The sequence below is a fragment of the Myxine glutinosa genome, chromosome 3 (assembly GCF_964187855.1).
Source record: "Myxine glutinosa chromosome 3, kmMyxGlut1.1, whole genome shotgun sequence".
Classification (NCBI taxonomy): Eukaryota; Metazoa; Chordata; class Myxini; order Myxiniformes; family Myxinidae; genus Myxine; species Myxine glutinosa.
In genome coordinates, this window is record NC_136263.1 from 123,134,936 (window position 1) to 123,279,114 (window position 144,179).

Sequence of the window (144,179 nt, forward strand, 5' to 3'; positions counted from 1 at the left end):
ATTTCATTAGACCTTGGTTTACTCAGTCACTCTTCTGACCTCTGATTTTAAATCTGCATGTCCCTGCCATGGTTGCCTGATGGACTCGTGTCTTATTCTGAACTCACGTGCTCATCGAATCATTCACTGACGACTGGCCGGGCCAGTGAACTTATGCAAATGCACATTCAAGCAGGAATAGGGAATGTGCTCAGGGTGCCGGCAATAACTTCCCTCCACTCCCCCAAAAATGCTGCAGGATCTTTAACATCCATCAACTAATGATAGCAGACTGGACACCTAGCTTCACATACGTTCCCTGGATGCCAAACGCGTTGATGCCTCACCTTGCATGCTAAACACCAGGATGCCAATTTATAGCTGGGTCAAGATTCCAACACAGACTGGAGAGCTCAGAGACGAGTGCTAATAGCCTTCCAGCAGGCTAGCAAAGTCAAGATTGTAGAATCGATATATTCACAATCCTGGAAGTTAAAATCCTGGAAGAAGAGTGAAAAAATACATCATTTCGGTCTTAGCTGTTCACTGGCTGACAGGTTTAGAGGTTCACACACTCAGCTCTAAGCTGTCTAGCTGGGTTTGAATCCTGAAACAACTATATACTGTCATCCTGCTGTTTCAGAGGCAGGATGATTCATCAATGTGTGTGCTGTCCCTTGGGTGGACATTAGACTTGGTGTCCCATCTTCCGGCGTTAGTTGGTGACCATTAAAGATCCATGGTGTCGTTCTCGAAAAGTAGGTGAGCTATCGTCGGCGCCACAGTGAAGTTGCAGATTCCTGCCCTATCTACTGCCGGGAGAGGGATGGCAAACTGCCCATCATGGCCCTGCTCAAAAAACTGCTTCGACAAGACCAACGCTCTGTAACACTGCGTATGGTACATCGGGAAGCCATTCACTGTCGAGCAGAAATTTTGAGCGTTCATTTTTTCGAACCTTGTAAATTGTAGAAGGTTTCCACACATGACAGAATAAAGGGGGGGACATAACAGAAAGGGAGACAATCCTACATCTGTTTCTGTCTTTGTTAAAATGGGTGTTACTATACGGTTCTATCTATAGTCAAAATGAAGTGTGATTACCCTTTTAGGAGGTCCAATTTAAGTGCTAATGCCTTAAAATTGTCTTGGAATTCCAACACATGTCATGTAATGGGACAATTATATATCTCTCCCTTTTGACAGCTATGAAATTGTACTCATGCTTTGAGGACGTTGTGAATTTCATATGAAATTGTTATAATTAACTCAAGATGTCTATAATCAAAGTTGGGAACAGGTAATAAACCTGGTTTATTTAACCTGACAAAGGTGTATTCTTTATAGTGTCAAGAAAGTGGTGCACTTTATAACATGGTGCACATTGAATTCCATAGTTCTCAAAAAGCAAAGAACATTGAGATGGTTTTTTTTAACAATGGATAACAGGTTTTATTTGTCCAAAGGGACGAAGAAGAGATTGAAAATAATAGACACATCTGAAAAAATTTGTTGTATTCTAATTGATGTTTGTCAGGCCCTCCGCTTGGGACAACGGATCCCTGCAAACAGTCGCCAATTTTGTAAAGTGCCCAAAGATTCATCAACAACTCGAGGATGGCTGAGGACAGTCGTATTCATTCTGCCAATTATATATTTTGTGATTTCTTTCTTTTTAGCCACATTTGAAAAACTGTATTTTGTTTTGCTGTTGCCCGAATATGGACCCACCATTAAAGTGTTAAGTGTGATAACCTTTTGAATGATATAAAGTGCCCTCCATAAGTATTGGAACGGTGGTCAAATTTGTTACTATTGCCATATACTCAATATATTTGGGTTTGAGATAAAAATATGAATATGAGGTAAGATTACAGCAGGTCAGCTTTTATTTCTTGGTATTTCTATACATATGTTTTACCACTGTGGAACAATCGCTCTTTGTATGTTCAGTCCCCCTATTTTAGCTAAACATAAGTATTGAAACAAATGACTGACAGGTGTTTCCTGTTGCTCAGGTGTTTATTGTTGCATTGACTGTTCACTCAAAAAAGATGAGCTGTGAAAGTTTAGCAGAACAAATTTGACGCATTTGTGTGAATCTTTCTTCAATTGATTGTTTTGTTGTATCAATAATTACAGAAAAAGTTCACTTTGAATTTCTCCTTGGGGTTCATCATCGGTTTCATATGTGGACTGCTTCGTGTTTTTATTTATTTATTTATTTTTGTATACAGAGTCTAGGCTCATGTATGAGCGAACACATTAAACACCAAAACATGCACAGACATAAAACATACAATAAAGGGAGCGGGAGACGAGAGTGGAAGGGAGAGGGAAGCACACAAGCACAGCAACAGCAGAGAACAGGGACCCCCTGTGGAAGGGCGAGGGCTGAGGTGAGAGGGGGTGCGCTGTTTAAAACAAATGAACACGACTAGGAATTTCAAGAATTGAGTCGGAGATTGAAAGAGGTGGATTTGGGGTGTTTTAACAGGGGTAGAAAAGATCAAGGTTTTGGATGGGGGATAAGAGATCGTGGGAAACAGATGTTTTAAAGACCTGGAGGGAGGAATGGGATTGAAGAGATTGTGGGAGTTTGTTCGAGGCTGTTTCTCCTAATACAGACCAAATCTTGTTCAAAATGTCCTGGTGTCTCCAATTTCTGTGGAGGTTCAGGTACACCGATCGACCAGTGTTTTCTCAAACCAGATCTATAAATATGGTGACGTTCAGGAAGAAGAAGAAAACATACCACCAAACTCAATTGCTTCGGCAAGAGGTTTATTTGCATTCAAATGTCTGGTAATTGTTTTTGTATATATTTATACGTATATGACTTGAATATAACTGCTATTGGTCAAAAAGGTTTGGGCACTATAGAATGACAAAAAAAATCACCCAAAAAAAAAAATCGAACTTTTTTTTTTTCTAAATTTTTAAAAATGTTTTTTACCCCTAAAACACACACATACAAACAACTCTCTTACAATATAGATTATAGATAAACATAATACCTTACAAAGAGACTACATGTATAGTTATAATGCAGAAAGTCAGTTTGATTTGTATTCACCTGAGCACCCGCCCCATAATCTCTACCTCAGCACCCGCCCCATCATCTCAACCTCAACACCCGCCCCGTCATCTCAACCTCAGCACCCGCCCCGTCATCTCAACCTCAGCACCCGCCCCTATTCAGAACCCTCCTGTGATAACCGTGGTCCTTCAGAAGCACCGTAAAGTCTGAGAGGCTTTGAATAACCATTCGCCCATTACGTCTGCACTATTATGTCAGGGGTGTACAGTCACGTGAAAAAGTAAATACACCCCATGTAAAGTTTTGACTTTTTCAACATATTTCAACATACAGCTATTTGATCTTCATTTCAACGATATTGATAGATAAAGGTGATATAATATAACAAATATCATGAAACATTTACATTTTGTACTCCATTGTATAATTTAAATAAACATCAATGCAAATTTCGCATGTGGAAAAAGTAAGTACACCCTTGGCTCTAATAGGTGGGATTGCCCCCTTTGGCAGAAACAACCTCAAGTAAGCGTTTCTTATAACTGTCTACCAGTCTCCGACATCGACTGGGAGAAATTTTTGCCCACTCCTCCATGCAGAATTCTTTCAGCTGTGCGATGTTTGAGGGGTTTCTTGCATGCACAGCTCGTTTCAAATCCCCCCACAACATCTCGATGGGATTTAGATCCGGGCTTTGACTTGGCCATTCCAGAACCCTCAATTTCTTTCTTTTCAGCCATTCCTTGGTGGATTTACTGGTATGTTTAGGGTCATTGTCATGTTGCATGGTCCACCTTCGGTTGAGCTTCAACTTTCCGACAGATGGCCTCACATTATCCTCAAGCACCCTCTGGTACAATGAAGAATTCATAGTGGATTCTATGATGGTGAGCTGTCCAGGCCCTGATGCAACAAAGCTGCCCCAAACCATAATATTTCCACCACCATGCTTTACAGTTGGTATCAGGTTCTTGTGGTCAAATGCTGTCTTTGGTTTTCGCCAAACATGTCTTCTGGTACCGTGGCCAAATAGCTGTACCTTTGACTCATCTGTACAGAGCACATTGTTCCAGAAGTGCTGGTCTTTGCCTAGGTGTTCATTGGCAAACTTTAGTCTTGCCCTGATATTCTTACTGGACAGCAACGGTTTCCTCCTGGCACACATCCTATGTTGATCAAATTTGTGCAGCCTCTTTGTAATGGTAGACTCATGCACTTTGACATCAACAGTGGCAAGAGCTACCTGTAGGTCCTGTGATGACATTCTGGGGTTCTTCTCGACTTCTTTCAGCATCTTGCGGTCTGCTCTCGGGCTGAACTTGCTGGGGCGGCCTGGCCTGAACAAGTTGGCAGTTGTTTGGAATCTTCTCCACTTGTAGATGATCTTCCGGACAGTCGAATGATTGATTTCAAATTGTTTGGAGATCTTTTTAAATCCCTTCCCAGACTCGTAGGCATTTATAACCTCTTTCTGAAGGCCTCAGAGAGCTCTTTTGATCTAGGCATGGTGACGCCGCACACTTCAACAACAAAGAGCAAACCAAACGAAATGTCTGAGGTTTAAATAAGACAGGTTCCTCCAAGATCCTCTCTAACGATGTTCTAATCATTTGCACCTGAGCTGGTGCACCTGATTCTAATTTTAGGTATTGGAAGTAGTGATAAATGTAGGGGTGTCCTTACTTTTTCCACATGCGAAATTTGCATTTATGTTTATTTAAATTATACAATGGACTACAAAATGTAAATGTTTCGTGATATTTGTTATATTATATCACCTTTATCTGTCAATATTGTTGAAATGAAGATCAAATAGCTGTATGTTGAAATATGTTGAAAAAGTCAAAACTTTACATGGGGTGTACTTACTTTTTCACGTGACTGTATGTATATCCGTCTATCTGGACTTTTAATTTCCCACTGCTGAAATCTGCTTGTTTACTTGCGTAATTTCCTGAATAATTCATTCGGTTTTTCTGCCTCCCACCCCAATTTTGATGCCCAAGGCGACCGCAAAGTTTGCTTAGTGGTTGCACCGGCCTTGCAGTGATGACCAATGAGTTCTGGAACAATTTTTATGGACATATGAGACCAAGATAAACCTTTACCAAAGCGATGGAAAGGTGAAAGTTTGGAGAAAGGAAGGAACTGCATATAATCCAAAGCATACCACCTCGTCTATGAAGCATGCCAGGTCGTGTTGTGGCTTGGCTTGGGCTTGCATGGCTGCCTCTGGAACTGACACGCTCATTTTTATTACCTCTGCCACCATAGGTGGATGGAGGTTATATTTTCACCCCTGTCTGTTTGTTTGTCCGTTTGTGAACAAAATATCTCAAAAAGTTGTGGACGGATTTAGACGAAATTTGGCAGAGATGTAGCGTATGTGACGAGAACGAAATAAGTAGATTTTGGTGAAGATCTGGATTCGGAGGTTTAGCCTGTACAGATGGACGGACGAATGGACAACCCGAAAACCTAATGCATCTGGCCCCCTTTGGGGCTGGAGGCATAAAAATGGGTTGCTGTTTTTTAAAAATATATATTTTTTAATTTTTTTAACTTTTTTTTTTCTTTACGTAAATAAGGCTCGACGAGTAAGATACAAATAACTGTGGGACAAACATCAAAGCAATTAACGAACAGGAAATGAAGAGAGGAGTGAGAGGATGGAAGGAAACACTGATGTAAGAGGGTTGTGTTAGAAATGATTCATGGGGGTGTGAAGGTCATGCATCATATCATGTAAAAGTTCTACCCCCATTAAACTTCCTGAAGCCAACCTCATTCCAAATTTCCAGTTTTTTTTATTTTTCTTCTTGAGAGTTAGCTTCTGTATCCATCTTGTCTACCCCAATGCGTTCTCATCTACCCCTCATTCCTTATTTTACCAAGTCTTCCTATATTTTGTCCTTCACCTCCTCAAGTCATCATGCTGTTGGTGTTTCCCCCTCTTTCTACTGTTCCTTTTGTTTGTTTCGGCGTGATCCGTCCTTGGCACTCGCTCCTCCTCGACTTGGTATACAAAAAATGTAGTCCCCTTGTGAATTTTGAAATTAAACTGGGACCTGGCCTGGTGAGGCTTTACTTGCTGTCTTTGCTTGAACCGTGGTATGTATATTGTGCAATTGAACTACAATGATACTACCTATTGTTTGTTAATATATTCCACTCTGAGGATTTCTCAGCCGTTCTGATTTCTGAATACATGTTGACAAACGATATCATGCTATATATCAAAAAATAGATCATCCTTTTGATGTGAATTTGCATTGCCCTGCAGAGCCTCATTATCATGATGATACCATGGGGATGCTCAACTTCGACAATCAACTGCTGAGAGGATGCCCAGGCTGACAGGTGTGCCTTCGTGTCCTTTCCACCAGGATTTGGTCTGCCAACACATCCAACGAAATTTAGGTCACAGCACATTTGAATACTGGATTGCTTGTTAGCAAAGAAACATGAGGAATATTTTTCAATAAAACTCATTAGTGAGTGTAATGTTTGGCCTGGTAATATTTTCCTTACGTGAGTAAGCATTTTGATTTCAATAGGAAAATATTGTTGCAGTTTTAGAACCCACACTCTTGTAAAAATCCCATTATTAAAAGGTTAAAGGTAGCACCCCTTGTTAGGCCACAAGCAACACATAGGCCACCGTAGAAATTTCAGTTATTTCATTAATATGTGTTTTAGATAAGGCCGTGTTTCCAATAGTTGAATCTGCGTTACGTCAATCAAATAAGAAGTATGCCCATTTCATTCTGTCCATTTTGCGACCTCCCTCTCCAAGCGACGCCATTACGCGCCCCTACAGTTGGTGCCTCATGGCTCTCCCAATTTGTTACACGCCTTTGTTAGCAGCGTTCGCTGCCTTGAGCTGAATCTCGCTCAAACGCCGCCATAAGACACACGGTGAGGCCCGAGAAAGGGGGCGGAACGGCAAGAAGAAGGTGTGGCCACGTCATCCGGTCATCAAAGGCGTGGCCGGTAAGCCCTCACCAGCCAACCAGGGCTGAGGTAACATCACCGACAGGCGTGGCTTCGGGGCCCGCGAAGTGATCGCGCGGAGAGATATAAAAAGGCGAGCGCAAAGCCCTTTCACAGGACTGGCACGATTCGCGCATTGTAACAGGACTTGGATGAGACAGCGCTGGTTGTACGAGACTTGTTGAAGAAGGGCGCGTTTGTATTAGAGAACATTGGAGAGGGTGCGTTTTGCATGAGCGTGCATTTATTACGTACGCCACAGGACACCAGCTTCCCCCCGCTATATGAACTGTCCGGTCGCATCCAACTACGCGCGGAGCTGCCTGCCGGGTTTCGCCCGCTGCACTGGAGCCGACTGGAGCCTGGACCCCATCGCCGGACCCTCTACCTGGCCATCAACCATCTACAAATCCCCGTGTGAGTATGTACGTTTATCTGGGGTATTAAGCTTAAGACTGCCCTGTGTGCTGCTTCTTCCTCTTCCTGTCCTGAACATTCTTTTGTTTCCTCTTCCTTCTGTACATTTGTGAATAAACCCATCTTTGTTCTTCCTATACTCTGGTTTCCTCTCCATCCGATCGCATCCGTCCTTTCTATCATTGGGTAAACGTGGCACGATTGAAACCGCTCAGAATCGGGTTTAGACTTTGTTAATAGCTCGGATTGCGGATTGCTATCCACTCGGCATTTTCCATCGTATCCATGGTTCGAGCGGGAGTTATTCCCTTGTTTCCGGCCGGCGTTGGTACTTAGGTAGTAGTGAACCCCTAGGCCTAACAAACCCTATCTAATGCCACACCGGGAAGGACATTATAACCCCCAGGACTCAGGTCGGCCAGAGAAAAAGACAAGGGGATCAACCCCCCCTTGATAAGGGGAGCGCCGACGGCCGAGATCCGCAACAATTGGTGTCTGGCAGCGGGATTTGGACCCGAACCCAATTTTTTATATCTGAAAAATTTTGGTCAAAAATACGAGCGGCTGAAATTTTTTATTAACATCCAAATTAAATCGTGCCATGCATAACCAAGGCGTTCGGATGCCGGTGGGGGTAAATGAGGAGGTAGAGGAAGGGTTAGAATCAACCCAGGACCCCAGGGAAGAAGTGGGAGAGATGGAGGAGGAAAGTGATGAAGGTGCGGTAGTGGGGGTTGCAGGCGCACAAAATGGCGGCGCCGCGCAGATGGCAGCGGAAGCCGAGCCCGCGGTGGCGGCTGGGGCTGCTGTGCAAATCGGGTTTGACCTCAGATTATTCCTGACCCAACTGGATGCAAAAATGGATAGAATGGGGGAGCAAATGGGAAGTCAAATTGGGCGATTAGACAGCAAAATCGGGGGGTTAGAAAGTAAATTGGGGGGATTAGAAAACAAATTAGGGGGTCAATTGGAGGACGTGAATGGCCAAGTGAAGGAAATAAATGAGGGGTTAGCGAGGGAGGAAGCCCGGTATGAGATAAGACAGATGGGGAGAGACAGAGACCGCGAGTTGAGCGGGAGGGGCGCATTTGTACACGCCGAGGTAGCGCAGTGTGAGGAACGCGGAAAAGCGAGCCTGAGCGAGGCAAAGTTAAGTGGACCGGGGTAGAGATCGCGACCCGGGGTATGGGGAAGCCGGCGACCGCCGAAGTAGAGAAAATTTTATTAGCGCCAGCGGTCGTCGAGGGAAAGGGAAAGGAATTAATTATAATGAAAATTGGAATTCAAGAGACGGTGGACTTAGAAAAGCACTCGTTGAAGGAAGAAATGGAAATTGTGCAAAGTCCATGTTCACATCATGATGCCGTACTTGCTAATCCTTATAAAGATTTGCAGGTGCATGTGGAGAAGAGGATCCCGAAGGTGAGCTGAGCTGTATATGGCGCGAAAAGATTTGGCGCGAGAGGATTTTTCGCGCGCTTGGGATCCCGGCATAACCCGGGCGCTCGTAGAAGGTCCTTGGTGCTCTGTGTGAATGGAAATGGCGCGCGTGTGTGAATGGCGCCAGAGCGCGAGTATGAAACCGAGAGCGAGGGCGAATGCACGACGGAGTGTATGTGTGAAACCCCGAGTGTGAGAAGCGACACAGAGAGTGAGATGGATGAGGAGCGTGTGCGAGAGTGCACACCTGGGATGGATGAGGAGCGTGTGTGAGGATGCACACCTGAGTTTGTTGTGCAGCGTGTGCGGGGATGCACACATTGGAGCGCGTGATTGGGTGTGTGACAGGGGATTGCACACACGTGGGTAGGTGTGCGCTGAGTGGGTGTGAAACAGAGTGCGCACCCGTGAGTGGTATGGAGTATGTACCGGGAGAGTGTGTGCAAGAAGGTGCACAAGAGAGGTGTGTAACGGAGTGTGTGAGTGTGCCTGGGTGGTGTGCACGAGAGAGTGCGGTGGCGGAATTGACGGAGTGTTTGGGATGTACGAGAGGCGTTGGAGCGCTGGGATGTGTGGATAAGAAAAGGAGAGCGTGGTGTGAGCATGCGAGTCGAGCATCGACGGTAACCGGGTTAGCGTTTAGGCCGACGTATAGCCGACGCGAACCCTCGGTACGTGACGGGCTTGGTGTGCAGCGGGAACCGGCGGGGATCATTGCCGCGGCGCTCTCGCAAGGAGCGCCATGCATGATTCGCGCCGGGCCCCACCCTGCACTGTCGGTGCCGCGTATTGCCAGACAAGGCGACCGGCCCAGTTCGAGGGGAGGTAGGAGGTTTCGGAGCGGCACCCCCTTGCGGTGGCGGCGCTCTGGCCGGGGAAGGCTGGGCCATCGTGCTTGGGAGCGCAAAGCGTTGCGCCGAGATGGTGCCTGGAGCCTTGGCCCGACAAAACCTCCTCCCCTGAATCCGAATGCCGGACGGACCCAACTTGCAGGAGACAGACCACCCGTATGCATTGCTCGGTTTTTCGAAGCCGAGCTGTGAAAATGATGTAATGACGTACCGAGAGGCTCAAGGGTAGTGGACTCTGATAGCGGTAGTGATGGATGGTAGTTTTACCATTCACATTACCACTTTTTTGGGGGCAGAGGAGCTTTAGGATTATGGGGTTTGGCGGTGAGAACTAGCCAGGGAGGGCTTGGATAATGGCAAGGGACCTAGAGATGACCATAGGTGACCGAGATTTAAGTAGTGACATTGTACCTGTAGTGGGGACGTTGAGTAGATTAGTTGGTTGATAATGACGTGGGATGTGCGTAGTATAAGGGATGACGGGGAGCACCAGTATTAGAAGGGAGTAGATAGTTAAATGATGCTGTGTGTATGAGAATCTTTGTGGTGAGCGTGACGAAATGAGGAATTGAGTGTGGGAAGATTTGAGAGTGTGAGGCAATGGTTTGGAGAGGTGATGTATTGTGAGCTTGTAATGAAGGATGAATGTAATGAAGTTGGTTGAATGAATTGCTTGCTTAGTGTGCAAGTGGAGATTTGGTGAGTGGTAATAAATGGTGTGGAGTGCTTGTTGAGTGGAGTGAGTAGTGTGGAATACGTGGAGTGGAGTGCATGGTGCAAAGGAGTGGATGGGGGAAGGATGGACCCCTTCACGAATACCCGGGGAGGATAGTTTAAAAGTAGGTAGAGGTAGTAGGTAAATTTGGTTGGATATTGACATCTGTGGTGCTGAAAGTAGCAAGGTATTGCTTGGTTTGGTGCATGAGTAAAGTGAAATGGCTGGGCGTGTGGCCTGTTAGTGAGAATAGTTAAATGGGCACTCCACCACTGGTAGTCTGTCGGCCAGGTGAGGCCGCAGGTAGGCTTTGGGAGCCAGGTAGTAGAGTTTAGTGAGGCCCATGGATCCCGAGAGAGGACCCGGGTAGCCCAATGCCAGAGGGGGCATTAGTGGGGTTAGGGAGCCAGGGGGCCTTCCCCAGGTTAGTGTGAGGAGCTAGGTAAGCTCGGGTGGCAACTACAGTGGCGGAGGTGTGCAGGTGACCAGACCTGCTGGTGAGCCCATGACCCAGCCCGGAAATTGTGCGAGGGCACAGGGAGAAAAACCGGGGGAGTGAGACCCCAAATTGTGAGGCACCACAGGGATGGTCAATGGGAATTGGTTTTTAGAACCGCATAGAGTAACGTGGCCAATGGATTGGCAGGGCAAGACCCCGGGTAGTTTAAAGAGAGTTGATGTCAATTAGAAGGATAGATAGGAGAAAATCTCTTTGCACCATCCGCATCCACTCACTAAGGTGATGGAACTCCACACCAGGTTTTGGCAGACGTTTGGAAGGTAAAGACGCATCTTGACGTGGGTGATACATTGTGGGTATTCCATCTTTTCCTCCTTAGTATGGATTGATGACGAATTTGGCATTAGGGGAGATATGGAAGACAGGACGTAGAGACGAATTGTAAATTGTGTAAATACGGGGTAGGGGCAATGGTAGAGTATGTGACATGGGGGGTAACGAACGGTTAGGGACGAGCTTTCTCAGTTCGCTCTCCCATGCCCCTCATCTTGCATTGCCTTGTATGATGTGTACCCTTGCGCCCTTTCCCCCCACTAACTCTGCTTTGTCTTCCTTCCCCACTCATGGACCATGTTCTTTTGTGCCCGAGGGGAGTGTGCAGGTGCCGCGGATTGTGCGCCCGCACCCTTGCTGCCTCCTGCCTGCACTGATGCACCATATGGACCACACGTTCTGTGGCCTGGCACCACTTATGGACCACACGTTCTGTGGCCTGGCACCTCTGCTGGGACCGACCATTGTTGCCAGCGGTATCTGGTTTGCAGACCACTGTTAAGTGGCATCAATGCCATGCAGGTGGACCACCTGAGTTGGCCCTGCTGGCCATATAAATAATAAAAAGCGGACACGGTGTGTGCCCTTTTAATTGAAATAACATCAAGCAAGAAGACAGCCAAAAACATCGGCCCAGCAGAGCAAGCGCAAGAGGAAGACATCATTCATCATTTCTGAAATGTCTGTTTTTTGTGCATTTTCATGGATGGTGTTTTTTTGTGCATTTATGGTGCATTTTATGGGTACATATGTTATGGTGTATCTGTGCAGTGCATGGCAATGGCATTTCCCCTTCTCAAAAGTTCTTCTTTTCCCACAAAAGACAGGTCCTGGGTTGCAGTTTGTAAATAATTAGTGTCTTGTAAATAATGCTCCCCACTGGCTAAATGTTTAGTTTGAAGACCATTCCGTAATTCGATTAATTGTGGGCGTGAGTCAGTTAGGTAGGATGCAACGCAGCAGGTGGGACATATCTAGTGTTAAAACTGTCACACTCAGGGTGAGGTTAAAAGTAGAGGGTAACCCCACCTAAGTGTCACACAAAGTTAAAAGATAACCCTTTTGTTTCAGCTCGGGGCGAGCCTGGAAAAGGGGGGTGGGGTGCAGTGTTGTGGTTTTAGAACCCACACTCTTGTAAATATCCCATTATTAAAAGGTTAAAGGTAGCACCCCTAGTTAGGCCACAAGCAACACGTAGGCCACCTTAGAAATTTCAGTTATTTCATTAATATGTGTTTTAGATAAGGCCGTGTTTCCAATAGTTGAATCTGCGTTGCGTCAATCAAATAAGAAGTAGGCCCATTTCATTCTGTCCATTTTGCGACCTCCCTCTCCAAGCGACACCATTATGCGCCCTTACAGTCCAACAACTCTCCCAAGTTGTTACGCGCCTTTGTTAGCAGCGTTCGCTGCCTTGAGCTGAAGCTCGCTCAAACGCCGCCATAAGACACGCGGTGAGGCCCGAGAAAGGGGGCGAAACGGCAAGAAGAAGGTGTGGCCACGTCATCCGGTCATCAAAGGCGTGGCCGGTAAGCCCTCACCAGTCAACCAGGGCTGAGGTAACATCACCGACAGGCGTGGCTTTGGGGCCCGCATAGTGATCGCGCGGAGAGATATAAAAATGCGAGCGCAAAGCCCTTTCACAGGACTGGCCACGATTCGCGCATTGTAACAGGACTTGGATGAGACAGCGCTGGTTGTACGAGACTTGTTGAAGAAGGGCGCGTTTGTATTAGAGAACATTGGAGAGGGTGCGTTTTGCATGAGCGTGCATTTATTACGTACGCCACAGGACACCAGCTTCCCCCCGCTATATGAACTGTCCGGTCGCGTCCAACTACGCGCGGAGCTGCCTGCCGGGTTTCGCCCGCTGGACTGGAGCCGACTGGAGCCTGGACCCCATCGCCGGACCCTCTACCTGGCCATCAACCATCTACAAATCCCCGTGTGAGTATGTACATTTATCTGGGGTATTAAGCATAAGACTGTGTTAAGACTGCCCTGTGTGCTGCTTCTTCCTCTTCCTGTCCCGAACATTCTTTTGTTTCCTCTTCCTTCTGTACATTTGTGAATAAACCCATCTTTGTTCTTCCTATACTCTGGTTTCCTCTCCATCCGATCGCATCCGTCCTTTCTATCATTGGGTAAACGTGGCACGGTTGAAACCGCTCAGAATCGGGTTTAGACTCTTTGTTAATAGCTCGGATTGCGGATTGCTATCCACTCGGCATTTTCCATCGTATCCGTGGTTCGAGCGGGAGTTATTCCCATGTTTCCGGCCAGCGTTGGTACTTAGGTAGTAGTGAACCCCTAGGCCTAACAAACCCTATCTAATGCCGCGCCGGGAAGGACATTATAACCCCCAGGACTCAGGTCGGCCAGAGAAAAAGACAAGGGGATCAACCCCCCCCCTTGATAAGGGGAGCGCCGACGGCCGAGATCCGCAACAATACTTTATTCCATTTAATTTTCCTTTATTTATGATCATTAATTACTGCTTGTACTTCTCATTTAATTTTCCTTTATTTATGATTATTAATTACTGCTTGTACTTCTTATTTAATTTTAAGCTGTGAAGTCGCTTCAATATTTGGCTATGTCCTTCCTTCCATCTAGCTGTCCGTCAAAAATGATGGAGAACCTTTCTAACCCACAATGCTTAATTCTAAAGGTTTCTAAAGTGTAATTCGAGAGAGTTCTACGGGGTTCTAAAGGGTAATTCTGATGGGTAATTCTAAAGGGTAATTCTAAGTGGCAATTCTAAGGGTTCTAAAGGCTAATTCTGACGGTTCTAAAGGTTAATTCTCATGGGTAATTCTAAAGGGGATAATTCTCATGCATAATTCTAATGTGCAATTCTAAAGGGTAATTCTATGGGATTCTAAAGGGTAATTCTAAATGGTGCTAAAGGGTAATTCTGACGGTCCTAAAGGGTAATTCTGACTGTTCTAAAGGGTGATGGGTAATTCTAAAGGATTCATGGGTAAATAAAGTAAAGGGTTCATAGGTAATTCTAAAAGGTAATTCTAAGGGTTCTAAAGGGTAATTCTGAGGGTTCTAAAGAGTAATTCTGAGGTTTCTAAAGAGTAATTCTGAGGGTTGTAAAGGGTGATGGGTAATTATAAATGGTTCATGGGTAATTAAAGTAGAGGGTTCATAGGTAATTCTCCTGTGTAATTATATGGGTTCTAAAGAGTATTTATGAGGGTTCTAAAGGGTAATTATCATGGATTCTAAAGGATAATTCTAAAGGGTAATTATAATGGGTAGTTCTAAAATCTAAAAGATAATTTTAAAGGGTAATTCTAAATGGTAATTCTGAGTGTTTTAAAGGGTAATTATAAGGGGTCTGAAGGGTAATTCTAAGAGTTCTAAATGGTAATTATGAAGTGTAATTCTAAAATCTTTCAATCCTGACACATCTCACACTCTTACTAAGTCTCTCCGAAAAGACTGACTGGAAAATCCTCCCATCTACTTTCTCAACAATCCTCTCCAAGAAGTGCTGTCGCTCAAGCTTTTGGGTCTCACTATCTGCCATGATCTTTCTTGAGAAAACCACATTATCCAAGCTGGCCTCCAAAGCCAGTCGCCGACTGGGCATCCTCCGTCGTGTGAAGTCCTTCCTTGGCACACCTGATCTCCTCACCACAAACAAGGCTTTCATCTGCAGCTCAATGGAATACTGTTCCCCCCTCTGGGCCGGTGCTCCTGCCTCACACCTAGCTCGGCTTCACGCTGTTGAAACCAAAGCTTTCAGAATCATTGGAATCTCCCGCGATGAAGCTAACTCCGAGGGCCTTTCACTCACTCATTGCAGGCAGGTTGGTGGTCTTTCTGTCTTCTACCGACTCCTCTCTGGCCTTGCTCCCCCAGCTCTCTGTGCTCTGTCCCCCAAATATTCCTAGAGGTCACACAAGATCTGCCAGCAACCCTCTTATGGTTAACCTGCCAAAATCTAGGCTCTCTGCTCACCTTCACTCTTTCATTCCCCTTTTCTCCTGCCTCTGGAACAAACTCCCCCACTCCCTTCAATCCCACTCCCCCCTACAGGTCTTTAAAACAGCTGTTCACCACCATCTCTTATCTTCCCCCATCCAAAACCTTGATCTTTTCTACCCCCGCTAATTCACCCCAGATACACTTTTTTGAAATTCCAACTTCTTTCCTGGAAGTCTTTGCAGTGTCCATATGTTTTATACCTCTCCCACCTCTCCCCAAGCCCTCTCCCTCCCACATTTCTCTCGATGTCCCTGCTCTCAAATGTTGTGTTTGTGTCCTTCCCCCTTTCCCCATCTTGTCTACCGCTCCCCTTATTTTGTGTTCTATGTGTTGGTTTGACTTTTTGTGTGATTAATGTTCGCTCTTTCACGAGCCTCAATCTTGTATGCAAAGAAAAAAAGTAAAAAAATTAAAAAAAGGTAATTCTAAAGGGTAATTATAAAGTGTCATTCTAAATGGTAATTATAATGGGATTTGTTCGTTTTTAGGCTTTGCCTATTTCATCATTGTAAAAATGCCAAACTGATCCACTTCCTTAGGATATGAGTGATTTTTTTAATGATGAATTAATTGAGAGAGGTTTTACATATTTTATTGTAGTGTCTTCAAAGTTTAGCATAACAAATTTGCAGCAGGATGATCACATTATTTATGCATCCAACAGCAACGGGTATTAAGTCATGCATGGAAAGCTTCACCTTGAGGGTTGTTGATGGAAACAAATCTCTGACAGTAACTTTCCAATGAATTTCTGGAGCACAAAAAACAGCCATCTCATCTGTATACATGGCTTGAATAGTAATTTTGTGGCCGTCCACATAAGCAGTATATTCAGATAATGAAGTATTTTTTGGTTAAAACAGCAAAATTATTTCAAAAGATCATGCATGTACATAATGACATTACAAGGCAATATGGAGAAACACCATGGACTTCTCCCTATAGACTTACTGGTTTGCCCTTGTCATATGCGCTCTTGTAACTTTGATATTGCAGGTGCATGCATGCATGCGTGTCATTCCAGGCTGGCTATAGACTGAAAGTCGATAGGACACCTGCGGAACCACCGGACATGGCATGCATGAGACTATAAGCTGGTAGGTTGCAAGTCCTTTGGTACACTGAAAGTGCCTCGGAGGCCAAACTCGAAGGCAACTGGCCTGAAACTCACTGCTGATTAAGGCAGGGATTTGGAATTTTGCCAGAGTGCACAGTGGATTACTTGTGAAAGACCATGGAATCATTAACAACTCTCAGTAAGTTGTAGCAGATGGGATTCTGACAATGTCCCATCCCAATGGACTGTGCCCTTGTTGATGTAACACCCTGCCTGCAAAACACCAGGGTGACAGTTTATTCTTGGTTGTGAATCAAAACAAGACTATGCAGGTCAAAGTTAAACTACGTCACCAAAAATATTGTGAATGTAAGAAAATATCCGGGATTATCTATATAATAAAGCAGGAGTGTCCATCAGTCCCTCCCCGAACTACTCCCTCAGTTTTGGGGCTAGATCCTTCTGTGGAACCTTTTGGGGTCCCAGCGGGTGTCCTAAGGTGGTGAGAGGTTTCATATATTTCTCAATACAATTATGATTTTGAGTTTCCACCCAGACGGAACTGTTTCTCTCTCTCTCTCTCTCTTCCTCTCTCTCTTCCTCTCTCTCTTCCTCTCTCTCTCTTCCTCTCTCTCTTCCTCTCTCTCTTCCTCTCTCTCTTCCTCTCTCTCTTCCTCTCTCTCTTCCTCTCTCTCTTCCTCTCCCTCTCTCTCTCTCTCTCTCCCTCCCTCTCTTCCTCTCTTCCTCTCTTCCTCTCTCCCTCTCTTCCTCTCTCTTCCTCTCTCTTCCTCTCTCTCTTCCTCTCTCTCCCTCTTCCTCTCTCTCCCTCTTCCTCTCTCTCCCTCTTCCTCTCTCTCCCTCTTCCTCTCTCTCCCTCTTCCTCTCTCTCCCTCTTCCTCTCTCTCCCTCTTCCTCTCTCTCCCTCTTCCTCTCTCTCTCTCTCTTCCTCTCTCTTCCTCTCTCTCTCTCTCTTTCTCTCTCTCTCTCTCTCTCTTCCTCTCTCTCTCTCTCTCTCTTCCTCTCTCTCTCTTCCTCTCTCTCTCTCTCTCTTCCTCTCTCTCTCTCTCTCTCTCTTCCTCTCTCTCTCTCTTCCTCTCTCTCTCTCTCTTCCTCTCTCTCTCTCTCTCTCTCTCTCTCTCTCTCTCTCTCTTCCTCTCTCTCTCTCTCTTCCTCCCTCTCTCTCTCTCTCTCTCTTCCTCTCTCTCTCTTCCTCTCTCTCTCTCTCTCTCTTCCTCTCTCTCTCTCTCTCTCTCTTCCTCTCTCTCTCTCTTCCTCTCTCTCTCTCTTCCTCTCTCTCTCTCTTCCTCTCTCTCTCTCTTCCTCTCTTCCTCTCTCTCTCTTCCTCTCTCTCTCTCTCTTCCTCTCTCTCTCTCTCTTCCTCTCTCTCTCTTCCTCTCTCTCTTTCTCTCTCTCTCTCTTCCTCTCTCTCTCTCTCTCTTCCTCTCTTTCTTCTTCCAAGCTATCCAGAGGAAACTGGTGGATTTTTTTTGGGGAGGCTACCACTGGCTTCGACCCAGCGCCATATGTTGTCCCTCGGCCGAGGGTGGTCATGGCCTAGTCGATGTGAAATGCCGCCTGTTGGCCTTCCGGCTCCGCTCCATCCAACGCTTGCTTTATGCAGAACACCTACCAGGAAAGGCCTTAGCCTGCTCCATTCTTCAACGAGCTGGGAGGCTCGGATACGGACAGGAACCTTTCTTGACCAACCTTCAACACGTCGATACATCTCTGCTCCCAGTCTTTTATCAGAGCCTCTTGAATGCCTGGCAGGGCGTTTCGATAAGTCGCCAAACAGACTCGTATGGCACTAACATGTATGCACACGAGCCTTTATTTTTCAACCCACTTTTCCCCGATATCCCGAGGAGTCGCGACTTCTGCCAGCATTTCATAGTGGCCAACATCCTGAAAGTGTGTCATCTCCGGCACGACTCTGGACAGGGATGGAAGCCTGCGAACGAGCTGGCGGACCTAACAGATGTTCGGTCCAGGAGGCAAATCGGGAACATACTAAGAGCGGTGATCCGAAGGAGCCACCAGCTAGGCCTACATTGGATGCAGGACGCAGAGGTTGAGCCCACAGTCCCAAAATTAGGTGTCGCTTTTACCCCAAACGAGCTGCCCCCCATGAGCGCAGGGTCACCCCCCTTCCATGCTATGAGCAGCAAGAGTATTTATAGGTCTTGTGTGAAACTTCTTCTTGGGGACCCACCTCTAGCTGGGGTTACCCGGTGGAAAGGACTCTTGCCTCCCGGTCCCCCCCTCTGAGCCTTTATGGGATACAATGTATGCTGGACTTATTTCTAAAAGAACAGGTGACCTTCAGTGGTGTTTGGCCCACTGGATTGTTCCTTCCAATGCTGTCATTCGTTTTTTTTCCCCCATTTCCGGCTGTTGCCCCTTTTGTCCAGTGAGGGAAGATTTGTTTCATGCTTTCATTAATTGTGAAAGACTTTCTCCTTTGTTTCATTGGTTAAATTTTATTTCCCATAGATTGCGGGTTACCTTTTCTTTGAAAGCTTACATCTTTGGCTTTCCTCCCAAAAAGGGAACCACATCTATTGTATTCGGGTTCCTAACCGCTACAGCTAAACTGGCCGTATACCTGTCGCGGAAGGCGAAGCTGGGCGGCAGACCCATGCAGGAATGCAGTATTATGGTGTTTTTTAGTTCGTTGGTGTCAGCCAGGCTCAAGCTTGAATTTGGCTGTGTCCAAACTGCAAACGACCTTGCAAATTTTGTTGCGACCTGGTGTGTTGGAGGGATTTGTGAGGTCCAAGATAACAAATTGTTAATTTCTGTATAATACAGTGCGGGTGTTTCTTATACACTGTTCCATGCTTCTCCTTGCCGGCGTTTTTCTCCCCCTGGTCTTGACCTACTCTTTCTTTCTTAAGTCTTTCCTCAGGGTTGTAGATGCGATTGTAAATTTGTACATATAAAATTATGCCTAGTTTAGAAATTATGCCTAGATTTTCTCCTCGTGGTTTTTTTTTGGTATTTGCACCTTTTCTGTCGCTTGGTTCGCAGTGCACCGATTGTTTTTTTCCTTCCGGGATTGCTATGATTTTACTGATTTTCCTGGATGAATTGCTTTTGGTGGTACTCTTGTTTTATACTTTTATAATAAAAAGAGTTTAAAAGTCAAAGTCTCTCTCTTCCTCTCTCTCTCTCTCTCTCTCTCTCCTCCTCTCTCTCTCTCTCTTCCTCTCTCTCTTCCTCTCTCTCTCTCTCGCTCTCTCTCCTCTCTCTTCCTCTCTCTCTCTCTCTTCCTCTCTCTCTCTCTTCCTCTCTCTCTCTTCCTCTCTCTCTCTCTCTTCCTCTCTCTCTCTCTCTTCCTCTCTCTCTCTCTCTCTTCTTCTCTCTCCCTCTCTTCCTCTCTCTCTCTCTCTCTCTTCCTCTCTCTCTTCCTCTCTCTCTCTCTTCCTCTCTCTCTCTCTCTCTTCCTCTCTCTCTCTCTTCCTCTCTCTTCCTCTCTCTCTCTCTCTTCCTCTCTCTCTCTCTTCTTCCTCTCTCTTCCTCTCTCTCTTCCCTCTCTCTCTCTTCCTCTCTCTCTCTCTCTTCCTCTCTCTCTCTCTCTTCCTCTCTCTCTCTCTCTTCCTCTCTCTCTCTCTCTTCCTCTCTCTCTTCCTCTCTCTCTCTCTCTTCCTCTCTCTCTCTCTCTTCCTCTCTCTCTTCCTCTCTCTCTCTCTCTTCCTCTCTCTCTCTCTCTTCCTCTCTCTCTCTCTCTCTCTCTTCCTCTCTCTCTCTCTTCCTCTCTCTCTTCCTCTCTCTCTCTCTCTTCCTCTCTCTCTCTCTCTCTCTTCCTCTCTCTCTCTCTTCCTCTCTCTCTCTCTTCCTCTCTCTCTTCCTCTCTCTCTCTCTCCTCTCTCTCTCTCTTCCTCTCTCTCTCTCTTCCTCTCTCTCTCTCTCTCTCTGGCGCCACCTATCGGCCGTCGGTGCGTTGGGTGTAGCGTCATGGCGGCTGTGAGCAACTGCTCTGTGTTTTGGTGAGTCCGTCGTGAGGTTTCCCCCCTCTCCTGCCCTCCCCTGCCCCCCTCCCTCTCCTTTTCCATCCTGTGTGCTTTGGCATTTGTTTCCATCTGTTCTACACCTTTTCCTTCGAGAGAGAGAGGATTGAGAGCGGGCCCATTTTGGGTGCGGCCTACTGGCATTGACGGCGCGTTGTAAGCCATTTCTGTGCTTATAATGCACGTTTATTTTTTACTTTAGTTCATTTATTTAGGTTTGATACCCTCTTGTCCGGCTCGGACAAGCGGGGGGGAGGGGGGGGGGGGGTATTTTCGCCGGAATGGCGAATGCACGCTCTCGTCGCGATGACTTTGAAGGCTTAACCAGGAAGCACGCGTTCGTGTGCGTGCCTCCGGATGGAGTCCCTGTCGAGGACATCATCCTCGCTGTGGGCAGCATTGTTGGGGATGAAAATATACGTGCAGCTTCGCGTATGAACCAGAAAGTGGTGGTGTTCGTTTCGGACGAGGAACTCGTCCATGACGTGGTAAGTGCGGGAATAACCACGGAAAGCGGTCACTTTATGATGGCATCGCCGCTATTAACCCCCGCGACGAGAGTGGTTATTTCTAACGTACCTCCATTTATCCCAAATGACAAGTTAATGACCGTGCTATCACGGTACGGTAAAATGGTATCGAGGATTTCAACAATCCCTCTTGGGTGTCGGAATGAACGTGTTAAGCACGTAATGAGCTTCCGCAGACAGGTGTATATGGTCCTTCCAGACCGTGGGGACGACACAGGCCTCAACATCACTTTCAAAATTAATTTTGAAGAGGCAAATTTCCAGCTATACGCATCGTCCACCACCTTAACATGCTTTCAGTGTGGAGCGTATGGACATTTAAAACGTTCTTGTCCAAAGCCTCGTGTGTCAGGTGTGGCAAGACAGGTCACACTGCCATAGTTTGTAAGGAGGAGGCTGCTCTGCTAATGAAAACGCCCAGTGGGAGGGAGGTAAACGCTGCTCCACTAATGGATACTCCCAGTGGGAGGGAGGTTAACGTTGCTCCACTAATTGAGATTCCCAGTGGGGGGGAGGTTATCGCATTGCCACCGCCTAAAATTCCTAATGAGGGTGAATCCAGTGTTCCAAGCGTGAACGTATTTATTCCTCTTCAGCAAAATGTTGAAATGGACACTGATAGTAAAGTGGGGACGAGGTAAACGAAGGGCTCCGCATGATAGTGACTCATCTGGAGCAGGTAAAAAGGTTGTGCTCGATTTGCAGGCTATTGGTGAAAAAAACTCTTCAGGATGCACCTGGAATCTCTCTGCAAAGCGCGGACCAAATAAATAAAGGGGAAAACCCAGAAAAGAGCATCGGGGTTCAGCCGCTAAAACAACGCGCTTCCATTACTCACACAGACGACGTTAATGATGTAAATAATTCAGGCCACGATACCGTGAATGGTGCATCATTGATCCAAGCGAATGTCGCCGAACAGGCTGACATCCATAATAAATCTGCCAATATAGCAGAAAAGGGCGGAAACATAAATCCACAGGAATGTGGGAATAATGATTTCACGCCAATTGAGGAAATCAGTAAACAATGTGCTGATGTTTCCCAAACACAGCACTGCGTGGACCCCCCAGACAAGGGAAGGCTAGGTTGCATAGCAGGAGAAGAAAACAGTATTGACCCAGACCCCATTGGACCACTTTCTGATTTATCAGAATCGGAAGAGGAGGTGGAGGTAACAGCACTATCACAATTAATGCCAGATCAACCCCCAACCCCTCCCCATATTGTTCTCTCATTCCTCAATGAAACGTATAGACAGCGAAATGTCATCATTGGGGATCATTTCCCTGATTTGGCTCCCTTTATTCAGGCTGCAAAACTAGTCATAAAAAAATCTGAGGAACTAAACCTAACAAAATCGCAGTTTCATCGACTAAAGAAAATCTTAACAAAGGCAAAGAGTGAGTACTCACAGTGTCAGACAAAATTTACTAATGAGTGATGAAGACGCTTAATCTTGCAACACTCAATATAAATGGCGGTGGGGCCAGTCACGTCCGCCAGATCCAAGTGAATAGTTTATTCAAAAGGAAACAAGTCGATGTAATATTACTGCAAGAAACTCATATTATTGAGAAGGTTGAACATGACTGGAGCAGCATGTTCAAAGGTAAATGTTTCTTCAGTAATATGTCATCTGTATCTGCTGGAGTGGGGTTTTTGCTAAAACCAGGACTTGTACCTGAATCTTGCCTCTTTCAGGAGGTGATTCGGGGACGTTTTGCCTCCCTAGAATTGGTGATCAATAGCCTGAAGCTTATTATTTTTAATGTATATGCACCAAGTGAGAGTACTGACCGTAAAGCCTTCTTTACTGAAGTGATAAACCATTTAAACTTGTTTGACCCAAATCAGTGCATATGCATGGGGGGAGATTTCAATTGTACGCTAGAGCCCAAAATAGACAGAAATTCACCGGAACCACATCCCGAGTCCCATGGTGACCTCTCCCAGTTTCTTTCAGGTGGGGCTTTTTTGGATGTATGGCGATTGATGCACCCAAATGACCGGCAGTTTACATGGTGTCGATGCTCCAATGGCCAAGTATCCTTAGCGAGGCTTGACCGCTGGTACATCACCCCACGATTAAGGAATATTGTAACCTCCTCAACTATTACCCCTTCCATCTTCTCTGACCACCACATGGTCACGATGGGCCTATCTTTCCCACAATTCAAACGGAGGAGCGCCTATTGGAAATTCAATACAAGCCTTTTGGATGATACCCTGTTTAAGGAAGCCTTTCGCATCCTATGGATAGCAATAGTTGGAAAAAAGCCCCTCTTTGCTTCCACTAACCTTTGGTGGGATAATATGAAAACTCATATACGACTGTTTTGTCAACAGTTTAATTCCCATATCACTCATGAAAATCAAATCACATTGGCAAGGTTGGAAACCGAAATTCTAAAACTGCAAAACAAAATGGCAGAGCAGGAAAATGAGACAAATTATAAATTGCTCCTTGAAAAAAGGACCCAACTCCGGGAACTATTACAGGAGAAGGCTGCAGGACTGCTAGTTAGACTGAGAGTAAAAAGCATTAAAGTATCGGATAGTCCTAGCAAAGCCTTCTTTCACTTAGAAGCTGAAACGAAGCCTCCCCAGCTTATTTTATCAGTTAAGGACCCCAGTGGGAATGAAATTACAAGTTCTGATGGGGTAAAAATCACTATTAGAAAGTATTATTCTGAACTATTTGCTAAAAAAGATATATATGAGGATAAAATAAAATGTTTTACCTCCCATCTCCCAACCCTAACTGAGACTCAACGCCTGGAGCTGGATGTGCCTTTAAGCCTTGATGAATTACAGCGTGCCCTGGTTGGAATGGAATCTGGAAAGGCTCCGGGAATTGATGGCCTGCCAGCTGAGTTTTACATGGAATTTTGGGACATTTTGGGCCCAGAATTATTGAATGTAATCCAAGAATCCTTGCGAAAAGGTGTAATGCCACTAAGCCTAAGGAGAGCAGTGGTGAGTCTTCTCCCAAAGTCAGGAGACCTCCGGCGGATGGAGAATTGGAGACCGGTTTCAATAATGTGTACTGACTATAAATTGTTTTCGAAAGCAATGGCAAATCGTTTAAAAAAAGTCATTGGTGATCTGGTTTTACCTGATCAGACATTCTGCATCCCCAGTCGTTCGATTTACGACAACATTTTTTTCGTGCGGGATTTAATGTATGCTCGCCATGACCAAAATGATTTTGGAATATGTTTTCTAGACTTTGAAAAAGCCTTTGACAGCATTGACCATGTTTTCTTGTGCCATGTTCTTGAAGCATGTGGGTTTGGGGTAATTTTCAGGGCCTTTATAACTTTATTGTACACTGACATCTCCAGTGTAATTAAGGTGAACAATGAACTGGTTCCCCCCATAAAGGTTCAGAGGGGGGTACGGCAGGGTTGCCCAGTCTCAGGTTTGCTTTTTGCGCTAGCAATGGAGCCATTTCTTTGCACATTGAGAAAGAATATCTCTGGCCTGACCTGTTTTCCTGGAAGCCCACCAATGACTATATCGGCCTATGCAGATGATGTTTGCGTCATTATAAAAAACCACCAAGACATTGTTGCTCTTGTAAAGTCCTTAATAACCTTTTTCATGGCTTCATCTCTGAAGGTTAATTGGACGAAAAGCAAAGCTCTTTGGGTACCATACCTTAATAGCTGCCTACCTGTCTCAACACATCTGCCTGCTCTTCCAGAAAACTTGGAGTGGAAAACAGATGGTGTTGATTACCTTGGTGTGTCCCTAGGCTCTACACAATTTGAGAAAAGGAATTGGGAAGGTGTGACTGGAGAAATAGACAGGAGGCTGAACCTGTGGAAAAGAGCCCTACCGCACCTCTCATTTAAGGGCCGAGTCTTAGTGGCAAACAACTTGGTTGCTGCAACGTTGTGGCATCGCTTTATTTGCCTGCAACCACCAGAAGTGCTGCTGGACAGGATACAGGCCAAACTTGTGGACTTTTTTTGGGGAGGCCATCATTGGCTGCGGCCAAGTGTAATATGCCTTACTTCATCTGAAGGTGGTCAGAGCCTTGTTCACGTGAGATCCCGTCTCATGGCTTTTCGCCTGTGCTCCATTCAACGCCTCCTGTTTGGTGAAAACCTGCCAAACCATGCCTTGGCTTGCCATATTTTACAGCAGGCGGGTAGACTCGGCTATGGTCTCGAAGTATTCCTGACTCACCTCAAGTACGTGAATACATCAACGCTCCCCATATTTTACCAGAGCCTTCTCAGTGCCTGGGAAAGACTTTCCGTGAGCCGCAAAGCGGACACCTACTCCCCAGGGATGTTCGAGGTTGAACCCCTGTTCTTCAATCCTCTCTTCCCTGATGTTCTCAAGAGTCGTCATTTGTGCCAACGCTTTATTGAGGCAGGCATAAACAAAGTATGGCACCTTCGGCCAAACTCCGGTGTCGGGTGGAGGAATGTGGAGGAAATTTCAACCTTGACGGCGATTCGGTCCAAGAGGACAATTGGAACGATTTTGAGGAAGGTTGTTCAAAAACGTCATCAGCTACAGAAACTTTGGACTTGGAATACTTTTGGACACCCCAACGAGTCCCCGTTTCCGAAACTGATTTTTGACTGCTTTCCCAAGGAACTTCCACCTGTTAGCACAGGGACAAGTGTATTGCATGCTGAGAGCAGCAAGAGCCTGTATAGGTGGTGGTTATCTCAAGTTCTTGGTACTCCTCCGCTAAATGGAGTAGCACGATGGAAGAGGCTACTCCCTGCCGGGCCCCCCAATGAACCTGTATGGGAATCAATGTATAGTAAGCTGATCAACAAAAGAACAGGTGATCTTCAGTGGCGCCTTGCCCACTGGATCATCCCATGTAATACATATGTATGGAATTTTGCCCCAATATCTGCATGTTGCCCCTTTTGTTCTGTAGATGAGGATGTTTTTCATTTTTTTATTGGTTGTGAAAGACTTTTTCCTTTATTTGAATGGTTAGACTTTGTGTCGTTCAAAATGAATTTCAGATTTACTTTTCGATCCTTTATTTTTGGGCTCAAAAAGAGACGGCAACACAACAAGGAATATGAACTGTTGTGCTTTTTTGTAGCTACAGCAAAGCTTGCTACTTACCTGTCCAGAAAGGAGAAGCGGAATGGTAAGCCCATTCATCAATGCAAGGTCATGACGTTTTTCAACGCACTGTGTGCTGCAAGGCTAAAACAGGAGTTTGAGTTTTCCAAGAGCATGGGCGAAATTGATGGATTTGTGGAAAAATGGTGTTTGAAAAGTGTCTGTGAAGTCCGCCAAAACGAGTTGGTATTATTTTTCTCATGATTGTTCATAATTTCTACAATTCATAGTATTGATGCAGAAGATTGCATTTGTTTTCGGTAAAAGTTGATCTGATCAACGCATATATCTGTATTGTTTCCTCACTTCATCGTTTTCTCTTGTTTTTGGCTTTGTTGATTTTATACACTGTACATCCATGCACTTTATAATTTTTGGAATAAAAGGACGTCAAAAGTCAAAAAAAAGTCTCTCTTCCTCTCTCTCTCTCTCTCTCTTCCTCTCTCTCTCTCTCTCTCTCTCTCTTCCTCTCTCTCTCTCTCTTCCTCTCTCTCTCTCTTCCTCTCTCTCTCTTCCTCTCTCTCTCTTCCTCTCTCTCTCTTCCTCTCTTCCTCTCTCTCTCTCTCTCTCTTCCTCTCTCTCTCTCTCTTCCTCTCTCTCTCTCTCTCTCTCTCTCTCTCTCTTCCCCTCTCTCTCTCTCTCTCTCTCTCTCTTCCTCTCTCTCTCTTCCTCTCTCTCTCTCTCTCTCTTCCTCTCTCTCTCTCTTCCTCTCTCTCTCTCTTCCTCTCTCTCTCTCTCTCTCTCTCTTCCTCTCTCTCTCTCTTCCTCTCTCTCTCTCTTCCTCTCTCTCTCTTCCTCTCTCTCTCTCTCTCTTCCTCTCTCTCTCTCTCATCCTCTCTCTCTCTCTCTCTCTTCCCTCTCTCTCTCTCTCTCTCTTCCTCTCTCTCTCTTCCTCTCTCTCTCTCTCTCTTCCTCTCTCTCTCTCTTCCTCTCTCTCTCTCTTCTCTCTCTCTCTCTCTCTCTCTCTCTCTCTCTTCCTCTCTCTCTCTTCCTCTCTCTCTCTTCCTCTCTCTTCCTCTCTCTTCCTCTCTCTCTCTCTCTCTCCCTCTCTCTCTTCCTCTCTGTCTCTCTCTTCCTCTCTCTCTCTCTCTCTCTTCCTCTCTCTCTTCCTCTCTGTCTCTCTCTTCCTCTCTCTCTCTCTCTCTTCCTCTCTCTCTCTCTTCCTCTCTCTCTCTCTCTTCCTCTCTCTCTCTCTCTTCCTCTCTCTCTCTCTCTTCCTCTCTCTCTCTCTCGCCCCCTGCAGGCCGTTTGCGTTGGGCGTGGCGTCATGCGGCTGTGAGCAACTGCTCTGTGTTGTAGTGAGTTCTTTGTGAGTTTTCCTCCTCTCCTGCCCCCCCCCCCCCTCCCTCTCCTTTCCATCCTGTGTACTTTGGCATTTTGTTTTCATCCTTTCTACACCTTTGTCTTCAAGAGAGAGAGGTTTGAGAGCGGACCCATTTTGGGTGCGGCCTACCGGCTTCGACGACGCTTTGTAAGCCTTTTTGTGCTTATAATGCACGTTTATTATTTATTCTAGTTTGATTTATTTCGGTTTGGTACCTACTTGTCCGGTTCGGACAAGTGGGGGGTGTTAATTCGCTGGGATGGCGAATGCACGCTCTCGGTTAGAGGCGTTCGACAACTTAACAAGGAAGCATGCATTTGTGTGTGTTCCACCCGAAGGAACTTCCACTGAGGACATTGTTTTGTCGGTGGGGAAAATAATCGGTTGTGAGAATGTACGAGCAGCGTCGAGAATGAATCAAAAAGTTGTTGTATTTGTGTCTGATGAAAAATTCGTTCACGATGTTGTTAGTGCGGGTTTAACCACAGAGACAGGTCTCTTTGTCTTGGCGTCGCCTATGGACACTCCGTCGATGAGGGTCGTCATATCTAACGTACCCCCATTTATAACCTGCAACCAGCTGATGTCCGTTTTGTCCCGATAATTATTTTTTTTTGGTCGAATTTATCGATTCTACAGTCATTTATCGATTCTACAGTCATTCTACAACCATTTATCGAAAAATAATTCCCGATAATAAATTTTTGTCCCGATAACAGCTGTGTCGAAAATCACAATGATTCCGCTCTGGTCTCAGGATGAACGTGTTAAACACGTGATGAGCTTCAGACGGCAGGTGTATATGGTGCTTCCGGATCGAGGCGATGACACGGGGTTAAACATCACGTTCAAGGTAAAGGTGAACAACCATGAGTACCAGATGTATGCGTCATCGGCCTCATTAACATGTTTTCAGTGCGGAGCTTTTGGCCATGTGAAAAGGTTTTGTCCGAAGGTATCATGTGTATGGTGCGGTGAAGCAGGTCATAGTGACGCTGATTGTAAAAGAGATAACACCCCGGTCTCTAACGTACGAAACAAGGTAACCCGAAATACCCGAACGGTTCCTACCGCCGCTCCCTCGCACACGTGGAGTAGGGATAATACTCCTGTTCGTCTTAGTGAAAACGACAACACCGCTGATTCGGTAAATAATGAAATAATCCCAGATAACCCACCTGTTGTGGCAGATGCTACGTGCAGTGAGGAGATGGAAGAAAATCCCATTGTGGTGACAAAAAAACGAAGAGCACCTGGTGCTTGTAACTCCAACATTACTTTGAAAATGGTAGTGTTGGATAAAGAGAGTGTGGGTGCAGACGCCCTGGAACGTCTTTCTCAGGTGTCCACAAGCTGTATTGACACCAGGGAGAAGGAACCTGAATTAATTAATTCTGAAACATTATCGGGCAGCACCGAAAACTTGGGAGAAAAAGTAGATGGTGAGACTAAAGATGATGGTGAGCCCATTAGTGAGCCGCCACCTTCACTACCTGCTGAGACCGAGCGGATTGGGAATGTCTCAGCCCCAAGCTCCTCTTTACCACTGCAAGATCTAAATCATGACACTGGTTCGTCAACTGAGCCAGTGAACATCTCCCTGCAGGAGGGTGAAGCCGAGATTTCAGCTCCTGCTGAATGTCCCGGGTACCAGAGTGAAGATGACTCTACCATAGAACATTCCAGCAAATCTTCGGACTTGGCTGGAATCAAAATGGGGACTGGGCAGACTGATATATGTGACCCGGGTGGAGCTGTTTCTGATTTGTCAGATTCAGAGGATGAAGTTGAGATGACTGAGTTGTCTCAATCTTCATCTGATCAGTCATCCATAGCCCCTCAACTCGTTATTTCTTTTCTGAATGACACCTACCGACACCGAAATGTGATTGTAAAAGATCATTTTCCTGATTTAATTTCATTCATCCAGGCTGCAAAGGACATAATTAGGAGGCCGGATGAATTTCATTTAACAAGGTCGCTGTTTCATCGGCTTAGAAAGGCTGTTACAAAAGCAGGGAGCGAGATTTCCCAACAACCGCTCACGCCTTTTGATAATCCATGAAAAAAATCACCTTTGGAACCTTAAATATGAACGGCAGAGGTGCAAGCCAAAACCGCCAGGTTCAGGTGAAAAGTTTATTTGAGCGCAAGAAAATTGATGTACTCTTACTCCAGGAAACCCATATAATTCAAAATGGAGAGTACGACTGGTGTCGCCTCTTTAAAGGACAATGCTTTTTTAGTAACATGTCTTCTTCTTCTGCTGGTGTAGCCTTTTTACTCAGACCAGGCCTGGTACCTGAGTCATGCCTCTTCCAGGAGGTGATTAAAGGCCGGTTTATTTCATTGGAACTGGTCATTAATAATTTTCGGTTTACACTATTCAACGTTTATGCACCAAGTGAGAGTGTGGAACGAAGAGCTTTCTTTTCATCTTTAATTCGACACATGCAGTCGATAGATCTCAATAATTGTATTTGCATGGGGGGTGACTTTAATTGCACCTTTAAACCCAGTATAGACCGAAATACAGCAGAACCTCATCCCGAAGGTAGTACTGATTTGTTAAATTATTTTTCGGCAGTGGGTGTGCTAGATGCATGGAGACTGCATTACCCCAACAAATCTGAGTATACTTGGGGACGATGTGCCAATGGGAGAATGACCTTCGCTAGACTTGACCGTTGGTACATAAACTCACAGTTCAGGAATGCGGTTATCTCTCCAAATCATTTTCCATCTTTGTTTTCTGATCATCATTTAGTTACCATGGGCCTCTTTTTCCCTCAACCCTTACGAAAAAGTGCATACTGGAAATTCAATACCAGTCTTCTCGAAGATGCTTTGTTTAAAGACGCCTTCCGTGCTTTTTGGGTCATCCAACTTTCAAGAAAGCCCTCTTTCTCTTCTTTAGCATTATGGTGGGATAATACAAAAGCTCAGATTAGAGTGTTTTGTCAGCAGTTTGTTTCAAATGAAACTGACGTAAAAAATATAACAATGGCTTGTTTAGAAGCTGATATTATACGGTTAGAGTGTAAACTGGCTAAAGATAATATCAGAAGAGACCACAGGTTATTGGTTGAAAAGAAGGCTCAACTGAGAGAGCTGATTCAGGAGAAAGCAGCAGGCCTGTTAATCAGATTAAGAATAAACAATTTAAAGGTATCAGACACCCCCGAGTAAATCTTTCTTCCAAATGGATTTTGTAAATAAGTCACCCAAAACCCTTTTCTCTGTACAAGACTTTAGGGGAAACATGGTTGCCAACCCTGGAGATGTAAGGTTGTGCATTAGAGAGTTTTTTTCAAAAGTTTATGCAAAACAAAATGTTTGTGAGCAAACCATGGAATTTTTAACTTCTCACCTTTCATCCCTAACTGAGCCTCAGTGCCTGTAGTAAGGTCGATATATGGAAAATACCCCCTCAACCCCCAAAAAATTGCTACAAAAGGTTTCTCAACTGATTCTGGTAGGGTTTAGTGTACTTTATAACATACTAAAAGTTTACCAAAGGAGGACCCCCGGAAAAGTGTTTTTTTCAAGATGGCGTCCAAGATGGCCGCCGAAACCTCTTAATGATCATAACTTTGTAACTATCAACTCAAATTTGATGATCTTGGTGTCTATCCCTAGGTTTTTGGGGGCAAGGAACACATTAAGACCATTAAAAATGAAAGTGGGCCATTATCTAACAGGTTGAGGGGGCATTTTCCATATATTTACCTGAAGAATGTGTCGAATTGGATCTAACTGAATAACTAATTCTCATCTTTCTCTTTTTCAGACATGATTCAACAATGAGTGCAAGCACAGCCAGTCAAGCTTTTTGTCCAATCTGCAAGGAGGAGATCGAGGATTCCAGTGATAACTGGGTTGCAATTCAGTGGAAGGGGGCGAAGGGAATAAATGAAGCCAGTGTAAAGCGGAAGGACGATCTTGTAGTTGAAGCCAGTACTAAAGTGCATAAAAGCTGTCGTCAACAGTACATAAATGATAAAAACATTAAAAGCCATGTTGCAAAGAAAAGTAGTGGTTCTGTGCCACCAAAGAGAACCACAAGACAATCAAGTGGAGGTTTTGACAGTGAAAAGGATTGCGTATTCTGTGGATGTACAATTGATTTGGACAAGGGACACTTTAGCTGGGTACGGACTGACAAATTTGTGGAGACAATTGTGGAGGTCCGTGAATCCCGTTCAGATGATTGGGGACATACTGTAAAGGGTCGGATTGAATACTATTTACGAGATTTACATGCAGCAGACGGACTTTATCATCATTCGTGTAGTGGAAATTTCCGGTCCTTCAAGTCTGTGCCTTTAGAGTTCCAGAAAGCCCCCGAAGCCAAGCGCAGAAAGTGTGGTCGTCCTAAAGATGAAGATAAGTATGAAGCATTTCAGAAAATGTGTGCTTACCTAGAACTGAACAGTGAGGAACAACTAACTGTTACATCTTTGAGCCTCATAATGAAAGGGTATCTTTGTAATCCTGATTCGGAACCGTTTGACAATTACAGTTTGAAAAAGCGTCTTAAAGAACGCTTTAAGGACTCAATTTTTTTTGGTGAAAGAGAAGGCTTGGACGATATTGTTACGATGAGAGAACAAACGTCGCAGATTCTGAGATCATACTACAAGCAAACGTGTCAGGAAGGTGATGAAGAGTCCCAAAAACGCGCTAGTATTGAAACTGCTGCTAGGTTAATCAGAAGTGATATAAAATCTCAGGTTTCTACCGTGACGAATCAGTATCCAAGTAGTGATGATTTAAAACTTGATTCAGCCCTATCGTTCATTCCGACTAGTCTGCGGACAGCACTGGAAACATTGTTCGTTGGGAAAGACACAAGACGCAAGGTTGCGGCAGTTGGTCATGCCATAATTCAGGCAGTTCGCCCACGAGCTGTCATTGCCCACGAGCTGTCATAGTAGTGATCTTGTCATCGAACAAACGTTGATGAGGTCTCTGAAGAGCACTGGTGGTCTAACTCGCGGCAGTGGGATGACCGAGGACATGCGAAACCTTTGGACCTTATCTGCACCTGTAACATCCGAGTACAACATTGCGATGCAGGATTTCACAAACCTAACCTATACTACAAGTCCGCAACACAAAGACTCAACTGAGGCGCGCATCAAAAGAGATGCATCTGATCTCGAGAAAATTCGGATAAAGCTTGCAGCCTGCTCACCCTTCACATCTGATCCTACTCAGAAACATTGTCAACGGGATAGTGGCTGGGCCAGATGTGAATGTACATGACTTTGAATCGGTTGGAAACAAGATCATTGAAGATATAATCGGAAAGTCGGCATTTACTTACAAATTCAAGCGGAAAGACAGAGCCAAAACCCTTGGGAATATCTCTGCTGTGAAGATTGCTCCTGATCGTACCATTGATCCTGCCCTTCTGTTCCAGCGTTTCCTTCTGGTGTCAAGGTCAGGAGATCTTTCCCTTGAAGAGGTTTTGACGTATGAACTAAGCCCCTACCCTCCAGCCCTCTTTGAGACCAGGAACATTCTTCGAAAAGCAGACAAACCTCAGCTTGCTCAGGCAATTCGAGACCATGCTGCGGACTTATCAAGTGAGGCTGTGATGAACTCTATTCCCAAAACAGATTGTTACGTGCTTGATGGTGGCTCTTTGCTCCATCGTTTACCGTGGAACAAAGGCGACTCATATAATGCAATAGCTGAGTCTTATGCAGACTTCACTGTGAGACATTACGGACAAGCGACAGTGGTGTTCGATGGCTATGGTGAAGGTCCCTCCATAAAAGACAACACACATCAGAGACGAGGAAAAAACCTGCACCCTATTTAGTCCTTGAGCCAGACCAAAAGTAATGCTCCGGCGGGGGGAGTAATTCTCATTATGATTTTCCATTAGACCAATGTCTCAAGTGTCAGAAAAGGTGTGATGGACATCTGAGAACGGTAGCTTAGTGCCCGGATGGACGCCATCTTTGAAACCACCCAGCTCGAAAATGCCCATTTGGTGGGGTACATTGTTGCACGTGTATCTGGACTTCTATACTAGCTATCGATGTGCGGTTGACGACTAAATATACGTCCGATGTGTACCGTCTAAATAAAAAATAATATGAAGCATTTTGTTTTAGATTAATTATTATAAAAATCAATTATCGAAAAAAAATCATATATTTTTCAATATTTTATTATTAGACTTGTACTTTTTTTAGTGAAACAACACTGGTATGATTTTCCAAATTATGCATTGTGCTACACCGTTTATCTGTCTATAAAAATAACTCAAAAACTAAAACATATCATCCACCACGAGTTTACAACAAATAAATGTAAAGAGGCATAAAATGACTTAGGCCGCCGCTGGCATTATCTATTCTGACGATAACGCAAGTTAGGAATGTCGTACGGAGAGGATTTTAACACCATACGATATCTAATAAGCAGGCGGAAATTGTTACATAGGAAATCTGCACTTTGGTGGCCATCGTGGATTTCAAAATGGCCGCCAATTATATTAATTATTCATTACTAGAGTTTGGAAAGACGTATGGAGCTGATTTTAACACCATACGATGTATATTCCTAATAAGCAAGCGGAGGTATCATTGAACATGTCATGTTTTAGTCAAATAACACCGGTATGATCTTCCAAATTATACATTTTGCTAAACCGTTTATCTGTCTATAAAGATTTTCAGGCAATTTGGCCTGCATTATAATAGAGAACAACATATGCTATACAATATACAGTGCACACAAAGTTAATCATCAGAGTCGCCATCAGAGTCATTGGCATCCTGAGCCACGATAGCATCAGCCTGCACCATGTTGGAGCATCCCTGCAGCTTACACACAACAGTGCACTTCAACCCATTCAGTATGCAGGAGCAATCTGACGGTCGACACGTCCTTCTGCATGTGCATGAGATGAGATTCAAGACGACATCTGGAGCTGGTAGACCCGCCATCCATCGGATTGTGAGCGAACCGCCATCATCGAGTTCCCAACCATGTCCTGCTGATGGTGTTGGGACGTCTGGTAGGTTTTCAAGGCTGCGTCGCCAGATAGCCGCCTGATAGTTGGCCCTAAGCGTATGCTGCATCAAGGAGTCTTCACAAGGCGGCAATTGTCCAGATTCGATCTGGCCCTTTTTTTTTTTTTTTTTTTTTTTTTTTTTGTATACAAGATCGAGGCTCGTGAAAGAGCGAAAATTAATCACACAGAAAGACAAACAGACACATAAAACAAATAACATCGGGAGCGGTAGACAAGATGGGGAGAGAGGGGGAAGGACACAAACACAACATTTGAGAGCAGGGACCGAGAGACATGGAGACATCGAGAGATCTGTGGGAGGGAGAGGGCTTTGGGGGGGAGGCATGTGAAGGGGGGGGGGTGGGAGAGGTATAAACATATGGACACTGCCAGGATATCCAGGAAATAAGTTGGAATTTCAAACAAGGTGGATCTGGGGTGAATTAGTGGGGGTAGAAAAGATCAAGGTTATGGATGGGGGAAGATAAGAGATGGTGGTGAACAGCTGTTTTAAAGACCTGGAGGGAGGAGAGGGATTGAAGGGAGTGTGGGAGTTTGTTCCACAGGCGGGAGAAAAGAGGAATGAAAGAGTGAAGGTGAGCAGAGAGCCGAGATTTCGGCAGTTTAACCATCAGAGGGTTGCTGGCAGATCTTGTGCGACCTGTAGGAATATTTGGGGGACAGAGCACGGAGAGAGCTGGGGGAGCAAGGCCGGAGAGGAGTCGGTAGAAGACAGAAAGACCACCTACCTGCCTGCGGTGAGTGAGTGAAAGGCCCTCAGAGATAGCTTCATCGCGGGAGATTCCAATGATTTTGAAAGCTTTGGATTCAACAGCGTGAAGCCGAGCCAGGTGTGAGGCAGGAGCACCAGCCCATAGGGGAGAACAGTATTCCATTGAGCTGCGGATGAAAGCCTTGTATGTGGTGAGGAGCTCAGGTGTGCCGAGGAAGGACTTCGCACGACGGAGGATGCCCAGTCGGCGACTGGCTTTGGAGGCCAGCTTGGAAATGTGGTTTTCCCAAGAAAGATCATGGCAGATAGTGAGACCCAAAAGCTTGAGTGACAGAACTTCTTGGAGAGGATTGTTGAGAAAGTAGATGGGAGGGTTGTCCAGTCGATCTTTTCGGAGAGACATAGTAAGAGAGTGAGATTTGGCAGGATTGAAAGACATGTTCCACTTGTTTGACCAGTCTGTGATTTTGTCCAGGTCTTCAGAGAGTGAGGAGGCTGCAGACTGCCTATCTGAGGGAAGAGGAATGGAGCGGCAGAGAGTGGAGTCATCAGCAAAGAGATAGAGAGGATTTTCCAGAGAGTCAGAGAGATCATTGATAAAGACCAGAAAAAGCACAGGGCCCAGCACACTTCCTTGGGGAACTCCAGCCTGAACAGGAAGGGGAGATGAGAGAAATCCATTCAGGGCCACACGTTGACTACGACCAGAGAGGAAGTCCGCAAGCCATGCATGGAGATTTCCATGGATACCATAGGAGGAGAGTTTGGTGAGCAGAGCTGGGTGCCAGACCGTATCAAAGGCCCTTGATATGTCAAGGGAGACAGCTCTGATTTCCTGTTTGGCATTCAGGACCTCCATCCATTGTTGAGACAGCAGAAGCAGCATGTCCAGAGTAGAGTGACCTGGTCTGAAACCAAATTGATGATCAGAGATCAAGCCATTGGAGAAGAGGAAAGATTTCATATCCGAAGCAATGATGGATTCCATGACTTTGCTGATAATTGGGAGCAGGCTGATTGGTCTGTAGTTGCAAGGATCTGTTTTTGCACCTTTTTTGTGTAAAGCGGTAATGTTAGCTGATTTCCAGGATGCTGGCAGATGACCTTGAGCAAAAGATAGGGTGAAAAGAACAGAGAGAGGGTGAGATAGAGCGGCAGAGCAGGATTTTAGGACCCGTGGGCCGATTCAATCAACCCTTCATTCAACCCGATTCTTTGCACAGAACATGTGATAACGGAGCGAATTAACACCGACGATCTTCGTGTTTTTGGCGTACAGCTGACACGTGAAGGCCTGAATGCTATTGAAGACGTCTGTTGGTACATTCCACGAAGATCCCAGATCTGTGAATGCTTGAAGATACAGCTCATTCGCTTGCACAAGCTTCAAAGCCTTTATCTTTCCTTGGCTAGCCAGAGCACTCACAGTGTCACACCCGCTCCATGCATGAAGCCCTGGCAATGCACTGCAAACTCCAGACCCCAATACCGCAGCCAACTTTCCAACGTCGATCATTCAGACTCGAACCTTTGTTCCTCGTCTGATGAAGAGCTGACTATCGATGGTTCTGCTGAGATGAAGACTGATGATCAGAACGTCGGTGTCATCTGCCACTAAGATGATCGTCTTGTAGTGGGTAGCGGCGTGCTTTGCGTGGAGAAACATACGCGTGTCTGCTTCCTCGTGGCTACATTCGAGTGCTTGCAACAACTTCCACCTATCGCGGGTCAGTACCAGACATTTTTCACCACAGGTGACATACAGTGTTCTGTTGCCTAGCTTTTCGCGATTTGTTTCATGTTTCCACGACTCCGCCAGAAACACAACCAGTTTCTCCTTTGTCTGGCTGCAAGCAAGGAGACGCCGCCAGTTCATGATTTTGTGTGCGGGTCTGATCTCGCTGAAACTGATGCCTTCATTTGAACCGCGGTTCACACGCTCAGCTGCTTTGATGGATTCTTCTGTGTATGTGTCAAAGACAACATCGATGCGCTCACTGCCTTGACCAGCGTGAAGCGCTGCAGCAAGGATGCGGTCAGATAGTTCTTCGAACGTGTCGTTCTCGCCATGCATCTTTTGTATGAGAGCCATCGCATCAATTATTGTTGCACTTCGCTTGTCAACGTTCTCGGCTGGTTCCACAAGACCTTCCATGTGTTTCGCAAGTGCAGCTTTGTTCGTTTTTTTCATTGACCCATCAACGTTTGCCAAAGACCATGGTAACGGCCCTAGTGGGTGACAAAGGACAAGTTGCATGTCGAGGTTCCTTGTCTTGGCGATGAGTATCATGGTGGCAAACAGTTGTCTGTCAGCTCTCAGGACGATCTCCTTGTTTGTGCCCTTCACAACTTTCTGCTTGATCTTACCAAAGGTCTTCAAGTTTAGCTTGTTCAATGTGTCATGAAAGCCTGTTCCCTCTTCAAGACGTTTCTGGAAGCTTTGATACGCCGCTTCCCCCTTTTGCAGGGTGTTGAGTAGGTCATTAGAAACGTCCTCCCTCGCAGCCGCTCCGGTAGATATACTGAGAAGACATGACGGATCATCGGCGAATGGATTGGTCCAGTCATTTTCCAGTAGATCACAGATAGCTGTGACGCCAGACTCATCACGTTTGATGCGAGAAGTAGACAAGTCAGGGTGCTTGGCGTGAGATGTGTCGCTGCCATTCACAAGGATAGTTTCTCGTAGTTGCCTCAGTGCAGTAGCCCGATTTTCTGCAGTTAGATAGTATCGTGACACAGCCCCTTGTCGAAGACTAAAACCTCGTGTTCCTCCAGCTGTTTGCGTATCTTTGTTTACTGTTTCTTCTGTTGTCTGATCAACAGCGATTCTGGCAAATGGATTCCCTGGTCTAAGCTGTACGGAGAAGTAGCCTTGATTGAAATGCCTGTACAACTCGGGGCATGTTTCGTGGAGTTGCGTCATCTGTGCATAGTACACTGGTAGATATCTAGCATAGTTCACCTTGTTCATTGCGAAACACCAAGGGATCACTCTTCTGACACAAGCCAAGTGAAGCATCCAGTCGCCTTCTCTATCCGCACGAATCAACCCCAGCAGGGTCTCTACCATATCAATATACATCATCCAGAAGCGAGCCAGGTCTCCATGTTTGGTTCGCAGAAAATGTAGGTATTTCGCGAACATGTCAAAGCTCTGTACACATGAATCATCATCGAGAGCAGCAGCGAGAGTCTCGTGGCAAACATCCTCCTTGATGCTGCGAATTTTGAGGTCAGTGCTTCGAATCTGGGGTTCCTTGTCAGGATGATTGCTTTCTATCCACACCTGGAAGCCCTTCCAAATGATGCGCATTAGTGCCTCGTACATCAACTTGTGGAGTCGCACAGCACGGTTGTATTGCTTGCCTTCCAGAACCCTGTTGATGGAACCTTCAGCGATTACTCCTGACTCAACAGCTACATCCCGAAGGCCTGCATCTCCAAACATTTTCCCAATGCTCGACATGAAGTTACAGATGGTATGGAAGTTCCCCATCATGAGCACGATTCTTCCATATCGATCGACATCTTTCCATGCTATTTCGGTCGCCTTAGCAAATAGTGCCTGGTCTAGCACCACCGGTATACGCTCAAGCTGAAGTGATGACATGATGTTCAGAGCTTCTCTGAGGATTTCTTGCACTGTTGCCATATCTGTGGCAGGCGCGTTTATAGTCGGCAGGTAGCCAACTACATCTTCCGTCACCTGAACACGATCTCTAGTCATGATGTTGAAACCAGTCCACGAACTGATTGTCTGGTCGCATGGTTCCAGCATGCGAGTCATAATCCATACGTGATTTCGGCGCTGCGCAAGGGATGTTGCGCCTGCAAGAGTGTCAGAAAGATCTGCAGGCTTGATTGCAGGTGGGCCCTCACGTTTCCCACCGCTGTATATTGCAACTAAATCGCTGGATGACGGGATAGATCGCTTCTTATCTGCTTTGGATACTGCCGATGGAGGTTGGGGCGGCAAACACGACTGCGACTTCGGTTGGACGATGATACCGTTGACGCGATGCGATGTTCCGCCACCACTCAGCGATTCCTCCCCCCCCCCCCCCCCCTCAGAAATTAATCAGGTCACCGCAACAAATCTCAGACTGAGATATAGAATATAGAATATAGATATAGAATAGACTGACGTCACTTTCGGCACTGGGTTCTGTGGGTTGATTATCGGCGGGAAATTCCAACTGACATAGTTTCGGTTTGTGGAAAGTGCATGCCTTTTCATATATTTTTTGTGTAAACTCGTGGTGGATGATATGTTTTAGTTTTTGAGTTATTTTTATAGACAGATAAACGGTGTAGCACAATGCATAATTTGGAAAATCATACCAGTGTTGTTTCACTAAAAAAAGTACAAGTCTAATAATAAAATATTGAAAAATATATGATTTTTTTTCGATAATTGATTTTTATAATAATTAATCTAAAACAAAATGCTTCATATTATTTTTTATTTAGACGGTACACATCGGACGTATATTTAGTCGTCAACCGCACATCGATAGCTAGTATAGAAGTCCAGATACACGTGCAACAATGTACCCCACCAAATGGGCATTTTCGAGCTGGGTGGTTTCAAAGATGGCGTCCATCCGGGCACTAAGCTACCGTTCTCAGATGTCCATCACACCTTTTCTGACACTTGAGACATTGGTCTAATGGAAAATCATAATGAGAATTACTCCCCCCGCCGGAGCATTCACTTCAAAATATGGCCGGTTGGCTCAAGGACTAATTGTTAGTTTCACTGCAGAAACAGAGTTTGCAGGCAAAAAGGACGACTTTTTGTCTCGTGACAAAAACAAGGCAGACATGATTGCTCTCATCAGCACAGCACTAACTAAAAGGGGATGCCATGTCATTCAGTCACCAGGGGATGCAGACGTAGATATCGTTAAGGCAACTGTTGAACGATCCCGTCATTGCACCACAACGTTGGTCGGTGAGGATACAGATTTGCTGATCTTGCTCCTTCATTACTCCAGAACAGACAATGAGATCATCTACTTCCGTTCTGATGCAAACAAGCAGTCAAAAGAACACAGAGTGTATAACATTAACCTGTTGAAAGAAACTTTAGGAGACGATGTGTGCAATGAGTTGCTCTTTGTACATGCCTACTCAGGATGTGATTCTACTTCAAGGATTTACGGCATCGGAAAAAAGTCAGCCTTCCGGAAATTAGTGAAATCTGATCCTGTCATGAAGTCCTGTGCTAGTGCATTCATCCTTCAAAACAAATCTCAAGAGGACATATCAGATCTTGGCAAAGACCTGATGGTTGATCTCTTTGGTGGCAAGTCTAATGATACGCTATCATCACTGCGCCATATCATTTTCACCAAAAAAGTGGCAACTGCTCAAGCATTTGTCACTTCTGAACGGCTCCCCCAAACATCACCTGCAACAATATTCCATAGCCAACGTGTGTACTTTCAAATTATGGTATGGATGGGGATGGCAAATGAAATGAACCCAACTGAATGGGGATGGAAACAGGAAAATGATCAGTTAATTCCAATTATGACCCAAAACAATGCTGCGCCTGACGAACTCTTGAAAATTATCCATTGCAACTGTTTGGGGGGATGCAAATCCTCTCGATGCAGCTGCAGATGCTATGGACTCCGCTGCACTGCTGCATGTGGCCCTTGCCAAACTGAAAACTGTGACAATCCAAACAACACTCAAGAGGTCGATACTGAGGAGGAGGATGACACTCAAAACTGAACGCTCTGAAACTTATTCTATGGACAAAGGTGTTTGTGCATTAGGTGACAGCTGAAGGTCATGAGTTCAATTTCATAATGATTTAACAGCTCAGTAATATCCAAAGTTGTCTTAATGTGTTCCTTGCCCCCAAAAACCTGGGGATAGACATCAAGATCATTAAATTTCAGTCAATAGTTATGGACTTGCGGTCATTTGGAGGTGTTGGCGGCCATTATTGACGCCATATTGGATTTTTGTGTTACATATAATGGCCCACTTTCATTTTTAATGGTCTTAATGTGTTCCTTGCCCCCAAAAACCTAGGGATAGACACCAAGATCATCAAATTTGAGTTGATAGTTACATAGTTATGATCATTAAGAGGTTTCAGCGGCCATCTTGGACGCCATCTTGAAAAAAACACTTTTCCGGGGGTCCTACTTTGGTAAACTTTTAGTATGTTATAACGTACGCTAAACCCTACCAGAATCAGTTGAGAAACCTTTTGTAGCAATTTTTGGGGGGTTAAACTGTATTTTGACCTGACTACTGGGCCTGGATTCAACAATTACTTTGCCTGAGCTAACGCAGGCCCTAAGTGAAATGGACTCGGGGAAAGCTCCTGGGATTGACGGCCTACCGGCAGAATTTTTCTTGGCTTTTTGGGACCTTTTGGGCCCTGAATTATTGAATGTCCTGGAATCATCCTTGGTGCTTGGTGAACTCCCACTAAGCTTCAGAAGAGCAGTGGTGTCGCTGATTCCAAAGACTGGGGATCTACGACAGATAAAGAATTGGCGGCCGGTCTTGTTATTATGTACGGACTACAAAATATTGTCAAAAGTGTTGGCCAGTCGGTTGAAGACGGTAATCGGTGATCTAGTCCACCATGATCAGAATTACTGCATCCCAAACAGATCTATTTATGATAATATTTTTTTGATTAGAGATTTAATGGAATGTGATTGCTTGGAAAAAGATTTTTGGGATAATATTCCTTGATTTGGAAAGGGCTTTTGACAGTGTGGATCATGTTTTTTTGTATCGTGTGCTAGAAGCATGTGGCTTTGGTGTCAATTTTATGGCCTACGTGACTTTGTTGTACAACAATATTGTTACAGACACGACTTTGATGTTATGGTGGGCCGAGCGGAATGGCCGCCGTGTCCGCACAAGTTACCCGATTATACTCGAACGTTGCCGAGTCGCGCTACGCTAAATCAATGAAGGAAAAGGACACAACGGCTGGGATTAAAATGACACGACACCAGGGATACGGTTCTCAAGACCTCCGGAGGAGGTTATATTAGGGCGGAAGGTCAGATTACAACGACAAGAGGGACAGCATAGAAAGGCAGGCACTTAGACACACTCTTATATTAGCCCCGACAGACGACAGATAAACGGGACAAAACTGACTCACACGGGGATTGATGGCAAGGAGGAGCAGGTCTTCGATGGCTCAAGGTGCACCTTGGCTCAGGGGCAAAATCGACCCGGTCCAGTCCAAAGATGCGGGAGGTCTCACTCAGCGCTCGGAGGTGGTGACTTGTCTTCTCAAGCTGGGGGCGCATCTGACGTCACGTCCGGTAAGTCGCTGCGTATATCCGGCGGGGAGTGACACGCCCTCGGCTCGTTAGCTCCGCCCCAGATGGAATCGGCCTGTTGCTTCTCATTGGGTGCGTGCGGGGGGTTTACCAGGCTCCGCCCTTGACGAGGAGCTGACAAGGAGCCCCTTCGTGGTAACCCCGTGGAGCGCATGGTCAATGGCGGCTAACCGAGCCGGTGTGAGGACGCACACTCCCCCGCGCCGCGCCGCCCCCATTCTCCTCTGTTGTTGTAGTTGTAGTTGTAGTTGTTGTTGTTGTTGTTGTTGTTTCATGGGGAAGATGGGAGGAGGTAAGGGGAGGTCCTAAACTCACTACTGGTGCCATACGATCACATTCTGGTGCAACGAAGAGTCAGAATTAATGGAAACGAGTCCTTAACTGACATAGACTAAGAATAACTAGCAAGATGTCCTATAGTTGTCTACGTGAGATGCGGTGGACTTGGGCACGACATTTAATGGGGGAAAAAGGGGAAGGTCGGTTCTACAGAGTGTTATTTACAGGCAATGGGACTAGGGAATGGGGGATTGGGGATAGTTGGGGAGTATTGGGGAAATAGGGGAGTATTTACAAGCGGATATTGAGGCCAAGTCCCATATCCGCAACATTGCACCCTTCTCTACCCTCGGGGCGTCCCGACCCGATAAATTTTTACCTATTTTAGTGTGGCACTCAGATGAAATTCCCTCTACTATTAACTCTACCCTGAGTGCGACAGTTTTACAGATGTTCACAAATGAGTAAATATGTCCCCCTGCGACGTTGCACCCTTCTCCTCACAGAAACACGCCCACAGGATAACCGAATCCGGAAAGAATTCGCAAACTAAACATACAGCCTGTAGGGAGCATTATTTACAAGACTACGCTGATATTTACACTACGATCCAGGACCTGTTTTTGGAGGAACACATGCAGATGTTATGCATAGAGAGAGCACGCATGCCAGCATCGATACACCAACCCACGAGTGCTCTGTGGCCTTACGGCCTTTAATAATGTGCAGAGCACCCCTTCCAAGCACCAAAAGCACCACCCCATCACACAGTCAGCACCATCCGGTGCACCAATAAAGTGTCTATAAATCACCGGTGGTGTCGCAGCCGGCCGATGTTCTGCCGCTGGTCTTGCCTTCATGTGGTGCACTTGGCCTTCTTACTTCTTTAAAAAATAAAGAAAGGCGCCAACCGCGTCCATTTCTTTATTGTGGCCGTCAAGGGGGCCAACTATTAGTGGTTCACCTGTTTGGCATAGGTGCCACGTTGACCCAGAGGTCCATCCACGGGTGGTGCTTGGCCGCAAAAGAACTGCGGTCCATTGTGGGTGGCCACCAAAATTGCGGTCCATATGGTGTATCGATCCAGGCAGCAAGCAGCGAAAGTGCAGGCCCACAACTGCGGATCCAGCACCTCTCTCTCTCCTCTCTCTCTGCCCCAAAACCAGATCCTCGGAGGTGGGAGACAAAAGAAGAAGACAAGTGAGTAAGGTGGTAAGGGCGCAAAAGTGCACGCAATGTAAGGTAATGCACACTGGGGGCACATGGGAACCAGGTGAGACAGGTACGTTCCTACCGTACGCTCCCCCCCCCCCCCCACCAGGTAACCTACATGGCCCCTCCCTTACCCCTTACTGTATCCACAAAACACAACACTACCCATAAACATCTACTTTACAAATCAACAAACGTCCCTACTGTCTTCCCCGTTCCTCCCATAAACCAAATTCGTCTTCTCTCCCTCCTAACCAATCAAATTTGCCATTTTCAACTCTCATCAAAATTTGCCATCTCCAACTGAACATCAAAATTTGCCATTACCAATTCATCATCAGTCCCTCCTAAGGAGGGAGAGATGGAATCACCCCAATGTCTCATCCACGTCGTGATGCGTCTCACAAATCCACAGCAATCCTCATTTCCTGCACACAGAACAAAGAAAACACAGGTGTGGAGTCATCATCATCACCACAGGTAAGTGGCTGCGTATGGTGCGACAGGTTCATCAATCCTAACTATTTCCTAAATGACTTTAACAACTTTACATTACCCGGGGTCTTTCTCCGGCCAAACCATTGGCCCTCTTACACTATGGGTTCTAAAAACCAATTCCCATTGGCCAAACTGTGGTGCTTTTCAATTTGGGGTCTCACTCCCCTGATTCATCTCCCGGTGCCCTCGCACAATTTCTGGGCCGCGACGTGTACCTCTCCCAGCGGGTCTACCCACCTGCACACCCCCACCACTGCAGTTGCCTCCGAGCTTACCTGCTCCTTACCCTAACCTAACTACCTGGGGAAGGCCCTCTGGCGCTCTCCCCACTCGGTGCCCTCTCTGGCACTGGGCTACCCGGGTCCGTCCTCCGGATCCTCGGGCCCCATCCACAACTCTACCGGCTCCCAGAGCCCACCTGCGGCCTCACCTGGCCGACATCCTCAAAGTGGTGGAGTGCCCAACCAACTACACACACTAACAGGCTACACGCCCAGCCATTTCCACAACACTAATGCACCCATCCACAATACCATTCTGCAACCGCACCACAAATGCCAATATCCAACCACAATTTACCTATACCCTCTACCTAACACTTACACTACCCGCCCCGGGTACTCGTGAAAGGGGTCCACTCTTCCCCCATCCACACCTTCGCACCATGCACACCACTCCGTACCACTTACTCCAACTCTCTCCACACACCTGTACTTGCACACCTGTGCTCTCACACCTGGTGCCACCTGCACCCTTCTCTCCCCAAGCGCATTCGCGCTGATCCACACACTCACTACTCATACACTGCTCCACACACCTGTCCAGTTGCACACCTGTGCAATCACACCTGTTCAATCACACCTGTTCAATCCTCACACACACGCGGCATCATCTCATCTAACTACTCCCCTCTGAAACTTGCGCTTCCCAGTCGTCCCTTTAAACTATTGCGCTCCCTCGTCATTATCATCCACACTAAACTACCTGCGTCCCCACTACAGGTATCAGTCACTAACTAAACTTAACGTTACCTAATGTCATCTTCTAGGGCCCTATCAATATAACCTAACCCACCCGGGCTAGTTTTCACTGCCATACACCCCATAAGCTATTGCTCCTTTGCCCCACCTGTGAGGGATGGTGGATTTGCCATCCCACCACATCGGGGGTCTCTCACTATCAATTTTGCACATCAAATTTCAACAAATCAAAAATTTGCCAATCACTACCCATCATCTGCCAATCACTACTGCCAATCCCTTGCCAATCATCAAATTTTGTTTTTCTCTAATTTTGGGTCCAAAACACTAACCTCATCACCCAGTCTACTCACTAATGCCTCTCGGTGCGCCAATTCCTGTCCAAAGCCCGGCTTCGTAAAGCCAAGCCATGAATGCTGGTTGTTTTGTGCCAGCGGCTGGACGCGTCCGGCATTCGGGGCAGGGACGGGGGCTTACCCGGGCCGAGATCCCACGCACCACCTCGGCGTGGAGCCATCCAATGTCCCGATCTCGACCTGCCGGCACGTCTCAACAAAACGTGGTCGCCATGACGACCCTTCCTATCCAGCCGCCCGCTCCGCCTAGTGGAGCCCGGACGCGGCCGTTCCACGCGAGGCCCAGCGTGGATCGCGCACGGCGGTCCTTTCGAACCCGCCGTGGCTCGGATCCCCGCTGGTTCTCGCGGCACGCGAAGCCCGGCACGCACCGAGGGCCCGCTTCGGCTAAAAGTCGACCTAACCGCTGCTCCGTTTAACGTCGATGCTTCACCTGCATGCTTACACCCCGCAGCCCGTTCCTTGCTCACACATCCAGCCGTTTCCATGCTCCTCGTACCTTTCCTTACACACCCAGGTACCCCCATTCCACTCACAGCCTTGGTCACACACCTGACCACCGAACACTTTGGCACACATTCGTTGGTCGCACACCTCACCAACACACCTCTTCGCGCCCCCTCCTCTGTCACCTCCTCTGTGACAATCACAGGTGTGCTCTCATTCGCACACCCAACCACGTGCCTCACTACCAATTCCAGCGTGCATTCCCACTCACGCTCTACCATTCCAGGTGTGCTTCCTTTCTCACCTGTCACAACCAACTCACGCTCCGTGTCACTCTTACTACTCTCACCTCCACTCTTGACAACGCACTCACCCTTACCCTTGACAGCGCACTCTTTCCTCATGCACCTGTCCGTTACACACCTTTCCCGCGCACACTCTCCCGTTACACCCTCTGTAACACTCACCACAGGTGGACACTCTTCCTTACTTTTGACAGCGCACTCTTTCCTCATGCACCTGTCCGTTACACACCTTTCCCGCGCACGCTCTCCCGTTACACCCTCTGTAACACTCACCACAGGTGGACACTCTTCCTTACTTTTGACAGCGCACTCTTTCCCCATGCACCTGTCCGTCACACACCTTTCTCGCGCACACTCTCCCGTCACACCCTCTGTAACACTTACCACACCGCGCTTCCATGTGCTCCCTCGCACACGCGCTACGACCGACTCACTCTCGCCAGCACCCTCACTCCTTGGCACGCACTTTTTCCTCACACACCCCAGAGTCGGACTTTCTCGCACACCTCCTTTTTCGCACAGCAGACCTGTCGCACACTTCACCAACGGCCTCTCACGTACACCCGGGTCCATCTCGACCCCCAAGCTTCTTAAATCCCCTGGCGCATCATACGCACGACCATATTGGTCACCACTTACACCGGGTCCTCTTCCTCTTCGCTTTTCCTCCATCACCTGCGAATCCCTCATCCGGTTAATGAGCACATCATCACGATCCGAACACAGACTTCGGACCAATTCTCCTATCTCCTCTTTTATCTCTTTCTTATCCCCTCTCCGTCGCTTCTTAATTTCGCTCACCCCTTCTTCCACTTCTTCTAATTTCTGCTTCACCTCCTTTATTCCCCGGTACGTCTCCTCAAGCTCGTCCTCCAAGGCTACCTTGACCGTGTCCATGTGCGTCCTCACCTGCCGGTCCTTCGTCTCCATTACCTCTATCACCTCACCTCGTCCAACCTCGTTGTCAGTCCCTCACGTACCATCTGACATTCCCTCTTCGTCGCTACCAAGTCATCTTTTAGTTCTTTCTGTGTCGCTTTTAAACCTCCTAATACCGCAGTGTTCCTTTGAACCTGCTCCGTTAGTTCCTTTTGTCCCTCTGTCAGTTGTTCTACTTCCTGCGTCAGGTCTTCTATGCCCCCTTGTAACTTTACAGTCCCCTTTCTCACCTCCTTCTCCATGTGCTCCTTACAGTGCCTCACCTCCTCGCGCACTCCTCCGACCTCCTCACTCACTCCTCTTCTGATCTCCTCTCCCATCACTTGCATCTCCTGCCCAGATGCCACCCTCATCTGCTCCATTTCCTCCCTGTGAGCATCCAGTTTGGTTTCTACCCCCATTCTGACCCCCTCTATCTGCTGCCCCATTTGTTTAACTTCCCTTTCCGCTTGGTCCCTCATGTCCCTCAATTTGCCTTCCATGGTGTTTTCTAACTCCTCTAACCCCTTTTGCATCCCTTCCATTTGATTCTCTTGAGCGGCCATTCTGTTTTCTACCCCCATTAACCCCTCCTGTATTTCCCCTAATCTATTGTCCAATCCCTCTATTCTACTTCCTAACCCATGTTTCACCCCTTCTATCCCATTGTCTAACCCCTCTAATTTCTTGTCTAATCCCTCACCGGTACCCCTCGCTTCGTCCCTCATTACCCCCATTTGGTTTCCCATTACCCCCATTTGGTTTCCCATTACCCCCATTTGGCCCTCCAATCGCTCACTCTGAGCATCCATCCGGTTTTTCAAACCTCCAATTTGGTCTCCCATTTGTTCCATAAAGGCCCTCATTTGCAGGAGGAAAAGGTTCGAATCCACCAGGGGCGCTGCCACGGTCGCGGGCGCGGTCGCCGTGACCAGCGAGGCGCCATTTTGTGCGTCTGCTACCCTCGCTGCTTCGCTCTCCTCACGTCCCTCAATTTGGTCCTGGACCGACCCTGCCTCACTCTCCTCTACCGGACCCCAGCTGTCTTGATCCGCCATAGCGCGACTTTCAAAATTCGGGTTTTTATATTTTGTAAAACACAATCAAATTTCGCCTTTATAATTTTGAGCGCGTAAACGCGCTCCGGATCGAATTCTACTTCCCAAAATTTGGGCTTTACAAATTTAGTCCCAGGTCCGAATCCCACTCCTGACACCAATTGTTACAGACACGACTTTGATGTTATGGTGGGCCGAGCGGAATGGCCGCCGTGTCCGCACAAGTTACCCGATTATACTCGAACGTTGCCGAGTCGCGCTACGCTAAATCAATGAAGGAAAAGGACACAACGGCTGGGATTAAAATGACACGACACCAGGGATACGGTTCTCAAGACCTCCGGAGGAGGTTATATTAGGGCGGAAGGTCAGATTACAACGACAAGAGGGACAGCATAGAAAGGCAGGCACTTAGACACACTCTTATATTAGCCCCGACAGACGACAGATAAACGGGACAAAACTGACTCACACGGGGATTGATGGCAAGGAGGGGCAGGTCTTCGATGGCTCAAGGTGCACCTTGGCTCAGGGGCAAAATCGACCCGGTCCAGTCCAAAGATGCGGGAGGTCTCACTCAGCGCTCGGAGGTGGTGACTTGTCTTCTCAAGCTGGGGGCGCATCTGACGTCACGTCCGGTAAGTCGCTGCGTCTATCCGGCGGGGAGTGACACGCCCTCGGCTCGTTAGCTCCGCCCCAGATGGAATCGGCCTGTTGCTTCTCATTGGGTGCATGCGGGGGGGGGGGGGGGTTACCGGCTCCGCCCTTGACGAGGGGCTGACAGGGAGCCCCTTCGTGGTAACCCCGTCGGAGCGCATGGTCAATGGCGGCTAACCGAGCCGGTGTGAGGACGCACACTCCCCCGCGCCGCGCCGCCCCCATTCTCCTCTGTTGTTGTAGTTGTAGTTGTAGTTGTTGTTGTTGTTGTTTCATGGGGAAGATGGGAGGAGGTAAGGGGAGGTCCTAAACTCACTACTGGTGCCATACGATCACATTCTGGTGCAACGAAGAGTCAGAATTAATGGAAACGAGTCCTTAACTGACATAGACTAAGAATAACTAGCAAGATATCCTATAGTTGTCTACGTGAGATGCGGTGGACCTGGGCACGACATTTAATGGGGGAAAAAGGGGAAGGTCGGTTCTACAGAGTGTTATTTACAGGCAATGGGACTAGGGAATGGGGGATTGGGGATAGTTGGGGAGTATTGGGGAAATAGGGGAGTATTTACAAGCGGATATTGAGGCCAAGTCCCATATCCGCAACAATATATTTAGTTTATTTAAAATAAATAACGAACTCAGCTCTCCGGTACAGGTCCAAAGAGGGGTGAGACAAGGATGCCCAGTTTCTGGGTTATTATTTTCCTTGGTAATGGAATCACTCCTAATTTTATTTAGGAAAAATATTTCAGGAGTGACTATCCCCTGGGAGTCCTTCAGTAGTTGTATCGGCTTATGCAGATGATGTCTGTGTGGTTGTTAAGAAGGAGAATGATATCCCAGCACTTGTTGAATGCTTAAATCTTTTTTGCCTCGCTTCTTCTTTGAAGTGTAACTGGGACAAGAGTAAGGCCTTATGGATTCCCTGTCTCAAGAACATTCCACCTGGAAGAGTGCTGGTACCACCTGTGCATCTACCAACAAAGTTAAAATGGGTGGAAGACGGAGTCAAATACCTTGGGGTTTTCCTGGGATCTCCACATTACGTCCTCAAAAATTGGGACGGGATTGTTGAGCATGTCAAAAAAAGACTGGGACTGTGGAAACGAGCTCTGCCCCACCTTTCCTACAAAGGCAGGGTTCTAGTGGTTAATCATTTGGTGGCTTCTTCCCTGTGGCATAGGTTTATCTGCCTTCAGCCACCAGAGGCCCTACTAAAGGCAGTGCAGAGGCTACTCGTGGATTTTTTTTGGAGTGGTCACCATTGGTTACTACCAAATGTCATATGTAGCCCCTTGTCTGAAGGTGGCCAGGGACTGATCGACATAAAAAGTCGTATCATGGCTTTTCGGCTGTGTACCATACAGCAGTTGCTGTACAAGGAACGACTGCCAAGCCAACTTCTGGCCTATCACGTGCTGCGAAAAGCAAGCGGGCTCGGATACGGCCTTGAACTTTTCTTAGTCCAACTCCAACATGTCGACACATCTCATCTACCATCATTCTATCAGAGCCTTCTGAATGCCTGGCAAAGCCTTTCGACTAGTCGCCAGCAAGAAACCTATGCTACAAGCATGTTTGTGGAAGAACCCCTTTTTTACAACCTGCTGTTTCCTGCAATACCAAGAAGCCGAGACTTTTATCAACACTTTATTACAGCGGGCATAATCAAAGTGTTGGACCTCCGCCATGATTCTGGTTGGGGGTGGAAGACGGTGCAAGAGATAGCTGGTATGACTGGAATATGGTCAAACAGAATAATCGGAAGAGTCCTAAAGGAAATAGTAAAGAAAAGCTTCCAACTTGGACTAAGATGGACCCAGGAAGTTTTGGTGACATCCAATGACTGGCATTTTCCTGGTTTATTGGTACAGCCTCGTCATGGAGACTTGCCCCCAATTAGTGAGGGACAAAACATTTTTCAGAAATGCAGTAGTAAAGACCTGTATCGGTTATGCACTGCAGTTCTGCTTGGGAACTCACCGTTAAATGGAGTGGCCAGGTGGAAAGGGCTAATGCCGGAAGGACTCCCATCTGAGCCTGCATGGGAATCAATATACAGTAAGCTGCTAAGCAAAAGGACAGGTGATCTCCAGTGGCGAATGATACACTGGATCATTCCGTCTAATAAATTAGTGAGTCATTTCGCGCCCACATCTACGTGTTGCCCGTTCTGTGTTTACACAGAGGATGTGTTCCATGCGTACGTTGATTGTGCAAGGCTTGTGCCTTTATTTCAATGGCTGAACTACATGGCTGGAAAAATGAAGATCACTTTTTCCCTGCGATCATTTATTTTTGGCTTCAATGATATGAAAGAACATGTACATATGTTGTTTTTGTTTTTAGTGGCCACGGCGAAAATGGCAATTTATTTATCGAGGAAGGAAAAACTGAAAGGAAAGCCGATTGGGCAATGTGATGTCTTGTTCTTTTTTAATGCCTTGATATCTGCAAGACTCAAACTTGAATTTTGTGTTTCTGAAAGAAAGAAATGTATTGATGAGTTTATGAACATCTGGTGTTTTGATGGGATCTGCATAGTGCAGGAGAATGAATTAATGATATATTTGTAGGTTTGTTTGGGTGCGTTCCTCCCGACGGAGTTCCTGTAGAAGACATTATTCTCGCAGTTGGGATTTGGGAATATTATTGGTGATGAAAATATACGTGCTGCGTCACCGTAAAATTAATCAGAACCGTAAAATGGGGTGAATAGGGACACAAACAAAAAAAGTTCGGAAGCTTTTTTCGCTGAAAATTGATAACCATACTGATTTGTTGATATTCATGAGTCCGAACATCCGGGTACTTTCACCGGAAGCGACCGGTCTATAATCCACTGGGTGAAAATAACTGCGTAGTAACACATAGCAACGAAGGCGTTCAGTGTTAGGAAGTGTCGCGTGCCGTAGCTTTCTTTCTTGTGTTGTCTAATACAAACCACTAAAAATGCCGAAAGGTTGCTGTGCTGTTGGTTGCCACAATCATAATATCATGGTGGGGAAATCACTGTCATTTTGCATATTTCCCAATCGTGTGAAATGCCGCGAAAGATGGGGGAATGGGTTAACGCCGTCGGGGGGGGGGGGGGGAATGGGTTAACGCCGTCGGGGGGGGGGGGAATGGGTTAACGCCGTCGGGGGGGGGGGGGAATGGGTTAACGCTGTCGGGGGGGGGGGGGATTGGTTAACGCCATCGGGGGAATGGGTTAACGCCGTCGGGGGGGGGGGGGGAGTGGGTTAACGCCGTCGGGGGGGGGGGAGTGGGTTAACGCCGTCGGAGGGGGGGGGGAATGGGTTAACGCCGTCGGGGGGGGGGGGAATGGGTTAACGCCGTCGGGGGGGGGGGGAGGGAATGGGTTAACGCCGTCTGGGGAATGGGTTAACGCCGTCGGGGGGGGAATGGGTTAACGCCGTCGGGGGGGGAATGGGTTAACGCTGTCGGTAGGAAAAATCCAGACACCAACAAGCGGTGGGAGCCTTCATCAAAATACACCTATGTTTGTTCTGAACATTTCATTTCAGGTATGAATCCATGAGAGTCTGATCATTATTTGCCATGTTCACAGATTTAAAAAAATATGAAATTCCACCAGAAATATCCGAAATGACATCAGAAAGTCAAGTGCATATTAATGACCTACGTGGTGGGACTGACCTCTACCTCCCGCTACCTCTCAACACTGACGAACAAACTACCCCAACTACTGCCTCAATCCCCCGCTACCTCTCAACACTGACGAACAAACTACCGCAACTACTGCCTCAATCCCCCGCTACCTCTCAACACTGACGGAAACAAACTACCGCAACTACTGCCTCAATCCTCCGCTACCTCTCAACACTGACGGAAACAAACTACCGCAACTACTGCCTCAATCCTCCGCTACCTCTCAACACTGACGGACAAACTACCCCAACTACTATCTCAATCCCCTGCTACCCCTCAACACTGACGAACAAACTACCGCAACTACTGCCTCAATCCCCTGCTACCTCTCAACACTGACGGACAAACCACCCCAATTACTGTCTCAGATTCCCCGCTACCTCTCAACACTGACGGACAAACTACCCCAACCCACGGAGTTTCTTCTCGTTCCGCTCACGCGCGACAGTAATCAGTATCCAATTCGTCTGCATAATTACACGCCATAATATGCGGTAACAAACTTTGTTGGTCCCAGAATGTTACACTCTTGATTAAAATATACAATGTATAAGCAACAAGCGATCAAAACACACGACGAAACAGAAGCTGAAACCGACGTGAACCAACAGCAACGCTGGCGCAATCAATACAGCGGAGAGTTTTGTTTTCACCCACAACGAGCGTAACTAGGTCGTATCCAGGGCCAATGCCAGGAAGTGACGTCTCGTCGGATCCAAGAATTTGGTTTGAAAGTGTTCTCTTGTTTTTTTTAAAAGCAACTTATAGTCCCTATTAACCCCATATATGGGTTAAATAGGATTTTTATGGCTGTCCCTATTCACCCCGTTTTACGGAAGGTAGTTGCTTTCGTTTCTCACGATGAACTCGTCCATGACGTTGTAAGTGCCGGAATAAGCACAGCGAGTGGTCATTTTATGATGGCGTCGCCGATGTTGACTCCCGCGACGAGAGTCGTCATATCAAACGCACCTCCGTTTATTTCCAAGGACAGGATAATGGCCGTGTTTTCGCGTTATGGTAAAATGGTGTCCAGGATCTCGACAATTCCTCTTGGCTGTCGGAATGAACGTGTTAAACACGTCATGAGTTTCCGAAGGCAGGTTTACATGGTCCTGCCAGACCGTGGGGACGATACGGGCCTCAATATCTCGTTCAAAATGAACTTCGAGGACACGAACTACCAGCTGTATGCATCGTCCGCCACCTTAACGTGTTTTCAGTGCGGAGCGTTCGGGCATTTAAAACGGGTTTGTCCCAAAGCCTCGTGCATCAGATTTCAGATGTGGGGAAAAAGGTCGCACTGATGCGGTGTGTAAGGAGGAGGTTACCGTGACTCCACGAATTAACATTCCTATTGGGAAGGAGGTTAACGTTACTACAACGCTTAATGTTTCCAATGAGGAGGTTACCGTTACTCCACAAATTAACATTCCCAGCGAGGAGGGGGTTGACGTTACTCAACTTAACATTCCCAACGAGGAGGAGGTTAACGTTACTCAACTTAACATTCCCAATGAGGAGGAGGTTAACATTACTCAACTTAACATTCCCAACGAGGAGGACATTAACGTTACTCAACAAATTAACATTCCCAGCGAGGGGGACGTTAACATTACCCCACAAATTAACATTCCCAGCGACGGGGAGGTTAACATTACTCAAATTAACATTCCCAACGAAGAGGAGGTTAACGTTACTCAACTTAACATTCCCAATGAGGAGGAGGTTAACATTACTCAACTTAACATTCCCAATGAGGAGGAGGTTAACATTACTCAACTTAACATTCCCAACGAGGAGGACATTAACGTTACTCAACAAATTAACATTCCCAGCGAGGGGGAGGTTAACATTACCCCACAAATTAACATTCCCAGCGACGGGGAGGTTAACATTACTCAAATTAACATTCCCAACGAGGAGGAGGTTAACGTTACTCAACTTAACATTCCCAATGAGGAGGAGATTAACATTACTCAACTTAACATTCCCAATGAGGAGGAGGTTAAATGTTAATATTACTCAACTTAACATTCCCAACGAGGAGGACATTAACGTTACTCAACAAATTAACATTCCCAGCGAGGGGGAGGTTAACATTACCCCACAAATTAACATTCCCAGCGACGGGGAGGTTAACATTACTCAAATTAACATTCCCAACGAAGAGGAGGTTACCGTTGCCCCACAAATTAACATTCCCCAATGAGGAGGTTACCGTTACCCCAAAAATTAACATTCCCAACGAATTAACATTCCCAACGAATTAACATTCCCAACATTGGGAATGACAAATTAACATTCCCCAATGAGGAGGTTACCGTTACCCCAAAAATTTACATTCCCAACGAATTAACATTCCCAACATTGGGAATGACAAATTAACATTCCCAATGAGGAGGTTGTGGGAGCTGTGCTCGCACGATAAAGCCAGACAAAATGGACGACACAGGAACGAAGTTTCACCGAGCTATTTATTTAGCTCAAAACCAAAGAACTCAAAAGCACACTGAATCCGCCCCTCGAACGGCAGCAATTTATATCGCAAACTGAACACACAAAAGCCACGCCTCTCAGGCGGGGCGTGGTATGCAAAATAGGTAAGTCACGCCTCTCGTCGGGGCGTGGTATGCAAGGCAGGTATTCGCCCGAGAAAGGCAAGTCTGGACACGCCCGGGCGAGTCCGGACACGTGACCGCTCACCGGTTGCGTCATCGGCCGGTGCACGGTAATTGTGTCATGCTTCCGGTAACCGCTACAAGGTTACCATTACTCCACCAATTAACATTCCCAACGAGGAGGAGGTAAACGTGCAAGTGCAAACGTGCAAACGGCTTATTGTTCCCAATGAGGGTGAAACCAGCAGCTCAACCTCCAATTTTATTCCTCTCTGCAAAGCGTTACTATGGCTACCGAGTCTAAATTGGTAACTAGTGTAAGTGATTAATTTTTAGCATGTGCGCTTCGTGGCATACGTCACATCCTGGTTGAAACAGATGTAGCCTCTCCCATACGCTTCCTCCCATTCGTCACATCCGGCATGTTCACAACGCTGCCGCCATTTCATCGTTGGGCGTATGGATTGATCATCGTCAGGAAAACGAGAGATGTAATTGTTTGCTGACGTGAGATTCGAACGTATCGACCAGCATTCTCATTTTGCTCTGTACCCTGGTCAGACAGGGGTAAGTTCGTTTAGGAATATCGAGATGCTTCATGATTACTCACGTCATTAGTGTGATAAAACTAATAGTAATATGGTTTTTGTTTTTTTTTGTATACAGAATCGAGGCTCGTGAAAGAGCTAACATTTATTTCACAAACAGATCAAACAGACAAACAAAATATATAAAAAGAGGGAGCGGAAGACAAGATGGGGAGAGAAGGGGAAGCACACAAACACAACATTTGTGAGCAGGGACATCGGGAGATCTGTGGGAGGGAGAGAGAGAGAGAGAGAGAGAGAGATAGAGAGAGCGGGTGGGGGGGGGGGGGGGGGGGGGGGAGAAGTATAAAACACAAGGACACCAAGGACTTCCAAGACAGAAGTTGGTATTTCAAAAAAGTGGATTTGGGGTGGAATTAGCGGGGGTAGAAAAGATCAAGGTTTTGGATGGGGGAAGATAAGAGATGGTGGTGAACAGCTGTTTTAAAGACCTGGAGGGTGGAGTGGGATTGAAGAGAGAGGTGGTTTGTTCCAGAGGCGGAGTGAAGAGGGATGAAAGAGTGAAGGTGAGCAGAGAGTCTTGATTTTGGCAATTTCACCAGAAGAGGGTTGCTGGCAGATGTGCGACCTGTAGGAATATTTGGGGGACAGAGCACAGATAGAGCTGGGGGAGGTAGGCCGGATAGGAGTCGGTGGAAGACAGAAAGACCACCAAACCTGCCTGCGGTGAGTGAGTGAAAGGTCCTCACAATCGGTTTATCGCGGGAGATTCCAATGATTCTGAAAGCTTTGGTTTCAACAGTGTGAAGACGAGCTAGGTGTGAGGCAGGAGCACCAGCCCAGAGGGGAGAGCAGTATTCCATTGAGCTGAGGATGAAAGCCTTGTATGTGGTGAGGAGCTCAGGTGTGCCAAGGAAGGAGTTCGCACAACGGAGGATGCCCATTCAGTGACTGGCTTTGGAGGCCAGCTTGGAAATGTGGTTTTCCCAGGAAAGATCATGGCAGCTAGTGAGACCCAAAAGCTTGAGTGACGAAACTTATTGGAGAGGATTGTTGAGAAAGTAGATGGGAGGGATTGAGGATGTTGTTTTTAATGTTTGTAATGATCAGTTTGTAATGGTCGTTTCTCCACATAACAATATTTAACCCTTTGTTGCGGCAAAATGTATTTTTGCTCTGACGAAGTGTTGATAGCCAAAATTTTAGTTTCTTATTTTCCAGAGTGGTTACTACCACGTCTTTTAAATTTAACTTCATCTGTGTGTTCTGTCTGCAAGCATTAGTTTGTATGCGTTAATGTGTCTCTCATTAGGAGAGTTATCGTCAACACCCTGACAAACGTTAAATTTCCTACTACATTCAGTCAAGTGTTGGTGTTGGGCTAGTGTTGTGTTGCTAGTGTTGTTAAATCCCTGGTGTTGGGCTAGCGGCTAGGGTGCCGGCTTAGGATCCAAGGATCCTGGGTTCGAATCCCGGTCGATCGCTGAATTAACGCCAGGGGGGTTGACTCAGCCTGTCATCTTTCCGAGGTCGGCTAATTGAGTACCAGTTCACTGGTAATTCCCTGTTTGTCGTTAAAGGCGGCAAAAAGGGTTGGCGTCAGGAAGGGCATCCGGCCGTAAAACATTGCTTCAAATAGGGGACCGAAAAACAACAACAACCACGGTTCCCGAAAAAGGCCAACCCCCGCTTTGCGGGGAAAAATGGCCTCTAAAGGTGGTTTTTTTTTTGGTTTTTTTTTTCAGTCAAACGCCAAGCTAGAGCAGCTCATTCGTTAAGACGTGACCCAAAAACTTTGCGAGTTGATCCCAGAGGAGGATGGAAATAATTGGAGCAGTTGAGGCCCAAAACATCAGCTTGTCCTTGCTTCTCAAAGAAGGTTCAAATAGGATTTGGAAGCCTTGTATTGACAAATTGTCAGCTCTCCCCTTGTGGAAATGAATAAATCAACCCTTTTGGTCATCCAATAGCACATAAATCCCAGCCCACAAGTGCAGAATGCATAAATCATTCCATAAGTTAATCAGTTGGCAACCCACTGCTCAATGTAGTCCCACCAGGAGATGAGTTGGCATACTCTAACATGATTAAGTTTATTCCACAAGCTCCTCTGCATTGGAATGGTAACTATTAATAAATATATTTTATTTAATAAATAAAAAACACTTGCATTTCTTGGCATGACTATCTTGGCACTTGGCATTGACTTGGCATTTCTATCTGACCACTGACTGATATTAATGTTCAGTACCTTCTGCATGTCGTAGAAAACTTAAATTTGGCGTGCCGACAGACATTGAAGCTGGTACACTGGAAAAAAAATCCTAGAACCTTCGGAAAGCCTCTGTAAATGAAAATTTACGTAAAATCCGTAAGCGCATACGTAATTAAAAAAAGCCCCAATCAATATCTAGCATTTGAAAATTGTAATTTCTATAAGTGTAAACTGAAATAAAAATCTGTGTAAATTTACCTAAAAACTGTAAACGTGTCCATAAAATAATTAAATAAACCTAAATTGATATCTAGCAGCAGGTCGATGATGCTTGCCTATAATCAGAAAGCTTCTATTTATTATGTACCTACGTACGAATCACGGTTTATTATTGCTAACACATGTGTAAACATACCCCACTTGTACTTTTATATGCATGTTCACTGTTACGACCTGGCGAAGGGCTTTGGGTACTGCCTATTGCTCCGGAGATCCTAATCGATGTGCTCGGGAGACCAATACGTTCCCCGTGGGCGGGTCGCGCCATATGAGCAGTCAGAATGGACCGAGCGAAGCTACCATCCAAATGCTGACGCAATTTTACACCCCCCCCCCCCCCCCCCCCCCCCCCCAATCTTCAACAACAGTATGCCAATTCAGAAATGCAATGCAAATTCAAAACGGGGAAATAAATGCAAATACTTCACTCAAAATCAAGAAAAAAAACACAGGGTACAACAACAAGGAAAAGATCAATCATAAGGAAAATAAATCCCGCTGATATGCAGCGGCAAAGATCAAGTAATTAAAGGACAGCCAGGCACCAAGACAAAACAGACAAGACAATTAAATGACCCACCCGGTATTCCTAGCTAATCCCAAAGGGGAGGGAGAGGGTAGCAAAATAACAAAGAAATATTTGCCAGGATGTAACGGAAATAAAAGGTAAAATATAACCGGAAGGGGAATAGAGGGGAGGGGCGGGGAATTCAGGCCTGTTTCAGATGGCGTCCTGGCTGCTTCACCCCAACCACGTGTCCCGAGGGTGGCGCCTCGCCTCCACTCTTCTCTTTCTCAGTGGGTGTCCCCAAACTCCACGAATGACTTGCCCAGGGCAGTTTCTGCAAGACCATGAAGCCGCACGTTGCCTCCGGCCGGCTCAGACGAAACTTGACGAGGAGCAAAAGCTTCTGCTTCCTCTAACACTTTGCTTCACGATCCCACATGCACCGAGAAAATCCTCCTCCACCCCAATCTCTCCGGCACTGTCTGTGCCTCCAACAGGCAGCCCTCAGAGATAATAATCAAAGCCGAGTTTCTCATCAAAACTTGGACCGTACGTGCACGGTCGTTTTCGCCTTTTTCCACGCGCTCTTCTTCCTCCTCCCTCTCCTCTCCTCTTCTTTCTTTCCAAAGGTTCTTTCTCTATTCAATTATGTAGAGCTCCGGTGGGAGGGAGAAGGTCGATAAGGGAGATCTTTGTTTTTCTTTTAACAAAAGAAGAAAAATGAAGTCGAAAGGGACGGAAAAAGGAAAGAGCAAATCTGGTTTCACAGCCGGCCTGGAATTTCACATAAGGTACACCCCAACGATCACAGCTTCTCGTCATTGCAAGCCCAGCCCCACGAGTGTACCATCATTAAACAATCCACCCCACGAGTGTAACAACTGACAATGATCAGGTTCTGGTCTTGCAAACGTAAAATGCCTTTCAATCCTGGCAAACTTGCATTCTCAGTCAGCATTTCAGGAAGAATCATCATAATGAACTCATTTTTCACTGAAACTGAACCTGCCTTTCTATTTCAACAATTATCCACTGTAAGAACTTCAGTCTTTTTAAGCATCAGCTTTTACCTCCTGAGAGGACCATCTAAAAAAGCTGGCTTCCAAATGCAGCCGCAGACAGGGCGTCATCTATCGTGCCAAGTCCTCCCTTGGTGACTGATCTTCACACAGCATACAAGGCCGTTTTGCATTATTCAGTGGAGTACTGGTCTTCTATATAAGCTGGCATCCTAACTAGGCCTACACATCTATTACTTCTGCACAATGTGAAATCCAAAACTCTCAACATCATTAGCGTCTTCCACAAAAAAAGCAGAAGTGCAGTGCCTAGCTGCTATCTTCGCATCATAACCAGGATAGCGGTCTCCTATTTTTTACTACCTCTCCTGAGGATTTGTTCCCTCTACTCATTCATGCCTCCATCCTTCCTCCCCTCCCCTCTCCAGGTACCTCAGGCTGTATGTGTTATTCACGAAAACCCCTCCTCGTGAAACTGAAAATAACAGGTTCACTGCTCATGATCCCCCCAAGCTGAAGGGAAAGGTGTATGCTGCATGTGTGAGAAGTGTTATGATTTATGGGAGCGAGACATGGGTAATGAACGTAGAGCAGCAACGAAGGCTGGAAAGGGTGGAAATGCGAATGGTTCGATGGATGTGCGGAGTATCGTTGAGAGAGAGGAAGACAAATGATGAATTGCGAAAGATGATGGGAATATTGCCTGTGATTGATGCTGTGAAGAGGAACAGGTTGAGATGGTTTAGTCATGTGTTGAGGAAGGATGAAAGTGACTGGTTGAGAAGAGTGATGGAAATTAATGTAGAAGGAAGTAGAGGACGGGGAAGACCGAGAAAGACTTGGTTAAAGATGGCGGAAGAAGAAATGCGGGCAAGGGGGTTAACAAGGAGAGATGCAGAAAATAGGGCAAAATGGAGAAGATTGTCATATGGACCGCAAGGCTAACCCCCGCTCTAGCAGGGAAAATGGCCTTAAAATGCATGTTGTTGTTGTTGTACTCATTCATGCCTCCATCCTTCCTCCCCCCCCCCCCCCCCCCCCCCCCCCTCTCCAGGTACCTCAGGCTGTATGTGTTATTCACGAAAACCCCTCCTCGTGAAACTGAAAATAACAGGTTCACTGCTCACGATTCCCCCAACCGAGTTTGTTGATCCATGTTCAATTACTCCCCATGGCAATTCCTTCATTAGCCCGTCCCCTGCGCAGCAGGAGATGGGGTTTTGTAATCACGTGTGTGTGTGTGTGTCCGTGTGCCAAGGCGTGTTCAGGCCATATTTTTTTTTAACCTTTTGAGCTATTGTAATCAAATTTTCACCAAATCATCGTTATTATGGTAATACGGAGAAGGAAAATTAAGGATTTTGTCAAAAGGTCCTGAAATCTTATTGACCTGAAATTTTAAGAATTTGCATATTGGGTCACTGAATGAGTTCACCAATCAAAAGCTAGAAAAAATATTTTTTTAGATCAAAAGGTCAAAGGTCAAGGTTGTGTAAAATCATCAATTTTAATTTTGTTTTTCTAAACTGTTTTCGTTATATTTTGCATATGGAAGAAGAAGAAGACGTCTGAATACAAACAGATGCTGATGGGCTTTGCATTTTCAGATGCTTTCTAGTTTGTCATTGTGATTATATACCTGAGACAAATTTATGTTATATATGTCCATTTCCCATTTACACAGACAATGTTTGCTTGCAAGACGGCCATTTTTACCATATCATGAAACATTTTCAAAGTTTATCTTACTTGAGTGTCCATCACTAATGTGCAAGTTGCCATGTTGTATTTGTCATGTTGTACGACAAATGGAGGGAGGCCCACAGATTAATTGGCACATCTCAAAAACACCCATCCCCTGCACAAAAACCCCCCAAAAAACCATTGTCATTGGGTTGACACCTACGTGCAGATAACCGTAATTACCTGCTTATGAGCCAAATGGTTTGGCTTATTCCCAATGGTGGATAATATGATAAAAAGGCAGCAAATTCTGCGCTTGAGCAGATGGCCACTCATTACTAGTACAAGAAGGGAGAAACTCTGCCTTCTATAGGAGAATAATGGAGCACAATTTGCGATACAGATGGTGACCATGATTGATTTATTCGGTGATGGCATGGCAGGTGCAGTGAATTATCTGAGAAGATTTGTGAAACTTGCACCTCATCAAAGGCATTTACAGAGGATGGAAATCAATTTTCCCATCAAGGAGAATTGAGATCGCAATGGAAGAGACAAGTGTAAAAATTTGGGCATTCCAGGTGCTTGCATCAAGTGCATGAATTGTCATTGAATTTTGAAGCAGGTATGAATTTCCTTTTCCGAACGTGCAATTTCGAGCGTTTTGACGATTGTTTTTTGCATTCTTCACTTGTGTTTGAACTATACAAGTATGGGTGTTTTTTTTACCAGAAGTATCTGCATTCAAGAATTATTAGACAATGGAAGTTATATGAGCAAATGCAGAATGGAAATTGAGATTCAAGAAGGCAGATTGAAAATGCTAATGCTGGGAATTGACAAAGACGAATCGTTCTGTGTGTAACATATGTTGATATAATTACCTTTTCGTGCCTTTGAGCTCTATCTTATTGGTCTTGCTAACCACGTGTAACATTTTCAATCTTGGCTTCTTTGCAAGTGGCTGTTTTATTGATATTGTTGGGGTTTTGAGAACCCTGCACTTGTAAATTATTGTAAATATACCCCTTTGTAAATAATTCTTTTTGTAAATACCTCCATTCATTGTAAAGGTCAGAGGACGCCCCCTAGTTAGACCACATTGCAACACGTAGCGAACCATAGGCCCTTTTCATAGTTATTTCGTTATTATGTGTTGCAGGTAAGGCTGTGTTTCCAATAGTTGACTACGTTTCATCAATCAAATAAGATATAGGCCCCCTTCAACTTCCCCAATCGTCTCTTTAAAGTGCCAGTAAGGCGGCGTTTGCCGCCGTTGCATTGGCCTGTTTTGTTGGCACCACACCGCCAAAACTCCATTACGCACGAGGCCAAGAAGGGGGGAGGAGTCGCCGGATCACGGGCATGGCACTAACTCGTCATCAAAGGTGGAGTCAGCGAGCCCTTACCAACCAACCAGCGCCGAGGTGAGCCAACCAGTAGGCGTGTCATCAGAGCTGGCGGCTTGATACGGCCGACAGCAATAAAAGGAACTGCGAGGGACTGCTTAGAGAGAGACGCGTAAGGAGGCTGATGACCGAGGAGGAAGAACCAGCGCTGACGACCGGGCTTTCGCCGCTGAACCTGACTCTGAGCGAGGGCGTGCACGCGAGACACCAACGGCGTGCCGCGATCCCCGGACCTCCCTACCCGCCAGCTCTGTGGACCGTCTGCCCCTCTCATCCTTCGTCCAGCCATTCCTGCCTGCAATTCCCATTCGTGTACGTGAGTTTGTTCTGTCTGTATTGTCCTGGGGATAAGTAAGCCTGTTTAAGAATTGCTCTGTCTTCTTCTTCTTCTGTATATTACTTTCTTTCCTTCTCTTCCCTTGGTTTGTTGTAAATAATTAATAAATACCTGTTCCTTCTTATTCTTTGGGTTCTTTCTCGTCCGATCGCTTTCGTGATTTCTTTCAATTGAGTATCTGTGGCGCGATTTTGGCCGAACCGCTTTTAATCGGATTTAGTCCATTGCTAACAGCTCGGATTCCGGATTGCTAAACCGCTCGGCAAACTCCATCTTGTCCGGGATTCGAGCGGGGCCATCCACCTGCTTTGTGGAGGGATTTGCGGAGGTGTCCGGGAATCCCTTGACCAATCACCTTGGCCAATCCCATCCCACAAAGGTGCGGGGTAGTTCCAGGAACGGAGACGGCCAGCTTAACAAGACAAGGGGATTAACCCCCCCTTGCTAACGGGAGTGCCGTGCTCCGGTTCCGTAACAATATTTATAACTCTAACACCCTTGATGACCCTCATGACCTTCATGACCCTATAGATACCTTAGACCCGTTAGACCTTTTATAACCCTTAGACACCTAAGACCCTTTCGACCCCTTTTACCTTTAAGATCCTTTTTACACTTTAGATCCCTTCACCCTTTAGACCCATTATACCCTTTAGACCCCTTTTAGACCCCTATACCATCAGGACACTACAGACCCTTTATACATTTACACCCCTGAAGTTCCTTGACTTCCTTTGGACCTTAACACCATTTAGACCCCTTACACATTTCAGACCCTTTAGACATGTGTTGACATTTTAGACCCCTTTAGACATTTACATACATGCAAGATTAGACCCTTTCCACCCCTTGGAGCCTTAGACCCTAACTACTACTGGAACGTATCCTTTAGACCTTTAGACAATCTATAATGTTTTAGACGCACATCACACAAACATCTATGGTCTTCCTGCGAAGCACAAACGATACTTTTTATGGTCTTGAAGTGTCTTGGAGTTCTAAAGGGTCTCAGGAGTTTTAAAGGGTCTTCGGAGTTTTACGGTTTTTAGGTGTATTAAATGGTCTTAGTGGTCCTAGGGTTATTGTCTAAGTCTATAATGTTTCTTAATGAGTCTTAGGATTGATTATTATGGTTATAAATGGGTCTTAGGGACATTTTGAGTCTTAAGGGTCAGGGTCTAAGTGGTCATAAAGGGTCTAAAAGGTGTTGGGGATCTGGAGGGTTTAGGGATCTTTGGGGTCTAAAGGGTATTTGTATTTGGGATCTAAATGGTATGAAGGGTCTTCGGGTTCTAAAGGTTCAGAGGGGTCTTCGGAATCTTAACGAGTCTAAATGGTCTTATGGGTAAATGGCGGTGGAGGGTAAACTCTGTGGTTAGTTGAATATAGTTTACTCTGTTTGTGTTGTATCAGGATTAATTAAACCTAGTCGAACATGCTTTATTGTATAAACAAGTGAATAAATGGTGATGGGAAAAGAAGAGAGGAATCAGGTGTGTGTATATATTGTCTCATTGGTTTGTCCGCACCCCAGTACCTGGCACACTAAAGGAAATTAATGATAGAACCAGCATATTGATTTTGCAATCAAATCAGTCAGATGTGGCTCTTCCTTTCACAGAGAGATTACTCTCACTGTTGGAAATGCCAACAAGCAGTCAGAATGGGTGAGAAAGTTGAAAACACTTTCTCCAATGTTTGTCTTTCTCTAGTTCTGTACTGAGATTTATGTTCAACAAATTTCATTTGTGATGGATGTTGATCAGGATATATGCCGAGTCCACAGGGAGGACTGATATTGAACTGAAGAGCAAACAAAGGTTTTATAAAGAGCAAGCAGTTGGTGTGAGTTGAGGAAGTTATTTTGATGATATAAGACATTCAAGAGGCATTCAGCATCTATATTATAATAGACCTAGGTGATTCTGTTGGACGTCTGTCCGGTGGTGTGGCTTAGTCGGTTTGCAGAGTAGCTCCACCCATAGCTCCACCCATTCTTGGAGAGGCTTCATGTAAACAAATATCCACCATTTTATTACCTCGAATGGCTTTGAGGCCTGTTTAGTTAGGCCCATGCTGTCTTTCTCTCTCACACAGGTTTATTTCAATTCTAATTCGATATATCATTTCATTTTTAACAGTCGCTAACATAGTGTCTATATTATAATAGGCTACGGTGATTCTGTTGGACGTCTGTCCGGGGGTGTGGCTTACTCCGTTGAGAGAGTAGCTCCACCCCATAGCTCCACCCATTCTGGGAGAGGCTTCATAAAAACAAATATCCACCATTTTATTAACTCGCATAGCTTTGAGGCCTGTTTTGTAGGCCCGTGGTGTCTTGCTCTCTCTCCCAGTTTTATTTGAAATCAAATTCGATATATCATTTCATTTTTCATAGTCGCTAACATAGTGTGAGACTCGGTTGAAAAAAAACGGGAAGAAAATCCGATGAAAGTTGCCGTTTGTGGAACAAAATGAATTCTCAAAGGCCTGTAACTTCAAGGCCATTGAGTCTCTCTCACGCCTTTATCTCCAATCTAACTCACCATATGATTTCATTTTTATCGATGGTTTTGGACTCGGTGTCAACAATAATTGAGAACATTCCACACACGCGGGAAAATGCAGAGATATATTTTTTAAAAATCGCTTCATGATGTATCGTACACCGCCCAACATGACACCGACGGCAACGTGTCAACATATATTAAAAATTCGCTTTTTGTTTTCCGTTAAGATATATTACTTTTTCGTTTGATGACAGTCGTCACAAAAACGTCAACAATGATGCTGACATATATTTCTTCATTTTTATTTCATTCATCATTATTATCCGGAAGTAAAATGTTTCAGGAAATTACCGAGAGATATTTGTTCGTTTTTTTTTATTAGTTATGTGCGCATACACTTTCATTAGGTTTATTTGAAATCTCCAATTTTCCACAATATAATTTACTTGCCATTTATCATTTGATGATTACGAGACACTTCCTCTTGAGGATCGTGACAATTCATGCGCTGCGTGGAAACTTCTATTTCCAAAATGAATGAGACGATCGATGAAGAACGCAGACTTGAACAGGATACAGCAAGAAAACGAATGAGACGGGCGAACAAGTCCATCGACGAACGTCAATGCAAACTTGAACATGATGGAGCAAGAAAAAGAACGAGACGGGAGAAAACGAGAGAAATGAGACGGGGAAAAGCCGATTGGAGAGGCGATTGTGGAGCGATTGGAGAGGCGAGTGAGGAGCGATTGGAGAGGAGAGTGAGGAGTGATTGGAGGGGAGTGTGAGGCACGATTGGAGAGGAGTGTGAGGCACGATTGGAGAGGAGTGTGAGGCACGATTGGAGAGGAGTGTGAGGCGCTATTGGAGAGGAGTGAGGTGCTATTGGAGAGGAGTGAGGAACGATTGGAGAGGAGTGTGAGGCGCGATTGGAGAGGAGTGTGAGGTGCGATTGGAGAGGAGTGTGAGGCGCGATTGGAGAGGAGTGTGAGGAGGTATTGGAGAGTAGTGTGAGGAGGTATTGGAGAGGAGTGTGATGAGGTATTGGAGAGGAGTGTGAGGAGGTATTGGAGAGGGGTGTGAGGAGGTATTGGAGAGGAGTGTGATGAGGTATTGGAGAGGAGTGTGAGGAGGTATTGGAGAGGGGTGTGAGGAGGTATTGGAGAGGAGTGTGAGGAGGTATTGGAGAGGAGTGTGAGGAGGTATTGGAGAGGAGCGAGGGGTTGGAGAGGAGCGAGGGGTTGGAGAGGAGCGAGGGTTTGGAGAGGAGCGAGGGGTTGGAAAGGAGCGAGGTGTTGGAAAGGAGCGAGGGGTTGGAGAGGAGCGAGGGGTTGGAGAGGAGTGAGGGGTTGGAGAGGAACGAGGGGTTGGAGAGGAACGAGGGGTTGGAGAGGAGCGAGGGGTTGGAGAGGAGCGAGGGGTTGGAGAGGAGCGAGGGGTTGCAGAGGAGCGAGGGGTTGGAGAGGAGCGAGGGGTTGGAGAGGAGCGAGGGGTTGGAGAGGAGCGAGGGGTTGGAGAGGAGCGAGGGGTTGGAGAGGAGCGAGGGGTTGGAGAGGAGCGAGGGGTTGGAGAGGAGCGAGGGGTTGGAGAGTGAGGAGCGATTGGAGAGGCGAGTGAGGGCGATTGGAGAGGAGAGTGTGACGGGCGATTGGAGAGGAGAGTGTGACGGGCGATTGGAGGAGAGTGTGACGGGCGATTGGAGAGGAGAGTGTGACGGGCGATTGGAGAGGAGAGTGTGACGGGCGATTGGAGAGGAGAGTGTGACGGGCGATTGGAGGAGAGCGTGGCGGGCGATTGGAGGAGAGTGTGACGGGCGATTGGAGGAGAGTGTGACGGGCGATTGGAGAAGAGTGTACGGGATTGGAGAGGTGTGAGGAGGTATTGGAGAGGAGTGTGAGGAGTTATTGGAGAGGAGAGGAATGTGAGGGATTGGAGAGGCAACTGAGGTGCGATTGGAGGGGAGTGTGAGGCGTGATTGGAGAGGAGTGTGAGGCACAATTGGAGAGGAGAGCGAGTGGCGATTGGAGAGGAGTGTGAGGCATTGGAAAGGAGTGTGAGGAGGGATTGGAGAGGAGTGTGAGGAGGGATTGGAGAGGAGTGTGAGGGTTGGAGAGGAGCGGGGGGCTTGGAGAGGCGCGAGGGGTTGGAGAGGCTCGAGGGGTTGGAGAGGAGCGAGGGGTTGGAGAGGAGCGTGGGGTTGGAGAGTGGGGGCCGATTGGAGAGGAGAGTGAGGAGCGATTGGAGAGGAGAGTGAGGAGCGATTGGAGAGGAGAGTGAGGAGCGATTGGAGAGGCAAGTGAGGCGCGATTGGAGAGGAGTGAGGCGCGATTGGAGAGGAGAGGAGTGTGAGGGATTTGGAGAGGAGAGGAGTGTGAGGGATTGGAGAGGAGTGTGAGGAGGGAATGGAGAGGAATGTGAGGAGGTATTGGAGAGGAGTGTGAGGGTTGGAGAGGAGCGGGGGGCTTGGAGAGTGGGGACCGATTGGAGAGGAGTGTGAGGAGCGATTGGAGAGGCAAGTGAGGCGAGATTGGAGAAGAGTGTGAGGGATTGGAGAGGAGAGGAGTGTGAGGGATTGGAGAGGAGTGTGAGGGATTGGAGAGGAGAGGAGTGTGAGGGAGAGGAGAGGAGTGTGAGGGATTGGAGAGGAGAGGAGTGTGAGGGATTGGAGAGGAGAGGAGTGTGAGGGATTGGAGAGGAGTGTGAGGGATTGGAGAGGAGTGTGAGGGATTGGAGAGGAGAGGAGTGTGAGTGATTGGAGAGGAGAGGAGTGTGAGTGATTGGAGAGGAGAGGAGTGTGAGGGATTGGAGAGGAGTGTGAGGAGGTATTGGAGAGGAGTGTGAGGAGGTATTGGAGAGGCGTGTGAGGAGGTATTGGAGAGGCGTGTGAGGAGGTATTGGAGAGGCGTGTGAGGAGGTATTGGAGAGGCGTGTGAGGAGGTATTGGAGAGGCGTGTGAGGAGGTATTGGAGAGGAGTGTGAGGAGGTATTGGAGAGGAGTGTGAGGAGGTATTGGAGAGGAGTGTGAGGAGGTATTGGAGAGGAGTGTGAGGAGGAGTGGGGTTGGGGAGGAGTGTGAGGAGGAGTGGGATTGGAGATTTGTGAGGGTGGAGAGAGAGGAGAGTGCGAGGTGGAGAGAGGAGAGTGTCAGGTGGAGAGAGGAGAGTGTCAGGTGGAGAGGAGTGAGGGGTCACATATTATGTGAAATAAATAAATTGTGTTCATTACACCATTTCTGGATCTGATGAATTGCCAGTAACCATTTTGTAAAAATGAATGTGCAGCATCTAACTCAATATGTCGAAATGTCACACACGTCCATGCCCATGGGATTCCCACGGGTGACCCCACTAGTCTTACTATAATTCACCAAATGTCCGTCTGTCTGTCTGTCTGTTCGAAGGTACCGTAAAAACTGCTGAACCGATCGCAAATATATTTTGGGTGGATAATCCTGGGATCTCCAGGAGTAAAATAGGCTATTTAGTTTTCCCAATTTCAGCTTCAGTCTCCAGCATTCTCAGGTTTGGACTCCTGCATAACATTCGTGTTCGCATGACGTTCATTGTTCTCATTGTGACGACGCACAAACGGCTGCACCCGGGAAAGCAACATGTCCATCGATCGCTAACAGATCGCTGTCTCTATCGATCTTGCCAAGGCCATAACAGCTGTCGGCTCAAAATCCTTTTAACTGTTGATTTGGTACAGTTACACGTATCGGGAATTTGGTACACGTATCGGGAGTACATACGACATAACGATTGTGAACACGATTATCGATCACGATTCACGATCACGATCATGACGATCATAGTGTATCGATCACGATTTGAAACATGATGGTGAAGGAACTGCGCTCCAACGCGAGTCGAAAGAATTGACGCGACCAAAGACGGAATTCGTCCGAGTTGCTTTATTGAAACAAAACAGCTCAGGTATTCTGACAAGCCCGTTTATCGGGCAGCAATATATATACACATTTATGTCGGGAAGTTTGCCCGGCAAAAGCTATACCGGGCATGCCCGGGTGTCAAGGGCGAGCCTTGGAAAGGCGAGTCTGGACCTGCCCGGGCGTGTTTGGCTGCGGCCTGGCAAGTCGAGGCTGGGCGTGCCCGGGCGCTCTGGACGAGCATTGGAAAGGCGAGAGCGGGCATGCCCGGATGCTCTGGGCGAGCCCTGGAAAGGCGATAGCGGGCATGCCCGGACGCTCTGGGCGAGCCCTGAAAAGGCGATAGCGGGCATGCCCGGACGCTCTGGGCGAGCCCTGGAAAGGCGAGAGCGGGCATGCCCGGGAAAGACGAGACCGGGCGTGCCCGGGAGGTTCGGGCGTGCCCGGGAGAGGCGCGTCTGGCCATGTTCTGGCCGGTGCAAGGCGATTGTGTGCATCCAGCGGTAACCGCTACAATGGAATAATATTTACCGATATGAACAGTGATGTGGCTTTTATTGAAATTCTAAAGATACTGTTTAGATTTTGATGATTTGCATGTGATATGATTCAACGGATGTTTGTATGAATCGTTTAAAAAAAAAAAAACCCTTCAATTTCTGATATTTTGCCATCGCCGTATGCAGATTCGCCACGATCCCACGATCGATGATTCTATACGTGAACGTACCCGTTTGTTTGCGAACGGGTACGTTTTTCATTGAAGTCCTTCACGAACTTGCTGTCCATGTCTGACGTGCGACTGAAGGTGCTACAGGAATGTGGAATTTATTGGTTTCATGCTTTAGCATTCGCTGTATCTGCATTGCCTGTTTGCTTCTGGCCTAACCACCCGTGCGTAGCACGGGTATCTCTCCAGTGATATCTAGTTTGATAAGCAAAATTGTACAGTCATATCAGTATCTTATGGGCAACAGAATGGCTGTTTAAAAAATATATTAAAATAAATATACAAATATATAAAATAAATATAACAAGTAAAGATACATTCAAAGTACACCTCCCCGATGCCAAATAATTAAATATCCTTCAGTGAGGCATTGCAGGGGTGTCTCCGGCGCCCGGCAAAACCGCAGTGCAGCTCATAGAGACTGTATTGGGAGGGAGAGGTGTTCAATAATTAATTGCATAATTAAAATCAAGAAAAGATTATCATAAAATATATTCTTAATCAATCGGCTAATAACATAACTAAACCACAAGTGCTTCATACGGAGATGTATCTTTTAGAAATTTAATTAAATAGGTGTTTAATAATAAAAAATGAAATAAATAATTGATTAAATAAATAAAAATTAAATAACTCTTGAACTTGAGGTACCTCTCCATGACTGGGTCAGCATCTTCCAACTTGTCAAAGCACCCGCATGTCATGCAGCAACTCGCCCAGGAGCTGGACTGTGAGGTGAGACCTCGGCACCTCTTCCTCACACTGCCTGCCTCCTCCTCCTCGGAAACCATTATAAATGGCCTCCAACTCCTTTTCGGTGAGGTTGTCGCCATGTGAGGCAATGAGATCCTCCAACTCCTCAGGCTGCATGTCATCAAAGCCTTCCCCTCCAAACTGCCGTGCCAACCCGACAATCACAGGCCTCTCCTCTGTGTTATCGGGAAAGCCAGTAAAGTTTCTGACTGCCTGTGGCCACAGGTTCTGCCAGCATGCGTTAATGGTGGAGGCTCTCACCTCATCCAGGGACTCCTTGATGGCACTGATTAAGTGGGCAATGTTAAAATCCTTCCAACACTGCCCAACGGTGAGCCCTGGGTCGGACTCCATCGCATCCAAAATGCGACGAAAGGTGCGACGGGTGTAAAATGTTTTCAATGTTGAAATTGCACCATGGTCGAGTTGCTGGATGAGGTAGGTGTTGTTGGGCGGCAGTAAGATCACCTCAACGTTTGAGTGAGCCACCTCCAGGTTCGCGAGGTGGCCAGGAGCGTTGTCCAGAAGCAGGAGAACCTTGAACCCAAGGTTTTTTTTCCCGCCATGTACCTCTCCACCTGAGCGACGAAACAATTATGGAACCAGTCCAGGAAGATTGCTGCTGTCACCCAGTATTTCCTGTTGGCCCTCCAAAACACAGGCAGAGTTTGCTTGTTCTTGCCCTTGAGAGCACGTGGGTTCAGGGAACGGTACAACATCATGGGCTTCAACATGAAGTCCCCTTTTGCATTTGCACAGAGGAGAAGAGATACCGAGTCCTTGGCAGCCTTGAATCCCGATGTTGTCTCCTCGCACTTTGAGATGAAAGTTCTCATGGGCATCTTTTCCAGAAGAGGCTAGTCTCGTCAGCATTGAACACCTACTCTGGGGGGGTATCCCTTCTTTTCGATCAGTCTCGCAAGTTGAGCAAGGAACGCTCTTGCTGCCTCGTGGTCTGTGGAGGCACGCTCCCCTGAGAGCTTCACATTTTTCTGCAGTACCGCTCCTTGAAATGATGGAACCATCCCCTGCTTGCAGTGAATGAAGTTATGCTGCTTGTACCAATGTACCATCATCGCTCAGCGCATTACTCATGCTGGCACCAACCACACCAGCGCCAGACAACAATAACAACACAACAACTGACATTTTAAGGCCATTTTCCCTGCTAGAGTGGGGGTTGGCCTTGCAGGCCCCATGACAATCTTCTCCATTTACCCTATTTTCTGCATCTCCCCTTGTTGACCCCCTTGCCCGCATTTCTTCTTCCACCACATTTAGCCAAGTCTTTCTCGGTCTTCCCCATCCTCTACTTCCTTCTGCATTCATTTCCATCACTCTTCTCAACCAGTCACTTTCATCCTTCCTCAACACAAGACCAAAACATCTCAACCTGTTTCTCTTAACAGCATCCATCACAGGCTCTATTCCCATCATTTTTCGCAATTCATCATTTGTTTTCCTTTCTCTCAACGATACTCCACACATCCACCGAACCATTTGCATTTCCACCCTTTCCAGCCTTTGTTGCTGCTCTACGTTCATTACCCATGTCTCGCTCCCATAAATCACAACACTTCTCACACATACAGCATACACCTTTCCCTTCAGATTCAACGACACTCCCCTCCTCGTCAGCACGCCACTCAGTTCCCGAAACTTCTTCCATGCACATCTCACTCAAGCAACCAATGCAACCAATGCCAATGCAGCCAATGTCTCCTAGGTAGCAAAACGTTTTCACACCTTCCAGCTTTACGCTGTCTCCAAGATCCAACTCAACATTTCCTCCATCTGCAGCTCCCTCTGTGCACACCTTACACTTGAATGTAGCTGCCACACTGGTTAATGACCCTCTCAGACCACTACATTTTTGATAAACCCACTCAGCGCACATTGTACATTGAATGGCGTTCACTCCGACACCCTTCCTGCACACAGCACATGGCCACTTCCCAGTTCTTTCCACCTCACCACATGCTTTACCACTTGATTATCATATTAGTGCCAGACAGATTGTCATAATTTCGTTTGGCCTTTTCGTGAATGAGAGGTCCACTCAGAGGCATATTTTTCTGCATGTTGTCCTCGATCCTTATGCTGAGAGCCTTCTCCATCCTTTCTATGTGGACATCGTGGACATGTCCCACCTTCCTACTCGATACAGCGCTCGCTGAAATACTCTCACGAATCACCTTCTCGTTCTTCCGTATGTAGCGAACAGTGGATTCGTTGACGCCATGATGCCTGCTCACAGAGGCTGCTCTCTCTCTCCTCTCGAAAGCCGGTTGTGCAGCTCCACTTTCTGGCTCAGGCACATCACTTTCTTCTGCCTCTTGGTAGTCGACGTATCTCCAGCACTGGTCTTGTGCTTGGGAGCCTTGATTGAACGATGAGCAGAGCGAGAGTCAAAAACGCAGGTCAAAGCAACGGGACGAGAACAATGATCGAGATCCAGGACATAGTCCGTTTATGTAGGAATGCGAGTATTGTGGGTAGCTGCGGGAGGGGTGAATACCCTGGACATTTTTTGTGGGGAATGTTATCGAATGATGCCGTATTGAGCCTATCTGATAATTTCAATAATCTTGTTATAATAGAGGAAACGTATATGGTTATGTCGTTATGTATGTTTTTTAAATATATATATTTATATATATATAAAATTATATATATATATTAAAATTTTATATATTTATATAAATATTAAAATATAATAAATATATATAAATTAAATATATATTAAAATAAACATAATAAATATAAATTCATAAAATTTGTATGTCTGTTTAAAAATATGAGTTTCAGGTTAAAATTGGAATAGAAGAAGAACACAGTAACTAAAATGGTTGTGAGAATCTGGTTTAGGGTCCACAGGGAGTGAAACATACAGTATAATGGTTTCAAATGCAATGTTTTCATTGAAGGGACATTTAATCAGATGCCAAGCTACGGTGCATTTACTTTTATGGTTGTTACATATCCCAAGGTATATAACACAAGGTGAGACATTCATTGCACTATTTTGGCTAAATATCCGTGGTAATAAATGTTCCAGTAATGTATATCATGTTAAAAGTGTGTTTATAATTATGTTAAGATAGATTACAATCTTATGTATCGAGCATAATAATCGTTAAATATTGGAAATTAATGTTTTAATTGAGCTATGTTGGGGCTTTAAGAGCAGGAAGCGTACTAACAAAGCAAGTTGATCATCAATATGTTCGACTTTTGTGGAGAAATTGCAATTGGGCCAGAATTTTGGATCAAAGGTCTCCTTTGTTAACAATACATGCATGTTAGGGGCCTTGCAAATTTTTACCCTTCTGTCTGCCAATCTTTATCCTCATGCCCTCTTGCCCCTGGACCCAATCTCTGCCTGTTCACGTCACACTATCTACCAGAACCAACAGTTCATTACTTTCCCTGTGTCAAAGCTTAATTATAGCCTCCCTCATTCTCATTCTCCTTTTCTCTTGTCTGTGGAATAATGTTCGAAACTTTCTTGTCTTGTGCTCTTCCCTCCAGTCCTGCAAGACTGCACTCTATTGCCACTTAATGTCAATCCTAGTTTCTGAATTGATGCCCTGTCTTCGTCTTTGCTGCCACTCCACTTGTCATGCTGTGGATCATCCACATGTTGTTATCTTGCCCCACTGTCAGTGTAGGACCCTTAGCCCTCTGTCATTCAGCTTTTGAATGAATCTCGACATTTGACTATAAAAAGTCGAAAATACCACGTAAGTATTGTATGCATTTAAAATTTTGCTTGGTGTTGTAAAGTGAAATGTTTTCTTTTTTCATTTATAATGATGATAATTATGAAGGGTTGAAAAACTTGAAAGACTATGGTAACCATGACACAAGTGATAAGACGAAGGCAATGGCAGATTATAATGGGGGCAAAAGCGGCATTCGCTCCCGGCCCCACATCTTGACCGACCCAAAATAATTGAATGAATAAAATCTTTTTATGCAGTTTCTCTTTTTACAAATAAAAATATCTGTCTGGACATGGTCCAAACTTGGTCATCTACTAAAATAGCATGGTATGAGGGAGCGAGCAAGGAAGACTGTGGAGTGGTGCAATTGAGTGATGTGTGAGCGGGGAGGTCATCCCAGTGAGTGAACGGTGTAAGAATGGCCGTGAGTTGTTCCGAGTGAGTGAACAGCATAAGGAGGGTCATACGTTCCGTGTTTATATGTGTGCGAGTAATCAATAAATGAGGAAAAAAAACAACTTATTTTATTAATATAAATCCTTGAACTCTAAATCGAAATAAGCCAGAGCGAGAGATAAGAGATTCTTTACTCAACCTCAGACAACCTGTGCTCCGGGGGTGGCACTCATGTTGAGACGGGCCTGAAAATATTCTTTGCCCTAGGCCCTGGCAAGGCTTAATCTGGCACTGGAGGAAAGTATTACTTTTGTAAAATAGTAAAACCTTTAACCCTTATGAATGTAACCCTTCATTAATGTGGAATTAATTCTCATTCTTCCAAATTTCCAAACACACACCATATTAAAATCACCTTGATTGTTTTGTGAGCTGCTTAATGTAGTGAGCAATTCTAAATGACAAACATTTAATACACAGATCACTGTACAAATACAATTGGACAATTTATTTCTCAGAAGCCAACTCTTCTGTTTTTGGACGTTTTTTTGATCCAATATGGCTCCCAGACCACGTGAGCGATGGCATCATAAATTTATATTCTCTAATATAAGTGTTGCATAGATCATGCTCAATAAATTTAAAACTGATCAGACTCAGCATTGTCTCTGTCGAATTGCGACGTCATAATTACGGCACCAATGACGTCATCGTTAACAACATCTATTCCTCATGCAGAGTTTTTTTTTTTACAATGAGCCATGTTTAAATTTTTTCCATTGAGCGCTTTTGGAGATATAGAGGTGCAACGTTTTTCAGTTTTTCCAAGATTGGGCCAGTACAACGTGACCTATGATGTCATAATTATCATTAAAATATCGTACAGGAGGAGGCGCTCCTATGGTGAAAATTTCATGTCCATCAGACCAACAGTTGCAGAGAAAAAAAAATTCATACTGATCAGATGAAGTGTTATACTTGTCGAATTATGATGTCATAATGAAGGCACCGATTACATCATTAACATATCTTATTCCCCATGGGGAGTACTTGATAATAAGGCATGTTTCAAATTTATCAATGAAGTGGTTTCAGAGATATCGAGGTGCTAATTTTTTCCAAGATGGCGCCTGTACCACGTGACCTATGACGTCATAATTATCATTAAAATATTATACATGAGGACGTGCTCCTATGGTGAAAAATTGGTGTCAACCAGACCAAGAATTGCAGAGAAAAAAATATTCATACTGATTGAATCAAGCTTTGTACTCGTCGAATTATGACGTCATAATTAAGGTACTTATGACATCGTCAACATTTCTTATTCCCCTTAGGAGTTCTTTACAATGACCCTTGTTTCAACTTTTTTCCATTGAGCGGTTTGGGAGATGTAGAGGTGTAACGTTTTCCAAGAAGGCGTCTGTACCCCGTGACATATGACGTCATAAGTATGGAAAAAATAATTCTACAGGCGGAGGCGCTCCTATGGTAAAATTTCATGTCAATCGGGCCAACGGTTGCCGAGAAGATTTTTTAAAATGCAGACATGCACGCCACAAGTCCACACATACGTACTTAACCGAATGCCTAACCCTGATTTTCGCTTCGCGAGCACAGGGTAACAATGTTGTATTGTGTTTTGGTAAGAATGATTGATTTTGTTCATGATGAAATGCACTCATAAAAAAAGAAAGATCTCATGAAATAAATAATCTCTTTATTCCTCAGGTATTTAGAAGTCAATATTGCACAAAAGCACCACAATCATCAAAGCATAAATCCACAGTGAAGGGACATAAACACCCTCCAACTGACATAACCTTGTAGAAACAGGATTGAGTTTCACATGGAAGAATAATTTGTGGCATTAGTAGGTTTGTGACACCCTCCAACTGACATATATACACAAAGAATTAAGTTAAGCACCCCCCCCGTTTTTTTACAACCTCGCACATTACAAGTTTGTTGTCGTCAAAACAGTGTAATATACCCATGATATTGCTATATTTTCTGGAGAAGTGATATTATGGTCACATAAAAACATAACAATCATGCCGTTTTCAATATTTTATTTTGAATAATTTAAGGTGAAATTTTTTGGGAATTTTAGGCATATTTTCACCTCAATTTAAGTATGGAGCTATAGGTCCATCACGGACAGTGTGGATGACGTTTATGTTTTCTAACGTACAGTCATTGTTCTGAGAAGACCTCTAGCGATCTTTGCGTCAATAACGTGTGTAGGACCCACGTGATCGGATCACTGACTCAACCAATCACTTTTTTTCACTTTGATCACTCAATTTCTTCAATGGATAATTGCTAATGTCATACCAATCATTATTTGATCTCACATACCTTAGAATATATGCCAATGTATACATATACACAAAGAATATATATTAGGGGGTGCTTACCTTAATTCGTTGTGTAGGGGTGCTTAACTTAATTCTTTGTGTATAGTTGGACCTACATGGTAAGACCCCTTCAACTTTAATAAAAACTTTGCATCTCTTGAGCATTGAAAAGATTAAATTATGGATGCATTTGACTGCAATTTCCTCAATCCTTACCAGATCAAGGATGGCTAAAGTTTAAATTGTCGTTTTGTGTTTTCAGCCATCTTCCTACCTGGAAATCCATTGTCAATGTGCCAGAAGATCAATCGAGTTGAGACGAGGACTATTTAAAGGCTAAGAGGGGGAAAATGCCAACATCATGCGGGAATGTATTTTCTTTATTTTGAGAATGTGCACCGATTCAATGTTATCTGATCTTGTGCAGCACGTAGATGCCTGTTATTTCATTACTAATGAGACAGCTGTGCAATGATGCAAGGGTGCAAGGAATTAGGGCAGGAATTTGGAATTTTGCCAGGCTACTTGGAAACGCACCTTGGTGGATTGTACAGTGAGTGTGGTGGATATAGCCCTCAGAGGAGCGTGTGTGTGTGTGTGTGTGTGTGTGTGTGTGTGTGTGTGTGTGTGTGTGTGTGTGTGTGTGTGTGTGTGTGTGTGTGTGTGTGTGTGTTAAAATGCAGTGCCTTCAGAAAGTATTCACACCCCTTGATTATTTTTTTTTTCACATTTTGTTGTTACAGCATGAATTTAAAGTGCATTTAATTGAGTTTTTTGTCACTAATCTACACATAATACTCCATAATGGCAAAGTGGAACTTTTTAACATAGATTTTTACAAAATAATTGAAAATGAAAATCTTAACTGCCTTTAGTCAATAATTATTCAACCCCTTTGCTATGACACTCCAAATTGAGCGCAGGTGCATCCAATTTTCTTTGGTCATCCTTGAGATGTCTCTACAGCTTCCACCTGTGGTCAATTCAATTGATTGATCATAATTTAGAAAGAAACACCTTACTACATAAGGTCCCACAGTTGACAGTGCATGTCAGAGCAGAAACCCTACCATGAGGTCCAAGGAACAGTGTGTGGAACACCAAGATAGAATTGTGAGGAGGCATAGATCTGGGGAAAGGTATAAACAAATTTATAGAGTGTTGAAAGTTCCCAAGAGCACAGCGAGCTCCATCATTAGTATATGCAAAGAATAAGGAACTACCCAGACTCTTCCTAGAGCTGGCTATCCGACCAAACTGAGCAACCGGGCAAGAAGGACCTTGGTCAGTGAGGTGACCAAGAACCCATGAACACTGAAGGAGGACATGTTCAGGGAAACCGGACATATGGTCATGGTAACTCCACATATATTGTCTGTCTCTCTCTCTCTCCCTCTCTCAGTTTACAGTGAGATCTCTTGAGTTTCGAAATTCCACCTCATGTATCTCTTGGCAGGGGTACACCACTACTTCCTCCTCAAACTCGACAATGATCAGGTGAAGACTACGTTTAAACAAAGCTATTTGCTTTTTTCATTAATGTATTGAATGTGTATCATTAAATTATTGTATCTTTAAATATAGGGTGCATGAAACAAAGTTGTCATTCACTGATTTATTGTTAATAGTTCACCCGTTCCCTACGGGGGTGGCAGGAAGCGTCATCCCTCTCTGGAATATATATATATATATATATATATATATATATATATATATCTATCTGCAAGCTATATATATCTTCTTCTATATTATTTATTATTATTATTTATATATATAAAAGAAAGTTTTTGTTTGTTTGTCTGCACGCGCTAATCTCCTGAACGGTGAAAGATAGGGGGAAACGTCTGAAACAAAAAATGTCGGGACGGGCCCCGAGAAGGTTATAGGCTAGGTGGCGAGGCCAGTCGAGGCCGCTTCGGCCGGGCTGGGCCCATTTCAGAATTAAAAGCTGAGCTGAATTACAGTAGTCCATCTTCTACGGCCGCGAGTAAAAGCTTAATTATAGTAGCAAATTCATTCAAAAATACCTTAAAATGTCAGGACGGGCCCCGGGAAGGTTATAGGCTATGTGGCGAGGCCGGTCGAGGCCGCCTCGGCCGGGCTGGGCCCATTTCGCAATTAAAAGCTGAGCTGAATTATAGTAGTCAATCTATGGCCGCGAGTAAAAGCTGAATTATAGTAGCAAATTTATTCCAAAAGATCTAAAAATGTTGGGACGGTCCCCGGGAAGGTTATAGGCTAGGTGGCGAGGCCATTCGTGGCTGCTTCGGCCGGGCTGGGCCCATTTCGCAATTAAAAGCTGAGCTGAATTATCGTAGTCAATCTTCTATGGCCGTGAGTAAAAGCTGAATTATAGTAGTAAATTCATTCAAAAAGAACCCGGGCAATGTCGGGTGCTTTCGGCTAGTGTATATACAGTCACGTGAAAAAGTAAGTACACCCATGTAAAGTTTTGACTTTTTCAACATATTTCAACATACAGCTATTTGATCTTCATTTCAAGAATATTGATAGATTAAGGTGATAAAATATAACAAATATCATAAAACTTTAACATTTTGTGGTCAATTGTATAATTTAAATAAACATGAATGTAAATTTCGCATGTGGAAAAAGTAAGTACACCCCTACATTTATCACTACTTCAAATACCTAAAATTAGAATCAGGTGCACCAGCTCAGGTGCAAATGATTAGAACATTGCTAGAGAGGATCTTGGAGGAACCTTTCTTATTTAAACCTCAGACATTTAGTTTGGTTTGCTCCTTGTTGAAGTGTGCGGCGTCACCATGCCTAGATCAAAAGAGCTCTCTGTGGCCTTCAGAACTCTCTGTGCCAGGAGGAAACCTTTGCTGTCCAGATAGAACATCAGGGCAAGACTAAAGTTTGCCAATGAACACCTAGGCAAAGACCAGCACTTCTGGAACAATGTGCTCTGGACAGATGAGTCAAAGGTTGAGCTATTTGGCCACAGTACCAGAAGACATGTTTGGCGAAAACCAAACACAGCATTTGACTCCAAGAACCTGATACCAACTGTAAAAGCATAGTGGTGGAAATATTATGGTTTGGGGCAGCTTTGCTGCATCAGGGCCTGGGCAGCTCACCATCATAGAATCCACTATGAATTCTTCATTGTGCCAGAGGGTGCTTGAGGATCATGTGAGGCCATCTGTCGGAAAGTTGAAGCTCAACTGAAGGTGGACCTTGCAACTTGACAATGACCCTAAACATACCAGTAAATCCATCAAGAAATGGCTGAAAAGAAAGAATTGGAGGGTTCTGGAATGGCCATGTCAAAGCCCGGATATAAATCCCATCGAGATGTTGTGGGGGGATTTGAAACGAGCTGTGCATGCAAGAAACCCCTCAAACATCGCACAGCTGAAAGAATTCTGCATGGAGGAGTGGGCAAAAATTTCTCCCAGTCGATGTCAGAGACTGGTAGACAGTTATAAGAAATGCCTACTTGAGGTTGTTTCTGCTAAAGGGGGCAATACCACCTATTAGAGCCAAGGGTGTACTTACTTTATCCACATGCAAAATTTGCATTTATGTTTATTTAAATTACACAATGGACCACAAAATGTAAATGTTTCATGATATTTGTTATATTATATCACCTTTATCTATCAATATTCTTTATCTATCCATGCTTTATCTATCCGGCGCCGCTTCCGGTCCGGTCTGAAGAGGACGCAGGCGTCACATGCTCGCCGCTTCTTCGACTGGGCCACTGTCTGTGGCTTGCTTTTTTGGTGGTCGTGCGGATTTTTTGGCCATTGAGTCTGCCCTCCGCATAGTCCCGGCTCTGCTCCCTGCTTCGCCTACCCGGCTCCTTCGCCTGCTCGCTGTTTACTCGGGCATGCTCTCGTGGGTTGTGTCCTTCGCAGCGGTGTGGCGGCGGTTTTCCCGCCGTGATCTTGATTTGTAGCGGCGGCGGTTGATTGCCGCTGCATTTCCCGCTTTGCCGTGAGCAACCTTGGCCTCGTGATCGTCTCTTTGCTCCTGTCTGCCCTCTGCTTGGTCCCGACTCTGCTCCTGGCTTCACCTACCTGGCTCCTTCGTTTCCTTGGGCCTGCTCCCGTGCGTTGGGACCATTGTTTCACCTCCTCAACCTTGGCCTCGTGCTCGCCTCTCCGCTCCTGCCTGGCATGGCTCTGCGGTACTCCGCCGCAAGGCTCCTTCTGCTCAATACCCGCTCCACCCCATCATGCATCTCTGCCATCAAATCAAATGGACTCCTCCGACGACCCAGGTACATTCACCGTGGCTCCGGTCGTAAGTTTGTATATGTACAATCAGGTCACTCCATCCCCGTCCTCTGGTCGGCTCAGCGCACTCCCACTCATCGTCCCAGCGCACCTAGTCACGGCAACGCACAAAATCGCACCTCCTGCCTGCGAACCCTGGCTAAATCACCTGAATTCATCCCCGCTGTTCAAAACAACATCAAGCTCACCCTGTTCAACACCCGGTCCCTCAACAACAAATGCCTCATCCTCAACGACTACATCCTGGATTACAAACTGGACTTTCTCTGTCTCACCGAAACCTGGCAACAACCACTGGACTACTACACGCTCAACCTCACCACACCCAATGGATATTCCTACGTCAATAAGCCACGCTCGGAGGGCCGAGGTGGTGGAATTGCCGTTATCCACCGTCAAGACATCAGGACCAGCCTCATCCCCATCGCCTCATCCTCAGCCTTTGAACACCTGGCTTTTAAACTCTCTGGTCGCACGCAGTCAGTCATGGCTGTCGTCTACCGCCCTCCCAAACCACACCCATTATTCCTGTCTGACTTCTCCTACTTTCTGACCCAGCTATGTTCCCTCTCCCCCTCAATCCTCCTCCTTGGTGATTTCAATATCCACATGGACTCCACTGACTCCACAATGACCACTGACTTCACTGATTTACTCACCTGCTTTAACCTCACTCAACATGTCAACTTTCCTACGCATATCCGTGGTCACATTTTGGACCTTGTTTGCTCCACTTGATTAATTTTGCACCATCTCTCTGGCTCCGACCTCACCCTCTCTGACCACTTAGCCATCACTATGACCATCAACATCCCCACCGCAACACCAAGACATTATCGCACTATCAACTTCCGTAAGCTAAACGCTCTTTCACCTACCTCATTCTCATCCACCCTCTCTGAAAAAATGTCCACTTCTCCCTTCATTGACCTCCACACCCCTTCCGACCTCACTGACTACTACAACCACACTCTCTCCTCCTGCCTTGACCAGCTTGCGCCTGTAAAAACCAAAACAGTTTCTTTCACCCATTCTGCTCCCTGGTTTACCCCTGAACTCCGCCTGATGAAAACCAATGCTCGCCAACTTGAAAGACTCCGCAATAAAACAGGTCTCACAGTTCACTCCCAAGCCTACAAGGACCACCTACAACACTACAAAGATGCCCTCTCCCACGCCCGCTCCGCCTACTACTCTCAAATTATCCATTCTGGCTCCGGAAACCCAAAAGCACTCTTCTCGACAATAAACAAACTCCTCCGCCCCCTGGACACCACCACCCAGTCATTCACAGTAGACAACTGCATCTCCTTCCTTTCTTTCTTCCAACGCAAAATTGACAACATCTACAACAGCTTGACCACCGCCGCACCCGCTCCCCCTCCAACCACCTGCCCCCCCCTTATCCTGCCTTCCCCTGTCTCAATTTTCCCCGGTCTCCCCTACTGACCTCTCTGAACTCCTCATAGGAATGAAAACTGCCACCTGCACTCTTGACCCCATCCCCTCCAGCTTTGTCAAGGCCTCCCTCCCTGCTCTCTCTCCACTTATCATTGCAACAATAAACTCCTCCCTGTCTACAGGCATCGTCCCACCATCCCTCAAAATTGCTGCTGTTACCCCCATTCTAAAAAAACCTGGTCGAAACCCTGACACCCTAAACAACTTCAGACCCATCTCCAACCTACCCTTTCTGTCGAAAGTTTTGGAACGCGCTGCAGCCACTCAACTCAAACATCACCTCTCTGCCAATAACCTGTATGAAACATTCCAATCTGGATTCCGCTCCAACCACAGTACTGAAACTGCTCTCCTCAAAATCACCAACGACCTTCTCCTCTCCTCTGACGCTGGCAACCTCAACATTCTCGTCCTCCTCGACCTCAGCGCTGCCTTTGACACCATCAATCACACCATCCTCCTCACCCGACTTGAATCCACCTTTAACGTTACCGGCACTGCCCTCTCTTGGATTAAATCATACCTCTCTGACAGACGCCAGTTCATCTCCATCAATAACTGCAAATCCCCCACTGCTCCCCTCCCCCAAGGTTCAGTTCTTGGCCCCCTCCTCTTCATCCTTTACCTGTCCCCCCTCGGTCACTTAATCCGCCGTCATGGTCTCCAATTCCACTGCTTCGCCGATGACATCCAGCTTTTCATCTCCACCAAGTCCGTCTCCACCGACACCCACTCTATCCTGACAAACTGCATCTCTGTAATAAAATCCTGGCTTCAAATCAACTTCCTCAAACTTAACTGTGATAAATCTGAAATAATCATCATTGGCCCAAAAACGCTCACAAAATCCACCCATAACTTTGCCCTCAACATCGACGGTATCCCAGTATCCACCTCCCCTCTCATCCGGAATCTTGGCATCATCTTTGACCAAACCCTCTCCTTCGACAAATACACTAAACAGATCACAAAGACAGCCTTCTTTCACCTGAAAAACATCGCCCGTCTCCGCTCATCCCTCTCCTCCACGGCTGCAGAAACCCTCATCCACGCCTTCATCACCTCCCGTCTGGACTACTGCAATAGCCTCCTCTATGGTTCACCCTCAACAATCACCAATAAACTCCAATACATTCAGAACTCCGCTGCCCGTCTACTCACCCATTCCCGGACCCGTGACCACATCACCCCCGTCCTTTACAAGCTTCACTGGCTCCCCATCTCCCAGAGAATCCAGTACAAAATCCTCCTCTTGACCTACAAAGCCCTCCATAACCTGGCCCCATCCTACCTGGCTGACCTCCTCTCCAGACACACTCCCACCCGCAACCTCCGCTCTGCTGGTACCAACCTCCTGACCCCCCCCATCCGGACCAAATTCAGATCCTGGGGGGACAGGGCCTTCTCCATCGCTGCTCCCACCCTCTGGAACTCACTACCTCACACCATCAGAGACTCCTCCTCACTCACCACATTCAAAACATCACTCAAGACCCACCTGTTCAGCACTGCATTCGCATTCAACCCACAGCATTTAACCCCTGACTATCACTTCTCCTTCTCCCTCCTTTTGCTTTAAATATTTCCCTCTTGATTCTTGTCTTTTTGCAATTGTTGTTTTCATGTTTTGTTATGCATTATGTTTTGCACTCTGTCAAAGCGCCTTTGGGCTTCATGAAAAGCGCTATACAAAATAAATGAATTATTATTATTATTAATATTGTTGAAATGAAGATCAAATAGCTGTATGTTGAAATATGTTGAAAAAGTCAAAACTTTACATGGGGTGTACTTACTTTTTCACGTGACTGTATATCTATCTATCTATCTATCTATCTATATGTATATATATATATATATATATATATATATATATCTATCTATCTATCTATATATATATATATATATATATATATATATATATATATATATATATATATATATATATATATACATATATATATATAATATCTATCTATATCTATATCTATCTATCTATCTATCTATCTATCTATCTATCTATATACATACATACATACATACATACATACATACATACATACATACATACTAGCTTGGTTCGGCTCGCTGAATTATAGTAGTAAATTCATTCAAAAAGAACCCGGGCAATGTTGGGCAACTTCAGCCTACCCTTTTCCTCTTTCTTTCTCCGCGATATATTCCGCAAGAAATCCGCAATTTGAACTGAACGCCTTTGGAGGTAAAGCTGGCTTTGGCTATCCGTGATTTGCCCGTTATTAACCAAGGGGTAGTCACGCGACAATATATATATTTTTATAAATCCTTAGCACATACATACAGGAGGGGGTTAAGCAATCGGGTGCGTACATGTGCCATGTCTGCATTTTAAAAAATCATTTTCTTGGCAACCGTTGGTCCGAGTGACATGAAAGTAGGAGTGCCTCTGCCTTTAGATTTTTTCGGTGATAATTATGATGTCATATGTCATGAGGTATGGACGCCATCTTGTAAAAACGTTACACCTCTATATCTCCCAAACCGCTTATTGGAAAAAATCGAAACATGGCTCATTGTCAAGCACACCCCATGGGGAATAAGGTATGTTAATGATCATGTCATAGGTGCCTCCATTATGACGCCATGATTCGACAAGTACAACGCTTTATCTGATAAGTATGAAAAAAAAAAATTCCTCTGCAACTGTTCGTCCGATGAGCAGAAATTTTCAGAATATGAGTGGCTCCTCCTGTAGAATTGTCATAATTATCATTATAACGTCATTGGGCACGTGGTACAGGCGCCATCTTGGAAAAATCGAAAAAAGTTGCACCTCTATCTCCGAAACCACTCCATGGAAAAAAATTGAAATATGGTGCAATGTCAAGCACTCCCCTTGGGGAATAAGATATGTTAATGATGATGCCATTGATGCGCTCTCTGTTGTATTGTTTCTGGAAGTTTACTCCACACTTCCTTCTGTTGAAGTATTTTCTCTATATTGATCATTTCCACCCCTTTGTTATCAAACATAATTTTGATGATGTCATTGTGTTTTCTACGATTAACTTATTTAGGTTTCTCTTTGTACATTTTATGATCAATCATGTCCAGAATTGCTTCCATGTGTTGGATTGGGAGTTCCCCTTGATCGTCCTCTTCCATTAATCTGTTCACGATTTGCCAAACTTCTTTCAGTTGTTTTTTAAAGGTATTTATCTTAATTCTGCTGCTGTTAAGTAATGTGCAGATATTGGATTTGTTAAGATCTAACCATTCATTTACGATTTGTTGTGGTGTGTCTATAATTGGACATTTACGTCCATAGTTATGTACTCTGTGTCTCTGAGAGTCTCATGGTAAGGTGTTAAAAACAGACGCGATGATGTTTTGTCCATTTTGCTGTGTATATGTGTTATTAATTCTTTCATTTAATCCATAAGGGTAAGCAGTTCTTAATTCTTCAATACAGAAAAGTTCTCTATGCTGACGCAATTGTGTGATTGTTTTATCTTCCATCCCATTCTTTTTTCAGTCATTTCCGCTTATCTTTTCTGTAACCTGAACACTGAAGCTCGCATGTTCACAATATCCAGAAGTAAAATGATGGGTAAGTAGTGGACAACCAGTAGTTTTATCTGGGTTTTTCATGCCGCTCCTATGTGCATTCATTCCTACATTACATCTCTGCATTGTTTCACCAACATATTGCATCGCACATTTGCTGCAGGTCAATAGGTAAACTATATTTGAGGTTTTACATGTAATTAATTCTTTCGTTTCTTTTAACTTGTTCGATCTAGCCGTTACTGTACAATTAATTATATTTTGTGGTAAATATAAGATATGTTTTGCAATTGCAAATCCCACATTTACGCACTTTGCATTCGGATAAGTGTTCCCCATTGGCTAACCCAGAATGGCCACTTCCTACAGCCTGGATATCTGAGTTAACTACAGCATTACCTTGTCGAGGAACACAAATCCTCTGAGGATGGTTAGTCCCCAGGGAGGCTGGTTCAGCTGGGGACTGCCCTGCTTTACCTTCCATTTTGTTTAATTTCATCACTTTCATACTTTTAAATGTAGTTTAACAAACACATAAAAATCATGTAAATATATATGAAACAGTACAGTGAAATTTCCACCAAAAGACAATGACAAATCAGTGGGAGAAACCTCACCAAAAGAAATGTCAATCATCACACACATCTCGTTTTTTCATTTCTGTTCCTCACAATTCTGTCTCACTCTTATTCTCTCTCACACACACACACACACACACACACACACACACACACACACACACACACACACACACACACACACACACACACACACACACAAACACACATAAACACACATAAACACACATAAACACACATAAACACACATAAACACACATAAACACGCATAAACACACACACACACACACACACATACAGTCACGTGAAAAAGTAAGTACACCCCATGTAAAGTTTTGACTTTTTCAACATATTTCAACATACAGCTATTTGATCTTCATTTCAACAATATTGATAGATAAAGGTGATATAATATAACAAATATGAAACATTTACATTTTGTAGTCCATTGTATAATTTAAATAAACATAAATGCAAATTTCGCATATGGAAAAAGTAAGTACACCCAACATTTATCACTACTTTAAATACCTAAAATTAGAATCCGGTGCACCAACTCAGGTGCAAATGATTAGAACATCGTTAGAGATGATCTTGGAGGAACCTGTCTTATTTAAACCTCAGACATTTATTTTGGTTTGCTCTTTGTTGTTGAAGTGTGCGGCGTCACCATGCCTAGATCAAAAGAGCTCTCTGAGGCCTTCAAAAAGAAGGTTATAGATGCCTACGAGTCTGGGAAGGGATTTAAAAAGATCTCCAAACAATTTGAAATCAATCAATCGACTGTGCGGAAGATCATCTACAAGTGGAGAAGATTCCAAACAACTGCCAACTTGGTCAGGCCAGGCCGCCCCAGCAAGTTCAGTCCGAGAGCAGACCGCAAGATGCTGAAAGCAGTCTCTAAGATCCCCAGAATATCATCACGGGACCTACAGGTAGCTCTTGCCACTGTTGATGTCAAAGTGCACGAGTCTACCATGAGAAAGAGGCTGCACAAATTTGATCTACATGGGAGGTGTGCCAGGAGGAAACCGTTGCTGTCCAGAAAGAACATCAGGGCAAGACTAAAGTTTGCCAATGAACACCTCAGCAAACACCAGCACTTCTGGAACAATGTGCTCTGGACAGATGAGTCAATGGTAGAGCTATTTGGCCATAGTACCAGAAGACATGTTTGGCGAAAACCAAAGACAGTATTTGACCACAAGAACCTGATACCAACTGTAAAGCATGGTGGTGGAAATATTATGGTTTGGGGCAGCTTTGCTGCATCAGGGCCTGGGTAGCTCACCATCATAGAATCCACTATGAATTCTTCATTGTACCAGAGGGTGCTTGAGGATAATGTGAGGCCATCTGTCGGAAGGTTGAAGCTCAACCAAAGGTGGACCTTGCAACATGACAATGACCCTAAACATACCAGTAAATCCATCAAGAAATGGCTGAAAAGAAAGAATTGGAGGGTTCTGGAATGGCCATGTCAAAGCCCGGATCTAAATCCCATCGGATCTAAATCCCATTTTTTTTTTCCTTTTTTTTTGTATACAAGATCGAGGCTCGTGAAAGAGCTAACATGAATCGCACAAAAAGTCAAACCGACACATAAAACACAAAATAAGGGGAGCGGTAGACAAGATGGGGAGCGAAGGGGAGGAAGCACACAAACACAACATTTGAGAGCAGGGACATCGGGAGATGTGTGGGAGGGTGAGGGCCTGGGGGGAGGCAGGATAGGTTCCAGAGGCGGGAGAAAAGAGGAATGAAGGAGTGAAGGTGAGCACAGAGTCTTGATTTTAGCAGTTTAACCATAAGAGGGTTGCAGGCAGATCTTGTGCGACCTGTAGGAATATTTGGGGGACAGAGCCCAGAGAGAGCTGGGGGAACAAGGCCGGAGAGGAAAGAGACTTCCAGGAAAGAAGTTGGAATTTCAAAAAAGTGTATCTAGGGTGAATTAGCGGTGGTAGAAAAGATCAAGGCTTAGGATGGGGGGAGATAAGAGATGGTGGTGAACAGCTGTTTTAAAGACCAGGAGGGAGGAGTGGGATTGAAGGGAGTAGGGGAGTTTATTCCAGAGGCAGGAGAAAAGGGGAATGAAAGAGTGAAGGTGAGCAGTGAGCCTAGATTTTGGCAGTTTAACCATAAGAGGGTTGCTGGCAGATATTGTGCGACCTGTAGGAATATTAGGGGGACAAAGCACAGAGAGAGCTGGGGGAGCAAGGCCGGAGAGGAGTCTGTAAAAGACAGAAAGACCACCAACCTGCCTGCGGTGAGTGAGTGAAAGGCCCTTGGAGTTAGCTTCATCGCAGGAGATTCCATTGATTCTGAAAGCTTTGATTTCAACAGCGTGAAGCCGAGCTAGGTGTGAGGTAGGAGCACTGGCCCAGAGGGGGGGGGGAACAGTATCCATTGAGCTGCAGATGAAAGCCTTGTATGTGGTGAGGAGCTCAGGTGTGCCAAGGAAGGACTTCGCACGACGGAGGATGCCCAGTCGGCGACTGGCTTTGGAGGCCAGCTTGGAAATGTGGTTTTCCCAAGAAAGATCCTGGCAGATAGTGAGACCCAAAAGCTTGAGCGACAGAACTTCTTGGAGAGGATTGTTGAGAAACTTTATGGGAGGGTTTTCCAGTCGGTCTTTTCAGAGAGACATTGTAAGAGTGTGAGATTTGTCAGGATTGAAAGACATGTTCCACTTGTTTGACCAGTCTGTGATTTTGTCCAGGTCTGCAGAGAGTGAGGAGGCTGCAGACTGCCGATCTGAGGGATGAGGAATGGAGCGGCAGAGAGTGGTCATCAGCAAAGAGATAGAGAGGATTTTCCAGAGACGGAGAGATCATTGATGAAGACCAGAAATAGCACAGGGCCCAGAACACTACTTTGGGGAACTCCAGCCAGAACAGGAAGGGAAGATGAGAGAAATCCATTCAGGGCCACACGTTGCCTATGACCAGAGAGGAAGTCCGCAAGCCATGAGTGGAGATTTCCATGGATACCATAGGAGGAGAGTTTGGTGAGCAGAGCTGGGTGCCAGACCATATCGAAGGCACATGATATGTCAAGGGAGACAGCTCTGATTTCCTGTTTGGCATTGAGGACCTCCATCCATTGTTGAGACAGCAGAAGCAACATGTCCAGAGTAGAATGACCTCGTCTGAATCCAAATTAATGATCAGAGATCAAGCCATTGGAGAAGAGGAAGGATTTGATATCCGAAGCAATGATGGAATCCATGACTTTGTGATATTATTAGCACAGTAATAGTATTGTTTTATAATAACATTAATATTGTGATATTATATTTGGTGTTGTTGCTTTTGTTATATTTTTGTTATCAGAAGCGGCCTTTGGAAAACGTCACAATAAAGCTGTCTTAACACGGATATACACCTCAACACGCAAGTCCATTGGCAGGGAAAACCCCTTTAGGGTAATGGGAGGGGAAGCTAAATCGCTACAACCTCCATCGTGTCACCCAGTACTACTCATGTCACTTTTGGTTGAGATTGGATAAGTAACGATTTGAATGTATAATCACAGTCAAATATAATCAGACAGACACCAAATTGTGTATTCTAGTATGACGTAATGACACTGGAATATAACACCCTCCCCTCCCTCCTGTAGCACTATGTAACTCTTGGACATATACCACCCCTACACCTCCTCCCAACTCCCCCCATGCATTATGTAATTTTTGAATGGCCCCTGAAGTCCATTTAGACTTCCTCGCAGCTTCATCTCAACTATAATTCGATATTTCTTTTCCACAGGTCTACAAGATGAAGGCGATGTTTGCTGACTTCCAAGCAGATGGGAGATGAGCTCAGGCAAATAATAGAATGAATAGAGCATACATTTTGTGAAACACAACATGGCGTCTTTGGATTGAATCCTAATGTTGATAAGATAAAATTAGTATTGCATCAACAAATATTGAGGAGCTTTCTTTTTGATTTGACTTGAAGTGGCTCTCTTCAGGAATCACGTTAAAATAAGGTTTTGGCAACGCAACAATATACAGCTTGGGTTCTAAAAACACCATGAGTATATTGCTAGATTGAAGCAAGGATATGCTTAATACTTGAGAGCATATTCAAACTCTACTCTGATTGGCTGAAATGGAATTAGGCAGGCATACGGTATGGGGTTAATTCACCGCACATTCCCAGTGCACAACAACTGATGGTCATTTCCACATTTGACCAGTTGCAGGTTACAGTATCTTACTCATCTCTAGTGTTGATATAAACTGGCATTGAATGAACTAGGGCATTGCCCGTACTATATCTATATCTAAAATTATATCCCCCCCCCTCTATTTACATGAAATGGTTTGGTCCATTCGCAAAGCCAAAGCGAACGGCGAACGGCTTGCGAGTACAGTGACAATCCCCCCCCTCTATTTACATGAAATGGTTTGGTCCAAAGCGAACGGCTTCCGGAGTTTGGTAAAGCAATCGCCATCGCGTGCACAAACGCGCAGGAAAGCGAATGAATCGCAAATTCGTTTTTATTAGTTTTAAAACTTTATTAAAACATAGTTTAACGGCAACATAGTTTTCCAACGTGAAATAAATGAATACGCTGTCAAATGTGCCATCCGAGGCAGAGTGTGTCCGCCACGTTCGGCACACGCGATCGTTCGCTGCTCTCTGATTGGTTGAATCGTTTTTTGGACATAGCTCGGTAAGTAATTGTCCGATTAATATGAAACCTTGAAAAGGCACATCCTCGGGTCCCCAGCAATATACCTGGCAAGTTAAAAGTATATCGGACCCGTGGTTGTCGAGAAACAGCGGTCACAGACAAACGTACAGACAGAGATTACTGGAATTATAGATAGATGAAACCATTGTGAACTCTCCTTTCCTACTCAAGGCATCAAGAGTCCTTGCATTCCTCATGTCCCCATCAAGGTTATTGAGCCATGCTACTGACAATTATTCCGCGTACTGTGGGAAGTTTATTTGGTATCATCAAAGAATTCCTTTTCCTTCGCACTTGGAGTACTTCTTAACGTTTTGTTGCATCCAAATGTGAAATGATAGAGCAGCATAACTTGTTTTAACACCTTTTATTCTGAGCTGTAGCACTCACCACATGAATACACACCATGGTGTTGTTGCACCTTGAGACATTGCATTGTCATAGTATCACAAAAATACAGATTTGGTTTCCTGAAGAATGTAATGTCCCAAAACCGACATTATACGAAAAGTCCCTTTAGTTTATGCATACAGTGACTTAATGGACACGTTACACTGAGGAAATGCTCAAAAAGTAGGTCAATTACATCTTCAGTGGTTGATAACTACACCTTGTAACCTTTTCTTTAATTAGATAGTTGCATCCCTCTGACCCCTTTTATTTTGTTTTCACAAGTAAAATTTCTGCCCAAGTGTAAAAACATTCTAAGTACAAATTAGTTTGAATTCCAAAGTTTGTGTTGAAGCTGTACTCCGCAATTAAAAGTAATGGCCGATTGTTTCACAATCTGCAGACACTAGAAACTTTTGCAGTGATTTATATTTAACTAAAATAAGGCAATTCTCTGTCTGAGTGTATGGATACAACAAACAACAACATGCATTTTAAGGCCATTTTCACTGCTGGAGCGGGGGTTAGCCTTGCGGTCCCCATGACAATCTTCTCCATTTTGCCCTATTTTCTGCATCTCTCCTTGTTAACCCCTTTGCTCGCATTTCTTCTTCGACCATCTTTAACCAAGTCTTTCTCGGTCTTCCCCATCCTCTACTTTCTTATACATTCATTTCCATCACTCTTCTCAACCAGTCACTTTCATCCTTCCTCACCACATGACCAAACCATCTCAACCTGGTCCTCTTCACAGCATCAATCACAGGCTCTATTCCCATCATCTTTCGCAATTCATAATTTGTCTTCCTCTCTCTCAACGATACTCTGCACATCCACCGAACCTTTCGCATTTCCACCCTTTCCAGCCTTTGTTGCTGCTCTACGTTCATTACCCATGTCTCGCTCCCATAAATCATAACACTTCTCACACATGCAGCATACACCTTTCCCTTCAGCTTCAACGACACTCCCCTCCTCGTCAGCACGCCACTCAGTTCCCGAAACTTCTTCCATGCACATCTCACTCTAGCAACCGTTGCCGGGTCTGATCCACCTCCTCCATTCAGCATGTCTCCTTGTGGTGATACTGAACTAGCATGAACTAGTGCTGAACTAGGATGATATTTATAGAAATGAAAACGACTACTCCAATCTCCATCAAATTTTGCATCCGTGCTTGCGGGTCAGGGTCACGAATATGATCAGGCCATGGGAACATGGGAACAGGGTCAGGTCATGGGAACAAAAAATAATACCCCCTTCTCACCTCAACCCCTACCTCTGCGAGAATGGGGAGACGACCTGCGATTTCGTTTGTACACAGAGGATTTTTTCTTTTCTTTTTTGTATACAAGATCGAGGCTCGTGTAAAAGCCAACATTGATCACAAAAAGACAAACTGACACATAAAACATTTGATAAAGGGAGCGGGAGAACAATATGGAGAGCAGGGACATCGGGAGTTCTGTGGGAGGGAGAGAGCTTTGGGGGAGGAGGTGTGGGAAGGGGGGGGGGGGGTGGGAGAGGTAAAAAAAACAAAAACACGTGGAGACTGCTAGGACTTTCAGGAAAGAAGTCGGTATTTCAGAAAAGTGGATATGGGGTGAATTAACGGGGGTAGAAAAGATCTAGGTTTTGGATGGGGGAAGATGAGGGATGGTGGTGAACAGCTGTTTTAAAGACCTGGAGGGAGCAGTGGGATTGAAGAGAGTGAGGGAGTTTGTTCCAGAGGTGGGAGAAAAGAGGAATGAAAAAGTAAAGGTGAACAGAGAGTCTTGATTTTGGCAGTTTGACCATAAGAGGGTTGCAAGTGACCCGAGGGAGCAGGCACTGCCACCTTTTTCCATTCCCTCGGTAATGGTTTGGGGCAGGCATTGGAAGAAGAAAAAGAATTTGAACCACTCCTTCCACATCTTAAGATGCATAGGTCTACCTAAGGCATTTGTTTCTTTGGCTCGGGGAGCACAATCCTGGACGGGTCGCCACTGTGACGCAGGATACTCGAATGGCGCATTCTTCCCAGTAAGCTGGAGCTCATTTTTCCAACCTTGGAAGGACGGCAGTCTGAATCAACCAACCTTGTGTTAAGTTAATGGCAAGACAGGTGGGCTCAAACTCAGGACCCTAAGATCTTCAGCCAGCCACCTTAAACGTTAAGCCAACACCTGGCTTTAACTTCTGTTACTAATAAAATAAATTCCAAACCCATAAAATCTCGTTTTCCTGTGCTTCGCCTCATACAGTCCTAAGGAATGGGAGAGGTTATTGTAAGAAGGATGTCTTTTGCGCTCAATCAGCAAAGTTCATACAACTAGCACACGAGCCAAATGTTTGTAAACGCATCTTAATTGTACGAAACAACCACACAAAGAGAAATTCTATGATAAAGAACTTGCTTTTTTGCCATTACCAATAACGATTAAATGACATATTACATAACAGGGAATATTTATTCTCCCACCAATTTAACATCTGGAATACATAGCCAGGGAAACGTGTGAGGCATGCAACCTCCTATTAGCTTGTGCGGAATACAAATCTGCTTTACTTGCAAATTGGATCTGAAGTGAAAAATTAATTTGTGTCTCGATGTGCAAAATTTGTTTAAACGGTTTCAAAACCTTTTCATTATAAGCCTGGCCTGTTCTCCAATGGATGGGATAGGCTATTGTATTCGGTCTATTTGTCAGTCGGTGAGTATGTGAGTCTGTCTGCATGCTGATCTACTTAACACTAGATCATTCATTCTCAGTTTCACTGTAATCTATATACTCCAGTGAGACTCTGCATTGTTGAATGTTCAGTTTAGTTTGTTCAGGTTAGCTAGGTTTGTTGGTTTCGTTTTATTTGTTAGCTTCCTGGGAGCTAGATGTTGCTTTTTGGTAGAAATATGTTTTTAATATATTGGTGTTTCTATAGTTTGTAGTTCAGAACTTTCTGCATAAGTGTACATGTTTGGAACGTTTATCGAGTTTAGTATCAAGATTGCAGTGGACACAGAAAATACTTGTATGTCGGTGGGGTAGTGATATGTAGTCATGTAGATTTGTGTAGGTAACATGCTTCGACTGTCGTGAAGAAGAAGAACCACCCCCATGTAATAAGTAGAGGGCCTGTTTCGCCCGGATGTCGGATAAGTTGTATATCTGTCCCCGTCACGAGTGGGCGGGGCATGTTAACTAGTTTAGGGAATAAGGATAAATTATCCCTTGTACGTCTTACCCTTCGTGATTTATCCTTTGTCCCTTATGGCACCGCAATAGACACTAGCATAGGAAGTGCCCATTAAAAGCACATTACAATAAATAACAATAAAACCAACCGGAAGCTAGGCATCAAGCACGACCACTAACAACCCCAACTTGGTAGAGGTCACAGGACACCACAGGGCGAGAGCCATGCCCAGAAGGACAGTGATTGGGTGGGAGTTGGCCAAAGGAAGGCTGGAGCAAGAAGCTACCCGCTGATTGGTAGAGAAAAGGGCGAGCAATAAGCAGTGCGCTGATTGGCAAGGTACCACCGATGACATCGGAGGCGGACTGCGCGCTGATAGGTGTAGAACTGTACAAGATAGTGGTGGCCTGAAGCGCCGATGTCACGAGACAGCCATTAAAAGAACGCACTGACCGGCATTTTGTCTGTTTTTGGCCTTTTTCTTCCTCTTCTGCTCCTCGTGCTGGGTGTGGAAAGAGACGCTTGGGCACTGACTATTCTCCCCCCTTGCCTTCATTCTGGACCTCGGTGAAAGCGGTTGTGTGCCGACATCGTCTCATCGTCGCCCCCATTCATCTGGCGTCTGGGATTGAGAGCTGCAGTTGACGGGAGAGGCAGCGCATGGACGAGCGGACTGCGGCCTTCTTCCCACGCAGGAACAGGGGCCCGAGACTGGTCTTGACGAGGTGCCCGGGACAGCCGATTGAGCTAAGTGCAAATAACCACATGTTTTTATTTTCTAGGTTATCCTTCCCTTCGTCTGTGTTTCTAAGTCTGGTGAGGGAGCGCTCCATTTAGGTCTTTAGTTTATCGTCGCGCTTTTCTTTGTCCCGGCATTCCGTTTTGATAAACCTGTTCTTTTCGGTGCATTTGTAAATCCGTTTTCGTGTGAGTTTATTTTCCGCAGGTTGGGACTGCCGGCGGGGCCACAGGTAAGCGCTTCATCTTCCCCTGCCCTTTTTTCCTCCGGCGCATATAGTGAAATCCGCATTTGATCGTCGCCTTCGAGTTAAAGCTCGCTATTGGCTATTCGTGATCTCTGTGGTATTCACCTAGGGAATCACACGACAATACTAATGTGGAAGTTGAACTAGCACAAACAGGACCTTGATCCAAAACAAGTTATACTACTTGGTCCCATTTTACCATTTGCAACCAAATTCTCGGAGCAATTTGTAAGAGTGAGGTAATTTTCCAAGGTTTCACGAGAAAAAGCACATGCAGATAGGCCACTAAATTACTAGGCCACTAAGTGGGGCGGCATAGCAAAAATATTGACAACAATTGTGCATTTATTTGATAAAAGCCCGAAATTTTGCACACAGGTAGACAAATACATTATGATCAAATCTGGATATTGGGACATCGAGCAGATTTATCCCCAGATGGCCGTGGCCGCCATTTTAAAAATGGCCACCAGCAGTTTCCATAAGTTCACAAGTATGCTGAAATCTGAGCACCAGAAGGTGAAATTAAAGGCTGATTTACATATTGAAAAAATTCACTTGCTCACAACAGATTTATTGTGATGTTTATTGTTTTAATGACCTCATTAACCTGCAGAATATGAGAATATCACCCATTGGTGGTACCTTCTGCTAATTAATTCGGCCAAGAGCGAAGAGGAAGATCACCAGTGAGGAATATTTTTTGCCAGTGGTGCCATTTTAGCTTCCTGGGAGCTAGATGTTGCTTTTTTAAGGCCTATAGCTCCCAGAAATTTGCATCTAGGTTCTATCTTCAATTTTATCTGTCAAAATTGTATCTAGCTCCGAATCTAGCTGCATCACAATATCTCTAGTTGTAAACATAAATAATACTTATTATTGTAATCATAGATGTACAAGATGTTGTACAAGATATTAAGTATTTTTCTATTATTTCTTTTCTGACAGATAACTGCGGAAGGAAGATCTGATGTGAGGTAGGTAGTAAATTCACTGACCTAAAGCATCCTCCTCCATGAATGTCTGGACATTTAACTGAAACAGACTGGAAGCTGTGTATTATTTGCCAAGAGCACAATGTAGACCCACTGACGTGTCCTTCATAGTCCCGAAGGAAAGACGTGGGAAGTGGCTACGAATCGCTGGCAGAAAACCTGTTCAAATTCAATGAGCTCTGCCAGCTTCCAAGAACTCTTCAGTTAGAAAGACTTGATGAAGGATTCGGCAACAAAGCAACCATGGTAGCAAACAATGCTCAGTATCAAATGTGCAGGCTCAAATACAATACTACAATGTTTAAAAGAGCAGAAAAATTGCTCAAAATGGACAATCAAGGCCAAGAAGCATTGGCTGCATGCACCTGCATTAGATCACGTTCACCTCGTAAGAAAATAGTCCATGAAGCACTGTTTCTTCTGTGAGCAATCGCCAGGCAGCGAGGGTCTCCATGAATCAGCCACGTTCCCGATTGACAGCCGGGTTCGTGCTTGTGCGGAGCTTCTTCAGCACACGGAACTGCCAGCCAAACTCAGTGCAGGTGGCATGGTGGCACTGGAGGGCAAGTATCATAGCAAGTGTTTATCAGGATTGTGCACTACCCGAGGCATCCGAGACCTGCTGTGCACTGGTTTCAGGCAAGTGCAAGAAGGGTTGTATTAAGCGCTGCAAATACAGAAAGGCTGATCTTAAATGCACAGCCTTGTGGGAGTGCGAGGGGGGATGCACTTAGTATTTAATAATACCGTTATTCTGATGGGTTTTAAATTTTCATTGTTTTTTCATAATAAATTTGGTCATCTTGCTATAATTCACCAAATGTCTGTCTGTCTGTTCCCAGGTACCGCAAAAACGTCTGAACCGATCCCAACAAAATGTTGGGTGGGTAATCCTGGGACATCCTGGAGTAAACTAGGCTACATTGTTTTTCCAATTTTTACAATTTTCCAGTTTTTCCAAACACGATGGAATAATATTTACCGATATGAACAGCGATGTGGCTTTTATTGAAATTCTACAAATACTGTTTAGATTTAACAGATGTTTATATAAATCGTTTAAAATAAATAAAAGCCTTCAATTTCTGATATTTTGCCTTTTCATTTGGGCCTCCCAATTGAAGCCCCGCCCGTAGGGCGGGTACCGTTTCTAGTCCATAAAATTAGCCCGTCCTCTGCACACCAGGAGACGGGGTTTTGTATTCATTTCTGTGTGTCTGTCTGTGTATCTGTGTGTGTGTCTGTCCGGGTGGTGACTTTTTAACATTTGAGCTTTTGTCATCAAATGTTCACCAAAGCTTTATTATAATTATATGGAAAAGGCAAATTAATATTTTTGTCAAAGGTCAGCATCACATAAAATCGGCAATTTTCATCCATTTGACCTAACATTTCAATTTACCATTTCAGCTTTTGTCATGAATTTTCAACAATGCTTTATTATGAAAATACGGAGAAGGCAAATTCATAATTTATTCAAAAGGTTAAAGGTCAGATTCACATAAAATCGGAAGTTTTCATCCGATTGACCTGACATTTTAGAATTTGTTTATTGGGTCACTGTCTTGGTTGAACAATGAAAATATAGAAGCTGATTGTTTTTTTTAGATCAAAAGGTCAAGGGTCATTGATGCATAAAATCGCAATTTTCACCCGATTGACCTGTAATTTAAAGAATTTTCATATGGGGTTACAGAATTGGTTCACTAATCAAAAACTAGGAGATTTTTTTTTTTTAGATATAAAGCTCAAAGGTCAAAGCTGCATAAAATCATCAATTTTAATTTTGTATTTATTTTTAAACTGTTTTCGTTATTTTTAGCATACGGAAGAAGAATAAGGAGACATCAGAACACAGATGGACGCGGACGGGCTTTGCATTTTCAGATACTTTCTAGTATACACTTTTATTATTTTTGGGGGGGATATTGGCCCCTCAAGTTGTCTAAGTGACCCCCTAGTGCTTTCCACTGAGGATGGGCTTACTTGTTACCCTCACCAAAGGAGAGGGTATTGCATTTGAGTCTGTTTGTCTGTCTGTTTGTTTGCACAGAATATATATGATTTCCTCTGCAAACGTTGGTCTGATTGACAGAAAATTTTCACATTAGGTGCACCTCCTCCTGAAGAATTATTTTATGATAATTATGATGTCATAGGTCTCGTGGTACATGCACCATCTTGGAAACACCGAAAAACTTTGCATCTCCATATCTCCAAAAGTGCTGCATAGAAAAAATTGAGACATCCTCATTGTAAAGAACTCTCCATGGGGAATAAAATGTTAATGAGGATGTCATAGGTGCCTCCATTATGACGTCATAATTTGACAAGTACAAAGCATCATCCGATCAAGATGAAATTTCTTGAGCATGATCTGGGGATAAATTGGTGGAGAAAAAAGTAATGATGATATCATCGGTCACGTGGTTTGGCCGCCATATTTGTTTCAACACAAATGCCTTAAAACCACTAAAAGCACATCCTGGCGAGGGTCTGCAATCTCTGATTGCTCTTTCTTGTTTGTATTTCAAATTAACCTAATTTGTGTCATTAGCAAGTTTATGTTCGTCAATGTGTCAATCAACCTTTAGTTTCACCATTTGATCCCCAGATTTCTGCATATTATTTGACTTATTGAAATTGCTGGTGGCCATTTTGTAAAATGGCTGCCACAACCTTCAGGGATCAAACCTGCGATGTCACAATATCCAGAATTTTTCGTAATGGAATTTATCTACCTGTGGGCCAATTTTGGTGTTTTTATTTTAAAAATGCACAATAGGTTTGCTACGCTGCCCCACAAGAAGCCAAGTTTCTGAGTCAACCATGACCGAGGCCAATGCCAATGTTTGGCCAAGGCCTTTGAAAGTTCTGAAAATGGGTCATGCTTAGGCCAGCAGGCATGAAAGTTGATGGGACAGAGTGCAGAGGAAAGTCAATGTATGTAGTTCAAGATAAAGGTCATGTCAGAGTTCATTGGGACCACGAAGTTCGACTTTAGAGAATTTACTCTGAGTGAGAGGTCACTGGCACAATGGAGTTGGTGTTGGAGAGGTCACTGGGACAATGGAGTTGGTGTTGGAGAGGTCACTGGGGCAATCGGCTGGTGTTGGAGAGGTCAGTGGGACAATGGAGTTGGTGTTGGAGAGCTCACTGGGACAATGGAGTTGGTGTTGGAAATCTCACTGGGTCAATGGAGTTGGTGTTGGACAGCTCAATGGGACAATGGAGTTGTTGTTTGAGAGCTCACTGGGACAATGGAGTTGGTGTTGGAGATCTCACTGGGACAATGGAGTTGGTGATTTAGAGCTCACTGGGACAATGGAGTTGGTGTTTTAGAGATCACTGGGACAATGGAGTTGGTGATTTAGAGCTCACTGGGACAATGGTGTTGGTGATTTAGAGCTCACTGGGACAATGGAGTTGGTGTTTGAGAGCTCATTGGGACAATGGAGTTGGTGTTTGAGAGCTCACTGGGACAATGTAGTTGGTGTTTGAGAGCTCACTGGGACAATGGAGTTGGTGATTTAGAGCTCACTGGGACAATGGAGTTGGTGTTGGAGAGGTCACTGGGACAATGGGGTTGGTGTTGGAGAACAGAGAGAGGAGAATTGGAGCAAAATAACATTTGGAGTTATGCACGTTTCATATGCTTGAATGAAAACATCTATGGAGCAAAGAGCAAACTTTGCTTACCTGCCTGGGTCCATTACCAGGGAGTGATCGATATCAACTAATACCAGAGCCATGCCTTGCTCGCACAAGAGCCTCTGTTGTGCTAAAGCTATTTGAGTAATTTCACTGCCCTGGATGTGAGCTTAAATTGTGTTTGTCCTTGTATTATGACGCCACTACCATGACTCCAGGACCTGAGATGGTGTTGAGTATCATTGCTATACTTTCCTACATGCAGATCTTTTCGAAGAGCACCTATTTTATTGCAAACTCTGTCTCTGTGAGTCAAACATGTATTCCACCTTTGTGCACTGCACAGTTGCTGAAACCAATTAACGTCTCAATGTGACAAATTAATACAGTGCCTTGATGGTCTGCCGAGACTCTGATGCTGTTTTTTTTTTTTAATCTTCCGACCTCCTCAAGAGGTTTCACCTCGGCTGGATTTTCCACAAATGTTGCCAACACTGCCAGTGACACCTACTCACTGCTAATAACCTTGTTACCTCTGTTATGGAGGTTAATTTTTCACCTGTGTCTGTTTGTCTGTCTGTCTCTCTTTGTGAACAGGATATCTCAAAATGTCGACGGATTCGGACGAAATTTGGTGGACAGGTTGGATGTGTGACAAGGATGAAATGATTCGATTTTGGTGAAGATTCGAATCAGGATACAATATAATTTAAAATTTTTATTCGTGACATGTCACCATTGAGTGATGTGGCTAAAAAACAACAACTATATACATCATGATACTTCAAAAAGTTGTGGACGGATTATGCCAAAACTTGGGGATGAGATGGGTAAGTGGCAAGAACACGCCGATTAGATTTTGGATCAGGTCCGGATCCTGATATGACCAATCAGTGGGATACAAAATGTGAATTTTTCAGCCTGGTGGAGGTATGCTCTCTACCGAGTGTTGTTCAAGTTCTTCCTCTTGCTCCCTGCATTGTACCATTCTTTTGTTTATAATGGCTTTTAACTTCCCCACAATATGTCTATTTCCTGCTGATGGTCCTTTAATATTCAAATTTGTGTTTAGAAGATGTCGAGGAGAATGTCAAAGTCCCCTTCAGTAGGTGTTTTTTTTAAACAATGATGCCATATATCAATTATTATGTTTCTAATGAAGACATTTATTTTTTAGTCCGGTGGGTGTATGCGATCGAGCAGTGTCCGTTGGTACGTGAGTGAGTGAATGAGTCTGTAAACACTTCAGTCATTATCGCTCGAACCAACGAAACTATTTTGATGAAACTTGGCCACAACTCACAAGCTTCATATCTGATGCCTACCGAAGGTGTATTGACCACATCAAAATCTGCGCTAAATAAGGGGGTCCACAGGGTGGGTGGGGGGCATTACCCCCCAAAATAGGTATATGCTCTCTTCTCAGAAACGACACACATGATATCAATGAAACTTGACTACAACCTCTACCACCCAAGATGTTCCAAAGTTTGTTCACAGCATTAAAAAGGAAAATAACCCCGACTGAGCTGACAGTCATCTCTTGAGGTTGTAGTTCAGACATCTGCTGATTTTGGGGGACCTCCCTGTGAGACCCGCTGATCCTCTGGGAGCCCCCATGAACCGAAATGAAAAAATCTAAGACCGAGTGATCCTGTGGAGCATCGAGTAAAAGGATTGAATCAGGTTTCTGAGCAATCAGTTGGTAAATAAGGGATGAGTGGATATCTGAAGTTTCAGGGGCTAATACCCCCCCCCCCCCCTTATATGGTCAACTGTTTTGTATCCATGTGTCAGGTTTCAGAATAACCAGATAGGTGATGAGGGAGGAGTAGCAAAAATAGCAAAAAGTTAACGGACGGACGGACGGACAGAGAGACGACATCCGGACATCATGACCGATTTTATAAGTTAATGTATTCGAGAATCGAGATGAAGTGACCGAAAAATCAGGGTCCAATAGGATTTGCGGGGAGGGGTTACGGGGAGAGGTTAGTGACTGTTGCTCATGATCCAGGTGAGCTTCATAATCCGCAGTCCTATTTTTGTAAGGTTACTTAAGTCACTAATCAGCTCCATGTTCATGGGACATGCTTCAGTGTGCCTTCCTTAAGAAGCATGGTGTAGCCTTCCAATGCCCAGTATGCCATCTCATGCCATTCACATGACAACGTTTATATGGCTATCCTCAGCTTACTCATCTCATTCTCTTTTTACGGTGTAGCTGGTAGGGCAAATCCCTCTAGAACAGCGAACGGTTGTTGTCTGTCCGTATGTCCCCACAAACGTAAACCAATCAGAGCTGAGCATCTGGTCACGTGACGGGAACATGTTTAATAACCATTGCAGTTGCATATTTTAGGAAAACGAAATATAACATCCTTCTTTGGAACGTTTTGTCATCCCAGCGAGTGTTGTAAGGTAGATAGGAGGTTTCAGAAATTCCTCAATACAATTATGATTTTGAAATGCGATCGACATGGACCTTGCTTCCGAATCCGGAAGTGAACAGATCATAATGGTTCACTGGTTTGATAATATCTCAATACAATCATGATTTAACATTATATTTTGATATACTAATGTGATAGTATTAATTAGCCCGTCCTCTGCACAGCAGGAGACGGGGTTTTGCAATCACTTCTGTGTGCCTCTGTCTGTCCGGGATGTAACTTTTTTACCATTTGAGTTTTGTCATCAAATTCTCAATAAAACTTTGTTATGAGAATGTGGAGAAGGCAAATTTATAATTTGGTCAAAAGGTCAGAGGTTAGTGTCACATAAAATCGTCAATTTTCATCCGATTGACCTGAAATTTTAATAATTTGCATACTGGGTCACTGAATTGGTTCACCAATCGAAAGCTAGAAGGTAATTGGTTTTTGTTTTTTTTTAGATCTAAAGCTGTATAAAGGCTGATGCATAAAATCATCAATTTTCATTTTGTATTTTTGCCTCCGCCACCAAAGGTGGATGGAGGTTATGTTTTCACCCTGTCTGTCTGTCTGTTTTTCTGTTTGTCTGTCCATTTGTGAACAAGATATCTCAAAATGTTGTGGATGGATTTGGGCGAAATTTGGGAGAGGTGGCGTGTATGACAAGGACGAAATGATTAGATTTTGGTGAAGATCCGGAATCGGATCCGGCTACTTGAATTTATAAGTGAGTCTTCACCATTGGGAGATGGGGCCGTTCTAGTTTTTTAAACTGTTCCCGTTATTTTTAGCATATGGAAGAAGAAGCAGAAGACAAAATACAAACGGATGTGGACGGGCTTTGCATTTTCACATGCTCTCTGGTTTGTGATTGGAATGGTGAATGATACTGTTTGGAATGAAAATATAGAGATATTGCATTTTTTTTTTTTTTTTTTTTTTTTTTTGGATACAAGATCGAGGCTCGTGTAAGAGCTAACATTAATGACAAAAAACAAACGGACACACAAGACATAGTAAAGGGAGGAGGAGAGGGGGAAGCACACAAGTACAACATTTGAGAGCAGGGACATCGGGAGATCTGTGGGAGGGAGGAGGCGTGGAAAGGGGGGTGGGGGTGGGAGAGGTAAAAAAAAACACATGGACACAGCTAGGACTTCCAGGAAGAAGTCGGTATTTCAAAAAAGTGGATCTGGGGTGAATTAACGGGGGTAGAAAAGATCAAGGTTTTGGATGGGGGAAGATAAGAGATAGTGGTGAACAGCTGTTTTAAAGACCTGGAGGGATGAGTGGGATTGAAGAGAGGGAGGGAGTTTGTTCCAAAGGGGGGAGAAAAGAGGAATGAAATAGTGAAGGTGAACAGAGAGTCTTGATTTTTGCAGTTTCACCAGAAGAGGGTTGCTGGCAGATCTTGTGCGACCTGCAGGAGTATTTGGGGGACAGAGCACAGACAGGGCTGGGTGGGCTAGGCCAGAGACGAGTCGGTAGAAGACAGAAAGACCACCAACCTGCCTGCAGTGATTGGAGTGAAAGGCCCTCAGAGTTGGCTTCATCGCGGGAGATTCCAATGATGCTGAAAGCTTTGGTTTCAACTGCGTGAAGCTGAGCTAGGTGTGAGGCAGGAGCACCAGCACAGAGGGGAGAGCAGTGTTCCATTGAACTGTGGATGAAAGCCTTGTATGTGGTGAGTAGCTCAGGTGTGACAAAGTCGGACTTCGCACGATGGAGGATGCCCAGTCGGCGACTGGCTTTGGAGGCCAGCTTGGAAATGTGGTTTTCCCAGGAAAGATCATGGCAGATTGTGACTCCCAAGAGCTTGAGCGACAGAACTTCTTGGAGAGGTTTGTTGAGAAAGTACATGGGAGGGTTGTCCAGATGGTCTTTTCGGAGAGACATAGTGAGATTTGTCAGGATTGAAAGACATGTTCCACGTGTTTGACCAGTCTGTGATTTTGTCCAGGTCTGCAGAGAGTGAGGAGGCTGCAGACTGCCGATCTGAGGGACGAGGTATGGAGCGGCAGAGAGTGGAGTCATCAGCAAAGAGATAGAGAGGATTTTCCAGAGAGTCGGAGAGATCATTGATGAAGACCAGAAAAAGCACAGGGCCCAGAACACTGCCTTGGGGAACTCCAGCATGAACAGGAAGGGGAGATGAGAGAAATCCATTCAGGGCCACACATTGACTACGATCAGAGAGGAAGTCCGCAAGCCATGCATAGAGATTTCCATGGATACCATAGGAGGAGAGTTTGGTGAGCAGAGCGGGGTGCCAGACCGTATCGAAGGCACATGATATTTCAAGGGAGGCAGCTCTAATTTCCTGTTTGATATTGAGGACCTCCATCCATTGTTGAGACAGCAGAAGCAGAATGTCCAGAGTAGAGTGACCTGGTATGAATCCAAATTGATGATCAGAGATCAAGGCAATGGAGAAGAGGAAGGATTTGATATTCCGAAGCAATGATGGATTCCACGACTTTGCTGATAATTGAGTCCAGGAGCAGCTGGGTACGGTGGGTACAGAGAGAGACGGGTTTGGAACACAAGATTTTGAGGCAAATGCAGACTGATATCCGGCTCGGGAGATTTACAGATTGTGTCAGTCCTAGTGAGTCACAGAAGTCCTTTGCTGAGGTGCCATGGCTGGTGAGAGAGGTGCCCACACCCAGCCAGCTGGCATGATGACAGTTGAAATCACCACAAATGAGGAAGAGAGAGTTGGGATGAGTAGATAGAAGTTGGGCCATGTTATCAGACAGCGAGATGGAGATGGAGTCATCACTGTTTGGTGGACGGTACAACACACATGTTAACAAAAGGTGGGAGCAAAGGGGATGCCGTAGCCAGAGGTACTCCTGGGGGTGAGCTGGAGAGAGGGCAGTGCAGGGAGAGTGAAGAAGAGTTTTTGATAAAGATAGCAATCCCACCTCCAGGACGAGGCTCAGGTCTATCATACCGGAGGAGGGAGTAACCAGGGAGAGATTTATTATTATTATTATTATTATTTTGTAAACAGGATCGAGGCTCGTGAAAGAGCTAACACTTATCAAACAAAAAATCAAATGGGAGCGGTAGACAAGATTTGGAGAGAAGGGGAAGCACACAAACACAACATTTGAGAGCAGGGACATCCGCTGCTTGAAGACCGTGCCAGTTGGCCTGAGTGAAATGCCAGATATTAAGGAATTGGAGACATCTTGAAGGAGGAAGGTTTCTGTTAAGCAGATTAAGCCTGGTTTGTCAGAAGCAACCTGTATGGAGAGATCAGTCAGGTTTGAGCGAAGGCCCCGGATGTTTGAGGTCCATACCGTTAAGGAAGAGGAAGGGGGAGCATGGGAGACAGGACAGGGGAGGGGAGAGGTAGAGTAAGATGAGCAAGAGGAGGAGGAGGAGGTAGGTAGAGCTGTTGATAGTGTGTCAGATTTCAGAAGAGCTAGGTGAAAGGGAAGGATGAGGAGGACAAAAGGTTTGATGGTGATTGGATGAGGAACAGTGAAGTGTTGTTTAAGGGGGGGGCAGAGCGAGGAAGAAGATTGGAGGAGATGGAGATAAGAGTTGGAAGTGAGAGGGTGTGGGGATGACGTTTTGAGGAGGTGGGGTGAGAGGGAAGAATTTGAGAAAAAAGGAGGGTGGGGAGATTTGAAGGGGAGGGGTTTAGGGGGGTAGTTTTGAAATGGATTCCAGCACAGGTTCAGAAGCAGGAACAGAATAATAGGAGATTGACAGCCAGGAGAGCAGAGAGCGAAGGAACAGGGAGGTGTATAAGCAAATGTGTTCGTATGGGAGGAGAGGTCTACTTTTTAAATTCTTTTAATATACTCAAAGGCAAAAGTTATTGTGACACACAAACAACAAACAGAATCAGTGTTAAACTTTTACTGCCACGAATGAAATGTACTAGAGTAGCTCATGGTGGTTGAGTATGCACTTTATTGTACAGACCTAAACTCTTCAGGAATCCACTAATTGAAGGTCCAGGAACAATATTTGGTTGGTAACACATTTGCCACTGACGGCGAAATAGCTGAAATGGCCACACCCCTTTTTGGGCCACGCCCCCTTTTTTGCCGTGACTGTATCTACAGAACCGTTGGACCTAGGAGGTTGCCCGACCACTCAAAATTTGCGCAATGGCCACATTATGGGGGGTCAGTAATACATTTTCATATCCAAAAGTCAATGGTTTTTAAGATAATTGCCAAAAACCGATTTCAACATGTTACGAACTACAATATTATTCGTAATTGTTCCTGTTCCTGTTCCTATTGTTCAATTACTTGATTCCTGAAGAGTCTAGACTAGACTAGAGTCTAGACTAGAGTCAAGACTAGAGTCTAGACTAGAATTTAGTCTAGACTAGAGTCTAGACATGGCTAGAAATTCCGGTCATGGGTGTTTTGTCGTTTCAGCTGTGCGGAGGTGCATGCCTTTGTTCTTCGGGTTTGGCCGGACAAACTATAGCAGATGGGGTACGCTGTTCCTTGAAGATTGCCTGGACCTACAAAGGAAGTTCCCGGGTATCTACAGATGCTTTACAGATGGTGGATGGGTGATGTACCACACTACCCGACAAGGCAGTGCAGTAGGATTTGACATGGCACTCGAGAAGTGTTACAATAAACCCGCCAAGGTTGCTGGAGGTATCATTGGGATGACCAGACAGAAAGAAGCAGTAGCCTTATGGAATCTCCTAAAGCATGAGAAAGATCTTCATGTGGCACAGCTGCTGGAATGGTGCAACTTGGGAGACAAAGATGACAGTGAGCTGAGCCTACACCATGAGTTCAATCCAAGTTCTACGAAGATTGGCCATGTTCGTGCAAAGGCCCTTCTGGATTACATAAAATCCATCAACAATCCGTTCGACGCTGGAATCAGACTTCAGAACATCTCTACTGGAGCTGACATTCCCCAGGAGGTTGTCGACGGATTACTTGAATGCCTGGAAATTGGTGAGAAGAGTTATGAAGAGTTTGTTGAGACCAGATTTCAGGATAAGGAGAAGCACCTACATGATACAATCCCTACCAACCGCAAGACTGTTTTCGTGAAACGTACTTCTACTCCGTTCACAGCGAAGAAATCGATGGCGAAAAAGGATGCAGCGGAAACGGTTAGGTACATTGACTATGCTAGAGAAAGAGGGTACAGCATGCTAGAACTCCTGAAGTATGAATTGACCAGCACATCCCAGTTCCTCACCACTGAATGTAAAGATGGCATCAAATTGAAGAAGCCCGATAAAGCCTCCTTAGCCAGGGAACTTGTCAGTCGCCTTCCACAGGAGACGAGGAATGTAAAGAGTGACGCTCAGATGACAATAGTGGACTTCATGGCACTTGTGCGTAAACTACCGATGAAAAAGATGGGCCTTCACACATTCGGGGAATTGGCTGAGAGTCTTTCCAACAGGATTCTTGCTACAGGCTCCGTGTCCACAAAAATAGACATTATTTTTGATGTTTATCAAAAATCATCAATCAAGCAAATGGAACGGGCACAGCGAAGTTCCTCAGAACAAATCACAATCACCATTGGGTCTGACAATCAGAAACTCCCTGTCGATCTTGATATGTTCTGGAGCTCAATGTTGAACAAAGTTCGGTTGCAGGAGTATGTCTTCAAGTGGATGCTGCAGAATGTCGAGTCGGACAAGGAAATATTCTTTGGAGGAGTATATGGGGGTGAATGCAGGAAACTGTTAGCTGGCACTGAAACACAGATCGCAGAGCTTTTTTTTTTTTTTTTTTTTTTTTTTTTTTTGTATACAAGATCGAGGCTCGTGAAAGAGCGAAAATTAATCACACAGAAAGACAAACAGACACATAAAACAAATAACATCGGGAGCGGCAGACAAGACGGGGAGAGAGGGGGAAGGACACAAACACAACATTTGAGAGCAGGGACCGAGAGACATGGAGACATCGAGAGATCTGTGGGAGGGAGAGGGCTTTGGGGGGGAGGCATGTGAAGGGGGGAGGCATGTGAAGGGGGGGGGAGGCATGTGAAGGGGGGGGGGTGGGAGAGGTATAAACATATGGACACTGCCAGGATTTCCAGGAAATAAGTTGGAATTTCAAACAAGGTGGATCTGGGGTGAATTAGTGGGGGTAGAAAAGATCAAGGTTATGGATGGGGGAAGATAAGAGATGGTGGTGAACAGCTGTTTTAAAGACCTGGAGGGAGGAGAGGGATTGAAGGGAGTGTGGGAGTTTGTTCCACAGGCGGGAGAAAAGAGGAATGAAAGAGTGAAGGTGAGCAGAGAGCCGAGATTTCGGCAGTTTAACCATCAGAGGGTTGCTGGCAGATCTTGTGCGACCTGTAGGAATATTTGGGGGACAGAGCACGGAGAGAGCTGGGGGAGCAAGGCCGGAGAGGAGTCGTTAGAAGACAGAAAGACCACCTACCTGCCTGCGGTGAGTGAGTGAAAGGCCCTCAGAGATAGCTTCATCACGGGAGATTCCAATGATTTTGAAAGCTTTGGATTCAACAGCGTGAAGCCGAGCCAGGTGTGAGGCAGGAGCACCAGCCCATAGGGGAGAACAGTATTCCATTGAGCTGCGGATGAAAGCCTTGTATGTGGTGAGGAGCTCAGGTGTGCCGAGGAAGGACTTCGCACGACGGAGGATGCCCAGTCGGCGACTGGCTTTGGAGGCCAGCTTGGAAATGTGGTTTTCCCAAGAAAGATCATGGCAGATAGTGAGACCCAAAAGCTTGAGTGACAGAACTTCTTGGAGAGGATTGTTGAGAAAGTAGATGGGAGGGTTGTCCAGTCGATCTTTTCGGAGAGACATAGTAAGAGAGTGAGATTTGGCAGGATTGAAAGACATGTTCCACTTGTTTGACCAGTCTGTGATTTTGTCCAGGTCTTCAGAGAGTGAGGAGGCTGCAGACTGCCTATCTGAGGGAAGAGGAATGGAGCGGCAGAGAGTGGAGTCATCAGCAAAGAGATAGAGAGGATTTTCCAGAGAGTCAGAGAGATCATTGATAAAGACCAGAAAAAGCACAGGGCCCAGCACACTTCCTTGGGGAACTCCAGCCTGAACAGGAAGGGGAGATGAGAGAAATCCATTCAGGGTAAGGGAGGAGAGGGGGGGGGGGGGGGGGAACAAACACCAGAAACGGATTTGACCAGATGCCACCAGGATTTGGAGGAAGGAGACAGGTTTGAGAGTTCATTCTTGAGTGAGGAGAGATAGTGCTTCCTGGCACTCCTGAGGGTAGACACACACTTGTTCCGAGCTTTGTGGAAGGAACTGAGATTGCCTTCAGTTGGATTAGCCTTCCAAGAGGCAAAGGCAAGTTGGTTCAGGGCAACTGCCTCACCACAAGATTCAGTGTACCATGGACGGGAGGAAGGGTAAGACAATTGAAGGCGAGATGGGATAAATCTGTGCATGAGAGAGATCAGTTTGCTTTGGAAGAATTCCCAGGAAGAATTGATGTCAGAGGCAGTGGAGATGGGAGACCAATCCAGACGATTGATGGCTGCTTGAAGACCATCCCAGTCAGCCTGAGTGAAATGCCAGACTCGTCGACGCTGAGGAGGCTCTCTGAGAATGGCCAGAGAGATGTCCACTTTGACAAGCACATGATCAGAAGAACCGATTGGAGCAGAAGAAGAGCAGCAGACATTAGCAGGGAAGTTTGTCATAACCAAGTCTAGAAGAGAAGATACTCCATTGGCTGAGATCCGGGTCGGGAAATTGACAGATTGTGTCAATCCCAGTGAGTCACAGAAGTCCTTTGCTGAGGTGCCATGACTAGTGAGAGAGGAACCCACACCCAACCAGGTGGCATGATGACAGTTGAAGTCACCACATATGAGGAAGAGAGAGTTGGGATGAGTGGATAGAAGTTGGTCCATGTTGTCAGACATTGAAATGTAGATGGAGTCATCACTGTTTGGGGGACGGTACAGAACACATATGAACAAAAGGTGGGAGCGGAGAGGAAGCCGTAACCAGAGGTACTCCTGCGGGTGAGGAGGAAAGAGAGCAGTGCAAGGAGAGTGAGGAAGAGAGTTTTTGACAAAGATAGCCACCCCACCACCAGGCCGAGGCTCAGGTCTATCATACCGGAGGAGGGAGTAACCAGGAAGAGATATTATGGAATCAGAGACATCTTGAAGGAGGAAAGTCTCTGTTAAGCAGATCAAGTCTGGATTGTCAGAAGCAACCTGTATGGAGAGATCAGTCAGGTTTGAGCGAAGGCCCCGGATGTTTGAGGTCCATACCGTTAATGAAGAGAGAGGGGGAGCATCGGGTACAGGACAGGGGAGGGGAGGAGTAGGGTAAGATGAAGGATGAGAGGGGGAGGTAGGGAGAGCAGTTGATAGTGTTTCAGATGTTGCAGAAGAGTTCCAAGAAAGGGAAGGATGAGGAGGATGAAAGGTTTGCTGGTGAAGGGATGCGGCACAGTGAGGGGTTGTTTGAGGGGGGGCAGAGGAAAGTAGAAGGTTTGGGGGGGTGGAGGTATGAGATAGAAGGGAGACGAAGTGGGGAGGAGGCAGCTTGGAGGAGGAGGGTGGAGGAGAGAGAATTGGAGAGGAATGGTATGGGGGGAGAATTGAATGGGAGGGATTGGGGGGGAGTTTTGAAGGGGAGGAGTGAGGGGGGAGTTTAGGAGGGGAGGGGCAAGGGGGGAGTTTTGGAGGGAAGGGGAAAGGGGGGAGATCAGGAGTGGAGGGGCAAGGGGGGGGATTAGGAGGGGAGGGGCAAAGGGGAAGTTTAGGAGGGGAAGGGCAAGGGGGGAGTTCAGGAGTGGAGGGGCAAGGGGGGAGTTTAAGAGTGGAGGGGCAAGGGGGAAGTTTCGGAGTGTAGGTGCAAGGGGGGGGATTTGGATGGGAGGGGCAAGAGGGGAGTTTAGAAAGTGGATGATTAATGAAAGACGAACATTGATAACAAATTGGGTTTGTTGTGATTTTCAAGTTAGCAATCCGGTTCAGGATGATGGAGGAGGGATGGAATGAATGTGAATTTAGACCATGTAGTGAGGGAGACGTATAAGATATTGAATTTCTTTTTTTTGAAGTGGAATGAGTTGGAGAGGAAATTGAGAAAAGCCTTTTAAATAGGAAGAAAAACAGCGTGTTGTAATATACCACTGAATAAAAAACAGAAGGGGAAAGGTAAAACATATTTAAAAATATTTAAACAGAACTATGAACAATCTTATATGCACAAAAATACCAACGGGGGGAGAGCCGAGAGGGACCACCACGAGTCACGTGAACAGGTGGATGGCACGGCAAACAGGGCAAACGGTGGATGGCAAACCTCTCAAGCTCTCAAGCTCTCAAGCAACCAAGAAGAAGCCGACGACAGAATCATGTTCCATATTAATGATGGTGTTGTGAAACACGGGGTTCAATCAGTCTTGGTCCCGCCTGACACAGATGTCTTTGTCAACCTCATCTTCCACTTCAACACAACCTGGCAACTACAAAAGCTGTACGTGAAGCTTGGTAACCGGAAAACAAAGAAAACTGTACCAGTCCACATGTTGGTTGATCAACTGGACAACGGTTTGGTGTCGTGTCTCCCAGCCATTCATGCTCTCAGCGGTTGCGACAGTACCAGCAAGGTGGGTCCAAAGCTGTCTGGCCTGAAAGCATCCATCGATCTCTCCCTACTGGAAGGGTTTGGTGTAGAAGAACTGTCACCACAGATAACAAGCAATGCTGAAAAGTTCCTTGTGTCTGGATTAAAGAAGACCGACTGTTCCACTTTCGATGAATATCGATGGGAGCAGTACCACAACTCCAAGAAAGAACTGGACTTCAACCAGCTTGTGTGCTGTTCATCAACGCTACGAGAACACATAAAGCGAGCATTTCTTCAGTGTAAGATGTGGTTGCAAGCCCCAACTCCTGCCGTCACCAAACCAGATCCACTCCAGTATGGGTATGAAGCAACGGACGTTGGCATAACACCAGTGATACTGCCAGTATCGTGCAGGCCCGATGACCTGCCTCCTCCATGCAAATGCCCAAGAGCATGTATGAGTACCAAAACGTGCACTTGCAGAGACAGGAACATTAAATGTGTCACGTTTTGTGGCTGTAGTAAAGGCGAAAAGTGTAGAAATCCAAATAAGTAAATTCCAAAATAGGATGATGCAAAAGGTATAAGTGTCATATAATGTTGTGGCCTTGGTGGTATCATACAATTGTAGTTCGTAACATGTTGAAATCGGTTTTTGGCAATTATCTTAAAAACCATTGACTTTTGGATATGAAAATGTATTACTGACCCCCCATAATGTGGCCATTGCGCAAATTTTGAGTGGTCGGGCAACCTCCTAGGTCCAACGGTTCTGTAGATACAGTCACGGCAAAAAAGGGGGCGTGGCCCAAAAAGGGGTATGGCCATTTCAGCTATTTCGCCGTCAGTGGCAAATGTGTTACCAACCAAATATTGTTCCTGGACCTTCAATTAGTGGATTCCTGAAGAGTTTAGGTCTGTACAATAAAGTGCATACTCAACCACCATGAGCTACTAGAGTAATGTTATTACATGGAAAGACAAATGTTTCAAGGTATGGTAACGATCAACAGTCCATAAGAACAGTGCACCTGGCATATGCAAATGAGCCACAACACAAGAGGGGGTTCACAAGCAAGTTCACACAGTCATTAGCGAGTGTGTCCACCTTGTGCATTGATGCAGGCCTGGCACCTTCGCCTCATTGAGGCCACTAAACATCGATGAAAGTCCTTGGGAAGATCATTCCATATCCGAGGAAGGATTTGGCGGAGTTCCTGCAGCGTTTTTGGAGGATTCGGATGACGTCGTAAACGTCGCTCCATTTCATCCCAGACGTGTTCAATGGGTGACAAATCAGGGGATCTTGCAGGCCAGGGTAACACATTAACATTGTTCTGATTAAGATACTGCTGCACAACTCGAGCAACGTGTGGTCTGGCGTTATCGTGTTGAAACGTCACTCTAGGGCCGTTCTGTTGCAAAACCGGTAAAGCGGCCATTTGCAAAATCTCGTCTCGGTACCTCACAGCATTCAAGTTCCCCTCAATCACAATCATTGGCGTTCTTGCTGCAGCTGTTATCCCACCCCAGATCATAACGCCCCCACCTCCAAAACGATCCCCTTCCAGAACACATGGCCTGATGTAACGTTCACCTGTGCGCCTGTAGACACGTGTCCTACCGTCAGCTCGGTGAAGCTGTGCCAAATGGTGTTTCTATGGACGTTGAATCGACGAGCAACATCACGCTGCGAGGTACCAGACTGAAGCATACCTATAGCTCTCCATCTGTCATTTTCCCCGAGGCGTGGCATGTCGAACTTGTTCCAGAATGATGAATAGAGGTGTTTTTCTGACTTCTGCACTTCTTAAGACTGCATTGAGTGGAAATGATAAGCATCTGGTTGTCTGGCCTTTTAAAGTGAACATTGCTGGCCATTTTTCTCGAATGTGTCATGCTTCTTGCAAATTTCGTGCAATTCGAACAACAACTGCTTGGTTGCGTTTCTTCGACCATTTTAACAGACTCTTTCTCTGGTTCAAATCCAAAAATTCATTCACAAGATTACCAATGAAAAAATTCCATGTCACAATAACTTTTGCCTCTGAGTATATGTTTTTTTGAAGGTTAGGTGAAAGTGGATCAGAGAAAGAAGGATAAAGTTGAAGAAGTATGGTGAGAACTGGAATTGGAAAGGTTTCGGCTGGAGAGGATTGAGTTATAAAGGAAGGAGAGAAAAAAAACGGGTGGGACGAAACACGTGGTCCAAGAACGAACGAACACTGGGAGAGAAGGAAATTAGATTTTTATTTTTTTTGGAGTTTTTATTTTTTTTGGTATTGTTACGGATTTATGTGAATTTATGTGAATTACTATTCAGGTCATTGCTTATTAATGTTTATTCTATTAAAGGTTGTTGTGGTTAAATGGTTAGAGGCGCTCTGGATAACAGGAGACCGGAAACGGGATGGTGAACCGGAAGAGAAAAAGAAGACAAGGTCCGGGAGAAGCGGCCATCTTCTTCTCATCGCCCAGCTCCGACGCGAGCGGTGTCGATATTGAGCAGCGTGGGGAACGCTGCGTTTGAAAGCCCGTCTGGCGAGAGGAGTTACCTGTGCGGGGTAATTACCGGTTACACGTCCAGTTGCCGTGGGTTCGTGCACGGAACCAAGCGTCCGGCACAGTTCGCCTCCACGTCTACAAGGACGCGTACGGGTCGCACCTTGGGCCTCGCGCGCGTTGCGAGCCGCGCTTTGCTTTGCCCGCTTTGCTTTGCAAGGAGGTGTGCGCTGCAGCAGCTGTTCCCGGTACGCGACGTGCACGTTTGGAGCACGTCAGCCAGGGGTTCGTTCAACCGCCCGTGTGCGGAGAAGTCGACCTTCACCTTGGTCTGGAGGGGCCCAGAGACATTGTGAGGGACAGTGACCATTGAGGGGTCGTGAGTGGGGAAAGGGGGGACATATATGAGATGGCCATCTTAGTAATATTGGTGATTGATTGTTGATGGTTGTTGATTGATTGGGGAATATATTATTGATTAATCCTGATCCTTGGTGTGGGGTTTCTTATTGACTTCAATTGTTGTGTCTTTTTCATATTGATTGCGTTACGAAAGCGTATAAATCATAGATCTTTCTGGCGGGGTCCTCCCACGGTCCGGGGGTCACCAAGACCAGGTAGTTACCAGGAGGACCACGTAACAGTATTAAGACTTTAAACAAAGGGTAAGATGTTCGGGGAAGTATGGGGTGAAAAAAAGACTTGAAAAAACAGTGAGAGAACGAAAGTAAATGGACCACAAACGACCGCCGAGAGGAGACAACAAAGCCTCGAGGCCTGGAAGACCAGGCCTGAAAAACGTGGCAGGAACCAACCGATGATTATACACAGGTATGCACGATTTACACCGAGATCTAACTAGAAACACATAGTCGGCACTCACACCATAAAAAAAATACAGTTTTGACAAAGATACAAATGGGAAAAATTCTTAATTTTGGTAGCGTTGAGAGCTTGGAAAAACACACGACCTCACCTGCAAAACCAGAAGCGGAACAAGATTTAAAGTAGAATGAGGAAATGACGTTAGGGCTTCCATCCATGACATTCATGGATTCCCCACTTGCAGTTTCACCATTGACTGGATATAGCAACATTCAGACTGGGTACGTTTTTTGCGCAAGTCCTTCATGAACCTGCTGTCAATGCCTGACATTTGCCTGAAGGTAGCACAGGAATATGGAATTTATTGGTTCATCATATGCCATTCACCATTTTTTTTTATCCAAGTCTTTCTCGAACTGACCGTTCTTGGCTGACGTTACAAAATTTAATACTTGCACTTTCCTGGCATCCCCACCCAGGTCATACGATCCTATTCAAGAAAAGTATCAAACAATCCTGGCTATGCCGATGTTAGACTTTCGGTCTTGTTCACTGATACTTCTGAGTTTATGCGGCAATACTTCCCAAACGTTTTCTATTAAATTATTTTAGTATAAAGCTGGTTATGTTAAACGATTAGGATGGATAAATGTTTTTCCTGTTTATCATCACTTTTTTTCAAAAAAGTGGGTAGGGAGGGGATTTTTTTTGGTTTTTTTTCAGAGCGAAATTTTAATGGATTATTCAACGCACAATATGTTTTTTTCTTAAATATACTTGATCGGACATACATGATGAATCATGTTGTGATTTCTAAACGCGTAAACCTTCGTATGTACGCACTGATACGATTCAAATAAAGAAACCTATGTCACATTGAGTTCTGTTTACTTTTAATATTTGCTGATACATATAACGATGGTAGACCAAAACTTCGGCTTTTAAGAATAATGTCCGGTTGCCATACATGTATTTATCAGCAGCTATTGCCATCACATTCATATATATTTGACGAGAATTCCTCGCCACAAAATATCACTTCATGGTACCGGTACATGCATATTGAGCAGTTTGGTACACATGGAAGAGGACATAAACCACATCAAAATAATGTCTGATTCGCGTTTATACATCTATCTATCAGCAGCTACTGACTAGAATTCCACATTCGCGTTTATACATCTATCTATCAGCAGCTACTGCTATTATAGCACTCATAGATGTATCGATCTATCAGCAGCTACTGCTATTATAGCACTCATAGATGTATCTATCTATCAGCAGCTACTGCTATTATAGCACTCATAGATGTATCTATATATCAGCAGCTACTGCTATTATAGCACTCATAGATGTATCTATCTATCAGCAGCTACTGCTATTATAGCACTCATACATGTTGGGTAGAGTTCAACACCAAGAGAATGTTGGTTGCCGTTTATTCATGTATCTATCATCACCTACTACTACATGTTGTGTAGCACTCGTTTAATTTTTGACTAGAAATCCACAGCAATAATTATCACGTTAGGCTCTCCCGTTTGCCGATGATATTTGGCTTCTCCTTCAGAATACCAACTACTTCTTGAACTTCCGAGTGGGCCTCTTCTCGGCAGCACGACTCGTACTGCAGGTACTGCATATAGGATATGACCCATCTGTGGTACCTCAGCTCAACACAGGGAACGGATTTTACTGACTTCGCGAGCAAAAAAAAAGAAAGAAAAAAAAAAGATTTTTTTAAGGGCGGACGACTTTTATGGGGCGGGCGGCGATGATAAACAGGAAAAAAATTTAAACCAGCCTTATTTTAACTGGCTCTCACTCTTCCATAAGTCTCGGCCTCGCAGATAAAAAGCTCTATTTGCAGCCTTGGCTAATGTAACTTGTTTCCTCACCAAAGACAGATGGTCCAGTCTGTATTTTTGTTTGCAAGGAAAACCAACAACAGTAGTGTTCTCCGAATGTGTGATTTTCTCTCTTTTTGTCTCGATATTACTTTATTATAATTTCAGAAGCTCTTTCAGGCTGTCCACTGACGTGGCAATAACAATGGGACTACATACAGATTTGATTCAAATGAACGGTTAAAGACATTTAAACGGTGCGATTTATTTATCCCCTTTCTACTTTGTCCCTTTGTTTGCATGTATATTTAATTCATTATGTTTTGCTCTTTTTTTTGCATTTCCCACTGGCACAACTCAGAGGATATAAAATGAGGATCTATCTTTGTGAGGATGAATGCCATTCTCTCATATGCCTGCAGGGGCATGAAGTATGTGCTGCTTGTTGTCATCTCTCAAATACAGATGTGCTTGTAGATTTCCTTTTTCAGTGTCAGCGATGGAAATGTCGTCTTTCCATCTCTGCTGCAATTCTAGCATTGCCATCACCTCCCTCTTTCAGAGCATCAATCTTTCGGTTTGACTCCAACTGCGAGAGAGGATATATGAGGAGATGCGCGGGGTGAGTCGATGTAACTTTATCATCTTGTCATCTATATTTCCTAGACAATGTTTAACATGTTTAGTTTTTCTATTAACAATATCGCGGTTCATAAAATAGCGAGATGATGGAGGGTTAAAAAAACAATGGAGTGACAGTGAGGCAGCCTAGAGCTCAGAAGTATTTATGCATGTATATATATTATATATACATATATATAATATATATATATATATGCATATACAGTGCCTATAGAAAGTCTACACCGCATTTCAAAATTTTCAACTTTTGTTGCCTTATAGCCTGGAATAAAAATGCATCAAATCGGACTTTTTTTTCCCCACCTTTGTTTTCACACAGTAACCCACAACTTCCAAGTGAAAAACAAATTCTACAAATTTCAGAAAGTTAATTAAAATACAAAACTAGTTTATCTTGCTTGGATAAGTGTCCACCCCTCTGAGTTAATACTTGGTGGAAGCACTTTTGACAGCAATTACAACTGTGAGTCTGTTGGGATAGGTCTCGACCAACTTTGCACACCTTGATTGGGCAATATTTGCCCATTAGTCTGCACAAAACTGTTCAAGCTCAGTCAAATTGCATGGGGAGCATTGATGGACAGCAATCTTCAACTCATGCCACAGATTTTCGATTGGATTTAGGTCGGGGCTCTGACTGGGCCACTCAAGAACATTTATCTTTTTGTTCCTTATCCACTCCAGTGTAGCTTTGGCTGTCTGCTTCGGGTTGTTGTCTTGCTGATAGGTGAACTTCCATCCCAATTTAAGCTTTCTTGCACAGGGAAGCATGTTTGCCTCTAGGATTTTTCTGCATTTTACTCCATCCATTTTCCCTTCTATCCTGACAAGTCCTAGTCCCTGCTAATGAGAAACATCCCCATAACATGATTCTGCCACCACCATGCTTCACAGTAGGGTTGGTGTTCTTTGGGTGATGTGCTGTGTTTGGTTTGCGCCAAACGTAATGTTTTGAATTTTGGCCAAAAAGTTTCATCTTGGTTTCATAAGACCATAAAACGTTTTTGCCACATGGCTTCAGAATCTCTGGAGTGTTTTCTTTTGCATACCTCAAACAGGACTCAAGGTGGGCTTTTTTGAGTAATGGCTTCCTTCTTGCCACCCTACCATACAGGCCAGTCTTGTAGAGTGAGTGCTTGGTATATTGTTGTCACATGCACGTATTTATCAGTCTTTGCCACCAAGGCCTGTAGCTCTTTAAAAGTTGCCATTGGCCTCTTGGTGGCCTCTCTGATAAGTCTCCTCCTTGCTGGGTCATCCAGTTTGGAGGGACGACCTGATCTAGGCATGGTCTTTGTGATAACATACGCCTTCCACTTCTTAATGATTGTCTTGTTGTCCCCCTCTGGAAAGGGAAGGATGATTGTGCTTCAAGGAATATTCAAGGCCTTTGAAATATTTTATACCCATCCCCTGATATGTGCCTTTCCACATATCACTTTATCAGGTCAGGTCAGGTATGGGAGCATGCGCCGGAGCAGCGCGTCGCCGCATCTACTTTCCAATGGTACTCCAGGGGCCTCTGTCTGGCCATCATCCCCCAGGCTTATGCCTGGCCTAACCCTATCTCCTTGAGATACAATTCAACCTGCTGTAACCACCAGCCATGTGGTCGGCCCGTTGGCCTCCTCCACTCACGAGGCTCCCTTGCTGAGAGTATCTGGTGAGCTCGATCAGCGTCCGGAAAACGAGCCACATGTCCATACAGCCACAGCTGACGCTCACGGACCATACAGGTAACAAATCTCATCTGAGTCTCTTTCAGCAACCGCTCGTTGGATACAAAGTCTGACCAGCGATAGCCAAGGATTCTCTGATGCAACTTGGTTCTGAAGGAGTTAAGTCTCATTCTCTGGCCTTTTGTGATGGTCCTAGTCTCACATCCGTAGAGCAAGACTGGAAGCACCAAGGACTTAAATACTCTGAATATCGTCCTCCTGCAAAGATACCGCCACCGCCACACCCCATGATCCAGTGAATCCATGACTCCCCAGGCCCAACCCAGACGTCTATCAACCTCTGGCTCACAACATGCGGAGACATGAATAACACTGCCAATGTAAGGGAATCTCTTCGTGACCTCAACATCTTCGCCACAAACAGGCACAGACAAGACAGCAGCATCCAATATGTCATTGAAAGCCTGAATCTTGGTTTTGACCCAGGAAATCTGTAATCCCAGTGGCTCCGCCTCCTCATGCAGTGCCTGGAGGGCCCCCGTAAGATTATCCAGCGTCTCCGCAAAGATGACTGCATCATCTGGAATATCAAGGTCAGAGATCTTGACACTCACAAACGATGCACCGCAGCCTGACCTCTCTGACATCTTCACCAGAATCCAGTCCATACAAGCGCTGAAGAGTGTGGGAGCCAGTACACACCCCTGCCGAACTCCAGTAACAACTGGAAATAAATCAGAGATGGAGCCACCACACCTCACAGCACTCTCAGTACCAGAGTATAGTTCAGAGATATGATTGATCAGTGTTGGTGGCACCCCACGAAGACCAAGGATCCTCCAGAGGACATCCCAATTCCCCAAAATGAACACTTTGTGGAGATCAACATAGGCTGCAAGCAGCCCCTGACAAAACTCTCGCTTGCTTTCTGTGAGGACCAGCGCAAGGATACGGTCAATCGTTGACCTCTTTGGTGTAAAGCCCGACTGCTCTGGTTGCTGGTGCTCGAGCAGATAGTGGCGAACCCTCTCAAGAATGATCCAAGCAAAGACCTTGCCCGGCACCAAGAGTAGCATAACCACTCGGTAGTTGTTGCAGTCCTGGTGATCAACCTTCCCTTTCCAGAGGGGGACAACAACGCCCCTCTTCCAGTCAGTTGGGATGATGCCTGTGCTCCAAACAGAACACAGAACTGCATGCAACAACTCAAGTACAGCATTTCCACCAGCTTTGAGAAGCTCAGCATGGATGCCACAAATCTCAGGAGCTTTGCCCCCTTTAGGACGGTTCACCGCCACCTGTTTCCACAAGTGAAGGCGGTTGACAGTTAATTGGGGGGTCAGCATTTGGGATAGCAACACCCCTTACATCCAACTCGACGGCTGGTGGGTCAGCCTGGTACAGCCGCTCAAAGTAACTGGCCCAGCGGGCCTTCACTTCAGACACCTCTGCCAAGAGGCCACCACCCTCTGCTTTAACTGCAGTACACCTAGGGACAGGCCTAGAGGAATGCAATGCACGGCTTCCTCTGTAAGCAGGACGAGAATTGCATGTCCACAAGTGATGCTCTCCCATTTCACAGATTCCTCGCACATAGGCCTCCTTGTCCGCCCTCAGCGAGTGTACAGTTTTACGCCTCCGTTCCCGGAACAGTTTAGCTCTGCCGTCAAGCCTGGCCTTGCAACTCTGGTCGATGGTATTGAATGTCCTCTAAGAGACAAAGTTCTTCTTCGCCTGATGGTGGGTTCCAAGACAGCCACCGGCAACATCAAGGATGGTGGTCTTGAAGGCACTCCACAACTCCTCAGGATGCCATGAAGCATTCAGACCCCCAAAAACCTCACTCAACTTGCTTGCAAACTCCTCAGCTACCCTCTCCTCCTTGAGCTTGCCCACATCCAGCCTATTCTGAAATGATAGCATTCTCTTGGATTTGAGCTGCAACTTCCGAGTTGCTACAACAAGCCTGTGGTCAGTGTTGAGGACCTGAGCACTCCGGTAGACCCTGCAGTTCTGGAGCATCCGCCATCGACCATCAATGAGCACATGGTCAATCTTCTTCGCCACACCACCAGCATTGGAATACTAAGTCCAGTGATGAGGCTGTGGGTGCTGAAACCATGAGCCAGCCACCCTAAGTCCATGACTTCTTGTAAAGCCGAGGAACTTCGTGCTATTCTGGTTCACAGCCCCAGATCCATGGGGCCCAACACATGCCTCATAACCATCCATATCAGTGCCAGTCCATGCATTGAAATCCCCCAAGACTAGAAGGGTATCTCTCCTGGGGCACTGATCAACTGCAGACTCGAGCGTGGCATAGAATGCCTCCTCCACAGTGAGATCACTTTCCTCAGTCGGAGCATATACATAGACCAGGGAAATGACACCCAAGGAGTGATGAATCCTCAGTCTCATAATACGCTGGTTGACCGGTGTTACCTCGAATATCATTGGAGTCAGCTTATTGGACATAGCTATAGCAACTCCTTGGGCACGGTACAATCGAAACGACCAGACCAGTTGAAGGTGTAACCATGATCTCACCACGATCCGGCCTCTGAACGTCAGAGAGTGCTACAACACTGATGTTAAAACGCTGGAGCTCAGATGATAGCAGAGACAGGTGATCATCCTCTCTTACAGTGAGAACATTCCAGGCACCCACCCAAAGGGACCACCTCAGGTTAACCCAAGGAGACTGTTGTCTGGTGGACGATGCCTCAGCACCACCCTGACGCACACCTCCACAATCCAACCCAGGAAAGTTACCCCGTGCTATTCCTCCTATTATCAAAGAGTGGGGGTCCCGAAGGCTTTGCCCCAATCCCGTCATCTGGTGAGCTTTCCTGTGAAGGGCAGCTGCACAGGAGGTACACCCACAGAGTGTTTTTTTTAGTTGTGTTCTTTGTGCGTGTTGCGGAATGACATGTTTTTATGGTGGCCAGAGTTCAAATCCTGCCACCAACCTCCTGGAAAGAGGTAACCCGACGTCCGCAGACACTGTTGGGCACCAGATATGGATGGCTGTTGGCTCACAGGGAGCCCCTCCACCCTTTGACAGGTTTGTTTTTTTTCGCCTTGCTAGGTGTCCATATCCAAACACCCTTTGGGGGCAACTAGACGAGGCGGGAAAAAAAACTTTTTCCTACCCTCCTAACCCCGCCCCCCCCCCCCCACCCCCCAAATGTGTGGCTACACTTAGCCTGTCTGGTTGCTACCCTTTGACCTGCATGTCTCAGTAAGACCTGCCAGCAGCAAAGCTCTCGCCATTATAGCCCAAAGGGTCACAGGAGCACGCAAGCCTCCACACTACGATCAAAGTGGTAGTCACAATCGGGGAGGGTAGCCAACTGGTACGATCAAAGTGGTAGCCAAATTTAAGTGGAGATCTTTTGTAAGCTCCTTGGTGCTCATGGTTAAGTCTTTTCTGTAAAATGTACTACCCAGCAGGGGAAATCCATAGGAACAGCTGATTTTGTTCTAAAATAATCAGAATCACTAAAAATTAACACAGTTGGAGGCCAATTAACTTGGTGTGTGATTTTGAAGGTGATTGGTTACACCTGAGTTAATTTACAATTGCGATACCAATGGTTGAGGACACTTATCCAACAAAGACATTCTAGTTTGGTATTTTTATTTAAATTTTCTGAAATTTGTAGAATTTATTTTTCACTTGCAAGTTAAATTATATTTAATAATAATAATAATACATACAAAAATTTGTTTATAAAAAAAATTTAAAATGGTCAGGACAAAGATGGGGAGCACTGCTTGGGAGGGAGAGCACAACAGGTTTTTAGGTAACCAATTAATCTCTGATCTGAAGTTGCTCTGAGTGCATTAACACTCAACTACAAAGAGTGAACTGCATTTACAGGTAGATTAGGCCATATGGGGCAGATATAAGAATCTAAATAGTTATACCACAGTTTCAGCTAGACTCGATACTCACATCAGCAAGCTCAGTCAACTCTCCTTATGATTAGGGAACCAAACCGTTTATAAATGACATTTCTTTCAAAGTGACAAACTTTCAATCATTTCATTTACTTCTGTATGGATAAAATTGCTTCAAGACAGGTCTTTCTGTGACAATTAAACCAGATTCATGAGAAATGTTCCTTAAACGGGTGGATTTGAAGCTGATGATGTCGGTGGCAAAAATGGGAAATAGCAAAAACAAAGGTCAGTATGTTGTTTTCGATGCCGACATGAAACCTGTACAAACGGTTTGCACTTTGCATATGCACTTTCAGCTGTGTACCTTGGGTTATAATGTCAACGGTCATACTGGTTTTTTACCTGCAGGTAGATGCAGTGTTTCATCCATCATGAAATATCTGTGTTGTTCGTGGAGAGTCGGTGAGTTATCGCTGACACCCTGAACAAATTGCAAATTCCTGGCTTTACTGCTGAAAAGGCAATGGCAAACGACCCAACATAACCTTTGCCCATGAACTGCTATGGCAGCAATGAATCTATCAGGAGTATGGTACATTGACAGACTGATTGTGCAACTGGATTGCAATGATGTAGACATTATACCTTCACCTTCACAATAACGGTGCCCTGTCCATAGATACAAAGTGCTCTGCAAATCTTACTTAGGTGCTTCTGCTGACAAGGTACAGCAAATGCCACAGATTCACATTATATGGTTCTATTTTATGAAGGAGAGAGGAAAAGGATGTTATGAATGAGGTCATCTTTTTATTCACAGATGTCATATATCTGTGACAAAATATTCACTCTAATAATACCTTGCTCCTAGTTTACTTGCAAAAACAGGTAAAAACAAGAAATTGCAATCAGAGATTGCAAACCCCCACCAGGATGTAATTTCAGTGGTTTTTAAGGCTTTTGTGTTAAATCAAATATGGCGGCCGAACCACGTGATGGATGACGCCATCATTTTTTTTTTTCTTAACTAATTTATTCCGAGATTGTGCTCAAGAAATTTCATCTTGATCGGATGATGCTTTGTACTTGTCAAATTATGACTTCATAATGGAGGTACCTATGACATCATCATTAACATATTTTATTCCCCATGGAGAGTTCTTTACAATGAGCCATGTCTCACTTTTTTCTATTCAGCGCTTTCGGAGATCGAGGTGCAAAGTTTTTCGATTTTTCCAAGATGGCGGCCGAACCACGTGAGTTATGACATCATAATTATCATAAAAAATATACAGGTGGAGTTCCACCTATGGTGAAAATTTCCTGTCAATCGGACCAACGGTTGCAGAGAAAATCATATTTATTCTGTGCGGACAAACAAACAAACAGACAAACGGACTCAAATGCCATACCCTCTCTGCTGGCGAGGGTAATAACAACAAAATAGACCAACAGTGCATTCAGAAAGTAGAAAGACCCCTTCACTTTTTTCACATTTTGTTATGTTGCAGCCTCATTCTGAAATTGTTTAAATTCATTTTTTCCCTCATCAATCTACACTCAATACCCCATAATGACAAAGAGAAAACAGGATTTTAGAAAGTTTTGCAAATTTATTAAAAATAAAAAACTGAAATATCACATTGACATAAGTATTCATACCCTTTGCGATGACACTTGAAATTTAGCTCAGGTGCCTCCCATTTCTCTTGATAATCTTTGTGATGTTTCTACACCTTGAATGGAGTCCACCTGTGGTAAATTCAATTGATTGGACATGATTTGGAAAGGCACACACCTGACCTCCTAAGAAGGTCTCACAGCTGACAATGCATATCAGAGCAAAAACCAAGCCATGAGATCGAAGGAACTGCCTGCAGAGCTCAGAGATAGGATTGTGTCGAGGCACAGATCTGGGGAAGCCTACAAAAAAAAAATCTCTGCTGCATTGAAGGTTCCCAAGAGCACAGTGGCCTCCATAATTCTTAAATGGAAGAAGTTTGGAACAACCAGGATTTTTCCTGGAGCTGGCCACCCGGCCAAACTGAGCAATCGGGGGAGAAGGGCCTTGGTAAGAGAGGTGACCAAGAACCCGATGGTCACTCTGGCTGAGCTCCAGATATCCTGTGTGGAGATGGGAGAACCCTCCAGAAGGACAACCATCACTGCAACAATCCACTGATCTGGGCTTTATGGCAGTGTGGCCAGACGGAAGCCTCTCCTCAGTGAAAGACACATGAAAGCCCACAGAATCTTGTTTTTCACAGCCTGAGAGCCCTTTAGGTGCTTTTTTGCAAACTCCAAGCGGGCTTTCATGTGTCTTTCACTGAGGAGAGGCTTCCATCTGGCCACTCTGCCATAAAGCCCAGTTCAGTGGAGTGTTGCAGTGATGGTTGTCCTTCTGGAGGTTTCTCCCATCTCCACACAGGATATCTGGAGCTCAGCCAGAGTGACCATCGGGTTCTTGGTCACCTCTACTACCAACGCCCTTCTCCCCCGATTGCTCAGTTTGGCCGGGCGGCCAGCTCTAGGAAGAGTCCTGGTTGTTCCAAACTTCTTCCATTTAAGAATTATGGAGGCCACTGTGCTCTTGGGAACCTTCAATGCAGCAGAAATTTTTTTGTAGGTTTCCCCAGATCTGTGCCTCGACACAATCCTGTCTCTGAACTCTGCAGGCAGTTCCTTTGACCTCATGGCTTGGTTTTTGCTCTGATATGCCTTGTCAGCTGTGAGACCTTATATAGACAGGTGTGTGCCTTTCCAAATCATGTCCAATCAATTAAATTTACCACATGTGGATTCCAATCAAGGTGTAGAAACATCTCAAAGATGATCAAGAGAAATGGGAGGCACCTGAGCTAAATTTCAAGTGTCATAGCAAAGGGTCTGAATACTTATGTCAATGTGATATTTCAGTTTTTTATTTTTAATAAATCTGCAAAACTTTCTAAAATCCTGTTTTCTCTTTGTCATTATGGGGTATTGAGTGTAGATTGATGAGGGAAAAAATGAATTTAAACGGTTTCAGCAAAAGGCTGCAACATAACAAAATGTGAAAAAAGTGAAGTGGTCTGAATACTTTCTGAATGCACTGTGCATATGTTTGATCTCATTTCGTACAAAAGGTCAACCTCTTTCCTTAATAGTTGCTGCCATCGGCATTTTAATCCTCTCTCCCCACCCAGGAAATATAAAGGAGGTCGGCCACACCCCTTCGACTTCATAAAAATTGGAGCAATTCCCCTGGGCGCTCACCTGGTAGCATAAGGCAGTGTACTACACCGAGAAAAAGGTATTTTAATCAGTATCATGGTATTTTTAACCAATTTCAATGGTTGCTCGGAGACGGAGCAGAATGTACAATCACACTAACGTAATCATAAGACTTTAAACAAACAAAAAAACCGCCCCCCATCCCCGTAGATCCTGATTTGTCTAATGTCGTGAACAAACGTTGGTACATCAGGGGTGATGAAGATTGAGGGCAAGTTTCATTGGAATTGTATGTGTAGTTTTTGAGAAGAAAGCAAATACCAATTTTGGGGGGGTCAACCCAGGACCCACTTTGAGGCCCGCTAACCCCCCTTAGAACCCCATTGCAAGATGCTGTGAACAAACTTGAGTTGCAACATACCAAATATCATTTGTGCCAAGTTTAGTCACAATCCCATCAGCAGTTTCGGAGAAAAGGTTGCAAGTGTTTACGGACGAACAGACGGACGACGTGTCATCGCATAAGCTCCGGAACTTAGTTCCAGGTGAGCTAATAAATACATCAGTATTTACATTTTCAATTGTATCACATTGTATTTTCTATGAGAGGGAACCCCTTTCCTCAACCCTCTATTCCCACTGAGTACTTGAAAACGATGAGCCTCCGATTGATTCTGTTGATGGGTTGTTGTGATATGAGGATTGATGAGCCATATTCTATCACACCTTTCAGCTTTTTAATTTCAATATGAGCAAAAATTAAAAAGGCAACTGATGTCGACACTCTAGCTTTGTTTAGAAGGAAATGGTAAATGGACATGAGTAGCGGACATTGGGGTGAATTGGGACACTGAGTGCTTTGTTGTTATTGTTTCATATTCAGCCTGGTGTTGGCTTAGCGGTTAGGCTGCCGGCTTGGGATCCTGGGTTCGAATGCTGGTCGATCGCTGAATTAACACCAGGAGGGTTGACTCAGCTTGTCATCCTTCCGAGGTCGGCAAATTGAGTACCAGTTCACTGGTAATTCCTTGTGTGTCGCAAGAGGCGACTAACAGGGTTGGCAACAGGAAGGGCATCCGGCCGTAAAATATTGCTTCAAAATGGTGACCACGGTGCCCAAAAAAGGCCAACCCCTGCCCTGCGGGGAAAAATGGCCTCCAAAGGTGGTTCTTTTTCTTTCTTATTCAGCCTGTGGGCATAATTTCTGGAATCACAGCTGTGCAGTTGATGCAGTGCCCCCTGTTGCCAGTAAGCTGGTACTCATTTTGCCGACCTTGGAAGGATGACAAGCTGAGTCAACCCACCTGGTGTTAATTCAACACCATGCCGGGGACTCAAACTCAAGACCTTCAGATCTACAGCCAACCACCTTAACCGTGAAGCCAACACCAGGCTGCTGAGTGCTTTGGTGTCCTCCCATAGCTATAGTTGGCCATTGGTATTGAGTGCCAATGTTTGGGTATGCATACTCAGAGTTAAGCAAAAATACATTCACCTTAAGTGTGGGATCATGTTAATAGATTGTTAAAACAGGAATAATTATGATATGATGTGGCAGTGAGATATCTCCGAGAGAATGAATGAGTGAATGAATGATCGTTTTAAGGCCATTTTCCCTGCTAGAGTGGGGGTTGGCCTTGCGGGCCCCATGACAATCATGGTTCCCTGTTTGAGGCAATGTTTTTATGGCCGGATGCCTTTCCTGACACCAACCCTTGGTCGCCTCTTACGATGCGCAGGGGTACGGTGTACCTATTCTAAATTGGGGTACACACCGTGGTCATTCATCCCAGCAATCTGGTCCTTAATTTGCGGACCTCGGAAGGATGACAGGCTGAGTCAACCCCCCTGGTGTTAATTCAGCGATCGATCGGGATTCGAACCCAGGATTCTAGCATCCCAAGCCGGTACCCTAACCGCTAAGCCAACACCAGGCTTAAGATATCTCCGAGAGAACTAAAAATAATTGAATTTGATGGATAAAATGGTAACTCTATTATGGAAGAAAAGTACAACAAAGGAGTTTGTCACCTCAAAGCCTATTCTGGGGAATATTACTACAAAACGAGCTACAATTGGAGGCTGTCTGGGGCTCGGTGACAATCTTTAAAAGTACCCTTGGATCAAAGATAGGTGAAAAGTCTGTCCTTGAAACCTAATCCTATACCAAAATGGAGGTGCATACTTTGAGTCCTGGTAGGACTCCGTTTCACCTCCTGAAACCTGAAAAATGGAGATTACAACCAACGAATGAAGGTAAGAGCACAAATATTTATAGTCTGGTGCATAGAACATTTGATAGTGCAAATCACCTGTTTTCATGCTGGGCAAAAATCTACTGCTGAGTTATTTTTTAATTGGTGTGATTATTTAGTAATTGGTGTGATTAATGCCACACTTTTTGAATAAAATTTCCTGCATATTATAAGCCCGTCCCCTGCACAGCAGGAGATGAGGTTTTGCAATCGTGTGTGTGTGTGTGTGTGTGTGTGTGTGTGTGTGTGTGTGTGTGTGTGTGTGTGTGTGTGTGTGTGTGTGTGTGTGTGTGTGTGTGTGTGTGTGTGTGTGTGTGTGTGTGTGTGTGTGTGTGTGTGTGTGTGTGTGTCGGTGTCGTCCAGGCCGTAACTTTTGTACCATTTGAGCTATTGTCATTAAATTTTCACCAAAGCTTTATATGGAGAAGTTACAATATGGAGAAGACAAATTAATAATTTGGTCAAAAGGTTAATGGTCAGCATCACATAAAATCGTCAATTTTCATCCAATTGACCTGAAATTTTAATTTACCATTTGAGTTTGACATCAAATTTTCAACAAAGTTTTACTATGAAAATATGGAGAAGGCAAATTAATAATTTGGTCAAAGGTCAGCGTCACATAATATCGTCAATTTTCATCCAATTGACCTGAAATTTTAATTTACCATTTGAGTTTGACATCAAATTTTCAACAAAGTTTTACTATGAAAATATGGAGAAGCCAAATTAATAATTTGGTCAAAGGTCAGCGTCACATAATATCGTCAATTTTCATCCAATTGACCTGAAATTTTAATTTACCATTTGAGTTTGACATCAAATTTTCAACAAAGTTTTACTATGAAAATATGGAGAAGCCAAATTAATAATTTGGTCAAAGGTCAGCGTCACATAAAATCGTCAATTTTCATCCAATTGACCTGAAATTTTAAGGATTTGCATCTTGTGCGTCACAGAATTGGTTCACCCAACAAAAGCTAGAAATTGTTCTTTTTTTTTTTCTTTTTTTTTAGATCTAAAACTGAAAGGTCAAGGCTGCGTAAAATCATCAATTTTAATTTTACATTTGAAAAAAAAACGTTTTCGATATTTTGAGCATATGGAAGAAGAAGACTTCTGAATACAAACGGACGCGGAGGGAGGGGCTTTGCATTTTCAGATGCTTTTTAGTTTATGTACTTAATTGGGAAAAAGAAAACCAAATCTTTAAAGTTATATACAGCTATTGAAGTGGAATATGAGGGCGGTCCTCATGAAATGATGGTAACCTTATTGGAAGGTTAAACTTTTTCTCGTAGCTGTTTTTGCATGCAGTACTTGGTGTCTTGGCAGACAGAATGACACCACTTGTCTGAATGAATACCATGCACAATTACCTCGAATTGTGCTGTATATGATAGCGGCTTATGGAATTTTAAAAGCTTTAAAAAGTAGCTCATTGAACCGATACACCGGATGATTGATGTAATTGCCTGAAAATTAGTCAGGTTCACTCTGTTTTTTCGTTCAAAATTTTTGGAGATTAGCAAAACTATACATTTTTGGAATATTCAGAGCATGAGGAATCCAAAAATTAATGTTGGCATTTGCATAGACACCTTTGCGAAAATGACACTCAGGACAGTGATGAAGATCTGTAAAAGCATATTCCTGCACGGTATAGACCTAGTAGATCCTGTGTATAGGACTTATAGTTCAATCTGATACTAACAAGGCTGATTTCTTGCTTTATAAACCCAAACCTATAACTTCAAAAGGACTTGCAATATCATGTATTATGTAATACAGTTATATCACAAATATAAAGACAATGGTTTTCAATTACCTTTGTTTGTTGCTTTTCTATAATCCTGAGCACTGTTTTGAGGCCTTTATTGGATTCCTTGACCCAGAAAACATAGGATTAGCATATTTAATTAAGTTTCTAGGTTGACTAGAAGCCGAGATAGCGCAAAATATGTATTTTATGGCGGCCATTTTGAAAATCCCAAATCTGTGTCTGTGCAAATGCCAACATTGATTTTCGGATTCTCCATGCTCTGATGATTCCTAAAATGTACAGGTTTGCTAATCTCCCAAAATTTTGAACGAAATTATATTTGTTAACATCGTGAACCTGACTAAATGGTGAATGATTGAAATAATTCTCACAAAGAAGGAGTAAAATTTCCCAAAACTCATTGACTTGCAACAGAGTTTGGTAAGGATGGCACATTTGGGGGAATATTACACCTGGTGAGCAATTTTAATTGGGTCATGACTGGGAGCAATAATGATCATCCTGGTTCCAGGTCATCCACATATTATTGTTACCCCAGGCACGTAGCACAAAGCTGAGTTAGGCAATTGGTCTTTCTGTCAGTCTATGGTCGAGGAATTACTTAATTTCAATTGAATTTTACATTTTGAACGCTGCAGAACACAAAACGGAATATGAATTGGAGCATCAACCTGCAGTTCAGCTGTATTTGGTTTTGAGTTTGGCAAATTGTAGAGCGTTTGGAGGATGAGCTGGAGCGAACATGAGCACAGCACATTTAAGCAATTGCTTCCGTCTGTCCCCAAGCCTGGTGTTGGCTTAACGGTTAAGATGGCTGGCTTAAGATCTTAGGGTCATGAGTTTGCACCCCTATTGTGCTGTTAAATAACACCTGGTGGATTGACTCGGCCTGTCATCCCTCTGAGGTTGACAGAATGTGTACCATCATACAAGGGACAGGGACACTGCATCAGCAGCACAGCCATGCTTCCACAAATCATGCAACCAGCAGCCACAGGCTGCATATGCAACAGCAAGACTATTTGGCAGTCAAACAAATTGAAGATCATTCCAAACAGGAAATGTACTTTTTTAGGGACATCATAAGGGACACAAACAACAAGCACGAATAACTAATACTAAATAAGGTGGTGTAAAAAAGGCTGCATCAATTGTGGTAAACTTGCTATTCACTTTGTTTTTTTTCTACTGTTTTTTAAACTTTTATTTTATTTCAATTGAATTACATATTTGAACACTGTTCACCTTTGCGCTTCCCACAAACCTTCGGTTTAGCAAAACTTTAGCAAAATTGTACACCGTCTCAATCAAAGAAATTTTCCGCTTGCGCTCTAAGGAGGGGGAACTTTGAGATTCCTCTTATTATTCTTGCAATATACTGTTTCCAATAACATCCAATGTCCTTTTTTCAAGACTTCACAGGGTAAGGTGTTCTATGAACTCTCATGTTGATTGAGTAAATTCTCATCTTGAAACATTCTCATACAGGGTTTTTCATAAAGTCCTTACGCAACTTTACATTTCATAACGTTGGATGGACATAGAAGAAAACTGTAAACGGCATATGAAAGTATAATTCATGAGAACAGCACTCGAGAGAGTACAAACCTCCGCCAGGCTGGACAGTTCACATCTTGTATCCCACTGATAGGCCGGATCTGGATCCAGACCTGAACTAAAATCTAATTGGCTTATCTGTATCACCGAACCAACTCATCCACCAAGTTATGTCATAATCCGTCCACCACTTTTTGAAATATAACGCCATATATAGTTTTTGGCCCTATCACTCAATTGTGAAGAATCACTGAAAATATTTTTTAATCTCGTAGCCAGATCTTCGCCGAAATCGATCGATTTGTGCTTGTCACACACCCAACATGTCCACAAAGTTTTGTCCTCCTCAGTCCATAACTTTTTGAGGAAACGCAACATAAAAAAAAGTCAAGGGTGAAAACATAACCTTCGTCCACCAGCAGTGGCGGAGGTTGTTTTTTGGGGTGTTTTTTTTGTATACATAGTCGAGGCTCGTGGAAGAGCTAGAACTAGTACACTGAATGGATCAGGATGCAACCGGACACAAAGAATAATTGAAAGAGGGGATGGGGGGGGGGGGGGAGGGGACACCAACAGCAGGGCCAAAGCCAAGGTAGAGGGAGACCTGGACAAACGATGGGTGTGGTGAGGAATTATGGCAGGATAGGATACATGAGGTTAAGCAAGATGGATGCAGAAAGAAACTTTCATGAGGGAAAACTGGATTTTGGAGGGAATAGGGATTGGGTTGGGGCTTGCGTTAACGGGGGTATAAAATATCATTGTTTTGGATTGGGGACAATCTGAAATGGTGGTGAACAGCTGTCTGGAAAACCTGGAGGGAAGAATGAGATTGAAGAGAACATGGAAGTTGGTTCTGCAGGTGGGGAAGAAAGAGGAACGAAAGAGTGGAGGTGAACAGTGATCTTGGATCTGGATAGTTTCACCAGAATGGGGTTGATGGTGGACCATATGTGCTCTGCTGAAACCTTGGAAGGACAAAGCACGGAAAGAGAACAGGGTGCAAGACCAGAAAGAAGATCGTAGAAGAGAGAGAGAGAGAGAGCCAACTGAGCTGTCTGTGATGGCAAAGTGATAGGCCCATGGATTCAGCTTCATGACCAGAGATTCCAATAATCTTGAAGGCCTTGGTTTCCACGACGTCAAGCTGAGCAGATGTGAGACAGTGGATCCAGCCTAGAGGGGAGAACAGTATTCTGTGAAGCTGCAGGTCAATGCCTTGAAGTTCACGTGCCAATGAGTTCCGATGTGCCAAGGAAGGACTTTGTACGATGGAGGATGTCCAGTCGGTAGCTGGCTTTGGAGGCCAAATTTGAATTTTGGATTGGCCATGAAACATCATGGCTGATAGTGAGACTCAGGAGTATGAATGACTGAACTTCCTCAAGAGGATTGTTGAAAAATTTGGTGGGGGGAGGTGATGGCTGTGGGGAGGGGGAAAGACATATTACAAGTGTTTGACTAGCTTGTGATATTATACAGGTTTGCAGAGCGTGAAGAGGCTGCTGCCTGCTGCTCTGAGGGATGAGAGATGGAGCGGCAGAGAGTGGAGACATCAGCAAAAAGATAGCGAGGATTTTCCAGAGGTGTTTGAGATGTTCGATGGTGCTGGTGCAGATCGGTGTTTGTAGTGCAGATGAAAATGCTGGTCGAATGTTCGCTACAGATTGCTCGGTTTGTTTTTCCGTTTAGTTGATGGTCTATCAGGGATTTTGTATTAATTACCCTGTGCTTGCGAAGCGAAAAGCATGGTTCGGCATTCGGGTGTGTACGTGCGTACATGTGGCGTGTCTGCATTTTTAAAATTAATTTACTCGCCAACCATTGGTCCGATTGACACGTAATTTTACCATAGGAGCACCTCCGCCTGTATCATGTTTTTGTTCATAATTATGACGTCATAGGTCACGTGGTATGGACGTCATCTTGGAAAAACGTTACACCTCTATATCTTCAAAACCACTCAATGGAAATATGGCTCATTGTCAAGTACTGCCCATGTGGAATAAGATATGTTGATGATGATGTCATCGGTGCCTTAATTATGACGTCATAATTCGACAAGTATAATGCTAGATCCGATCGGTATGAAAAAAAAAATTTCCCTGCAACTGTTAGTCCGATGGACACAAAATTTTCAAAATATGAGCGGCTCCTGTAGAATATTTTAATGATTAATTATGTAGTCATAGGTCATGTTGTACAGGCACCATCTTGGAAATTTCGCCATTTTCCATCTTGGAAAAAAATCGTAAAACATTGCACCTCATTTTTTTATTTTTAATAAATCTGCAAAACTTTCTAAAATCCTGTTTTCTCTTTGTCATTATGGGGTATTGAGTGTAGATTGATGAGGGAAAAAATGAATTTAAACGGTTTCAGCAAAAGGCTGCAACATAACAAAATGTGAAAAAAGTGAAGTGGTCTGAATACTTTCTGAATGCACTGTGCATATGTTTGATCTCATTTCGTACAAAAGGTCAACCTCTTTCCTTAATAGTTGCTGCCATCGGCATTTTAATCCTCTCTCCCCACCCAGGAAATATAAAGGAGGTCGGCCACACCCCTTCGACTTCATAAAAATTGGAGCAATTCCCCTGGGCGCTCACCTGGTAGCATAAGGCAGTGTACTACACCGAGAAAAAGGTATTTTAATCAGTATCATGGTATTTTTAACCAATTTCAATGGTTGCTCGGAGACGGAGCAGAATGTACAATCACACTAACGTAATCATAAGACTTTAAACAAACAAAAAAACCGCCCCCCATCCCCGTAGATCCTGATTTGTCTAATGTCGTGAACAAACGTTGGTACATCAGGGGTGATGAAGATTGAGGGCAAGTTTCATTGGAATTGTATGTGTAGTTTTTGAGAAGAAAGCAAATGCCAATTTTGGGGGGGGTCAACCCAGGACCCACTTTGAGGCCCGCTAACCCCCCTTAGAACCCCATTGCAAGATGCTGTGAACAAACTTGAGTTGCAACATACCAAATATCATTTGTGCCAAGTTTAGTCACAATCCCATCAGCAGTTTCGGAGAAAAGGTTGCAAGTGTTTACGGACGAACAGACGGACGACGTGTCATCGCATAAGCTCCGGAACTTAGTTCCAGGTGAGCTAATAAATACATCAGTATTTACATTTTCAATTGTATCACATTGTATTTTCTATGAGAGGGAACCCCTTTCCTCAACCCTCTATTCCCACTGAGTACTTCAAAAACGATGAGCCTCCGATTGATTCTGTTGATAGGTTGTTGTGATATGAGGATTGATGAGCCATATTCTATCACACCTTTCAGCTTTTTAATTTCAATATGAGCAAAAATTTAAAAGGCAACTGATGTCGACACTCTAGCTTTGTTTAGAAGGAAATGGTAAATGGACATGAGTAGAGGACATTGGGGTGAATTGGGACACTGAGTGCTTTGTTGTTATTGTTTCATATTCAGCCTGGTGTTGGCTTAGCGGTTAGGCTGCCGGCTTGGGATCCTGGGTTCGAATGCTGGTCGATCGCTGAATTAACACCAGGAGGGTTGACTCAGCTTGTCATCCTTCCGAGGTCGGCAAATTGAGTACCAGTTCACTGGTAATTCCTTGTGTGTCGCAAGAGGCGACTAACAGGGTTGGCAACAGGAAGGGCATCCGGCCGTAAAATATTGCTTCAAAATGGTGACCACGGTGCCCAAAAAAGGCCAACCCCTGCCCTGCAGGGAAAAATGGCCTCCAAAGGTGGTTCTTTTTCTTTCTTATTCAGCCTGTGGGCATAATTTCTGGAATCACAGCTGTGCAGTTGATGCAGTGCCCCCTGTTGCCAGTAAGCTGGTACTCATTTTGCCGACCTTGGAAGGATGACAAGCTGAGTCAACCCACCTGGTGTTAATTCAACACCACGCCGGGGACTCAAACTCAAGACCTTCAGATCTACAGCCAACCACCTTAACCGTGAAGCCAACACCAGGCTGCTGAGTGCTTTGGTGTCCTCCCATAGCTATAGTTGGCCATTGGTATTGAGTGCCAATGTTTGGGTATGCATACTCAAGGAGTTAAGCAAAAATACATTCACCTTAAGTGTGGGATCATGTTAATAGATTGTTAAAACAGGAATAATTATGATACGATGTGGCAGTGAGATATCTCCGAGAGAATGAATGAATGAATGAATGATCGTTTTAAGGCCATTTTCCCTGCTAGAGCGGGGGTTAGCCTTGCGGGCCCCATGACAATCATGGTTCCCTGTTTGAGGCAATGTTTTTATGGCTGGATGCCCTTCCTGACGCCAACCCTTGGTCGCCTCTTACGATGCGCAGGGGTACGGTGTACCTATTCTAAATTGGGGTACACACCGTGATCATTCATCCCAGCAATCTGGTCCTTAATTTGCGGACCTCGGAAGGATGACAGGCTGAGTCAACCCCCCTGGTGTTAATTCAGCGATCGATCGGGATTCGAACCCAGGATTCTAGCATCCCAAGCCGGTACCCTAACCGCTAAGCCAACACCAGGCTTAAGATATCTCCGAGAGAACTAAAAATAATTGAATTTGATGGATAAAATGGTAACTCTATTATGGAAGAAAAGTACAACAAAGGAGTTTGTCACCTCAAAGCCTATTCTGGGGAATATTACTACAAAACGAGCTACAATTGGAGGCTGTCTGGGGCTCAGTGACAATCTTTAAAAGTACCCTTGGATCAAAGATAGGTGAAAAGTCTGTCCTTGAAACCTAATCCTATACCAAAATGGAGGTGCATACTTTGAGTCCTGGGAGGACTCCGTTTCACCTCCTGAAACCTGAAAATGGAGATTACAACCAACGAATGAAGGTAAGAGCACAAATATTTATAGTCTGGTGCATAGAACATTTGATAGTGCAAATCACCTGTTTTCATGCTGGGCAAAAATCTACTGCTGAGTTATTTTGTAATTGGTGTGATTATTTAGTAATTGGTGTGATTAATGCCACACTTTTTGAATAAAATTTCCTGCATATTATAAGTCCGTCCCCTGCAGAGCAGAAGATGAGGTTTTGCAATCACTTCTGTGTGTGTGTGTGTGTGTGTGTGTATGTGTGTGTGTGTGTGTGTGTGTATGTGTGTGTCTAGGTGTGTCTAGGCCGTAACTTTTGTACCATTTGAGCTATTGTCATAAAATTTTCAACAAAGCTTTATATGGAGAAGTTACAATATGGAGAAGACAAATTAATAATTTTGTCAAAAGGTTAAAGGTCAGCGTCACATAAAATCGTCAATTTTCATCCAATTGACCTGAAATTTTAATTTACCATTTGAGTTTGACATCACATTTTCAACAAAGTTTTACTATGAAAATATGGAGAAGGCAAATTAATAATTTGGTCAAAGGTCAGCGTCACATAATATCGTCAATTTTCATCCAATTGACCTGAAATTTTAAGGATTTGCATCTTGTGCGTCACAGAATTGGTTCACCCAACAAAAGCTAGAAATTGTTCTTTTTTTTCTTCTTTTTTTGTAGATCTAAAACTGAAAGGTCAAGGCTGCGTAAAATCATCAATTTTAATTTTACATTTGAAAAAAAACGTTTTCGATATTTTGAGCATATGGAAGAAGAAGACTTCTGAATACAAACGGACGCGGAGGGAGGGGCTTTGCATTTTCAGATGCTTTTTAGTTTATGTACTTAATTGGGAAAAAGAAAACCAAATCTTTAAAGTTATATACAGCTATTGAAGTGGAATATGAGGGCGGTCCTCATGAAATGATGGTAACCTTATTGGAAGGTTATACTTTTTCTCGTAGCTGTTTTTGCATGCAGTACTTGGTGTCTTGGCAAACAGAATGACACCACTTGTCTGAATGAATACCATGCACAATTACCTCGAATTGTGCTGTATATGATAGCGGCTTATGGAATTTTAAAAGCTTTAAAAAGTAGCTCATTGAACCGATACACCGGATGATTGATGTAATTGCCTGAAAATTAGTCAGGTTCACTCTGTTTTTTCGTTCAAAATTTTTGGAGATTAGCAAAACTATACATTTTTGGAATATTCAGAGCATGAGGAATCCAAAAATTAATGTTGGCATTTGCGTAGACACCTTTGCGAAAATGACACTCAGGACAGTGATGAAGATCTGTAAAAGCATATTCCTGAACGGTATAGACCTAGTAGATCCTGTGTATAGGACTTATAGTTCAATCTGATACTAACAAGGCTGATTTCTTGCTTTATAAACCCAAACCTATAACTTCAAAAGGACTTGCAATATCATGTATTATGCAATACAGTTATATCACAAATATAAAGACAATGGTTTTCAATTACCTTTGTTTGTTGCTTTTCTATAATCCTGAGCACTGTTTTGAGGCCTTTATTGGATTCCTTGACCCAGAAAACATAGGATTAGCATATTTAATTAAGTTTCTAGGTTTACTAGAAGCCGAGATCGCGCAAAATATGTATTTTATGGCGGCCATTTTGAAAATCCCAAATCTGTGTCTGTGCAAATGCCAACATTGATTTTCGGATTCTCCATGCTCTGATGATTCCTAAAATGTACAGGTTTGCTAATCTCCCAAAATTTTGAACGAAATTATATTTGTTAACATAGTGAACCTGACTCGGTGGTGAATGATTGAAATAATTCTCACAAAGAAGGAGTAAAATTTCCCAAAACTCATTGACTTGCAACAGAGTTTGGTAAGGATGGCACATTTGGGGGAATATTACACCTGGTGAGCAATTTTAATTGGGTCATGACTGGGAGCAATAATGATCATCCTGGTTCCAGGTCATCCACATATTATTGTTACCCCAGGCACGTAGCACAAAGCTGAGTTAGGCAATTGGTCTGTCTGTCAGTCTATGGTCGAGGAATTACTTAATTTCAATTGAATTTTACATTTTGAACGCTGCAGAACACAAAACGGAATATGAATTGGAGCATCAACCTGCAGTTCAGCTGTATTTGGTTTTGAGTTTGGCAAATTGTAGAGCGTTTGGAGGATGAGCTGGAGCGAACATGAGCACAGCACATTTAAGCAATTGCTTCCGTCTGTCCCCAAGCCTGGTGTTGGCTTAACGGTTAAGATGGCTGGCTTAAGATCTTAGGGTCATGAGTTTGCACCCCTATTGTGCTGTTAAATAACACCTGGTGGATTGACTCAGCCTGTCATCCCTCTGAGGTTGACAGAATGTGTACCATCATACAAGGGACAGGGACACTGCATCAGCAGCACAGCCATGCTTCCACAAATCATGCAACCAGCAGCCACAGGCTGCATATGCAACAGCAAGACTATTTGGCAGTCAAACAAATTGAAGATCATTCCAAACAGGAAATGTACTTTTTTAGGGACATCATAAGGGACACAAACAACAAGCACGAATAACTAATACTAAATAAGGTGGTGTAAAAAAGGCTGCATCAATTGTGGTAAACTTGCTATTCACTTTGTTTTTTTTCTACTGTTTTTTAAACTTTTATTTTATTTCAATTGAATTACATATTTGAACACTGTTCACCTTTGCGCTTCCCACAAACCTTCGGTTTAGCAAAACTTTAGCAAAATTGTACACCGTCTCAATCAAAGAAATTTTCCGCTTGCGCTCTAAGGAGGGGGAACTTTGAGATTCCTCTTATTATTCTTGCAATATACTGTTTCCAATAACATCCAATGTCCTTTTTTCAAGACTTCACAGGGTAAGGTGTTCTATGAACTCTCATGTTGATTGAGTAAATTCTCATCTTGAAACATTCTCATACAGGGTTTTTCATAAAGTCCTTACGCAACTTTACATTTCATAACGTTGGATGGACATAGAAGAAAACTGTAAACGGCATATGAAAGTATAATTCATGAGAACAGCACTCGAGAGAGTACAAACCTCCGCCAGGCTGGACAGTTCACATCTTGTATCCCACTGATAGGCCGGATCTGGATCCAGACCTGAACTAAAATCTAATTGGCTTATCTGTATCACCGAACCAACTCATCCACCAAGTTATGTCATAATCCGTCCACCACTTTTTGAAATATAACGCCATATATAGTTTTTGGCCCTATCACTCAATTGTGAAGAATCACTGAAAATATTTTTTAATCTCGTAGCCAGATCTTCGCCGAAATCGATCGATTTGTGCTCGTCACACACCCAACATGTCCACAAAGTTTTGTCCTCCTCAGTCCATAACTTTTTGAGGAAACGCAACATAAAATAAAGTCAAGGGTGAAAACATAACCTTCGTCCACCAGCAGTGGCGGAGGTTGTTTTTTGGGGTGTTTTTTTTGTATACATAGTCGAGGCTCGTGGAAGACCTAGAACTAGTACACTGAATGGATCAGGATGCAACCGGACACAAAGAATAATTGAAAGAGGGGATGGGGGGGGGAGGGGACACCAACAGCAGGGCCAAAGCCAAGGTAGAGGGAGACCTGGACAAACGATGGGTGTGGTGAGGAATTATGGCAGGATAGGATACATGAGGTTAGGCAAGATGGATGCAGAAAGAAACTTTCATGAGGGAAAACTGGAATTTTGGAGGGAATAGGGATTGGGTTGGGGCTTGCGTTAACGGGGGTATAAAATATCATTGTTTTGGATTGGGGACAATCTGAAATGGTGGTGAACAGCTGTCTTGAAAACCTGGAGGGAAGAATGAGATTGAAGAGAACATGGAAGTTGGTTCTGCAGGTGGGGAAGAAAGAGGAACGAAAGAGTGGAGGTGAACAGTGATCTTGGATCTGGATAGTTTCACCAGAATGGGGTTGATGGTGGACCATATGTGCTCTGCTGAAACCTTGGAAGGACAAAGCACGGAAAGAGAACAGGGTGCAAGACCAGAAAGAAGATCGTAGAAGAGAGAGAGAGAGCCAACTGAGCTGTCTGTGATGGCAAAGTGATAGGCCCATGGATTCAGCTTCATGACCAGAGATTCCAATAATCTTGAAGGCCTTGGTTTCCACGACGTCAAGCTGAGCAGATTTGAGACAGTGGATCCAGCCTAGAGGGGAGAACAGTATTCTGTGAAGCTGCAGGTCAATGCCTTGAAGTTCACGTGCCAATGAGTTCCGATGTGCCAAGGAAGGACTTTGTACGATGGAGGATGTCCAGTCGGTAGCTGGCTTTGGAGGCCAAATTTGAATTTTGGATTGCCCATGAAACATCATGGCTGATAGTGAGACTCAGGAGTATGAATGACTGAACTTCCTCAAGAGGATTGTTGAAAAATTTGGTGGGGGGAGGTGATGGCTGTGGGGAGGCGGAAAGACATATTACAAGTGTTTGACCAGCTTGTGATATTATACAGGTCTGCAGAGCGTGAAGAGGCTGCTGCCTGCTGCTCTGAGGGATGAGAGATGGAGCGGCAGAGAGTGGAGACATCAGCAAAAAGATAGCGAGGATTTTCCAGAGGTGTTTGAGATGTTCGATGGTGCTGGTGCAGATCGGTGTTTGTAGTGCAGATGAAAATGCTGGTCGAATGTTCGCTACAGATTGCTCGGTTTGTTTTTCCGTTTAGTTGATGGTCTATCAGGGATTTTGTATTAATTACCCTGTGCTTGCGAAGCGAAAAGCATGGTTCGGCATTCGGGTGTGTACGTGCGTACATGTGGCGTGTCTGCATTTTTAAAATTAATTTACTCGCCAACCATTGGTCCGATTGACACGTAATTTTACCATAGGAGCACCTCCGCCTGTATCATGTTTTTGTTCATAATTATGACGTCATAGGTCACGTGGTATGGACGTCATCTTGGAAAAACGTTACACCTCTATATCTTCAAAACCACTCAATGGAAATATGGCTCATTGTCAAGTACTGCCCATGTGGAATAAGATATGTTGATGATGATGTCATCGGTGCCTTAATTATGACGTCATAATTCGACAAGTATAATGCTAGATCCGATCGGTATGAAAAAAAAAATTTCCCTGCAACTGTTAGTCCGATGGACACAAATTTTTCAAAATATGAGCGGCTCCTGTAGAATATTTTAATGATAATTATGTAGTCATAGGTCATGTTGTACAGGCACCATCTTGGAAATTTCGCCATTTTCCATCTTGGAAAAAAATCGTAAAACATTGCACCTCAATATCTCCGATACCGCTCCATGGAAAAAATTGAAACATGGCTCATTGTAAAGAACTCTGCATGGGGAATGTGTTGTTAACGATGACGTCATTGGTGCCGTAATTATGACGTCATAATTCGACAGGGCCAATGCTTAGTGTGATCAGTTTGAAATTTATTGAGCATGATCTATGCAACAATTATATGAGAGAATATATATTTATGATGTCATCGCTCACGTGGTCTGGCAGCCAAATTGGATCTAATAAAAATAACGTTCAAAAACAAGAGTTCGCTCGCACTAAGTTGACTGCGCACTGCGCAGGGTAAGTATTCTATGAATACCATCTAGTTTATAAATATAATCAGTTATATTTAACTCCAGAAGAAATACGGCAGGGACACATGACGTGGAATTGACACAACACTTACACCGCCACTGC

The 144,179-nt window shown here is 44.8% G+C and overlaps 2 long non-coding RNA genes across 2 annotated transcripts; both read left to right on the top strand.

Moving 5' to 3' along the window:
• Positions 1-16,716: 16,716 nt before the first annotated feature.
• On the top strand, positions 16,717-91,855 carry LOC137423237 (uncharacterized). The gene is made up of 5 exons (XR_013622746.1): positions 16,717-16,786; positions 62,065-62,246; positions 79,133-79,227; positions 86,980-87,054; positions 91,357-91,855. It is a non-coding gene; the product is annotated as an uncharacterized LOC137423237 (long non-coding RNA).
• A 5,902-nt stretch (positions 91,856-97,757) lies between these two features.
• On the top strand, positions 97,758-98,927 carry LOC137423968 (uncharacterized). The gene is made up of 2 exons (XR_010983844.2): positions 97,758-98,477; positions 98,681-98,927. It is a non-coding gene; the product is annotated as an uncharacterized LOC137423968 (long non-coding RNA).
• Positions 98,928-144,179: the final 45,252 nt, after the last annotated feature.